Genomic DNA, 144,179 nt, shown 5'->3' on the forward strand with positions numbered 1-144,179 from the left:
GATGTTAGCCTGATGGACGGGCACCGCCCATGTCTGCTTTTCGAACAGGCATTCCTGGAGCAGATGCCTGACGAAGTCCAACTAATGTTCGCTGGAGCCGATTTTAGCGACCCCCAACAACTCGCGGAGAGAGCAGATGAACTGTGGGCACACAGACGGCGGGACATGTTTGCTTTCGTCTGCCCCCTGGTCACACAGCAGGTGCAGCCGAACCGACATCGGGAGGAGGAAGAAGCCCAGTCCAGCGCCAAAGAAGCATCGCTGCAGCCAGTGGTCTACAGTCAACGCCGATGGTGTTACTACCATCAACAATACGGGCCCGTAGCCCGACGATGTCGGAGCCCCTGCTCGTACCAGGGAAATGCCTCGGCTGATCGTCCTTAGGGGTGAATGCGATCGGCCCCAACGAACGCCTCTACGTCCGTGATCGCCATTCCGGCCACCGTTTCCTGGTGGACTCTGGTGCCCATGCCAGCATCCTGCCTCCGTGCTCACGAGATATTTGCGCCGGTAAGGTAGGACCCGTCCTCTCGGCTGTTAACTCGAGCGACATTCGCACTTACGGTATGCATGGTCCCTGTGTCGGACCTGTGCCCTGCCAAGCCGCGCAGCCCGTCCACGCCCCTACAGCAACTCGACGAGGTAGCTGAGATCCAGCAACCTTTCGCAGCCCTGCTCGCCGACTTCCCAGGGTTGCTCACGCCCTGGTTCGATGGGGCCGCGCCCCGTCATGGCGTGGTCCACCACATTCTCACCGAGGGCCCACCGGTACACGCCCGCGTGGACCGTCTCCCGCCCGATAAACTGCGCATCGCACGAGACGAGTTCCAGCTTATGGAGGACATGGTGATTGTCCGGCGGTCGGATAGCCCTTGGGCTTTGTTACACATGGTCCCGCTACACATGGTGCCCACAGCCGATAGGTACCCAGTCCCGAACATCCAGGATTTCTCGGCCCATCTGGAAGGCGCAACCTTCTTCTCGAAGGTTGACCTTATTCGCGGGTATAATCAACTTCCGGTCCATCCTGACGACGTCCCTAAGACGGCCACCATCACCCCTTTCGGCCTTTTCAAATGGCTTAGAATGCCTTTTGGCCTGAAGAACACTGCTCAGGCGTTCCAAAGGTTAATGGATCAAGTCGGCCGGGATTTGCCGTTCATATTCATCTACCTCGATGATATTCTGGTGGCCAGCAGCTCGCAGGCAGAGCACGTCAGGCACCTCTGCCTGCTTTTCGAACGGCTGCGTAAAAAAGGGTTGGTTATCAACCCCGCGAAGTGCCAGTTCGGATTGTGTTCCATTTCATTCTTGGGTCACCGCATCACCTCCCACGGCGCACAGCTGCTGCCCGAGAAGGTTGACGTTATCCGTCGCTTCCCGAGGCCCCTATCGGTCAAGGGTCTACAAGAGTTTATCGGGATGGTGAATTTCTACCACCGATTCGTCCCGTCAGCAGCCGCCATCATGCGGCCGTTGTTCCAATTCCTGGCCGGTAAGCCTAAAGACCTGGTCTGGTCCAAGGAGGCGCAGAAGGCGTTCGAGGGGGCTAAGACTGCATTGGCCAATGCCACTATGCTAGAACACCCTAGGTCGTCAGCCCAAACGGCCCTCACCGTGGACGCTTCCGACGTCGCGGAGGCGCCGTCCTTGAGCAACACGTAGGTAGTCGCTGGGTGCCGCTGGCATTTTTCAGCAGGCAGCTGTGAACCCCCAAAGTTTTTTTTTTTTTAATTATTTATTTTTATTAGAAGTACAGTAAATTACAGCAATACACATCACATATATCTTATTACCTTTGTTGTACCACTTCATTTTTTGAGCTTTAAAAAAGGTAGAAATAAAAGAAGTAAGGAAAGTGAGCAAGCGTCGTGAAGGTGCAGGAAAGTGTTGGGAAAAGAAAGCCCCTTCGAAAAGAAGTTAGAGAAGGAAGTAAAGAAAGGAAATAGACCCTAGAAAAGAAAGAAAAAAAAGGAGAAACAGTCGCTCTATTATAACACAAAACTCTGCAAAAAAGGATATACTAACCGTGTTTTTTTTTTACCCCCCGTTACCAGATCCTGGTACCATTTATTTTTTTAATTACTATTGCACCTTATGCTTGTAATAGTTCCATAAATGCAGGCCACATCTTTTGGAAGTGGTCTGCTTTGCCTGCTAGGAGGAGTCTCATCTCTTCCAGGTGTAGTGTTTCGAACATGTTTGAAATCCACATTTTTATTGTTGGTATTGGAGCATTTTTCCAGAATTTGAGTACAGGTGCACAACCTTTTATCTGAAATTCCGGAAACCGAAAAGCTCCAAAAATCGGACATTTTCGGTCCTGGAAAAAAGGGAGGGTATATTGCCCGGGAGAGTAGGAATCCCTAGACCTAGTACAGTGAGCGTCCGCCAAGGGTCGCCCAGAGAGGTTCCGCGGTCACCTCTCCAGGTGACCCTCGGTGGACGCTCACTGAACTAGGTCTAGGGATTCACGAAAATGCTGGAGAAACTCCGCGGGTGCAGCAGCATCTATGGAGCAAAGGAAATAGGTAACGCTTCGGGCCGAAACCCTTCCTCAGACTGCCCTATCAGTCCCCCCTATCAGTCTGAGGAAGGGTTTCGGCAAAGGGAGGGGAGAGAAGGGAAAAGAGAGAGGAAGGATCTGCCGGACATGCTGTGCATGTGTGTGTTTGTTTGGCGGAGTCTGAGGGGAGAAGGAGAGAAGGGAGAGAAGAAGGAGAAGGGAGGGAGAGGTCCAGCGGCGGGAACGGATGCCTGGGTCCGGGCGTGAGCTGAGTCCGAGGTTTGTAAACGTTGCTGCAACCCCCGGCCCGGCCCTCCGTGTATTGTTCACCGCGTCTTCCTGGAGAGAGGGGGGAGGGCGGGAGCCGGGGCTGTGTGCACGTGAAGCACGGCGACTAGAGGGACGGGAGAGCTGCCCCGGGAGCGTGAGGGCACCTCCCCCTTCTCCATTCCCCCTCACACCCCCCTCCCCATCTACCCCTTTCTTCCCCCTCTACCTCTCTACTCTCTCTCGGCCCGCAGCGATCTGCCGGACATGCTGTGTGTGTTTGTGTGTGTGTTTGTTTGGCGGAGTCTGAGGGGAGAAACGCCGGCACTAAGAGCGAGCGAACGCGTGGACAGAACGGACAAAAGCAACGATCATAGGTCAGAATAGGCGACCAAAGATCTTTGTAGGTGACATTTCGGGTCGAGACCCGTCTTCTGACTGACTCAGGAGAAAGAGAAGCAAGAGCTATGGACGGTGTGTTGTATATGTAAATGCCAGTGTTAAATCATCGCATTGTAGTAGTTTTTCCCGGAGCGGCTGGCTAGTGATGCCGCAGACAATTCTGTCTCGTAGCAATGAGTCATGGATAATGCCAAACTCACAATCTTTGGCTAAAGACTTCACTGCAGTCAGGTAGCTGGAGATACGACCTGCGCACGAAGCAGCTGAGCCATGCACTGGCAACACGCAGCAGACAAGTGCGAACACTCTCCCACAAGGAGGAACCCCTCACCCAGAAGGAGCTAGTCTCCAGAACTCAAGCGAACTATCACAGGCCGCATCACAACGGTCTGTGGTGGGGGAATCGGCTCAAAGGGAGCCAAGCCACACTCGCACACAACAGAAATACGACACAGAACGAGTTGGAAAGACGACTTGCACGAGAAGTGGGCGGTTGTCAAAACCCCCAACTCGACTTGTTATGTAAAATTGTTCGGCAATTTTTTTTATAGTTTTGTAGTATGACGAGCACTGTGTTATTTGTGGTACTTTATCCACATTAAATTCATTAAGGTTCACGTTATTAACTTTGACCAACGTTGAAGGGGGGGATGTAAGGTAATTTAAGGGAAGGGGGAGAATTGTAATTAAAGTAAAGGGGGAGATGTGATGTATATGTAAATGCCAGTGCCCCTTTAATATAAAGGGCTGTGCCTCATGATAGAGAGCAGGTGACCTTGGAGAAGTGTCCGTGGGTGACACTGGTCCGTGTCCGTGGGATCTCATACTTATAAGATGTCGGACGTGTCCTTTGCTTGTGCTAGTCACAACAGGGCCTTACGTGGTCTCAAACGTTACAGACGGTACTAAGGACAAGTGAATGGAAGATATGCCGATATCTCCCGTTTCCCTTTCCCTTGACTATCAGTCTGAAGAAGGGTCTCGACCCGAAATGTCTACCAATGCTGCTCTATGAACGTTGCTTTTGTCCGTCTGTCCACGCTTTCGCTCGTTCTTGGTGCCGGCGCTTCTCCCCTCATGGCAGCTATTGAAAAAGTCGACCCGGAATATCACCTATTTCCTCCTATTATCACGTATTCCTCATCAGAGATGCAGCCTGATCCACTGATTTACTCCAGCCTTTTGTGTCTGTCTTCGGTTTAATCAGCATCTGCAGTATGTGCCGTTTAAAAAGTACAAGGCATGTGCCGTTTAAAAAGGAAGTGATAAAAAACATTTAAAACATTTAACAACACCTAAACTGTTCCCCCGCAATGCTGCGAGAGGCATAACTGAAGTCGGGTCGGGGTTACTGAAATGATGGAGGTTACGCTCCGGTGCAGACTATGCGTCAGTTCATTGCATTTCGCAGGAGTGGACCATCTTGCGCGCTATAAGATCTTTGTTCCAATTGATTTAATTACTCTAGCGTGGGGCCCCCTTAGGCGCAGGGTCCAATTGGGAGAAATAGGTCCTATCGGCTAATGTCCGGCCCTGACCGGGTAACTGCCAGGATCGAGGCGCAAACTCGCGACCTTGCGACCACGAGCCGAGCACTCTACCACTGAGCTACATGTTAAAATCTATGCTAAAAACCTTCCGTTCGGAAAACCGAAAAATCCCGAAATCCGAGAAGTGTCTGGTCCCAAGGCTTTCGGATAAAAGGTTGTGCACCTGTATAAGCTTTTTTCCCATTATTAGCCCGTAATTAATTAAGTTCTTTTGAAACACATTTAGTTTGGGGTTACCTTCCGATATTCCAAAAATGATCCATTCCGCTTTTGGTACAAGTTTTATTTTAATTAATTTTGTGAAGATTTCAAATATTTAGTTTCAGAATTTTTGGATTTTTATACAAAAAACAAAAGAGTGCGCTATGGTAGCTTCTTGAGACTGACATTTATCACAAATGGGTGAGACATTGAGAAAAAGTTTATTTATTTTGGTTTTTGAATAATATAGTCTATGTAATGTTTTGAATTGAATTAGAGTATGTCGTACGTTGATCGAGCATTTATGCACATATAGTAAGTGTTTATCTCAGCTCTCTTTTGAAATTTTTATAGCTAGTTCTTGTTCCCAGTCTCTTCTAATACCATCCGTTGTAGGTATTTCTATATTTAAAATAATGTTGTATAAGTATAATATTAGATTTGTTGATTCAGCCATTGTCTTCATTGCTTCATTACTAAGTCTGGAGGCATGTTATGATAGTCTTTTGTGTATTTTTTCAGATACTCACGGATTTGAAGATATTTAAAATATTGATTATTTTTCAAATTATATTTCAGTTGTAATTGTTGAAATGATAATAATTTTCCCAATTCATACGTCTCCGAGCGTTTTGATTCCCATTCTTTTCCATTGTTTAAATGATTTATCTATAATTGAAGGTTTAGACAACGGATTATTGACTATTGGCATTAAAAGAGATAGATTTCTTAATTTTAGATTCTGTTTTATTTGTTTCCAAGTTCTAATTGTGCTATGTATCATTGGATTTTTATTGTAATTTTTGTTATTCAGATTCATTGGTGAGAGGAGAGTCGCTCCTGTATTACACAGAGAGCAGTCCTCTCTCTCTCCATTACAATCCAGTCCACCTGCTGGGCAGAATTGTCCAGCGGGTGAACCATATTTTTAATATTTACTGCCCAATTATAGTACATAAAGTTAGGGAGCGCTAGACCACCCATCTCTTTTGGTTTACTAAGGTGTGCTCTTTGTATTCTGTGGGATTTATAATCCCATATAAAATTTGTGATGTCTGTCCAATTTTTTGAAAAACTTTTTTGGAAGATATATAGGTATTGATTGAAATAAATATAGGATTTGTGGTAAAAAGATCATTTTTATAGCATTTATTCGACCTATTAAAGACATCGGGAGCGTTTTCCAGAATTTGATTAGATTATTTAGTTTCTTAAGTAAGGGACTATAATTGGCATTAAACATAGCGTGATAGTTTCTAGTAATTTCAATTCCCAAATATTTGAATTTTTCTGTGGCTATTTTAAAGGGGAATTTCAAGAGATGTGTTGAGTCTTTCGGTTTTATCGACATAATTTCACTTTTGTTCCAGTTTATTCTGTATCCTGAGAAAGATCCAAAGTCCTCAATTAGATTTAATATGTTTGGTATACTGATTTGGGGTTTTGTGATATACAGTAGTACATTGTCTGCATATAAAGATATTATGTTATTTGAATATTTTGTATTATAACTGTAAATATCCGGGTGTGTTCTGATTTTTTCAGCTAAAGATTCAATTACCAGAGCAAATAACAGCGGTGATAATGAACATCCTTGTCTATTGCCCCTTGATAATTGGAATTTCGTAGATAGTATATTATTAGTTAATATTCTAGCCGTGGGTTTGTTATATAATAATTTTATCCATGCGATGAAGTTCTCTCCCATTTGAAATTTTTGCAATACTTTAATCATAGAATCCCATTCTACTTGATCAAACGCTTTTTCTGCGTCCAATGAAATGATAGATAACTTGTTCTTGAGGTTTGTGTGAATGCATTATGTTAAGCAGACGTCTCAGGTTATTAAATTAATGTCTCTCAGGTATAAATCCCGTTTGATCCTTGTATATTAATTTACTAACATATTTACTTAGTCTTCTAGCTAGTATTTTCGCTAATATTTTTTGATCCATATTTAACAAAGCAATATCTCTATATGAGCCTGGTTCTTCTATATCTTTATCTTTTTTAAGTATTAATCTGATCGTTGATTCTGCTAGTTTTTCAGGTAAGATTTGTTCTTTAAAAGCGTATGTATACATTTTCTGTAAACGTGGTGTAACTATGTCGTAAAAACATTTATAAAATTCATTACTGAATCCGTCTGGTCCTGGTGTTTTTCCATTCTTAAGTGTATTTATTGTGTCTTCTATTTCCTTAGATGTAATTTGTGCTCCCAGTTCCTCTTGTTCCTTCAGTTCTAGTTTTGGAAGGTTACAATTGTCCAGAAATTCTGAAACTTTATTATTGTCCATTAACGTTTTGGATGTGTATAAATTCTGGTAAAATTGAGCAAATCTCTTATTGATATCATTAGGTAGTGTTAATAATTCCCCTCTATCTGATTTAATCTTTAAAATTGCACGATCTTTTTCCAGTTTTTTCAGTTGGCGTGCCAAAGGTTTATGGGGTTTATCCCCAAATTCGAAATGTTCTTGTTTTGTAATTTGGAATAGTCGTATAACTTTCTCTGACAATAATTTATTTAGCTTAAATTTCAGTATTAAAATTTTATTATGTTTATCCATAGTTGGATCTTTAGCATTATCTATATCTAGTTGTCTGATTTGTTCTTCTAATTGTCTTTGTTCATTCTTATTGTTTTTGTTTTGAAAAGCTTGATACGAGATAATGACTCCTCTAATAAATGCTTTGAAGGATTCCCATAATAAAGTGGGCGATATATCTGGTGTATCGTTTGTCTCAAAAAATAGGTCCATCTGTTTTTTTAGATATATAATCCCTTGTGGGTCTTGTAGAATTTGCGAGTTAAACCTCCAGAACGATTTGTTCGTAGACATTCCTTCTAATTTTAAAACGAAAGTTAGCGGGGAGTGATCTGAAATCGTATTGGTGTGATATTTAGGGTTCATAGTATAAGGGATTAGTTTTGTATCCACTAGGAAATAATATAGATGTGAATATGTTTTGTGTACCATTGAATAAAACGAGTATTCCCTTCCAGTCGGATTCGCGATCCTCCAAACGTCTGCTATATTTGTATTTTTTATATATGTATTTAAGAGTTCACTAGTTTTAGATTTCATATTACCTCTTTGTTTTTTCATCGATTTATCTAAATACGGGTCTAAAACACAGTTGAATCCTCCAATTATAACATTTTGGTAGTTAAATTCTGCGATTGTATTCAGGATTTTATTGAAAAATTGAGGATTATCAAAATTGGGCGCATATATATTTACCAAAGTGATTGGCGTAGCATGGATCTCTCCTGTAACTATAAGATATCTCCCTTCCTTATCTGATATAATGTTTTTTGATTTAAATGGTATTCCTTTGCGAATAATAATTGCGGTGCCTCTGGATTTCGAAGTATGTGAGGAGTGAAATGTTTGGCCTATCCAATTCGCCCTCAATCTCATCTGATCTTGATGTTTAAGATGCGTTTCTTGTAGAAAAGTAATGTCCGTGTTGTATGATTTCAACTGAGCTAGTATCTTGCCCCTTTTAATTGGTTCATTAATACCCCTTATATTCCAGCTACACAGTGTGATTCCTCCCATTTTCTTTTGTTTATCATCTTGCATGTTTGCTGTTTTTAATACCCTTATTTATTACGGTGCATCCATACCTCAGGACTCTGGATATTTGGGGGGTGTTTATATACTGTCTTCCTTGGTAGATCCCTTTTGCGATTGTCCTTGAAAAAAAAACACATAGTTGTGACATATTGTGATTTAAAAAAAATTGAACAAGTAAAATTACAGCGTCTGGAGTATTCGACACTGTAGTGAGTGTCCCACCCAACTGTGGGATTCGACATCTATTCGACTTCCGATGTTGATGTTGTACAATTAGCTCCGCTCCCTTTATTACTCTAAACCTGAGGGCCGCACCATTTCAAAATCAGTTGTATTTCACCCAATTACACTATATATATATATATATATTTCATTCTGACTTATCAGATCGTGTGTTCAGCTACTGTGAAATTTATATATCTAACACTTTTATCTACTAATTATTTATAATTAGGTATACCTTTGATAATAGTAAGCTGTTGGCTGAGGGTCAACCAGAATCAGGGAAAACCAGAATGAGGGAAAAGGGTTAACCAGAATCAGGCTCCTGGAATTATGCCAGGTGCCTGAGTCTCCTCCCTTCCCCACACAAACTACATAGCACTTAAACTTTCAGTATTATCTACGTAAGTTCTAAAATTTGTTATTTATTATTTCTTTATCCATGCTTAACTGTCTCGCTCTATATACAAGATAGTCAGTCTTTTTAACGCATTATTACATTTTGCCCATTATATAGTTCAAGTTAGTTTCCATTTCTATACTAGTATTGTTAATTATTGTTAATTCTCTATATTTTGTAAAGCTATTTTAAGATCTTAAACCGCCATTTGTCCTTGTGATGTTTTCCACATTCGGCTCTCCTGTTCGTCTCTGTGTTGTTTATCAGTCTTTCCTTCATTTTTGACAAAGAATGTCCTTGAGTTGAATTCCAAAGTGTCCGAAGGAGATAAGGTGTCTAGACCAGCGCACGTGGAAATGCACTTCCATTTTAAACTTTTAGAAAATAGTGTTTCTTCCCTTATCTTCGGATGTTCTCTGTGAAGTAATAAAAGGAAATAATTTGTCCATACCGTCCCGCTGCCTTGATTAATCTTCTGTTTCTGCCACAATCTCTTGGACATATTTATAAGATGCGTCCGAATTAGTGAAAGTTTTCTCTTTTCCCTTGAAAGTAATGGGCATCCTGGCCGGATAGAAAACGCCACATCTGACATCTTGAACTCCATGGAGAATCTGTCTTGTCTGTGAGAAGTTTCTTCTCTTTTGCACGATCTCATAGGGATAATCCCGGAGGAGTTTGATAGAGTCGTTTCCAAACGTCATCTTCACTCCGTATTTGATTTTTTTCATCAGCTCTTCAAGTGCTGAAATGTCCCAAAGTTTGACTATGATCTGTCGTGGGTGGGCTGGATCTGCTTGTGATCTTGGCTTAAATCTGGGTATTCGATGTGCCACTTCAATTTCTGGTTCCACAGGTAAATTGAGTACATGTTTGATTAAGTTGGCAGTGAACTCACGGGTGTTGTTCCCCTCTGCTCCCTCTGTTACTCCTAGTATTCGTAAATTTTGGTGTCTTGAGCGAGCTTCGAGATCAAGACATTTATCCGAGACTTTCGCCAGTTGACTCTTGAGGCTGTCTAGTTCTAGTTTCATTCCCTGCATATCTTCAGCCATTTGTTGAACAACTGTTTCCATGTCTTTCATTGCAGTTACATGTGAAGAAACAGTTACATGCACAGCCTCAAACTTCCTCGTAGACTATTCTTCCCCTCTATTAATTCTCCCCGTTAGCTCTTCTTGCACATCCTCAATTCGTTTTTGTACAATGCCAATGCACTCAATAACTTTTTGATTACCAGCATTGATGTTCGACATATTTTCCATCAATTTAACATTAATAGTTTCCATCATTTTTGAGTTTCCAGCCTCAATATCCTTTCTCAGTTCTCTTACCGAGTTCTTTATCTCCTCCATTTCATTTTTCTCCTTAGTAGCCATCTGTCTTGGATCTTGTAGCCATTCCAAAATCCACTTCAGAGGTCTGTTCTTCAGGTTTCTGGGTTTTCAGCAGTTGTTTTGAGATTGTTCTCTGAGCTGGAGACGTTTTTTTCATTTAAAAGCCTTTATCCTCCGTTTAAATCACAGCGCTTACTGATGACATCATCAACGTGACGTCCCGGGGCTCCGATAAGTTTTTAAAATCGGCCCCGACCTCAAGACCCGATTTTAACGCGAAAAATCGCGAATTTTCAGCAGCGGAGCTAAAAGCTGCGACTGCTAGTCCAGCATGGCGCCACCGGAAGAGCCCCCAAAGTATAGCGCTTTCGACTGGGACCTCCTTGCACTCTACCTAGCGATCCACCATTTTCGTTATTTCCTGGAGGGGCGCACTTTCACCGCATTCACAGACCACAAGCTACTCACGTTCGCCTTGACCAAGGTATCTGACCCCTGGTCTGCCAGACAGCAACGGCACCTCGCCTACATTTCCGAATTCACGTCCAATATTCGGCATGTGGCAGTGAAGCTAAATGTTGTGGCTGACGCATTGTCCCATTAAGCACTGCCCGATGTTTCAGCTAAGTCTAGGCGTAGATTATGAGGAGCTGGCCGCTGCCCAACAGGCAGATGCCGGTATGGAGGTTTACCGCAATGCTGAATCAGGTCTCAAACTGGCTAAGGTGCCTTGCGGTGCCGCCGGCGTGCGAGTCCTTTGCGATATCTCCACGGGCAAAGCCCCTCCCATTGTCCAGGTTGCTTGGCGGCGTCGGATTTTCGACACTATCCACAGCTTAGTGCACCCGTCCATTCGTGCCACCTCTGCCTTGATCGCGGCGAAGTTCATCTGGCATGGGTTAAGGAAGCAGGTCGCAGCGTGGGCCCGTTCCTGCGTCCCATGCCAGACTTCCAAGGTACAGAGACATGTGCGCCTGCTGGTACAGGATTTCGCCGTCCCGGCGGCAGGTTCCTGCACATCCATGTCGACCTGGTGGGTCCCTTTCCGTGTTTGCGCGGGGCTACTCACCTACTGACCATCGTGGACAGGTTTACCAGGTGGGCGGAGGCGATACCGTTAACGGATACCTCCGCTGAGGCATGCGTGAGGGCCATTGTCTCAAATTGGATCGCTCGTTTTGGGGTTCCCTCCGATATCACTAGCGACTGTGGGACCCAGTTCACGTCCTCCCTGTGGAGTGGTATGGCGCAGCTGTATGGTGCAAAGCTGCATCAGACCATCGCGTATCACCCAGAGTCCAACAATTTGGTTCAGCGTTTCCACAGGCACCTCAAGTCGGCGTTGAAAGCTCGACTCACCGGCCCAGATTGGGTCGACGAGTTTCCTTGGGTCCTCCTAGGCATCAGAACCACTCCTAAGGAGGACCTCAAAGCCTCCTCGGCCGAGATGGTTTACGGCTCGGTTTTGCGAGTTCCTGGGGATTTCCTGCCTGTCCCCCGGGATCAACAGGTCCCGGCTTCGGCGGTGTTAGCTGGCCTTCGCGAGCGGGCGCGCGCTTTGGTCCCGGTTCCCACTTCCCGGCATAGTTCGTCTGTGGTACATGTGCCTACTATGTTACGGGATTGTGCTTATGGTTTTCTCCGTAGAGATGCTCACCACTCGCCGTTACAGTGGGTGTACGAGGGTCCGTAAAGGGTGCTGAGTACTGGTGCCTCGACGTTTACGTTGGACATGGGTGGCAAGGAGGAGTTCGTCTCCGTGAGCCACCTTAAGCCAACACACGTCGACGAGGATAGCCCAGTGACAGTGGCTATTCCGCGGCGTAGAGGACGTCCACCAGCAGTTTTACCACCCTCTGCACCTGTTACCCCCGATCATGTTTCTCCGGTCCCCTTTGTTACGCCCGTCCCTCGTTCGCGTTCTCCGCATCCCTCCGGTTTTGTTTTGCCAGCCCCTACTGTTACGCTCACCCCACGACCTCGGACTACGCGTTCCGGTTGAACCGTCCGATTACCCGTGCGTTTCCGTACCGCGGATTCTGGGGGGGCCATGTAGCGGCGCCTACTGGCGCACGCAGTTATCGAACCCGCCGTTTGGAAGCCGCGGTCATGTGACTCGGGAGGGGCTGTTTGTTTTCGCGCAGTTTTGCTTTCGCGCGCCAGTTCAACGCTGACCACCGATGTGGCCAGACGTGTCTGGAGAACCTGTGTACTAAAAACCGAACTTTCGAATAAAGATTTGTTTAAAACTTCAGTTGTTGTTCTTGAGACCGCCAAACTATGTTACTTTTCTACCAGTCTTCGTGCATCAAAATGAATATGATGGAAGTAGAAGAGATTGAAGAAATTAAGGAAGGGTAAATAGAAAGCTGAAAGCATAAATAGCAAAAACAAAGTAACGAGTTTTCATTCTGACTTAGCAAACAAATGTAACCCAACGTAATAAGCAACACGTAAGAAATCAAACAAGATCAGCATTTGTTGCCTGTCCCTAGATGCCCTCAAGATGGTGATGGCGAGTCCACTTGAACAATTGTAGTGCGTACGATGAAGATATTTTCTTCCTCCTTCCGTGGTTTGTTATTGCTAAGTCACTCTTTAGTTAAAACATATGTAGTCCTAGGTTCTGGAGATTCGACCAGGTGACGTTTAAGCAAATGGACCAAAGAGGTGGCAGCATTTAGTGTTGTCAAGTGGATGTTTGCAGAGACACAATAAACTGCAGAAGCTAGAATCTTGATCAAAACAATCTTGTGGACTGTCCTGATTCTTGTTATGGCTTGCAAAATATTTAAGTTTAGGCAAGGAAGATTTTTCAGCATCTGCAGTTCCTTCTTAAACATTAATTTTAGGCAAGGATTGGTTTTCGATTAGCTTTTTATTCTGTACCTTGATTCTGTTATCTATATTGCACATCCCAAAATGTCATTCGGCAGATGGCAGGGAACAGTCTTCTTGAACCTAAGGTAGACACAAAATGCTGGCGTCTGAAAAAGGATTTTGACCCAAAACATCACCCATTCCTTCTCTCCAGAGATGCTGCCTATACTGCTGAGTTACTCCAGCATTTTGTGTCTACCTTCGATTTAAACCAGCACCTGGAATTCTTTCCTACACAGTCTTGTTGAACCTCTTGGGACCTCGCGAAAGTGCTCCTGTACGTCACAAGTAAAACGGGGGTACTAATTGTAATTAAATAATAATAGTATCATCGTGTAGCAAATAAATTCTAAGCTGCTTCACGACGTTATCAGACAAAAATAACACAGACAAGTCACTTTCGGGCACGTGGCTAAAAGCTCGGTGGACGAGGAACATCTTAAAACGGGGAGGAGGTAAAAAAGTGAGGTCATCCAGGGAAAGAAGTTTGAGGCATCGACAGCTTGGAGGATCAATTAGATAGATTTAAGGCTGAGCAAGATCCCAGAATGAGACGGTAAAGAAGGTGTCGGGAGGAACTGCAGATGCTCTGGAACTCTCTGCCACAGAAGGTAGTTGAGGCCAGTTCATTGGCTATATTTAAGAGGGAGTTAGATGTGGCCCTTGTGGCTAAAGGGATCAGGGGGTATGGAGAGAAGGCAGGTACGGGATACTGAGTTGGATGATCAGCCATGATCATATTGAATGACGGTGCAGGCTCGAAGGGCCGAATGGCCTACTCCTGCACCTATTTTCTATGTTTCTATGCTGGTTATACAACGAAAATAGACACAACGTTGGAGTAATTCAGTGGGACAGGCAGCAGTTTTGGAGAGAAGGAATGGCACAGAGTCTCTTGTCCAGAGTAGGGGAATTGAGGACCAGAGGACATAGGTCAAGGTGAAGGGGAAAAGATTTAATGGGAATCTGAGGGGTAACTTTTTCACACAAAGGGTGGTGGGTGTATGGAACAAACTGCCAGAGGAGGTAGTTGAGGCCAGGACTATCACTATCCCATCGTTCAAGAAACAGTTAGACAGATACATGGGCAGGACAGGTTTGAGGGATATGGACCAAACGCAGGCAGGTAGGACTAGTTGGGACATGTTGGCCGGTGTGGGCGAGTTGGGCCGAAGGGCCTGTTTCCACACTGGATCACTCTGTGACTATGGGTAACGTTTTGGGTCAAGACCCTTTTTCACACTAGTTGGGACCATGGTGGAATATGAAGTTTTGAGAATTTTTAAATCGAGGTTTACTTTCGAACTAAAACAAGCCACCAAGCTGTGGGGTGAGAGATGGAAAGCTGTAGATAAGTCTGTGAGTGAGTGAGTTTGCAGCTTACAGTGTGTGAGGTGGAGACACTCCGCCACTAGGTGAGCGCTGCCATCCTGAGGTCCGGCAGCAACTAGCAGGGCGCAGGCGCAGAGGCCGGGGCTCTGGCTGGAGGAACGACGTCACGTAGTGTGGCTTGGCCCCGCCCGCAGCTCTGCTGATTGGCGGAGGGCCGCTGTCTGTCAACGCTGTCGCCTCGTCCCGTCCCGCCCCGCCGAACGCGGTTGTGCGGCTGCGCGACAAAAGGAATCCGGGAAGGGCCGGACCGGACTGGGACGAGACGAGTAAAGGCGCAGCAAGTGTGAGGCGCGGAGGCCGGGGAAGCGGTGAGTCAGTTTGTGTTGCTTGTCACCGGCGGTGGTTGAACGGGAGTCATTTTGTTTCTTGAAGTGAGTGGATGGCGGGGGGGCGGAACCGAGCGTAGCGGGCCGCAGTCTCCACTCTACTACCGTGGACCAACGCAGTTACACAGTAACGGAGGAGGGGCGTGACTCCTCGTATTGGCATCAGTACCAGCGCTGGCGGTGCCGGGGTGAGTGAGTTTGCCTCATCTCTAAAGCGAGTGTCGAGAGCTACAAGGAGCACAGGTCCTTCCCCCCCAGGTTATGAACATGCAACCTGTGAGCGGGAGCGGGGGTTTGGTTAACGGATGGGGATGAGTTTGCCATTTGCTGCGGGGGAGGCAGCCAAGAAACTTGGTTCGCGGCAGCAGGTCAGACTTGAGAGTTATCCGGTTACGGAACGGCGCAGAACCCTGTTGTAACCTGGGCACGACCAGCGTTTGTGTTTGTTTACAATTACACCGAATTGCAGTATCTAAGACGAGAAATACATCAACCAACTCTCCAAATAAAAGTTAGTTTAGAAGTCGTATTGTGGCACGTAACTTCAGTTGTAACTTCAGTGATGACTATTGATAATTAAAATTATTTTCAAAAATCTAATTTTGTTAATGCGGTTTTCTATTTTTATGAAGTTCAATGTATAGATTGAAAATTTGATTGGGTGAAGGTTATAATTACTGCATAGTTATTAGCATCCATCAGTGTTTAAAAAATCGATTATCTCTTAAAAGAGACACAAGAGAAACTGAAATTTTAGGATTTCTTTTTATCCAGTTTAAAGACATGTTATAATAAGTTGCAGTATTTGATGTTTGGTATTTGTGATGTTTTTTTAAAATTTCTAATGTTATAGTTGCCCTCCATAGTAATGCATTAATGTAAATACATTAATGTATGTTCTAACCATATGTCTGTGATTCATAGAATTTTTCTAAACTGTAATATTTTTATCATGATTTATTTATCCTATTTTAAGTCAAAAATTAATTTATCGTAAATTGGTGCCCATCAACAGCATGGGGGTAAATGTGGGTAATTTGCAGAAATGTAATTCTTGCTACAGTCGTGTGTGTTAATTGCATAGATTAGAAAGACATTCTGAAAATAATAGTGTCACGCATGGTGCGATAACTTTGATGTAGCACTTCGGGATGAATACACATGTTTTGTTATTTTTCATTACATATACTGTTGTTTATTTTTATGACCTACAATAACCCAAGTGGAGACCTACTGGCCCAAGTGGTTTGTGCTGGCTATGACGAGAATGTTTCCATCGGTCTCATTTCCTCCCACATTTCCCTGAGCCCTTGCAACTTATTCTCCCCTTTTTATACTGTTTTGCTGTAATTTATACAAGGGATAATTTACAGCTAGCAGTATAGCTTTGGACTCTGTTTCTATAATACAATTTGAAAACCTTTGCTTTGTATTATGTTCTTGGAGTAATACCATTTTTCACTGCCTATGTTTTGGAGGGGATTATGTTAGTTATGCAGTTGGTAGAGTTTCAGCCTCACAGAGCCAGATTCTTGGGTTTGATCTTGATCTCGGTTGCTGTCCATGTGAAGTTTTCATATTCTCCTAGTGACCACGTGGGTTTCCCCTGGGGGTTCTGGTTTCCCTTGGGGGCTCTGGCTTCCTCCCATCCCAAAGACATGTGGTTTGCAGGTTTATTAGTCTCTGTAAATTGTCCCCAGTGTGTAGCAAGTGATTGAGAAAACATTGAACCAGTGTGAATGAGTGGTTGTTGGTGTGGTGCGGAAGGGGTGACTTTGATGCTGTATTTCTAAACTATACTACACGAAATTGTTTCTGACAATTGCACAAAAACGTTTGGAAACACTTGGTTTCCTTGTGTGTACACAAAATTGCTGGAGAAACTCAGCGGGTGCAGCAGCATCTATGGAGTGAAGGAAATAGGCGACGTTTCGGGCCGAAACCCTTCTTCCCCAGTCTGAAGAAGGGTTTCGGCCCGAAACGTCGCCTATTTCCTTCGCTCCATAGATGCTGCTGCACCTGCTGTGTTTCTCCAGCAATTTTGTGTACCTTCGATCTTCCAGCATCTGCAGTTCCTTCTTGAACACTGGTTTCCTTGTGTCATGTAATGAGAATTTTTGAATTTGGTTAGTTTTGGTAGAATAACTTTCTGTAGGTTGCAACTAGTATCAATATTCGTATCTTAACTCGTTACTTCAGGGCTATTTCTAGTGACAATATTGGCAATCTTTGTATAAATAGAAATGTCAGAATTTGATGCATTAAATCCTAACCTGGGACTACTGCATGCATTCTCTTGTGTACCTGGACCTCTGCATTCTGCATCAAGGCACTGCCTATGCAGGTACTTTCCCTTACAAGCACAGAAGATGCAATGCCTGTCCTTGTACTTCCTCCCTTGACTCCATCCAGGGACTGCAGCATTCCTTTTTGGTTAACAAAGGTTTGCTTGTACCTGGTCTAACCTCATCAACTACGTATGGTAATTCCGATGTGGGCTCCTGCACATTGAGACCAAACGTAGACTCGGTGACCATTTCGCCCAACACAAGCTGCATCTGCCTAGACCTTTTCAACTCTTCCTATTCCCACACTGACCTTTCTGTCCTGGGCCTTCTCCAGTGCCAGAGTGAGGCCACATGCAAATTGGAGGAGCAATATGTCATATTTCACTTGGAGCCGACAACCCACTGGTATGAACATTATTTTAAATATCTTCTAACTTCTCTAATTTTAAATAACTTCTACTTACTCCCCTCGCCTTGTTTCCCCCCTCCCCACCACCCCCTTCCTCCGCCCCCGTCATTTTACCAGTTCCACTCTGTTTTCGTCGAGATCATGGCTGTGTAGTGTGGTTTCTGCTATAACCTGATACAAGAACGTTGTTGGCTTTTAAAGGATTCCTTAAGGCAACTTATCTGAGTATGACTTGAACTTGGGACTTTTGTCATCTTTTAATACAGTGCAGTCAATGTAATCATTGAACTATCACGAGCTACACCCTTTACATGAAGTGAGTATAATGAGTCATTAATTGAAAAGTTCTCTAACTTTTGAATATTCAAAATTGCATAAACACGTTTAAACTTAACTTTATATCTTACATTCTGCAGGCTCAGGCTATTTAACCCAATCCTTCCTATCTAATCCTCTAAGCACAATATTCCATTATTCTCCATGTTTATCTAGCTTCTTCTTAACGTTCTTCTTTATTACCTATTCCCTGTGGTAGCAAGTTCTACTTATCGGTGCTCACGGGGTAAAATTATTGCTCCTATGTTCCCTATTTGAGTTTGTTTTTCTCTCTCTGTTAATGATCTCTGGTTCTGCTCTTTTCCACAAGCAGAACATTTGTGCATCATCTACATTTTCTGTAGTTTAGTTTGGAGATACAGCGTGGAAACAGGCCCATTCGGCCCACCTGCACATTATCAGTAGGGACAATTTTTTTACATTTACCAAGCCAATTAACCTATATACCTGTACGTCTTTGGAGTTCTACCTTTATTGACAGATACAATCCCCTTGCCCCCACCATCCCCATATACTTTATTACTTGTTACAAGTTGAGAACTATTTACTATTCACCTTTCTCATACTCTTGCCACCTCGAGTATCTTGGCTCTCCATTCAGATTTTGCTTTTGCTTTGCTTTTTTTTTGCATTTTCCTCAATCTCACTAGGTTGCTAATGATATTGACACGATGGAATGTACTATTGTCTGGTGACATTGTTTTGATGGATTTTATTTATCAATGCAAAATTTAATTTAAGAGACTATTGTTGGTTCACTTTATAATTCTTTCCGTGGTTTTGATGGGGCTGGCCTTGCTTTTTTGGTACTGTCCTTTTAGGTTTTTTTCATCTTCTAACATGGTGATAGTAAATGTATACAATCTTGGTACTGCAATGTCTTGTGCATCTGAAAAAATGCTAAATTAAGATTTGATATTGTGATTGCAGCTGTACAGTCATTATTGAAATTGTCTTAGAGTATCTCATCTTAATGCATAAATGTTTCAACATGCTTACCTTTGCACTTGAACCTCATAGGGAGCATGTTACAAAAATAAATGCTGTACAACAGTAAAACATATTCTTCAGGATCTTTCATTTTTGAGTCCTTAATGAAGGAAGCTATCTATTGTTAGAGCAGCTCTAACAATAGATAGCAAAGATAAGTGTTGGAGAAACTCAGAGTCAAACAGCTTTTGTGGGGAGAATGGACAGATGATATCTTGGGTCGGTGTCGTTCTGCCTTGTGGAATAGTGGGAAAAGTTGCAAACGAGAATTGGGGTGAGGCAAAGTCTGCCAATGGAGGGGGTGATCGGCAGATGGTGATACAGTGTGGAAACAGGGCCTTCGGCCCAACTTGCCCACACAGGCCAACATGTCCCAGTTACACTAGTCCCACCTAGTCCGTGTTTGGTCCATACCTGTCCTATCCATGTACTCGTCTAACTGTTTCTTAAATGCTGGGATAGTCCCTGCCTCAACTACCTCTGGTAGCTTGTTCCATACACTCACCATCCTTGGTGTAAAATGGTTATGCCTCAGATTCCTCTTAAATCTTTTCCCCTTCACCTTAAACCTGTGTCCTCTGGTCCTCTATTCGCCTACTATGGGCAAGAGACTCTGTGCATCTACTCGATCTATTCCCCTCATGATTTTATACACAATAAGATCACCCCTCATCCTCCTGCCTTCCAAGGAATCGAGTTCCAGCTTGCTCAACCTCTCCCTATAGCTCAGTCCCTCTAGCCCTGGCAACATCCTTGTAAATCTCTCTACCCTTTCCAGCTTGACAACATCTTTCCTATAACATGGTGCCCAGAACTGAACACAATACTCTAAATGCGATCTCATACAACTGCAACATGACCTCCCAACTTCTATAAATGGTTGGATAAAGTGACAAAGACTAGTAGTGAACGGAAGATCAAAGTATGTCAGATGAGGTGAAGAGTGAAATGTAAATCTGGAGGGAGCAATATGGGTGGAAGGTTATGGGGGCCCAATAGACTGAGAGTCCATTGGAGGGGAACTGGAAATTACTTGAAAGTGAACACTGAATGTTCATACTGCTGGGTTGTAGGCTATCCAAGTGGAGTACGAGGTGCTGTTTTTTCAGTTTGCATGTGTCCTCACTATGGTGGAGGAAGCTAAAAACAAAGGTTGGTATGAAATTGGGAGGGGAATTGAAATGGTTAGCAACTGGGAGCTTCAGATGGCTGTGGCATATAGTTCAAGTGTTCAGCGAAACTGTTGCCTAGTCTATGCTTGATTTCACTGATGAAGAGGAGGCCCCATTGGGAGCATTGATAAACAATCCTCTCCACAGCCAGAGTGAGGCCATATGCAAACTAGACTGACTTTTCAGTCCTTTGCCTTCCCCACTGCCAGAATGAGGCCAGACATGAACTGGAAGAACAACATCTCGAGTTTCATTTGAATAGCCCACAACCCAACGGTGTAAACATTACTTAATGAAGATCCTGTTTTCTTTCTTGGCACAACTTGAAGTAATGCAGGGGATTTCCCTAGTACATTTTTATTTCTCAACAGCCAAACATAAGTGAAACAAATATCTGATATAAGATTGCACAAATTGTTGCCTGCATTTTTGTTTAAACTGAAGTCCCTTTAGCTCTATCTAGTTATAAAAAAAACGAAGAAAAATGCAAAAAGTATTGGAGACAATGTAATAATAACTGACAATATTATCAATTTAAAAATGTAAGACAGTAATGATGTAATAGATTATGTACCTATCTCCAATAATAAAAAAATAAAAATAAATGAAATAAACTGAAGTCACTGCAGTTCACAAATGATGCATATACAAAAATAATCTAATGCCATATTCCTGTTTGCTATTCAATTAGAGTATATTTGATCTGTATTTGATTTCATTTTTGCTCCTATTTCTCTATTTTGGTTGATCGTGAACACAAAAAAACCCCTATTAACTTGGCATCCACATTTGGAATAAGTTCCAACTTTCTATCATTTTTAAGTTTAAATTTAAGTTTATTTAAAAATTTCTATCATTTTTAAATTTAAATCCAGCTTGTTTGGATTTTCTTCCCAGGAAAAAAATCAACTTATTCTGTACTTAACCGAAAGAGTCCCTTCTTCATGTGGCATAAAAATAGATGTAGGCTATATTGCTTCTCAAAACAGTTACCATTCAACGAGAGCATATCTGATTTAATTGTGGCCTCAAATCTCTCTGCCATTTTCCCATAATCCTTGGTTACATTATTTCTTTAAAAAAAAATTTTTTTTTAATCTTGCCTTGTTGCTCTGCCTCCACTGCTGCAGAGACAAATAATTTCAGTTCATGACTCATGAAGAAATTGCTTCTCTTCTGTATTTTACGTTTGTAACTTTTCATTATGAATCTGTCCCTTCCAGATTGACCGTATGAGAGGAGCACCTTTGGTTCTTTCTGAATCAATCTGAAGAAGGGTCTCGACCCCAAACGTCACCCATTCCTTCTCTCCAGAGATGCTGCCTGCCCCGCTGAGTTACTCCAGCATTTTATGTCTATCTTTGAATCTATGCTCTGAACCCTATGCTTCAACAAGATGACCACTCATTCTTCTTAGACAAACCTGCTTAACCGATCCCATAACAACTTGATCACCCCAAGATTTAATTATTTTTCCCCCTGCATTCTCTCTAAAGCAAGTACACCCACTTTTTGGCAACAAAAAGTGAATACTGTTCCAGAGAAACGAAGAACTCCAGATGTTGATCTACAAAAAAAGATGAGGTGCTGGAGTAACTCGGTGGGTCAGGCATCATCTCTGGAGAATATGGATAGCAAGAATGATCCTGACCTGAAATGTCACTGATACAAGTGCTCCAGAGATGCTTCCTGACCTGCTAACTACTTCATGTGTGGATTCACCAGCGCTCTATTTTTTCTACAACAAGCCTTTCTACAAGGCTTTTTCTACCTTAGTAGGCTTGAAGGGCTGAATGGCCTATTCCTGCACCTGTTGTCTAGGCAACTTCCCTTGAAATCAAGGTGAACATTCCACTTGCCTGCCTTTTACTTTCTACCAAATAGATACACTGAACTTTTTCCCATTATTATATTGTTTACAGAGGACTATGTTTACATTTTCTGGTACGCTGCTGCAAGTATGAATTTCATTCTTCTGTCTGGGACATATGACAATAAAACGCTCTTGAATCTTGAATTGCCCATTTCCCCAAATTTTACTCCACCTGCCAGATTTTAGTCCGCAAACACGTTTATCTCTTGTTGACTCTGTTCACCTCCATAATTTACTTTATTACCTATCATTCTTGCTATTTTTGTGGATGATACAATAGACAATATGACAATAGACAATAGGTGCAGGAGTAGGCCATTCAGCCCTTCGAGCCAGCACCGCCATTCAATGTGATCATGGCTGATCATCTCCAATCAGTATCCCGTTCCTGCCTTTTCCCCCATATCTATCTTTAAGAGCCCTATCCAGCTCTCTCTTGAAAGCATCCAGAGAACCTGCCTCCACCGCCCTCTGAGGCAGAGAATTCCACACACTCACAACACTGTGAGAAAAAGTGCTTCCTCGTCTCCGTTCTAAATGGCTTACCCCTTATTCTTAAACTGTGGTCCCTGGTTCTGAACTCCCCCAACATCGGGAACACGTTTCCTGCCTCTAGCGTGTCCAAACCCTTAACAACCTTATGTTTCAATAAGATACCCTCTCATCCTTCTAAACTCAGTCAAACAGCTTTACAAACAGTGTACAAGCCCAGCTGCTTCATTCTCTCAGCATATGACAGTGCAGCCATCCCGGAAATTAACCTTGTAAACCTACGCTGCACTCCCTCAATAGATTCCTCCCCATCCTGGATCAATCCAATCACGGTTGTGTCGTCTGCAAACTTGAGAAGCTTGACAGAGGTGTCTGTGGAGGTGCAGTCGATATAGAGAGAGAGAGTAGAGGAGAGAGTATGCAGCCTTGCGGTGCTCCTATGCTGAGTGTTGGTGATCCACCGACAGAGGGGTTCAGGCACAGTCAACTCGGAAAGTTTGGAGTGTAGTAGCTCTGGCACAATGGTGTTGAATGCAGAGCTAAAATCAACAAACAGGATCCTGACATAGGTCCCCTGGCAGTCTAGGAGCTGTAGGATGAAGTGCAGGCCCAGGTTGACTGCATCATCCACAGATCTATTGGCCCAATATGCAAACTGCATAGGATCCATAGGGGGATGGTGATATTTTTCAGCTTGGCCAGCACAAGCCTTTCGAGTGTCTTCATGACTACAGTGGTCAGTGCGACAGGCCTGTAGTCATTAAGACTAGTAATTCTTGTCTTTTTGGGTACAGGGACAATAGTGGAGACTTTGAAGCAGGCAGGGACAGTACATGTACATTAATAAAGGGAATAAACTAGGATTACCCAACTATCAAACATCAATGGAACATCTGGAATTAATTTAACAAGGGTTGTTGTTATGTTGCTGGAATCTATCAAGGACTGAATGTCCAAACACTTGGCTGTGTAAAAGCACGATAAAGTTTACAAAAATGTAATTCAAGAGCTGATTGGCTTTGTTTACTGGCACGTCAAATTGGAAGAGTACATGAACCCAAATGAATCATCATGTGTTGTAGGATTATGTGTAAAAAGAGCAACATTTTATAGCATTTCAGGCAATCTTGTATAAACAAAAACAATGCAAAAAAGCTTGTAAAAATTGTGAATTATCTTCAAGTAACCCTTGCTTTCCCTCTCTCCGTCCCTCCCAATCCTAGCTCTCCAACTAATTTCACTGCCTCCTGATTAAGTTTATCATTATTGCAAATAACGTGTCCGTGGATAGTGAGGTGGTTATCATTTCTTTAAAATTGAAAAAATGCAAGAAATTTTAAGTGCAAAGGTGGAGAGAGGTGAAAAAGAGAAAGAAAAATGCCTAGAACAGAATGCCAATGGGATTGGCAGACTTATTTGAAATGATTGAAATAACACATTTACATTTGGCTTCTTCACTATTTAAGGCACAAATACCTCGTGTTTTCAGGTTAGTGCACTGTCATAGTTATCCTTGAAGGATAGGAGCAGATATTTCCCTACAGGAAACAAAATACACCGTGACCACCAAGGATCTCAATTTTGTACCCATCTGCCTACAGGCAGGAAGTGTCACAGCTGCTGTCCTGGTGCCATTCACAACAACCTGGAGCTCAATGCTCTTAAGACAGTGGAATTGATTGTAGACTTTAGGAGAGCTCCCCCTCCCCTCATCCCACTCACCACCAACAGCACGACAGTCACATCCGTGGAGTCTTTTAATTCCTGGGAACCATCATCTCCAAGGACCTTAAGTGGGAGGCTACCATTGGCCCCACAGTCAAAAAGGCACAACAGAGGATGTACTTCCAACAGCAGCTGAGGAAGCACAATCTGCCACAGGCAACGATGGTCCAATTCTACACAGCCATCGTAGAGTCTGTTCTTACCTTCTCCATCATGGTCTGGTTTTGCTCAGCCACCAAGCACGACACAAGGCCAGGAAGCGAGCGGGCAAGATCATCTCTGAACCCCTCTCACTCTGGCCACAAACTCTTTGAATCACTTCCCTCTGGAAGGCGACTCCGGACTGTCAAAGCTGCCACAGCCAGACATAAATACAGTTTTTACCCACGAGTAGTTGATCTACTCAACAGCCAAAAATCTGTAACCTACCTTTGATCTGGTATTTTGTTGGTTCACATGCTTTATCAATGGTGTTTTATCATTCATGTTTTATTATTAATGTTTAGTGTTTTCTGAATCATTCGTAACTGTCACTATGTCATGTTGTTATTTGTGGGTGGAGCACCAAGGCAAATTCCTTGTATGTGAACACTTGGCCAATAAACGTACTTACTTAATCTGGAAGGTGCAGTTCTTTGGGAGCACACTGCCTCCAAAATTGCACCCATTTTTTAGCATTATTTTTCCTTTGACTTTCCACTGAAACCTGCTTACTTGCTAATTTTAATACTTACCCCCACTATTTGGCTGGTTTTAATGCTATTTTTTTTTCTAAATATCGTGTTTTTAAGAAATGTTCCATGATAATATTTGAGGTACCAAATTGACAGAACAGTTGAAAATGGAACATTACATTACATGCTTTAAGCTATTCTGTGATAGATTGAGAATAGTTGATAAGAGGCAAACTTCCTGGAAGAAGTTATTCTTTAGGAACAAGTACTGTTCTAAAACTGCAAAAGAAGCAGAGTTTTGGTGCTGTGTTCTAGGAATATTGTTGTGATTTTTTTTTTTATGTAGAAGCAAGGAACTTTGCAACATTGGGAATTGGCTTTTTTAGGGCATTGTCTTTGATATGTGGTTTTCATAAAGTAGAATGTGGTCTTGTATAATTGGACTTTGCTGTAAGGCACTCTACATAATGATGGGGAACATTTTACCCCAAATAAATGTAATGGCTGGGCCACCCTTTTATAGTTTCTTGGTGTATGCTGCTGTTTAATTGCAGATTGGCACTGGTAGAAAATCGACCAAGATAACCAAACTGTTTCATTTGAGAGGAAAAACTTATTTTGTCTATGTAATGCTGAAGAAGTTTATTCTCCAAGACAAATTACATGCCAAACGCTAGCACAATTGGACAAGTTGTAAAACACTGACCTAAAAAATGATTACTGCCTTGGTGTCCTCAACAGTGATATAATCAAGACAAGTTGTGAGTTAGCCAAGGAAATACATTGTATTAAGATGCATAGAGTTTTCAAAACTAGATATTTTTGAGTTTTCAAATGTTATGCATGCGATTTTATTCTTTCAGCTCACAGTACATATGCATACTTTTAATGCATTTTGTTAAGTATTATAGAAGCATGCAGGCTTTTTGGAGTTTTACTAATGTGAAAGTTAATTATTTGTTATTAGCAACATTTATATTTAGGTGACACCCATAGTATTGCCAGTAGTACTTAATGGAGAAAGGGGTTGTAATTAAGATTGACTTGACAATAAACTACTCCAGGATATCAAACCCAAGCAATAATGTGTTATGGCAACAGCCCAATGGTATCCGATCATGTTCTAAATGAAGAGCAGTGTCGGGTTTTGAACACCTTATTCAATATTTTCAGCAATTGCCTTCAGTGGGTACGTGAAATTGCTTGATTCAGAGATTCATAACCTTCAGGGTTGTGTTGAATTGATTATTTTCTCTCCAGAAACTATAGTAAAAGGGAAAGGCGGTGATGTTCTATAAATGGAAATTATCTTTCATCTTCCAGTGAAAATGCTTGAACTCCTAAAATGCATTTTAATTTGTTTTAGTTTATGCTCAAAGATTATTATTTTTCCGTTCAAACCCCTATGATTGTCAGCAGACCTGATGTGCTAGATGTTAAGTATACGGGTGGGTTACATGGGATAATATTTGTTTTATTGCAAAGCACGTAATTGCTGATAAAGCAGGAACATTCTCTATTCTCTGTTCATGGGTCTGTCACACTGGTGAACAACTGTGCAGTTCTGGCAGTGATATATCTTGGCAATTACTGAAGGGAAAGGAAAGACACATACCACCACCTCCTGTTGAATAATATGGTTATAGGCATGTATCTTTAAAAATATTAAGTGAAGAGTGAATTTGTAGTTACAATTATAAATATTCAGGAACTAGGAATATGAGGGTTTTTCTTAATTTTGTCTGAAAATTGGGCATTTTGAACTAATCAACCAAGCTGAAAACTGCTGTTTTCAAGCCGATATCCAATTTGCATACTTTATTAATCTCAAAGGGATGTTCCTTGTATTTTAGATATGAGAACATTTTCAGTTATAATCTTGTTTATTGATATGAGAAAGTGCACTGTAGATTAATGTATTGAATTACCAACTTTTTTGTCCCTTCAGTACGAGTCCAAATAAGTAAAGATTCTGGATTCTAAAATGTGAAAGTCACGTTAGTTGAATCCTTTGGAATGGATCGAAATAAAAGAAATTCAATAGCGGGTTTGCCATCAAGACATGAACGACTGGAAGATTTTGATGGCAGCAGAGAAGGTGGTAGCATTGGTCAATCAACGTTTCCTTCATCCTACAGAGCCTTAAGTAATGCTGTCTCCAGACTTACTAGGCTTGATGACTTCACCTGTGAAAAAATTGGATCTGGATTTTTTTCTGAAGTCTACAAGGTCAGTACACGATTACTCACAAGCTATAAAACAGTGTCAGAAATATAAATTTTGAAGTTGAAGAACTGTTACTGATTTTTAATTTTGCTAATAGCTAGTATCCTTTTAGAGTTGATGGCGATGAATGGGATGTGGGAAGAACACTATTCTGTGCTTCCCACTGCCTGTGCTGCTGTGCAGTGTGTTCTTCAAGGAAATTGAAACCTGGCTGTGCTAATGCCAAAACATGGTTTTCAAATCTGAATTGGAACCGATGTAACTCTAATTTATTATAAATGATTTAAAACTTGTAATACATTAAAGCAAATGCAGCTACCACAAATGCAGTTCACTGTGGAATCCCCTGTAACCTTTTAAACAAATTTGCATTGCAGCTTTCCACTCCTGCTGCATTGTGATATACTGTAACATTGTCAATTTATATTATCATTTGTATTATGTTATGGTTTCTTGGAATGCAACTGTATTGTATTTTTTTTCTCATTTGCGTGTAATTTAAAATCTTTGTTTTACAGTACTCATTGTACTGATAACTACTTTGGTGATAAATAATGCTGTAACCCTGAATGAAAAATCTATTAATGATTTCCACTTCAATTGTGCCTAGATTTTTTTCATTGCTAAGTAAAACTAGGATCATACAGGAATTGTAGATGTGATCTGAGACTAATTTATAATCACTACTGTAATCGTATTCCTATAGCATTGGAATGTGAATCGAACAATCATCCCACCAGCAATGACTAATCATATTAGCTTAATTACTTGGTCATCCACGTGTTTCACAATTTCATGAGTGATCTGCTATGTAAATCAACACGATTGGCACAGATGTTTTCGGAAAATTGCACCGGTGGGAGAGGGTAACACGTGACTGCTAATATTCTATTGTTAGTCGTTATGCAGCAAGCCTTCTCTTTTCAATGTAAACCTATACCATCTCCTACTTCCTCATGATTTTGTATAACTCCAAGGTCACCCCTTGGCCTCCATGCTCCAGGGAAGCTGACTGGAGGTAACGATGATAATAGTAGGTAGGGCAGTGGATGTTATATTCATTAACTTTAGTAAGGGATTTAACAAGGTCCTTTATGGTAAGATGATCCAGAGATTAAAGGACATGGGATTCATGGACACTTTGTGGAATTAATTCAAAATTTACTTGGCAAATAATGATGGAGTGGTATTGTCACAGGGGATTCTGTGGGATTGGATCTACCTGCATTTGGATAGGCAGGATGGATCCAAAAAGCTGGAGTAACTCAGCGGGACAGGCAGTATCTCTGGAGCGAAGAAACGGCTGATGTTTCGGGTTGAGACACCTCTTCAGACTGGTTAGAGATTGGAGGCATGGTTTTGTGCTTAGAAAATCTTCTTTCACAAATCTGATTTTTTTTTTTGGAAGAGGTCACTAAGAAGATTGAGGGCTGGGCAGTGGACACTATATGGACTTTAACAAGGCCTTTGACAAAGTCCCACATGGTAGGCTAGTCAATGTTAAATTATAGGGAATCCAGTGTGGTATCCAATTGGATTCAAAATTTGCTCGGAAGAAGTGAAAGGATAATTGTGGGGGGTTGTAAGGTTCCAAGGCCTCAGACTAGTGGTGTGCCACAGTAGTTGTGCTGGGTCTACAGTTTATCTACATTAATGTTTTGGAAGGCAATGTAGTTAACACTGTTGGTAGATTTGCAGATGACACCAAAATTGGTGGTATAGTGCACCGTAAAGGAGGTTATGTACGTAACAAGATCCATATCTCTTTGGAGGATGAGCAAAGAATTGGCAAATGGTATTTAGCTTTGACAGGTGTGAAGTGTTGCGATTTGGTATGTCAAACCAGGACAGGGTATGATAAATGATAGAGCCCCGGAAAGTGTTGGACAGAGATCTGGGAGTACAGGTGGTAAAGAACTTTCCATCATTGAGAAGGGTACAAAAAGGGATGATGCAGCTGTGCATGTCGTTGGTAGGCCTACACTTGGAGTACTTGATGACATCCCTCCTTTAGCTAGGCAACAAGAATTGCATTGTTGGAAAGCGTGTAGATCCGATATAAGCACGTTAACTGGACTTGCGTGCTTGGGTCTTAGGCTGAAGATGAAGGAAAGAGGGACCTCGGGGGCAACGTTTTCATTTGTAGTAGTTCTTGTCTGGAATGAGCTGCCAGAGGAAGCTATGGAAGTGGATAAAATTAAGGCGTTTGAAAGACAGTTGGGCAGATATATGGATGGAAGGGTTTAGAGGGAAATGGGCCTAATACAGGCAACTGGGACTAGCCCAGAATAACAACTTGGGCAGCATGGGACAAGTTAGGCAGAAGGGCCTGTGACCGCACTGTATTACTCAACAGCACAATAAACAGCAATTGTGGCCCTAGTGTTCCAATGATGTATTTAGTCTTCCAAAGTCGAAAAAATTGAAGTTACTTCTGTCCACGTAACCTTGGAATGTAGAGTTTTTAAATGGCAGCTTCTGTTATTTTAAAATATTGCAGGTGTGCCACAGAATATCGGGGCAAGTAATGGCACTAAAGATGAACAAAATAATCAGTAATAGAGCAAACATGCTGCGGGAAGTGCAATTAATGAATCGTCTTTCTCATCCCAATATTCTCAGGTAAGTGGTGAAGCCATCCAGAAGAAAATTACCTTTTTATGTTAAATTAACACTTGCAAAAGGTGTCCTTTTTGTGTATTTGGTGAATTTCCTTAAACACTAAAGTTACCAGATATTCTTCCTAGAAATGTTCTCTTTTATTTGACTGTCACATTCATATTTGGTTGCAATTAACATTTCTGTGGAAGATTAATTTATGTTTTGTGATAAAACCCATGCATGAGATTTCTCTGTGGACCCGCTTATTTCCACAGCTTTTGAAATCCGTTAAAGAAAATATGTCTAAATTTCTATAAATGGCTTTCCGTGAGACTGATGATCGAGAGCGCCGATTGGACGAGGGAGGCGTCTGTCAGAGGCGGAAGTGAGGGCGGGATTGAGGATAGAGAGCAGTGATTGGAGGAGCGAGGCGCCGGGAGCGCAGGTAGCAATGGGCAACGGGAGAGTGGGCAATGGGCTGGGAAAGGCTGGGGCGCGGCTACAGGGCTGGGGCCCTGTCAGTGTCAATAAGCATTTTAAAGCAAGTAGAGGAAGTGTGTGTGAGCATTGGTGAGCAGAGGGGGAGTCTCTGAGTGTGAGTAAAGGTGAGGGGACGTCCCTGTGAGTGTGAGCAGTGAGGGGCACCCTGTGAGTGTGAGTGGGGAAGACCCTGTGAGAAGGGTCTGTCCCACTGCGGCGACCTAATCTGCGAATTTAGAAGAATTTGCTCTCAACTCAAACTTGCAGCATGGTCGACACGTGGTCCTAGGAGGTCATATGAGGTCACTGGAACTCTCCTTCATGCTCGAGGGAAGTTCTCACATACTTGCGCCCTCAGCTAGGTTGCGGAAATTTTTTCAGCATGTTGAAATTTTTTCCGTGAGTAAAATTTGGTCGGCATAGTTTTTAACTCGTAGTGGAGTGGGGTTGCTATTTAGTTACAGGCAGTCGAGGGCAGCCATAGGCAATCTCCTTCGCTGACCGGGCATTTTGATTGGCTCATTGGAGTTTTCAGGACCAAGGAAAACCAACCAGTAGGTAAAATGCCCGCTAATATTTATTATACTTCTTAAAAGTGTTCTCCACACCTTCTCTCTCTTTCTCCCCCCCCGCGCTCTCTAAAGGACTTATCGTACACTGTGGCAGCCGTCTTTTACCTTCCTCTTCATCGCGGGTATGAATTTCAGACAGCGCTCCCCCACATTCCCTGGCCCCCGCCTTTGCGATGTGTTTGTGTGTGTGTGTGCGTTATCGATTGCTCCAGCTCGAGGTTTTTCAGGCGAGTGCCCTCGAGCTTGAAGGTCGAAGACATTCTTCTTAACTCGCGGATTAGGTCGCCACAGTGGGACAGCCCCTTAATGGTAAACTGGCAAGAAAACTGTCATTTCAAGGTACAATTATCAAAAAAAATCTGCATTGCCCCTTGGTATCCTGGACTCCCATCTCTCTTCCTCTTTTTCAGTTTTTTTCCTGTCACATGCCTGAAAACTCCAAAACGAATATTTGTGTAAAAGTAAAACAAAAATCAAAAATGATGAGATTGAATTGCAAAGAACGTTGAAAAATTCTACTAGTGCTCAAAAGTTTGGACATTTACCGTTGATAATTGATCGTTTATAAGCTTTCCCCCTGTTTAGTTACAGTAAAAACACTGAATCAAACACTTGAAACAACTAAATTTTATTTTACCAATAGCGTGTCATGGATCACACACTACATCTCCCACCGAGGGTACGATCCTCGCGTCTTCCTGTTCAAGCCCTCTAGGCTTTGCTCAGACTCCAGAAGTTTACACGGTCCTGAGCGCTCTTCCAGAAGATCAACGCTAATTGCAGACTTTTATATAGGGGCCGAACCACAGGGGGGTGGTCTCTCAATAACCCAATTACAGATATCGATTAACCCCATACATAACAGGCATTTCCCTAACCCAATGATACAACAGTTCAATACATTGTATAAGAAAGAAAGCTAACAAGAAGGAAGCTAACAAGAATAAACATTGAAACATGTGCCCTGGAAATTAAACAAAGTTCTCCAAGGCTCAACAGTTCAACCAATCATCAATTAACAGGATGACCATCTTGCAACATTATTTATACTTTTTTACAATGCTTTTGCAGCGGCCCAATAGAAATGATGCATTTAAGGTCAGTTTGCAAAATCACTATATATGTTATCAATTTAAGAGAAACCTGGAGAATACCTGGACCCCTTACCATCCTGCATATCAGTCTGATCCTAGACTGGCTGGCTCCAACCAGTGCCTGTAAAGTTCAGCTGACAAGGGTTGAGCAATTCTGACAAGTGCAGGGGTCATCCATTTTATGGTGTCTTTAATTTAGGCAATATTAACACCGTAAATCCAAAAATCCAGATGATGTGTGGAGTGGGGGATTGTGAATTTCCCATTAATTTCTTCTACTCTACTGCCTGAATTTAGTGTAAACCTGTCTGTGTGGGGCAAATATGCAGGAGAAACTCAAAGTTAAAGGACTGGTAAATGTCGTTGTCGTGGCTATCCCTCAAGGTCGAGGATGATGGTCTACGTTCTGTTTTTATGGACTCTCAGGTGGCTTATGAGTCCAATCCTGGCTTTGAAAGTTCTTCAACATTCAGGACGCGTAATTCCAGCTGGCAGGTCGGGCTTTGGTTGTTGCTGCCTCTTTACGTTTTCTCTTCTAATTCTGCGCTTCTCTTGGCTTCAAAGGTCGCTGTTCCTTCTTGGATGATGATTCGCCAGAGTTTCCTATCCTTGGCATTGGTTTCCCACTTGTCGATGTTGATTTCACATTTCTTCATGCTGGCTTTTAAGACGTCTTTGAATCTCTTCTGTTGTCCGTCTCTTTTATGTTTGCCCTCTTTAAGCTGGGAGCAGAAGGTTTGCTTTGGTAGACGCTCGTCGTCCATTCCAACGACATGACCGACCCATCTTAGTTGGTTCTTGATGACGAAGGCTTCGATGCTAGATGTTTTCACTTAATTCAGCATGCTGACGTTGGTTCTTCTCACTTCCCAACTGATATTTAAGCTGCTTCGAAAACATCGTTGATGGAACTTTTCAAGTATTTTCAGATGGCGTCGGTATGTTGTTCAGGTTTCTGATGCATACAGGAGCGTTGGAATCACCACTGCCTTATACACCAACATTTTGGTGTCTGTTCGGATATCACGATTATGAAAGACTCTCGTTCGAAGAAATCCAAAAGCTGTTCCAGCACACTTAAGACGATGTTGGATCTCATCATCAAGGTCAACATTGGAGGAGAGGTGACTTCCAAGGTACGGAAAGTGATCCACATTTTCCAGGGTTGTTTCACCAAGTTGAATTGACGGTTCTTTCCGATTTGTCTCGGTTGGGTGACGATTGGTAGATAACCTGAGTCTTCTTGGAGTTGATGGTAAGTCCAAGTTTCGTGTATGCACTGCTGAAGGCAGTCGGGATCTGTTGCGGATGATTTTCTGAGAGCGCTGCAACACAGTTGTCTGCGTGTTGGAACTCGATGAGGGAGCTCAAAGATGTCTTGGACTTGAGACGGGCAAGATTGAAAAGTCTGCCATCTGTAGACTATTTTGATTCCTGGGGGTAGGTCATCCTGGATGATGTGGATGGTTGTTGCAATGAAGATGGTGAACAGTGTTGGGGCAATCACGCATCCCTGTTTCACTCCTGATCTGACTTGAAACGGCTCACGGTTGCTGTTGTTAGCCATGACTGGAGGAGTCAGGATTCGAATGTACTTTTCAGGACATCCAAAGCTGGCTAGGACGTCCATAAGAGTTCCCTTGATACCGAGTCGAAGGCCTGAGTGAGGTCGATGAATGCCATGTCCAAAGGTTGAAGTTGTTCACAACATTTTTCTTGTAATTGATGCATTGTAAAATCATGTCGGCTGTTCCGCGTGATGGTCTAAGACTGGCTTGTGTCTCTGGAAGGATCTTCTCTGCTAACGGTTTGAGTCGGTTGTTCATGATGCGGGCGAGGACTTTGCCTGCTGTTGCTAATCGGGAAATTTCGCGATAGTTTCCGCGGTCAGATCGATCGCCTTTCCTTTTGTAGATGGTAATGATTGCTGAGTCTCAAAAGTCTCTTGGTACGTCATAATTTATCCAGATCTTGATGAGAGGTTGATATCTTTGGTAATGGAGCAGGTTACCTCCAATTTTGTAGACCTTGGCTGGTATTCCATCGAGTCCAGTTGCTTTGTTGTTTTTCAATGTTTTGATGGCTTCGTTGAATTCTTCAAGTGATGGTAATCTGCTTAGGGAGTCATCACAGGCTGGTTTGGAATGTTGTTGATCACATTCCTGTCAAATGAGGCGGTTTGATTTAGATCTTCAAAGTACTCCCACCTTCTAGAATTGTTGTCAGCATTGCTCTTCAGGATGGTTAACTCATCTTTACTTTTGAGAGGGGCTTGACCGTGAGTGGATGGATCAGAAATGGCTTTGGAGGCGTTGAAAAAGTGTCCAGTGTCGTTGGTGTCCGCTAGTTGTTGGATTTCCTGAGCTTTCACCCTCCACCATTGGTTTTTCAGGTGCTCTTGTGGACAGCAGCATGGCATTCTTGATAGCACTTCATTTTGGTAGCCGACTGTTGGTCATTTTGTAAGGTGATGAAAGCTTTTCTCTTTTCATCGATGAGTTGTTGGCGTTGTTTGTCATTATTGTCGAACCAATCCTAGTGTTTTTCTTTACTTGAAGGAGGCAATGATAGCGTTCTTCAATAGATTCATGTGTTCTTTGACAGGTAGTGGGATTTGTTGAGGCAGTTCTTGAAGTTTTTGTTGAAACTTCTGTACATGGTTGATGTCTTGAAGGACGGCAACATTGAATTTCTTGAAGGTGTTCTGGTTTTGATGTTTCCATTTGGGCTGAATCTTCATTCTCATGGTGGACGAAATGAGACGATGGTCTGTCCAGCACTTGTCGGCACCAGTAACGGCTCTTGGTTTCAGTACATCTTGTTGGCCACGGGATCGTACGATGATGTAGTCTATGAGGTGCCAGTGTTTGGAACGAGGATGCTGCCAGGGGACTTTGTGCCTGTTTTTCTGGCGAAATAAGGTGCTTGTAATCACCAGGTTGTGTTCAGCACATCTGGTGAGGTGAAGTGCTCCATTGGCATTGACCTTGCCGACTCCTTCCTTGCCGATTGTTCCAGTCCAGAGCCTATGATCTTGACTCTGGCATTGAAGTCTCCTAAGAGAATGATCTTGTCGTCATTGGGAACAGAGGAAAGAACATTGTCAAGTCGGGCGTTAAAGTTCTTCACTTCGTCTTCAGTGTCCAAAGTTGGAGCATAGGCGCTGATGGTGGTGTATTGGTTCTTGACAAGCTGGATTCGTAGAGTCATAAGACATTCATTGATTCCCAGTGGTTGCTCTCAGCTTCTGAAGTAGGCTGCCTCGGATGGCAAAACCTACTCCATGGATCCTCGGTTGCTTAGGATCAAGACCTTTCCAGAAAAATGTGTATTGACCTTGTTCTTCCTTTAGTTGCCCTTCTCCAGCTCTGCGGGTCTCACTCAGAGCAACGATGTCAAAACTAAATTTTCGGAGTTCCCGAGCAACAAAGGCAGTTCTTCTCTCTGGCCGGTCTGAGTTTGGGTTCTCCATCAGAGTTTGTGTATTCTAATTTCCTAGTTTCATAGTTTCGCTTCTTGATGGTTTACGACTGCATGATGGTGATCCCTCTGGATGCGGCTTTCCAGACGGGACGAGGCGAAGCAGACTATTTTTATGGGGCCTTTTCTAGCCCCTTCCCAGTTCAGGGTGAGCAGAGTGGATCCTAAATAGGGCTGCTCAGACATGAATAATGCTACCGAACAACTTTCCTGTTCTGTCCAAAGTTCAACGATTGAATCAAGTATTCACTGCTTACGTGCCAGTTCTTGACTAGGAGCTTCCAATCATCACGTGGCCTGCTCCCTTCGCCCTTCCCCGATCGCCGAAAGTCTTGAGAAGCTTTTTGCTGCTCACAAAACGAAGACGCCTGTGTGGGTGTTTGTTTAATGTGTACTTGATGTTGCACTCCAAGAAGCACACGGTCCTTCACAAATCGACTAATTCCAATGGCAAGGGAACCAAGACGATTGGAGCTGGAAGATCTGTTGCCTTTATCCGCCTTCACAGCTGCTGAGTTCAAGATAATTTTGTCTGCCTGGTCCCCTGAGGTCTTGTAGGTTGGATCGTTCTTAGTCTGGACCCTCATCCTTGACCTTACCGCCATGGGTGTCCCTACCAGAAGCTGGTGCCTCCGACGGCATCGCTCTTGGAATCATGGGGACACGCAAGCCTCTTCACCATGACACGGTAAATGATCTGAAGAATAAAATACTAGTTAAGAGAACACGGGTTTTGCAAGTGGTATAATGCATGGTTTTAATTTGCTGTTAAATTGATTTCCAAAGTGGTTGTTATTTTTGGTGCTGTTTATAGATTACATGTCAAATGGTTAGTATCTTCTAAATTGCTTCCAGTCAGTAGAACACAAGTGCTGAGGAACATAGTACGTCAGGTAGAACTGTGCAGTGAATGGACGGACGATATTTTGGTTTGGGATCTTTTAGTCTGAAGAAAGGAACAGAAATTTAATTTATCAATTTCCCCCCACAGATGCTGTCTGACCTGCTGACGTCTCCCAGCACAGTTTTTCACTCTAGATTCGAGCATCTGCAGTTTCTTCAGTCAGTTGATATTGGGTCTCTAGTGTGTATGATTAGCAAGGGAGCATTCTACTCCCTTTGTGCTGTTTGCATTTAAAGTTCAGAAATATTGTCTGGAGAGTACATTTGACACAATGGGAAAAACAAAAACAGATCACTAGACTCTAGTTTTATTTATGGGGTTTTCTCATAGAACAGTATAGCACAGGAATAGCCTCAACTTTAGCGCACAGTTGAGCTGCTGAATTTCTTTGTTTAATTGTATTTATAGACGATGGATGCAGGAGCAGGCCATTTGGCTCTTCGAGCCAGCACCGCCATTCAATGTGATCATGGCTGATCAGAATAGTAGATCTATTGACCATCCTTCTGGAAATTTATTACTTAACTGGGGTATTTTGTGACCTTTTACTGTTAGTTTTTTTAATGAAATCATAATGCATAACATTTTGGTGTTGTTTTATTTGGAATATTGTGTGCAGTTTTATTTACTGTGATGCAGGAAGGATGTGGCTACCAGTGCTACACAACCTACATTGAAGCTTAGCCCTAACGCCTCCGGTTGAATTTTGGAAAATCTGACTATCAGGCTGTGCTCCTACTCCCTGCCTACATGTAGAAACTGAAGCATGAGGACCTGGTATAGAAAACCGTGTCGTGCTCATTTGAGGAATCCGTTGAGTTTCCATGTTCCTGTTTTGAGTCAGTGTACTGGTTGACATTCAAATATGCAGAGGCCATCCTAATTGAGCATACGAAAACTCATCTTCCACAATAATTCTCAACACCAGTGCCCTGCTAGGCTGCATTCTCAGCCTCTTTCTATATTCCCTATACTTTCATGACTATTCTGCTCCGTTGCGGCCATATTCTGCTCCACTGTGTTTAAGAGGGAACTGCAGATGCTGGAGAATCGAAGGTGAAGGGTTTCGGCCCGAAACGTTGCCTATTTCCTTCGCTCCATAGATGCTGCTGCACCCGCTGAGTTTCTCCAGCATTTTTGTGTAACCTTCTGCTCCACTGTGATGGGCTGGATCACAAACAATTATGAGACAGAGTACACAAAGGAGAATAGAAAGCTTAGTAGCATGGACAAACACTCCCTCAATGTCAACAAAATGAAATAGCTCGTTATCGACTTTAGTTTAGTTTAAAAATACAGCACAGAAACAGGCACTTCGGCCCACTGAGTCTGTACCGACCAGTTATCCGTGCACATTAACATCCTGCACACCAGGGACAATTTAAAATTTTTACCAAGCCAAATAGCCTAAAAATCTGTACGTCTTTGGAGTGAGGGAAGAAACTGGAGCACCGGGAGAAAGCCCACGCAGGACACAGGGCCAGCATACAAACTCTGTACGGACAGCACCCGTGGTCAGGATCGAACAAAGGTCTCTGGCGCTGTGAGGCAGTAACTCTAACGCGGTGCCACCGTGCAACCCCTAAGGCAGTAGGCTTCAGGAAGTGGTGTGCACATCAAAATGTATCTGGGTGCTGAAGTGCAAATGGTCAAAAGGTTCATGGTCCCAAGTGTAAATATCAACAACAATTTATCCTGATCAAACGTTGATGCTACAGACAATAAATAATACCACCTCAACTTCCTTGGAAGGCTAAAGAAATCAATCGAGTGACTCTTGCCAATTTTCACAGATGCACCATAGAAAGCATCCTATCTGGATGCATCACAGCTTGGATGGCAACTGCTCTGCCCAAGACCGCAAGAGGTTGCAAAAGGAGTTGCGAAGCAATCGTGCAAACCAGCCATCCTACTCCACCCTATCTATATTTTACATTGCCTTAACAAAGCAGCTAAAATTACAAGGACCACTCGGACCCCAGTCGTTCTCTTTTCCCCTCTCCTGTTGAGCAGAGATACAAAAGCTAGTATGTGGTACTGTCAAATTCAAGAACCGGTCTCTGCTGTTATCGGACACTTGAACGGACCTCTCGTGCTCAGGATGAATTCACTACCACGTTGTGGGCATTTTTTACTTTTTATCTGCACTTTCTCTATAGTTGTAATGCTCCATTTTGCACTCTTTATTTTCTCTTTCATGTAGGGTATGATTGTTTAGATTGCACAAAGGTTTTTCACTATCTTGATACAAGTCACTACAATAAAATGATACAAATTCCATCAAGCCTTTGGACTGAGTGCAGAAGAGGTTCACCAGGATGTTGCCTGGATTAGTAAGTATTTGCTATGAGTGTAGTTATTGGCTAGGTGTCAGAATTTCTCTGGTACGTTGGATGTAAAGGTGTGAAGTGATTGAAGTAGATAAAATTGAGCTAGATAGTGAAATCTTTTTCTCAAGGTGGAATTGTCAAATATTAATGGGCATAGGTTTAAGATGAGAGGGGGAAAGTTTGCACAGAGAGGTAGGTGCCTGGGGAAGTGGTCGAATACGTACAGCAGTAATGTTTGAGGGATTTAGGCGTGCACATGAGCATACATGGAATAGAGGGTTATAGACCAAGTGAAAGCAGATGTGTGGATTAAATTGGCATCATGGTTGGCACAAGCATCAATGGCTGAACAGCATGTTACTGAGAATTGATAAAATAATGTACAATTTCCAACTGCAATGTTCTGTTCTTGGTTTTATTGTATGTTTAGCTGGTTTTTAGCCTCTTTCTTGGCATTGGACCTCTTCCTGGTATACAGCTTGAACCTGGTCCCACTTTTCTCATTCAGGTTAATTTATATTCTAGTATTGTTGTGCATTGCTGTTTTGAATTCTACGAACATTGAAGACTGTACTCGAAAGGCCAGTAAAGTGCAGAATATTATGGTACCCTTCATGCCCTACCTCTCCCCCAGTTCCCACCCTTCTCAACTGGAAAAAAACCCCCAATTAACTGAACAGCCAAACCTGTCTGTATTAAATCGTAATGTCCATTTTCGTTTGGGATAAAATTGTTTCACTTTTAAGTCTATTCAGGGACTTCATGCAGTCATTTCCAATAATCGTTGTTCAAATAATTTGTGAAATAGATCAAAGGTTCCTTTTTTCCCCCAATCAGCTTAGAATTTTTTTTAAATTGGAAACAACCTGAAATGCCTTATGTCATAGTATTTTTTTCCCACCATATTGGTCTTAGTCAATATGCAACATGAGTAGGCAGTTCAGTTTTTCTTCGTGGGGAGTTCCAAATTGAAGTATGTAATGATAAATTGGTCATTTTCTGGTTTATTTTCTCCATTTTCTCCTTTTACTTCAGTACTTAACTGCAAAACAAGTGGGAGATTTTGTCATTGTGTTACTTCCGCAGTGTAGATTAACATCCTTTTGCAAACCTGTGGGCGTGCCTTACTATTGCAGGTTCTTTCAGATATCAAATCTGGCTTCTCTTACCTCTATCAGCTGTGTAAATGGCCATGTGATGCTATCACAAAGAACTAGGTGATCGCGATGTCCAGGCCAGTGTCTTTTAACTTGCGCCTGAAGATATAGCTTGCTTGCCATGTAGTCTGTAGGAGCTTGCTATATGCAAACTTTTTTCATGTTTCACGATAGTAGAACTTTAAAAGGCTTGTACTTGTCTCTTAGTTTCTGCTATTAGTGTAGTGTTCAGTTTAGTTTATCATGTCTACAGAGGTAAAAGCTTTTCTTGCGTGCTATCTAGTCAGCAGAAATTATAATTCATTATAATTGAACCAGTAATGTTTGCATAGTAACGTGTTGAAAGATATGTAGACCTAGAACAATGGGTATACCATGCTTACAACATGTATTGAGGTAATTTTAATAAATTCTTGTCATATTAAACAGTATGAGCAACCATTACTTCTAGAAATTATGCATTCAAATTGCAAAGTAATTGGAAATAGTGTTTCCAACTAGTAATCACTTTTTTGATGTTTTCTATGTTAATGCATGTTTAATTTCAATTTTAAGTATTTATTCACTCTGATCTTGCCATACCTAGATGTGTACTGAATGGCTTTTCCCTGTTATATTGGTGCTATACAGGGCAGTGTTTGATGCATTTCTTTTGCTTTTCAGGTTTATGGGTGTTTGTGTACATGAAGGCCAACTGCATGCATTAACTGAGGTAAGTTACTTCCTCTGTGTGCGATGGCTGTTGGGGAATAGGTGTCTTTGAACTTTGCACCTTGACTTCTCAGGTCAATGCCATAGTACAGCTGAGTACAAAAATGAAAAAAAAATTCCAATTGTGACTGGGACTTTATGTGGTGCTACTTTTACGTGAATCCGTTTTTAAAAATTAAAAAAAACACAATTTGAAAGAGTGGGAAATTTGTGTCGTATTACAATTGTCTTGTACTCGGGGCTTGAACTACTTGCCATTCTCTTGCTGGTCCCCTATGACAGTTGGCTCTATAATAGTTAGTGTCTTGTCAGCTTGTAAGGTTTCTCGACATTCATCAGCTCGCAACATCTGTCGCTGAGGCATTATTTGTTTTGAATACAAATGGTCTTTTATGGTGCTTCAAAGATTCTTTGATGGAAGTATGATGTTTGCGCCTGAAGTTGGAGCTTCTAAGCTGATAAGTTAATTGGTGTCCATGTGTGCAACAGACAAAGTTGTAGCCGTAAAGGAAAACTTGGAATTAAATGAATTGGACAGCACCCCTGTGCACTGGCATGGACCAATGGGCTGAGCAGCTTCCTTGTGCTGTCCTGAGCAAACTTTCAGTTGGGATTTTGGAGATGAGAATTAGGTGTCTGAAATGTTAACTAACATTATAGGAGTTGGCCCAGAGGTCTCCAGTATAGCACAATACAGCTGATAAAAGTGGAAGATATGGAAGTGGTCTTTCTTTGAATTGGAAATTGTCCCAGTTTAGCGGTCACATTTCTCAGTTTTGTTGATTGTCATACTGGAAAAACAATATTTTTAGAGGGGAAAGAAACACTGTATGAGGCTGCTTGATACTGACTTCCTGGACTGTATTCTTTCTTTTCAGTACATCAATAGAGGGAACCTTGAACAGTTGTTGGACAGCAGTGATCATCTTTCCTGGCCTGTCCGGGTCATGATAGCACGCGACCTTGCTTCTGGACTCAGCTATCTGCACTCGAAGGGTGTCTTTCATCGGGATCTGACTTCTAAGGTACAATGTGTTGAGAGGAACAAAATTAATTTCCATTTGTTTCTTTGGACCCTATTTCAGTCATGAGTTGCTTGGGCAAACACTTAATTTGCATTAAATTTATTTCAAAATCACTTATTGACTAATGGAACAGGGGTAAATGTATATTTTCTATTGAATATGTATCTGAGCATGCAAATCTTGTTTGACTGGAAGCATTTGTACAGACCTTTATCGTCAAAAAGTTGTAAAAAATGAAACTGTCCTTCAGTATTGTATAGAGATCTAGCTTTTATAGCATGACCACATTACCACAAGGTAAAGTTTCCCCTGCATGTGTTCTCAAATCGCCTGATTTCTTCTTTAGACTAGTCCTTTCATATCTTTGTGGAAATATTTCTTCTCAACTAGGCTTTATCTGTATTATCTCCTTTTAACAAATATTAACAGTAATTTTACTTTCATCAGGATATCTAAATAATACAACATAAAACCTTATCATTCTTATTGGTCAATTTTTGGTAATAACCATTTTTGCTGTTGGGCTATAACCAACTGCATTCTTGTAAGTAATCTTTAGGCTTCGGTTTATTATTGTCATATGCACAGAGGTACAGTGAATAGCTTTGTTTTGCATGTCATCCAAACAGATCAGATAATACTATACATAAATACAATCAAGATGAACTAAAGGTCAATATCGATAAAAGGAGAAAAAGTACAGATTTGCACAACTTGATGATTTCCAAGTCAAACTCGGAAGTATAATATAGCACGAGAAGATACAGAATGCGGAATAGTTATTGGCATTGTACAGCATCAGTTCCATGGACAAAGTCCAATGTTTGCAATGGGATAGAAGTGAATTGGACAGTACTCTAGATTATTGAAGGATCTTCAGAAGCCTGATAACAATGGGGCAGTCTGCTGAATTTTCTTAGTCTTAGTCTCCTCATGAAGTACAGGCATTGGTGTGCGGCCTTGGCTGTCACATCAATATGGTTGACCACGCCAGATTGTTGGTAATATTAATACCAAGGAACCTGAAGCCCTCAATCATTTTCACTTTGGTAGCATTGATGCTGATTGGGGCATGTACCCTGCCACGGGTTATTGTGCTGGCACCATTTGGTCGATCTCACCTGTACTCTGCCTCATCCCCATCAGTGATACGTCCCACAACAGTGGTGTCATTGACGAACTTGATGATGGAGTTCGCACTATGTCCAGCTACGCAATCATGAGTACAGAGTGAGTACAGCAGGGGGCTGAGCATGCAGCCTTGAGGGGCTCCCGTGCTGATATCAAGGATGACATATTTCCACCAATAAGGACAGACTGTGGTCTGTGAATGAGGAAGTCGAAGATCCAATTGCAGAGGGATGCGCAGAGACCCAAATCTGAGAGCTTGATAACCAGTTTGGAGGGGGTGATGGTATTAAATGCCGAGCTGTAGTTAATGAATAACAGCCTGACATGAGTTTTTGTTGTCCAGAGCGGAGTGGAGAGCCAGCATTTACCGTTGATCTGTTGCACATAAAGTGCAAGTGAAATGAAAAAGAACACGCAAAAACACAATAAAAATGTAACACAAACATCCACCGCAACATTCATCACTGTGGTGGAAGGCACAATTTGGCCAGTCCTCCTCCATTTTCCCCCGTGGTCAGGACCTCAACCCCGTGAGGAATGTGGGGAATCCGCTGTGGTGTATGTTTATATTAACTTTCATTTAATTGTGTGTCTCGTTGATATTTGTTTAGTATGGCTGTACGGTAATCGAGTTTCACTGTGCCTTAATTGGTACATGTGACAATAAACTGACCTTGACTGTGAAACTTTAAACCATATAACCATATAACAATTACAGCACGGAAACAGGCCATCTCGGCCCTACAAGTCCGTGCCGACACAACTATTTTTCCCTTAGTCCCACCTGCCTGCACTCATACCATAACCCTCCATCCCCTTCTCATCCATATGCCTATCCAATTTATTTTTAAATGATACCAACGAACCTGCCTCCACCACTTCCACTGGAAGCTCATTCCACACCGCTACCACTCTCTGAGTAAAGAAGTTCCCCCTCATGGTACCCCTAAACATCTGTCCCTTAATTCTGAAGTCATGTCCTCTTGCTTGAATCTTCCCTATTCTCAAAGGGAAAAGCTTGTCCACATCAACTCTGTCTATCCCTCTCATCATTTTAAAGACCTCTATCAAGTCCCCCCTTAACCTTGTGCGCTCCAGAGAATAAAAACCTAATTTTTTCAACCTATCTCTGTAACTTAGTTGCTGAAACCCTGGCAACATTCTAATACATCTCCTCTGTACTCTCTCTATTTTGTTGACATCCTTCCTATAATTGGGCGACCAAAATTGTACACCATACTCCAGATTTGGTCTCACCAATGCCTTGTACAATTTTAACATTACATCCCAGCTTCTATACTCAATGCTCTGATTTATAAAGAATAGCATACCAAAAGCTTTCTTTACCACCCTATCTATATGAAATTCCACCTTCAAGGAATTATGCACGGTTATTCCCAAATCCCTCTGTTCAACTGTATTCTTCAATTCCCTACCATTTACCATGTACGTCCTATTTTGATTTGTCCTTCCAAGGTGTAGCACCTCACATTTATCAGCATTAAACTCCATCTGCCATCTTTCAGCCCATTTTTCCAAATGGCCTAAATCACTCTGTAGACTTTGGAAATCCTCTTCCTTTAATATTGGTCAAATGCAGATAAATGGTACAGGGGATCTTGTTCAGCATGAACAAGTTGGGCCGAAGGGCTTGTTTCCAGGATATATGATTCTGACTAACAGCCCTGCTGGTGGACTGGATGATCAGGCTCTCTTTGAGTCCACCTGAAGGTGATCAACTTTTCATTCATGTAGTGATCCTATCCTACATGGAGGGGAATGGAAGTTGATCTTTCAATTTCAAAAGAACATCCAGTATGCTCTATTTAAAGTGTAATGTTTTGTGCACAATGGATGTCTATTTAATGCCCCAATTGTTGTCAGTGAAAGTGTGTGGTTTTGTGTAATTATATAGCTATATTTGGCAACTTTTTTTGCATCTTGTGTATTTGAGTTCAGTATCAAGTAAAAGGTAATGTCCAGCTATGTAAATGATCTTTCAAATTGCAAGTTAGCAAATGCCTTTTCACTGTTCTTGGGTTCAAACTGTAAATGTAGCTGTTGCTGTTGGATTCTCTCCAATCAGGTGGTTAGTGCCACGAGCTCTTCAATTCATAGTTAGATGCTCAATCTTCATTTCACTCACTTTTTTGGGGGGGGAAGTTTACACTTTTTGGGGGGCAATTTGGGCCAACAGGCCAGTTTCCACGCTCTGACTATATATGAAACCAGCTTTGACTAAATGCCTACTGGAACATGAATATTTAAATCTCAGTGTTTTGCATGAAATATCAGCACCAAGGCTCAAGTTGCATGCTTCTGTGAGTGGGTAGGGCATTTGGTCCACATTCCAAACATTTTTGCTTGTTGTGTACTAAATCTTTCCTTAACCTTTTACTTTCAATGGGGGAAAAAATATCAGATCACCTCTTTACATCGAACACTTTTTATGAAAGCAATGTTGACTTTTGGAAACAACTTTGAAAATGCAGATCTGCTAAACATTATATAGTAGAATTCACTTTCTTATTCCTTGATAGAAGAGTTGATCAGGAAAGTGCATTTGTTCTTCTGTTGATTATTTAGATTAGCCTTCTGTAAGTTTCCCTTGAAGCTATCCGTAAAGAAGTTGGAACGTTCTCCGTTTCCCCAGCTTGTCTATTGGCTTTTCTGATGCATTAATCCTATTTTAGGTATTGCTGCTTATTTTAGTTTTAAGACTGTTTCAGGTGAAAGAATTAACACACTCACCCAGAACAAGACCTGATGTACTTTGGCATGTGCTAAATTAGATTAGGTGGGCGGCACGACTCACGTCGCAGCAGCCTCTGCAGTCTGTCTGTTTTTTTGTTTTTTTTTGTCCCGTTTGTCCCGTTTTAATGTAGTTTTTATATTTTTGATGGTTGTGTGTGTGTGTGTGTGGGGGGGGGAAACTTTTAAAATCTTTCCCCTGCACGGAGAACCCGACCTTTCCCTGTCGGGTCTCCGTTGTCGTTGGGGCCTAGCAACTGTGGAGCGGCCTCCAGCAGGAACGTCCTGGGGCTCCAGTCACGGAGCTGCGGAGCTACTCACCATCGTGGAGCTGGCCGAGTCCGGAGCGGGTGGAGCGGTGGTGGCGCGCTGCTGCGACCCGACCCCGGGGATTCGGAGGCTCCAACCGCAGGTCTGGTAGACAGTGACACCGGGAGCCCGCGGGTCCCTGCTGGGAGACCGCTTTTCGGGGCTTCCGCAACGGCGACTTCTCCCGCCCGAGTAGCGGGGTCGAAGAGTACCTGGAGCGGGGCCTTGCATCATCGCCTGGCGCGGCTTCAACGGCTGCGGGACTTTGCTAGCGCCCGCCCGGGGCTCCACAACAAGACCCGGAGCGTGGCCTTGCACCACCCGGCGTGGCGTTAATCGCCGCGGGACAATTGTTGTCTCCCGCCGGGGGCTCTGACTTGGGCTCTGACTTTGACTCTGACATCGGGGGGAGAGGGAAGTGCAGGGGAGAGATAATTTTTTTTGCCTTCCATCACAGCGAGGAGGAGATGCGCTGTGATGGATGTCTGTGTAAATTGTGTTGCGTCTTGGGTCTTATTTTCTTGTATGTATGACTGCAGAAACAACATTTCACTTGAGCCTCTATGAGGTTCAAGTGACAAATAAATTGTATTGTATTGTATTGCTACGTATTTGCATTGTTTTAGTCTGGTTTACCTCCAATTACTGGCAGTTTATGGTATGTTCATTTGTTGTGTTGCATTTAATGTTCCAGTAAAGCTGCAACAAGTAATAATTTAATTGTTTCAGTCCTAGTGCATGTGACAATTGAAGTGCCTAAACTTGTTAGTCTTGACTAATCTTCTGGGATTTTTTGACGATGAAACTGGGAAAATGGACAAGGGAGAGCCAGTGGATGCAGTATACCTGGACTTTCAGAAAGCCTTTGACCAGGTCCCACATAGGAGATGAGTGGGCAAAATTAGAGCACATGGTATTGGGGATAGGGTACTGACATGGATAGAAAATTGGTAGGCAGACAGGAAACAAGGGGTAGGGATTAACGGATCCCTTTCAGAATGGCAGGCAGTGACTAGTGGGGTACCGCAAGGCTCGGTGGTGGGAACACAGCTATTTACAATATACATGAATGATTTAGATGAAGGGATTCAAAGTAACATTAGCAAATTTGCAGATGACACAAAGCTGGGTGGTAATGTGAACTGAGGAGGATGCTATGAGGATGCAGGGTGACTTGGACAGGTTGGTTGAGTGGGCAGATGCATGGAAGATGCAGCTTAATGTGGATAAATGTGAGGTTATCCACTTTGGTGGAAAGAACAGGAAGGCAGATTATCTGAATAGTGTCAAGTTAGGAAAAGGGAAAGTACCACGAGATCTGGGTGTCCTTGTTCATCAGTCACTGAAAGTAAGCATGCAGGTACAGCAGGCACTGAAGAAAGCTAATGGCATGTTGGCCTTCATAACAAGAAGAGTTGAGTATAGGAGCAAAGAGGTCCTTCTGCAGTTGTACAGGGCCCTAGTGAGACCACACCTGGAGTATTGTGTGCTGTTTTGGCCTCCAAATTTGAGGAAGGACATTCTTGCTATTGAGAGAGTGCAGTGTAGGTTCACAAGGTTAATTCCCGGGATGGCGGGACTGTCATGTGCTGATAGAATGGAGCGACTGGGCTTGTGTACACTGGAATTTAGAAGGATGAGAGGATATCTTATTGGAACATACACGATTATTAAGGGATTGGACATACTAGCGGTGGGTAACATGTTCCTGATGTTGGGGGAGTCCAGAACCAGGGACCAGTTTAAGAATAAGAGGTAGGTCATTTAGAATTGAGATGAAGAAAAACGTTTTCACCCGGAGAGTTGTGAATCTGTGGTATTCTCTGCCTCAGAAGGCAGTGGCGGCCAATTCTCTGGATGCTTTCAAGAGAGTTGGATAGAACCCAAAGATAGCAGAGTCAAGGGATATGGGGAGAAGGCAGGAACGGGGTACTGATTGTGAATGATCAGCCAAGATCACAGTGCTGGCTCGAAGGGGCGAATGGCCTACTCCTGCACTTATTGTCTTTTGTTATACTTTGGGGAAGCTGGAAGCTGCTTAATCAGAAATAACATAAATTTCCCCAAGAGTGGTGAGGATAGGAGTTTCTGTTTACATGTGCATGTGAAATTTCTCTACGGTTGGTTGGTGTGAATATGGTGGTCAAAGGGACTGTTTCGATGTTGAATTACTGACCGTGATTCTATGATGAACATGACTGGATTTGAAGTTGGTAAAATAACAGCTATCTTTGTGGGCAAATCACCCGCAGTGCTTAAATTGGAGAAAATTATTTATTTGAGTGCCTTCTAAGAACAAGTTGGATTAAGAGAAAAGAGCACGTTTTGTGCCAGATCGAACTTGATCTTGCAGCAATTGTCGTGCCCTTTATGTGTGCACTGTGGACTGAACTAAAGCACTGATAACATCACAGGAAAATAAGTCTTGTAAAGCATAAACAGAGAAGTTTTTTTTTTTTTTAAATTGCATTTACCCAAATTGTGACTGGGAACTAATTTTATTGGTCTACATGTCACAAAAATTTCTTGAATGCCCACTGGGAGAAAAATTGAATTTTGTTTGTTAAATGACAAGTTCATGTGGGTTGTATTGGCAACCATGCATAATTTACATTTCACTTTCAAAACGTCAAGTCTTTGAATGAGCAACTGGCCAAAACCATTTTTGCTGTGCATTAGTCTGGGGAAAAGTAAACAGTAAAGCTATGGATTGAAATGGAGCTGAAAACCAAAGGTATACATGACTAAACTTGTGTTTTTCTTAATTGTCTCCTCTGAAGAATTTTGCTTCAGATGTTGCTTCACTTTGCAGAATTGTTTGTAAACTATAATTCAACCAGCTCATTGCCTCAGTAGAAAAATGGCACGGTGACTGACGGAATCACTTTCTGTGGACATTTCTTAGATGCTTGCTAAAGTAGCCTTCCTGTCTGCAGCAGATAGCATAGCCTTTGATCAAGAGATTTGTTACATGAAAACCAATAAAGTCAGTCCCCAGTCACAACTTGGGTAAATGCAATGAACAAATACACTATTCTCTGTTTATGATTTACAAGTGTTATTTTCCTGTTATATTACAAGTACTTTAGTTTATTATTATCATTTGTGCTGAGATACAGTTGATCATGTCTAACATGGCAGGGGGTTAATATTTCAGATCATCAACCATCAAATGTTACGTTTCTCACCAGCTGCTTTCTGACCTGAGCATTACCAATATTTTGTTTTATTTTAGATTTCTAGGATCTTTTGCTTCCTAAAGGGAATTGGTTAGGCCTGGGGAAAAGTAATATAAAGGTCTACAAGAAAGGAATGGGAGAATCAGCTGCTGTGCAGAGTCAATATAGGTTTGAGCTGAAAATGTACCCGTCTATAATATCCTGTTTAGCTTGGTTGTAAATCAGTGCATCTACATATTTCAAAAGAGATAATGGGAGTAATGAATTGTATGCACCTTAACAGATTTTTTAAAAAGGTTTGCTTTGATCCTTCATAGAACTGTTTAATTAAAATGGAAGACGGTAAATACACTGGAGTGCTGGGTGACTTTGGTCTGGCAGAGAAAATTCCGGACAAGTAAGTTCATTTAATTATTAAAGTTGTAAATATCTTGCTTTTTTTTTGTTTTAATTAAGACAGTTAATCAAAATGTTCAAATATAATAAATGCACACAATTCTGATTAATTGCTATTGTTTATAATCACTTTTTTGTTGAGCAGTTTTTCAATATTCACAATATTGTATTTAAAAGGCCAGCAGTCATGGGAAGAGAAAAATTAAACTCTAGTTGGTTTTTCATCAGGATCACTTTGAGTGTACATAGTGGATTCTATTCTGGAGAACTAAGGACAGATTCTCCATCCACATCCACTTTTGTTCTGATACAAATTGGTTATCTAAAATTATCTAGTTAAAAAATACTGTTCCTTGAATTTCCGTTAGAATTATGTGAGAAACCAAAGACTGGTCCAAATGGAATGGATGAAGAATCCGTGATGGGGAACCGTCAGATTGGGGCCACCTTTCCAAACTGAATAGAAAGAAGCATTCTGCGAAGTGGTTACCCCATCTGCTTCCAGTGTAAATGAGTTGTGTACATGAAAGTAGGGATGTAGATTTAAAGACATGCTTACCATTTGCTGACTCATCTCGATTGTTTTTTAGTGCCAGGATGGTAGGAAGGGGAAAATTTAAAGGACAGATGTTACATCTTCTTCCAAACAAGTAAAATTAAGTTTGAGAAGCTGGGAGAGTGAGATCGGGGTGTAATTTGTCAGCAAAGATCTATGAGGGACCAAGAAGTAAGTTAATACAGTCGCCTGAATGCTTGTCACTGGAATAATATGAATTGAAATTTATGAAATGTTGGAGGAAAGTGTATTGTGGGTGTCCCAGATATATATTTATTATATGGGGATGCAGGAACATTTTTTAAATTTTGCACTTGACCATGGATTTGGTACAGTGAATTGCCAAAATATTAATGAACTTCAAGGATATGTGTACAGTTAAGTGACAGATTAAGTTCAATACTGATGTCTTGCATTGTACTGGAGAGATTGAGAAGGGGCAATGTGAACTAGAAGGACCAGTTCTTAAAGGCGTACAGGAACAGATATGGAGGTATTTGTGTATAGTTGAAAGTGACAGGATATTTGATTTTTTTTAAACACAAAGCACGTGAAATTCTGGTCATGATGAAACACTATTCCAATCATAATGTAGGTTCTCTATTCACTTTGAAATGCCTCTCTTTTGGAAAAGATATAGAGTGAGGATGCAGAAGAGACTTAGTAAAATGATGGTGGGTAAGGGATGGCATTGGTTTGAATAACTGGAGAATCTGGGCCTGTTCCTTGAATAGGAGATTGAGAAGGGATGTGATAGAGGTATTTAAAGTTTTAAAAGGAGTTTAAAGAATAGAGAAACATTTCCATTGGCACGGGAATCTAGAATTGAGATGTAGGTTTAAGGTGATTGGCAAAATAATCAAAATGACTCGGAGGAAATGTGTTTCCACACAACATTTGGATCTGGAAAGGACTACCATGGCTAGTAGAGGAGGCATATTCGTTTTAATGAAAAATATTGAATGGCCATCTGATGGGAACGATTCCGCATGAGAGCTGGGAAGTGAGATGATTCAGCTGGTAGACTGCACAGACTACCTGGGTTCTTTCCATAAAGTAGCTGTTCCGTATTCTACATACGTCATCTTTTCTGTAAGAGCAGTAGATCAATGACCCGTAATCATCCAATTGTTAATAATCTTTCAAATTGGTTATTTTCGACTTGCAGTTCTTTCTTCTTAAGTGCAATTATACTTTTGCTTTAAAATTAAAGTTATCATCTTTGTAACATTTAAAGAAAATAATTATATACTACCTGATCATTTTGTATCTTGGCTATTATTGTATATACCTACTGAGATCCAGCATTGTCACCTGCTGGCACATGAATAGTGATACAAACAAATGCACATTTGAGTAATTCTAGTTTAGAATTTCTGGTGAGTTGCCTGGTATGCTTTGATTGTTAATTTGTGATATTTGGGGGTTGGCAGTGGAACCAAGTTGATGTGGTTGGAAATACATGAGTTACACTAGGGAGGTTAGCAGGAAGATGCAGAGTTGAGAGTTGGATCTCAACCTGAGGAGAGGTAATATTCTGGCTGGGTTTAGAGTTGCAGGGAATTATTGAGGATGTGAATAGATTAGGGCCAATAGAATTATGGAATTAGTTGGTTATATTAAATCAATCTCTTGTGATGATGTTTGTGATGTATAGTGACTTTTGGAAGTTGGGCTTGGTTCATTTGGGAAAGGATGTGCCCAAGGTGTGCTTGTTCAAATGGCTAGAGGTGTTACACTGAGTTCTTTTGTCAATCTAAAGTCAACTTGACTCAAACGCTTGTCGCTGTTGAAATCAATTCTTTATTCAGCTGAGACTAGTCTCTGAACCTTCCAACACAGAGCTGATGCTCTGGGGTGGGTCCAGAGAAGAATAACTTTGATAGAACTCATGGCATTTATATAGATATTAGACATTTCAGATACAGAGGGTATGACAAGCTGGTAACCAATCATTTGAGTCCTTCTGGTGATTTACAACATCAGTCACATGATCCCCTTCCCTGGCCTTATCTGACAACCTTCGTTTGCCTGTGGCTTAGAATTATTTTATTTTGGCACAGCAAAACCCCAATAGGCTCAATTATCAAAGACCACTCCTCAAAATATATAAGATACATATGTAATACAATGATCACACAAGTCATACACACTTTCCATACCAAGAAGAAAGATAATTGTATAAATCGAAACAAAGTCTTATGATTACAGTCCTACTAAGACAATACATTTCATAAATTGTTTCACTACAATTTTACAGTTTACAGTACTATTACCTATGTCTTTAAAACATTATTTATACAAGTTTGCCGAATTACAGTTTCTAAGTTCAAAACCCACACATCTCTAAACCGAGCATACATGGTTTGTAAATCTGTCAATTTAATTAATAAGTGTTTAATGCAAGGATACAACTTTATTTTAATTTGCAGCCCCTTTCCTGCTATCTGGAAGCCGGATTTCCAATCTCACTATAAATATTACAGAACAAAGCGTAAATTCACAACTCGGACCATTACATCAGAATTACATCTGCTTCTTTGACTTTCTATAAACATAGGAAGGTCACATATCCATCAATCTAATTCTCTTCCTCTCTACTGCTCCCCTTCATACACATCCTATCCCTTATCTCAGTCTCATTATATTTTAACTTGGACTCTAATTTAGCTTTGGCTATCTCTCAGCCTTGAATTCTGTCTCGGGCTCGGCATAAACCCCACAGCTCAAGAATGTGCCATAGAGGAAGAGCAGATGACCTCTGGCCTAACAAGAGGCCCCATTCAGTTATACATTCTTCAACACAAAATCATATCAAATACAATTTCCTCCAGCGATGTAATTGCCTCAGAGCAATAAACTAAGCTATGCAGGTTCAGATCAGCGCCTCTTTGCTTTGATTTTAAGGACTCGTGGTGATCTGCCACAGACCAGGTAAGTATTAGCAATGGAGACAACTGATATTCTTCAATTTGTGGTTATATTGCAAGCAGTTTTTTTGTTTTTTTTCCATCCAACTATCATGCATTGAAGTTCAATTTATGAACTGCAACTTTTCAATGCTATGCTAAAGGAATAAGAACATTTCTATTTTCTGGTATATCTGAGCATGATTTTATCCATTTGTTTCTCATTCCAATAGTTTGAATGCAGAAAGGCTGTCAGTGGTTGGATCACCTTTTTGGATGGCTCCAGAAGTGCTGCACAGTCTGCCCTATAATGAAAAGGTAGATATTCTATTCTGATTTGTAGCAGTTTTATCAAGGATATCCTTGAAAAATTAATTTAAATGTTTAATTTTCCATCTTTGCCTTAATTCAGCTTCAACGTTAAAAAATATTGCTGTTGTAAATTGGGTAAGGCAAGTATTTTAAATAAATCCAAACAGGTTACCTGCTCAAAAATGCATTTCATTGCACTCTGCACCAAAAATGCCTTTTCATGCTGTCCTTGTTATTGGCAACTTGGAGGAGAAGGGGGAGAGAGAGTGAAGACAGTGCTGGAGTAATTCAGCAGCTCAGGCAGCATCTCTGGAGAAAATGGATATGAGACTTTTGGGGGTGAGGGTTGTGGTGGAAGCTGGAAGAGGAGAGGTAGGATAAAGCCTGTCAAGTGATAGGTGGATACAAGTGAGAGTTTTGAAATAGGCAACTGGTTGGACGAAGGCCAGTGATGAAAAGACTAAAGCTGTGAGAACATAGAAGTGCGAATAGTAAAGCCAGAGGAAATAATGTAGGTAAAGGGGGAGGAGAGAAATTGTTGCAGGTCTGGGTGGAGCTTATCCAAATCATTGATTTTAGATGACAAATAGTAACAGACCCAGCACCAAACCCTGAGGCACACCACGAGTTTCAGGCCTCCCTTCCTAAAAGCAACTTCCCACCATCTCCCTCTGCTTCATTCCATCAAGCCAATTTTTTTATCCATTCAGCTATCTCCAATGTAAACCACCAACGAGTTTACACTTGGTCTCACCAATGTAGAGGAGGCTATGTCAACAACACGGGATGCCGTAGATAAGCATAGACGAGGCTCATTTGCTAAAGAAGGGAGATATCTTGAATATCCCCAAGAATGGAAAGCCTGATCTTGTGAGCAGATGCACTGGTCCTAGAATGGAAAGCCTCCCAGTGTTCCCATGGACTGGGGAGGTGCACAGCAGTTTGCTAGAACTGTGGAAAAAATAGTTTGCTCAGACAGTTGAAACAAGAGAATGTCTATTTCTCTTGTTGGCTGTTGCAAGGTATCTTTGACATTAAGTCTTCAAATGCAATGATGTATATTGTGAACGAAACAGAATAGGCTAGACAATGTTATATTGAATTAAATGGGAATATACATTTCCTGTTAATGAATTTGAAATCTTTGCAGTAGTGTACAGAGCCTGTGAGTATCCTCGAACCATTGAATGCAAATATACAGGTACAGGCACACAGTGGAATTATGTATGCCCTTATTGTAAGAAGGTTTGGGTGCAAGAGATGTAATATCCAATTAAATACGGCTGTGGTGAAACTGCAGGTTTCTTCTCATTGCCCAAAGTAGGATATATTGGCAAAGACTATGGAAAACGTAGTAATGTGGTGTCAGGACAACCTCTCCCTCAATGTTAGCAAGATGAAAGAACTAGTTATCAACAAGAAAGCATGGTGATATACATCCCCCATCTGCATCAATGGTGCCAAACTGGAAATGGTTGAGAGCTTTAAGCCTCTTGCTGTTAATTTTTCCAATGGTTTGTCATGAACAAACCACATTGAAGCGACAGCCAAGATGGCATACCAATGTCTCTTCCTTCTTAAGAAGTCATAAGCTTTGATCCTGATTCTTATATTGTTTGTCAATAGCATTTTGCAGTTTAATTTGAAAGGGCTGATGGATTTGATAAAAGGTATTTTTATACAAATCTTCCTTGGCTCCAATTTTGATAGTACATAGGAAGGGTCCCCGATTACATGTGCTACGTATGTTACAGTATTCTACTTGGCTGTTTGGACACGTTAATGCTCTTGAGCAAAAGGGTTTCATTTAAGAGCAGCCTGTAACCAGATCCACCTGTTCAGTTGAATAGAACATCTTTACAGCAGTGTTTCCGGCAACACGGCCAAATACTTTTTTCTCCTATCAATATTACCAAAATATTTTTATTATTCTTTGTGAAATGTTGCTGTGTGAATAGGCTGAATAAAGGTAACTACAATAATATTTCTCTGCAGAGTACCTTGGTTCTGAGAACATGAAGGACACTTTGTGTACAAGATTAATATTTATTTTTATATATTTAGTTGTTGGAAAGCCTTTTTCTAATAATGTTCCTTATCTTTGGCAGGCCGATGTATTTTCATATGGAATTATTCTGTGTGAAATTATAGCTCGGATACAAGCTGACCCTGATTATCTCCCTCGAACAGCGGTAAGAAATTTATTATGCTTACGAAAAGATGGGCAAAATCAAAATGTCAAAGTTGTTCTGTTTCTTTAGTGGTTTACCAAGCTAACCACATTTTTATCTCTGATTAATGCATTGTCTATTAAGAGCGAGTTTATTTCAGGGCAATGTTCAAAAATAAATTTCATTTAGCGTAGTCATAGCTTGGACAATATCTTCATTGAAATGCTGTATTTGAATAGTTTTCCAACCTGATTATTGTTGAAACAACTTGGTAGATTTTGACAAATTGTGTAAATATGTTCCAAATTTGCAATCGTTAATTTTTGGGAAGGTGTTGCCCTTGAGGAAAAGCAAATCACCTTGAGCCATTGTGATCTGTGCAAACACTTGAATAATAAGCGAGTTTGGTATTCCAACTGCACATGCCCAGGTCAAATGTCACTCTGGATAAACATTGCTGGTATCCGTGCAGCAGTGTACACATTTCATCAGTTTTTTCCAGCTTTGATTCTTATAAGTACGAAAATACTGCTTTCAAACTATGAATTAGCTATATTTATTGTTCCTTTGTTAAAAGTTAGGATTGCTTTGTCTTTTTTATTGCTTTATGCTTCGGTGAGTGAGCGAGGTTGGGGTCCGGGATCGGGCCCGGGTCTCCAGCACTGCGAGCGCCATTTAGTTGATGCTGGGTCATCCCCGTCCCCTCCCTGGTGTCCCGTCCCTGTCCGAGGACGGCCGGAGGTGTAGGGCCAGGCTTGCAACCGGTGCAGGGGAGAGGCGCTGGCTCCCAGGGGGGCCTTTCCTTGGCGGGCCTGAGGCCGTCGGCTGCGCCTCTCTCCTTGTCCAGGCAGAATTGAGCTGGGATTGGCACTTCTCCGCGCTGGGTGTAGGCAGCCGCTGCTCCGGGCCGTTGGTCCGTGGCTGTCCTTTGGCCCGACGGGGCAGGCAGAGTTGAACTGGGGTTGGCGCTTCTTCTGGACGCTGGCTGTGGGATGTTGCTCCAGGCCGCTGTCCCATCGGTCCGGGGCTGTGGGTTGGCCCGCCGGGCAGGTGTAGTTGAGCTGGGGTTGGTGCTCGCGCTGGGACACGGGACGGGACAGTCCAGTGGCGGTTAGGCAGCGCTTGTGGCACCAAGGATCGGGGTTCGATCCTGGCTGTGGTTGAGGTGCATGTCTGTGCGAGCAGCTGCTGATAATATCTCTCCGCCAGTCCTCTCCCTCTCCCTCCCTCTCCTCTCCTCTCCTCTCCTCTCCTCTCCTCTCCTCTCCTCTCCTCCTCTCTCCTCTCCTCTCCTCTCCCTCTCTCCCTCTCCCTCTCCCTCTCTCTCGCTCCCACTCGCTCCCTCTCCCTCTCTCTCGCTCTCTCTCGCTCTCTCTCCCTCTCCCCCTCTCCCTCTCCCTCTCCCTCCCTCTCCCCTCTCCCTCTCCCTCCCTCTCCCTTTTCCCCTTTCTCTCCCTTACTCCCCATCTCTCCCCTTCTCTCTCTCCCTCCCTCCCTCTCCCTCTCCCTCTCCCTCTCCCTCTCGCACACCCTCTCCTCTCTCTCTCACTTACTATCTCCTATCCCTCTCCCTCTCTCTCTCCCTCTCCCTCTCCCTCTCCCCCTCTCCCTCTCCCTCCTCTCTCACCCTCTCTCCCTCTCTCTTTCTCTCTTCCCCCTCTCCCTCTCCCTCCCTCCCTCTCCCTCTCCCTCTCCCTCTCCCTCTCCCTCTCCCTCTCCCTCCCTCTCCCTCTCCTCCTCCCTCTCCTCTCCCTCTCCCTCTCTCCCTCTCCCTCTCTCTCCCTCTCTCTCCCTCCCTCTCCCTCTCCCTCTCCTCTCTCTCTCTCTCCCCTCTCCCTCCCCTCTCCCCCTCCCCTCTCCCTCTCCCTCTCCCTCTCCCTCTCCCTCTCCCTCTCCCTCTCCCTCTCCCCTCCCTCTCCCTCTCCCTCTCCCTCTCCCTCTCCTCTCCCTCTCCCTCTCCCTCTCCCTCTCCCTCTCCCTCTCCCTCTCCCTCTCCCTCTCCCTCTCCCTCTCCCTCTCCTCTCCCTCTCCCTCTCCCTCTCCCTCTCCCTCGATTAAATATTTTTTTACACATAAATCATGAATAAAGATAAGAATTTTTATACTGCCAGCGCTTTGTTTTCTTTTTCTTTATAGCGAGTGACCTTTGACAAATCCCATGATTCCTTGTGTTTTTCGTAATACGGAACTCACTTATTATTTAAGCAATTTCTTTTGGAGAAAAGGGTCAGTTGACTTTGAACAATGTTTTTAATATTTAAATCGACTTTTCACAATTTAAGTTCTGTTTTTGAAATTATAAAGAATGTGTGCCTAGTTCATATGCGAAGATAGATTGGAAAATCGGTGCAGTCTCCTGGTTTAGAGCCAATTAAGTTTAGAACAAATTAATGACCTGACACATCTAATAAATGTCGCTGTGACAATGACATCCTTCACTCATGATCTATTACAATAGATTTAATTGTATATTATCTGTGCTTCACACTTTATTTTAAATGTGTATCTCCATCGTACAATTAATTGTTTTCCTCTTCCCTTTGGCATTTTCAAATTTAGAAATTTGGATTAGACTACGATGCATTTCAGAACATGGTAGGGGATTGCCCACCCAGCTTCCTTCAACTTGCCTTCAATTGTTGCAATGTGAGTAAAATACAGTAAAAAAAATGAGCAATTCCTAGATAAACTAATGGATGGAGAAGGGAAATGTCAACACTTGCAATAAAAAGTCCTCCGGTTATGTTATTCTTATATCTGATAAGATAGCAGTGGGGTTTTCCTGGAATGTGGCATGAGTATATTGTTCACTCTGAAGTTGCAACCTTGTATAGAAATCTTCCATACTCTGCTTTTTTTTAAGAAGAAAAACAACTTTATGAAATGTTATCACTGACTAACAGCAAAGGGGAAATACACTCCCCATAAGGCCAGTAGATGTTGAAGTTGGCTCAGTTACAGATGAGTGATAAATTCATGTAGGTAGAGTGGATTACGGCAGCGCACCTGAATGCAGCGGCTTTGCTCTCCCCCGTGTGCATGTTGTTGTTTTTGTCTGTTTTGTCCGTTTGTCTGTGGACCTGCGACTCGAAGTACAACCGGCAGGACCTTCTAAGGATTGGGACGCTGTGTAGCGAACTAGAGTTCGCAAGAAGCTCCCACAACGATGATATCCCTGCCAGAAATCACCCGCCCAGCGGAGTCCGAGTAGATCACCTTACCAAAAGGACGGTGCGGGAGACCGCGCAGACGGAGGCGGCAGAAGTGCGGTTGTCGAGCCGGCATTCACGCTAGGCTAAAGGAAGCTCCTTGCAGACCAGCGCTACCCAGCATCTTTTTGACGAACGCCCGATCGCTCAGCAACAAGATGGACGAGCTGGAGCTGATCACTGAAGGAAACACAACTGTACAAACCTGCTCGATCATGGTGGTAACTGAGTCCTGGCTTCACGCAGGGATCCCGGACGAGGCCATCAGTCTGGTAGGTCGCACAGCACACACCGGGCCTATGACAAATGGTGTACAAATGTAAACGTTGTCGAGAGACATTGTTCACCAGACATGGAGTTTATTACATTGAAATGTCGACCCTTTACAGCTGTCGTTATTCTGGCTGTTTATATTCCACCAAGTGTTAACATCAAGCTAGCACTGAACACCCTGCTAGCATCAATCAACAAATTACAGACTGGTATTTTCATCGTGGCTGGAGATTTCAACCAGGCTAATCTAAAAACTGTCCTCCCTAAATTCCATCAGCATGTCACGTGTCTGACGAGAGGTCAAAATACACTGGATCACATGTACAGCAACATTAGGGATGGACCCTCGGCGTGTCTGGCAGGGCATTCAGCAACTCGCAAACTACAAGGGCAAGGGGGGGCCGATCATCTGCATCAGTAACAACTCGCTAGCTGAGGAGCTCAACCATTTTTTCGCCCGTTTTGACCTGAATGAGGCGGAGCCTGCACCTGCAGCCGCACCCAGCACTGACGACCTGGCACTCACTGTGCCACTCACTGAGTACGGAGGACGTCAGAAGAACACTCCGCAGGGTCAACCCCAGGAAGGCTGCTGACCCAGATAGAGTATCCCATCCCAGGGAGAGTATTGCGGGACTGTGCAGACCAGTTAGCGGAGGTTTTCAGCGACATCTTCAACCTCTCTGTCAACGTGCCCTGTCCCTAAATGCTTTAAGAATGTTACCATCGTGCCTGTACCCAAAAAAACAGCCATTACCAGCTTGAATGATTATAGACCTGTTGCTCTCACTTCAACGGTGATGAAGTGTTTTGAACGGCTGGTCCTGGCCCACGTTAAGTCCTCACTCCCATCCACCCTGGATCAGCATCAGTTTGCATATAGAGCTAATAGGTCAACGGAGGATGCCATCAACATAGCTCTACATTCTGCACTGATACATCTGGAGCGTCCTGGCTCATATGTGAGGATGTTATTTGTAGATTTTAGTTCTGCATACAATCATCCCCAGCAGAATGGTGGACAAACTATCTGATCTGGGTGTTAATGCAAACGCATGCGGATGGATTAAGGACTTTTTAACAGATCGCCCACAGACTGTCAGGATGGGGTCCAATTACTCCCCAGTCCTGACGCTCAGCACAGGAGCGCCACAAGGTTATGTGTTGAGTCCCATCTTGTATACAATATACACTTATGACTGTATACCAACACACAGTACAAACAGGATCATCTAGTTTGCGGACGACACGACTGTGGTGGGACTGATAAACAACAGCGACGAGTCTGCCTACAGGGATGAAGTCCAAAAACTGACCGTCTGGTGTACCAAAAACAACCTGGTACTCAACCCATCAAAGACAAAATAGCTGGTCGTTGACTTCAGGAGGAAGAGGAGAGAGGAACATTCACCCAAACTACTTATTTATTTTTTTCTTTATCATCTAATAACAGATAAGTAGTTTGGGTGAATGTGCAGGCTTTAAACAAGAAACATTGAGAAATATATTTTGGCAAATAATAAAATGTCCTAATTTTGTCCAACTAACAGCTGACAATTATCCCATACCTTAGCTTGCATCTGAGTAAAATTTATTTCAAAATGCATTGATAGTTTACCATTATTTAAATGGTAAATGTAGCTTCAGAAGCGTTTTCATTTTGCATGTTAAAACCCACCTAAGAACCATGGGCGATTTTGCAATTTTACTGAGGGATTTTTCACTTTTAAAACTTCTCATATAACAAATGAATAAAGATAAAAAAAGTCAATAATGCCTTACTTTTGATGAAATTCAGCGAGCAAACGCGATAATTCCCGATATTTTGGACCTTTAAATCTCCACGGCAAATGTCCGCTGTTCACTTCCGCTGGATTTGCACCTTCAGCTCCCTCTTTAATTTACCTTAGTTTCTATCTTTTTTTTGGACTGTAAAACTAGGTAGCTGTGCCTCACGGTCACCCCGACTGGCACAGTAAATTGCAGCTCAAAAACTGGCCGTTTTCGATGTTTTTAACAGGTGGGAAAGTGTGTGTTTTCCCATTCACTAACATGTACCGGATGTATAGCATGTACTCCACTTGAGATTTTCGGTCACGTGGGTGCGGATCTATGCTCCAGTGACCTTTCGTGAAATCACCCTATAGGGAAGTCACAAGTGCTGGAAGTATGTTGATTAGAGATAATATGTTACTCTTGTGCTAATAACCTGTCACTTTTTAGTAAGTGACTGTTTCACAGCAAATTTTTAGAAATCTCATCATGTTAAATTCTTTCCTGGTCTGTGAGGACAAAGTTTGACTTCACGTCCATCCCGCTTTACATAATGCAGGGAGTCTTAGTTTAGTATCTCTATTCCTCGCTCCCTTGTGTAAGGATAAAGCCATTGCATATACTTAATTTAACTATCCTACATAGATGAAGAGGAGAATGTGATTTTTGTTAGCTGCCTTGTATATTCTTTAAATTACAATACTTGGGTAACAGAGAACCATAAAAGTGAATATTATGCATTGTGTGTGCTCTGCTCAAAACAGGTCTTCAGTTAGGTGTTGGGGCCCCTCAATCACCAGTATAAAGTTGGAATGATGAACAGACTTTTTTCATTGTATGAAGCACAGCTTCATAACATTGGGTTGCTATTACATTGTATGAAGCAGAGCACCATAAAATAGTAAGATTAAACGAGAACTTACCAGTTTGAAATTTGACCTGTATTTTATGAGGAGTTACGATGAGGGATTACGTGAATAACCCGCCGAGTGCGCTTGCAAGGCATACTTCCAAGCAGCGGTGTGGAATCGCAGATAGACACAGTTATTTGAAGTAAACATAGTAAAGAAAAGGAGACATCAGTTATTAGTTTGATCCATACAATGAGGGTGGGAGCGGAGGGCACGTAATCCCTCATCGTAACTCTTCATAAAATGCAGATCAAACTTCAAACTGGTAAGTTCTCGTTTAATCTTACTATTTTACTTCGGAGTCACGTGAGTGACTACGTGAAGACTTCAAAGCTCTGTGATTTCAAACCGTGTAACAGTTTTATTTCACTCACTGCCGAAGTTCTTGAGGGAGGAAGTGTTATTGTAATCAACCTATGAATCTGTTTCTTGAGAAACAAAAAGGTATTTATTAACAATAACAAAATAAATTGCTCCCCTGGGCTTAAATCAAATATTTGCAGCTTGTAGTATTTTCTCTGCAAATAAATCGGGTTTCGTCAACGGCTTGTTATAAAAAGTTCTGAATGTCGATTCCCTCGACCATCCTGCTGTATTCAGAATATGGTCAACCGGTACGTCCATTCTCTCGGCCATTGATGTAGATGCTGCCCTAGTGGAATGAGATTTAAATGTAATAGTATCTATTCCAGCAGCCTTCAGTACCTGTTTGAGCCATCTTGAGATGGTTTGGCTCGATACCCGGCCATGAGGTTTCTTGTGGCTGACCCATAAGGCTTTTTCACTCCCTCTGATATTGTGGGTTGTGTCTATGTAATGTTGTAGATGGGTCACGACACACAACCGTGGCTCTGGTGGGTAGGCCCGGAATACCACTACTGGATTAGCTGTTCCTGGCCTGCTTTGTTTCACCAGACACTGTATGATGAATGTGATCTGGTCTGGGGTGGTCATGTTGTCCAGCCTCAACTTGTGTAGTGACTGGACCCTCTGAGCGGATACAAGTGCCATCAACATGAGCGTCTTTAGTGTAGCTTGCTCGAGGCCGAGGGATCTGGCTGGTGGCCATTCCCTGAGGTACGTCAGGACCACACTGATATCCCAAATATGGGTATACCTGGGCTTAGGGGGCTTGATATTGTAAATGCCCTTCATCAGTTTTACCACCAGTTGATGGGATCCCATCGCCTGTGGTCCTGGTGCTGGTTTGAGATAAGCAGACAGAGCACTCCGCACTGTGTTGATGGCACTGTAGCTGATCCCTTCATTGTGGTGTAGATAGGCCAGGAACTCCAGTACACGGGTGGCTGTGGCTGTTTCGTACGTTGTCCCTGTTTCCTGGCAGTACTTCTCCCATTTTTTGATGCAGGTTAAGTACTGCCTCTTGGTGGATGTTCGAAGGGATGCCGACATGGTGGTGATGGTTTGTTTGGACAATCCCAGTTCCAGGTAAGGTCTGTTCAAAACCTGCAACCCAGGAGTTTAATTTTCTCATGGCATGGGTGGCTTATGCCTGATACTGGGTGAGTTAATAATCCTGGATCACTGGGAAAAACCATTGGTGATTCAACCACCATGTCATGCAGAACTGGGAACCATGGCTGTGTAGGCCAGTCGGGCACCATCAAAATACCAGAAGCAGAGTCCATCTGTATTTTGCGAAGTACCCGACTGATGAGGCAGAAGGGAGGGAAAACATAGAAAAATAAATTTCTCCAATCCAGCGTGAAGGAATCTACCGCTGCGGCCTCTGGGTCTGGTTCCCAAGCGACATACATAGGTACCTGGTGATTTAGCCTTGATGCAAATAAATCGATATCTGGCGTTCCATATTGCTTAATAACTTTAGCAAATACTTTAGGCTTTAACATCCATTTGATGTTGTCATTGAATTTGTGTGACCTGGTGTCTGCCACTGTGTTTAGCTTACCTGGTAGGTAAGTAGCTGATAGCCAAATATGTCTATCGACACACCATTGCCAAATCATGTTGACCAATTTGTCGCATGATAATGATTTTATGCCGCCCATATGGTTAATATAAGCCACCACCGTAGTATTATCAATTTGTAACCGAACATGCAAGTGTTGCATATTAGATACATATGCTTTTAAACCATAAAAGGCGCCCAACATCTCTAGATAGTTAATGCCCAGTGTAAGTAGTAATGATGACTCTAGGTTAGTCCATCTACCACCTGTGCTGGGTATGGAGTTAGTCGCTCCCCAGCCTTGAGCACTGGCATCTGTTTGAATAACTAAAGTAGGGTTAGTGATGATGATAAGGCTGAAACTATGCCAAACGTTTTCTGCCCACCACTGTAACTCTGATATTGCTTCAGTGGGTAATTTCATGACACGATCATAGTGACCTGTGTGTCGTTTTAGTGCCTGTACCTTTGCTCTTTGTATATTTTGATAGTGCAAAGATCCGAATTATGTAGCCGGAAATGCTGCTACCATTTTCCCAATTACTCTTGCTACTTGTTGAATAGTTGGTCACTCATTGACCATTAAATTGTTACATGATTGGGCCAATTCAGCCATTTTTGCCTTTGGCAAGGTAACAGTCATATGGACTGAGTTAATTGTGAAGCCCAGATTGTCCATGATAGTGGATGGCTTCAACTTAGATTTATCTGGATGTAGGACGAACCCCAGAGTTTCGAGGAGCTGTTTTATAGCTGATACTGCTGCCACAGCCAATTTCTTTGTTTTTCCCACTATCAGAATATTATCCAGATATGCCATGACAATATGTCTTTGTTTTCTTAGTATTGCCATGGCTGGTTTCAATATTTTGGTGAATAGTCTTGGGGCTGATGTTAGATCATTGGACAATGCTTTGTACTGCCATAGCTGCCCCATCCAGATAAATTTTAGGTATCTGCGATGATTCTTGTGTATGGGTACTAGATAGTAAGCGTCTTTAAGATCAATGCTTGCCATGAACTATCCTTTGGAAATCAGTTGTTTGGCAGTAACAAATGTCTCCATTTTGAAATGTATATACTTAACAAACTTATTTAGTGATGTTAAGTCGATGATGATGCGACATCCACCATCTTTTTTGGTTTTAGTGAATATATTCGATACAAATTCCAAAGGTTCATGTTTGGTCTTTTCGATGACCCCCTTTGTGATAAGTCTCACCAGTTCAGCTTGTCCCTCACGTTTCTCTTTGACGGAGGGAGAAAATACCCTTTGGGGCCAATGTTGAACTGGTGGCGATTTTTCTGACATGAATTGTATTTTATATCCACTAATGCTGTTGAGTATATACTTGTCACTCGTGACAGTACCCCATGCTTCTTTGAACAAGTGTAATCTCCCCCCTGTTAGTAAAGAACCCTTACTCTCTATATACTGGCAGGAACCAGACCCACCTACCTCCATGGTTATTGGCGTTTCTTCTGTTTTCTTATGTTCTTGAAGGCTTTGCTTGTCTGACGTGCTGGCAATGTTGGGGGGTGGCGCATTTTCCATGGGGCCCTGATCTAAAAAAGATCTTTGGGGATAAAATGCGGTCCCCGAGCTTTCACCAGTCCCATATTGAGGACGTCGACTGGTGGATGCCGTGGGGTGCTGCCGCTTGGGTATTGTAGGTCTTGGTTTGCTTGTCCTGGGGCCTGCCCTCATGAGGCTGAATGTTTTTGATGCCTCTTCCCTGTTCCTCAGCGTTTTGGCGAGGCCCTTCCCGAATAACAGAGTGTCCGTCTCTGCAGCTGGGGCTTGAGGGCAGGTCTTATGATTTCCCGCCGGAAGTTGTTAATTTCAAACTGAATGGTGCACATTAATGCCAGTACATCCTGTTGGCAGGTATCCATCTCCGTGCTGTCCACAGAACGAGCAAAGGCTGTGATGGCCGACGTCAGGAGCCTTAGGATCCGCTGTAGCTTGAGTTCATGGTTACGAATGTGTGACCCCATGTGCCCCCAGATTTGGCTGTTCACAGTCAGCACTCTGAGGGCCTCACAGTTCTCTGGTGCTGTGTAAAGCTCTAGCACCTCAGCAAGCACCTTCTCCTGCAAGGGCTTATTGGAAAGATGATTTATGCTGGCCGCCAATTTCGGTTCCAGTGGCCTTCCAGCACGTGGGGTTGCTACATAGCGGTCCACCACACCCAGCAGCTCTTCCTGCTCCTGCACCCCTTGCATACTCCCGATCTCGTCCGCCAGCCCCTGTTCCAGACCAGCCCAGCCCTGGTCACCAATGCTAGCCTCCAGTGATGAGGGAGCAGAGGGCAGAGCACAAGAACGCTCTTTCTGCGCATCCCGCTGGACCATCTGCTTCAAGAGCCATTGAATGTGGCTCGGGCAGCTGTCTCTCCTCCATTTAGGTGGAGACATGTCCCCGTCCGACGAATCGGAAACCACCGGCCGGTTGGTTTTGCTGGTGGATTTTTTTCCCAGTCCGCTGTTCAGGCATTAGCGGGACTGGGCTTGGCTCGGTGTCGGGGATGCTGGAGCGCTTTCTAAGCGGTTCTGCCGCCTGTTGCTGCCCCCCTGAGATTGAATGCTCCTCTGGTGGAGTTGAGCGGGGGGCAGTTCTCTTCGAGAGCTTTTTCTTGAGTGCACTCATTTCTGTAAGCAGAAAACACACACACAACTCTTCCCCGTTAGACTCCTCAGTGTACTTACCTAACGGTCCGTTTTTTAAACTGCAGCGGGAGAGCCTAACTCCAGCTGCCGCCGCTTGTTGCACTGCTGGCGTAATGCCGCGCAAGCGCACTCGGCAGGTTCTTCACATAGTCACTAACGTGACCGAAGTAAAATTGGGCAGTTTTTCATTATATGCACTACTCCATAAAGTTGAACTCTTTTTTTCATTGTTTTGATATTTAAGAAATCAGTAAATCTGTTCTCCCCATGACCCCTTTTAGAGTCATGGAGTCATACAGCACAAAATTGAGTTATTTGCCCAACTCATCCATGTCGACCATGATTCTTCATCTAAATTTGTCCCATTTGGCTGTATCTCTCTTAAACCCTTCCTATCCATGTTCCTGTTCAAATTATTTTAATTTTTTTCCTGGTGGTTTGAGCCAAGACTATACGCAATTTAAATTGTCAATGTTGTTATCTAAATAATGCAATTTACTTATTAACATATAAGAATACAGCAGAGAAACAGGCCCATTGGCCCACAATATCAGTGTTGGACATGCCCGTTTAAACGATCTCTTCTGCTCTCAATTCCCTGCATATTCATGTCCCTATCTAAAAAAAACTTTCAATACCACTGTCATATCTATCCCTACCACCAACCTTGGCAGTGCATTTCAGTGCATTAACTATTCTGCATGTATAAACAATTTGACTCGTACATCTATTTTATTATATAAAACTCTCGTGCCATCCGACCGGCTGCCGTCCGGCTGCCTTTCTGCCTTTTGATTAGTTCCATCGTGTGATGTCACAATGCCCAATGCTCGCAGATGTCCAATCGGAATGGCCGATGCTCGCAGATGTCCCCCCCCCCAACTCACTCATTTTGTCGCCTCCTGCTGGCCAGCGCCCATAACGGCTGCTGGCGCCCGCATCTCGCCTCAAAGACGCCATTTAAAACCAGCCACACTGCTCATTCCTGAGCCGCTTGAGTTGGAGGACCACGTCTCCCGTGGGGGCTACGGGTAGGGAATGGCTGCGTTGGGGGAGCAGACCCAACGGGTCTGCCCTTGGTCTAGTCTTCCTTAAATTTCATGTTAATGAAAGCAACTTTCAGTTTCTTTAAATGAACTGCTGTTTTGTAATCCATATCCATAACCTGATAATCCACTAATATCAAAATTCAGCAGAGTGAAAGAGTTTGGACTTTGAAATTTCTTAACGTCATTACAATACTAACTTGGAAATTAGTTAATTGATGCAGCTATCATATGCTATTGGTATCGCTGCACTTGAGATTCCTAATTTTACCATTATATTCTATTTCCACTTTCACTTCAGACTGAAAAGTGCCTGCATTCAGTTTACCCTTATACTCCTCATTGTCTTTCACTTTCATTTAAGTACTTACTGTCTATCATACCTAATCATGTCCTGGTTATTCTTTTGTCACTTCAAATATGTTACGTTTAATTTCAATTATTTCATAATTTAAATAACAAACTGCTATTGTTATTGGTGATCAACATATTTAAATTTCTCTATTGCATTTAATATCCTACCAGTCACCACAACAGGTTGCATGTATATCATGCGTTGAAATGGATTAAAATGTCGCAAGGCATTTGAGCCTGTTGCAAACGAAAGTCTGACATTAATATGTCATTGTCAATGGGCAGGGCATTTGAGTCAAATGACTTGTATTTTTTATACTATCTCCAAGTTTGGACTAGAGATTTTTAACTAGTTTGCAGACAATAGTAAAGCACCCATTTCATATCTGTAGTTCTCTATATATCTATATATAATATTATATATTAAGACGCCTTATTTTCAGTAGTAATTCTTTAAGCATCTTTTGGCTAGATTTTCTGTTTTAAAAAAAAACAAAAAAAAAACGGGTAACTAAAACTATAATTTGATTTTTTTTTAATGCACTTAATTGAAAAGGAAAAATGCTTTAATACTTTTTTTCCAGATGGATCCAAAGCTTCGCCCATCCTTTCCAGAAATAGTAAATATGATAGAACTGATTATATCACAACTACAAGATGAGGAGCAAGATAGATGCATTGGCAGTGAAGAAAGTATGGAGAGCAAGCCAATTAATCTACAAAAAAGTAAGCATGCCTTTTTCATTGGCAAGATTGTCAAATAGAGCTATTTTATTCTTTTATAGCCTACAAACCTTCAGGGGATGATGTAAAGAAAGAACAGAAACACTAACTACCTGTCATCTGAAGTTCTGTTTACTCTTCCTGTCGAGTGATTATAGCAACATTATTTTGCTGATTTTGTGACGCATAAAGTTCTTTATTCTTCAATCAACATCTGTTAGATTGTCTTGTCTTTTCCTAACCTGATGAGCTGTGCATTAGTGGTAGGTAATTATTGGAGAAAGTCTTATGGGTTAAGATTTATGTACATTTGGAAAGCCATTTGCTCATAAGGAATAATCAGCATAGCTTAGTGCAGGGGAATGCATACCTCACTAACTTGAGTATATTGTGAAGGTAACTAAATGATTTATGAAGGAATGTGGTCGATGTCTACGTAAGGCATTAAAAGAAATTCTGCTAAGGACAATAGTCCAGAATTAAGTCGCGTGGGATCTAACTGAGTTGATTAATTGGAACCAAAAGTGGCTTGATGATAGGAGGCAGAAAGCAGTGGAGGAAGAATGCTTTTCTGATTGAAAGTCTATCCAGTGTTGGACAGTGCTGGAACATTTGTTACTTGTAATTTATTCATTTGGATGCGAATATGGGAGCTGAGATTACTTTGTAGATGATGTGAAAATTTGTGGTGTGGATAATAAGGTAATCTGAAGCTACAAGAGGATGTAAATTAAATGGAAAGTTATGCAGTTTATTGGCAGATGAAATTTAATTCACAAGTGCAAGATGATGGATTTTGGAAAGTCAAGTAGGGTAGAACATGCATAGTAAATGATGGGGTGTAAAATAACGGAGACCGGGAGAATCATTGCATAAATGTTAGTCAGTTAGTTTGGAGGGATTTTATGTGGTGGTGGTGGAGTAGGGGTGAAGGGGGAAACTTTAATTCTTAGTCCCCTACCTGGTCGGCGACTCCCAACCTCGCGGAGCTGGGGGCTCCGTCCGGCCGCGGGCAACGCCGGTTGGAGCTCCGACCCTGGCAACTCTACCCCTGGCTGCGCGGCTCCAAATCCAGCGACGCTCCAACATTCGCGGAGCTGGGGCGTCCGGTCGCGGGCGGCGCTGGATTTGGAGCGCCTCGCAGCCAGGGGTAGAGTTGCCGGGGTCAGAGCTACAACCGGCAACGCCCGCATCCCCACCGGCCACAGCGCTGCGGAGCTTACTGCACGGCGACCCAGTAAGGCATTGACCGCTCCCCGCCTCTCCGACCAGGTAGGGGACTAAGAATTAAAGTTTACCCCTTCACCCCCCCGCCTTCACATAAAAGCCCTCCAAACTAACTGACTAACATTTAAGCAATGATTTACAGATGTTTAAGCGTCTCCCGGTCTCCGGGGAGGAGGCAGCCGCTGCAGTAATACAGACCTGGGTTGACCGTGGGTCGTTTCGGGTCAAGTTTGGCGCCAAACGCGAGCTTTGGTGCGCATACGACATCTGGAAAAAATGGCCGGTTTTCGGAGTTTTTCGGTTTCCGGAACACCGGATAAAAGGTTGTGCACCTGTACTCTATCTCCTTTGTGCACTGTTTTGTCATTGTTCAAGATCTGGCTCACCACAGTAGTGTCGTCTGCAAACTTGTAAATGGAGTTGGAGCAGAATTTGCCTGCTCGGTTGTGAGTGTATAGGGGTTTTAGTAAGGAGCTGAGAATACATCCTTGCAGGGCATTCCGATTGAGTAGGAAGGGGTTAATGATGTCCATGAATGTTCCTGCCGTTTGTCCCAAGGACGTGGCCAGGGACTACTTTGGGGCCAGTAGTCTACTCTCCTTTTCAATGATTTAATGATACTTTATTGTCACATGTACCTCGGTACTGTGAAATGCTTTGTTTTGCACACAGCCCAGTAAAATCATACAGCAGACCTCACCTAGGCAGTACACGATAGTCGCCACGTTTCTGACGTCGATAGTTACATGTTCATCGAACAGTTTATTATATAAAATAATATACTTAAAGAATGCAAAAAATCAAGGTGTTGGAGGAAAGCTGTCAACGTATACAGCAACTAATAGATTAGCAACAGAAATGGATGGAGAAATGGCAGATTATTGATCCGAATAAGGGAGCTGTTGCATTTTTGGAGATCAAATGTAAGGGGAAAACATACATATAATGGGATGAACCAAATTTGCGGCGTGATGACGTATTGACACGGGGTGTTTTTACAAGTGTCGCAACGTTTTTGTCATCGCTGGATTTTGAAATGTTCAAAAACTTTTTGCGACCTTGATATGACGCCGAGTTATAGATGTAGTCATCTTATTGAATGACAATACTAATTCACAGCGTGTGGAGAGTCTGTGCCAGGGGTTAAAGATGCGGAGAGGGCAGGATGTTGAGAAGGAGGGGGATCGGAGATCATATCAGACTCACTCACCGCTGCCGCAGCGCTCTGGGCATGGACAGCAGAACTGGCCGCCACTTCCGGGGAGGGAAGCAGCTCAGTGACCCCCGGGACCCGACAGCAGAATTGGCTGCCACTTCAGCGCCTTCTGCCAGCCTGTTCACCTCTGGCAGTACTCTCCGTCTGAACACCTCTCACCTGCCGCTCGCAGGCTTCACTCGTGTCCGTTGCTTCCCACAAATCCTTAAATTCCCACAGCCGAGTAACCTCAATTGGTCCCTTGAGCGCGATGTTGGAATTTAAGGATTTGCGGGAAGCCAGCCGGCGAGCGACAAGAGAGGTGTTCAGACGGAGAACACTGGCAGAGGTGAGCGGAGACCAGCAGAAGGGCTGAAGAAGCAGCCAGTTCTGCTGTCTGGTCCTGGCGGCCGCTCGCAGTCACCCGAGCTGCTTCCTTCCTCAGAAGTGGTGGCCAGTTCTTCAGTCCGTGCCTGGAGTGCTGCGGCAGCCACCCGAGCTAATTCGCTCCCCGGCCACAATGCGGTGGCTCCGTGCCCGAGCGTCGCAGGTGGGTTACTGGCCTCAATCCCCTCCTTCACAACGCTGCTGCCCTCCCCCAAACTTTACCCCGGGCCAGACTCCAGAAACACTGTGAAAGGAGCTTTTTCTCCCCCACCCACCCCGGGAAATACAGTATTTAAAAACATAAAGTACCAAGAAATGTACTTACCACGGTATAGGTACACAAACTCCATTCTTCTCTCTTTGCTTCCTAACACACCTTTCAGATAATGACAATCCATATTTGAAAAACCCGCCAAGAAACTTGCGCTGCGCATGCGCAGTACAGCAAAGGCAGAATTTCAGCTGCCTTCAGCTCCCCTTGAAATTGACAGCTTCAGGCACAGACCTTCCCGTGTTACAAGTGCTGCGGTTGAAAGGCACGGAGAATTATGCCTACCTAAGAGATCGATCTCTTGGATAGGCATAATTCTCCCATGCCTTTACTATTTATATTTAATGATTACCACACCATAATTTTAGTCGGGGTAGGCAGTGCCTAACATGCCTACCCTGACGGCACGTGCCTGGTTATGACATTGAATCTGCTGTTTGGATAAATCAAGTATTCCCTAATGTTTTGTTTGACTGATCTTATTCTTTTCATCTTCATATTCACCATTTTTGTTGTTTGTTAGGGCAGCTGTTCGTTTGTACTGTAACACTCAAGCACGGGAGCCAGCCAAGCAGGATCTGGTTTTAGATCTGAATTCTAACTTGTACCAGGAGAACTGTTTTAAATGTGGTTAATGAGATGTTACCGCTCCAAGATAGGGCACAAGCATGATATGTTATCTGGTGTCACAAAATCAATGTGTGGGTTGTTTAAAATTTAATGATTTAATTAAAAATTTTAATTATGCCCCTCATCCCCACCTTGATTGGAACTCCCACCCCACCTTGATTGGAACCCACCTGATGTGTTTTTTAATATCAACTAGACCAAGTGCTGACCCGTTGGGCCCCATCCACAATGCCATATTCCACCACTCATCCACAGCCCCCAACTGCGCAGCAGCGGCTGACGTTTTTAAAGTTTAAAAATGGCAATAACGTAAAAAATGTTCCTGATCCGTGCTGACCCATTCCCTCCATCGCCCCTCCCTCTCCTTTTCCCTACCCTCAGTCACTCCCTCCATAATCCCTCTCCCCTCCCTACCCCTCCTCATCCTCCATCCCCCACTCCTCACCTCCCCTTCCCACTGACCCACTATCCCTCGCCTCCCCCACTGCCCTCCTCCCTCACTATCCCCCGCTCCCTACCTCCCCCACCCTATCCGTCTATCTCCTCCCTATATTTTATATTATACCAAGTGTTGGGTCCATGTCACACGGGAGGTCTGGTCCCCCAACGCAATATTTGACCACTCACCCATAGCCCCCACGGGTGGCCTGCTCCCCCAATGTAACCCGTTCCCAATACAATATTCCACCACTTACCCGTTCCCCCAATTCAACCTGTTCACCCAACACAATATTCCACCACTAGCCCCCAACTGTGCAGGCTGGCTCATTTCCCCTTATTCATCCTCCCTCATTGTAAACTTTAAAAAAATGTAATCGGACCTGCTATGGCTTGCAGGACTCGGTGTCCTGGAATAGCCACATTGTAGCCTGCAGGGCTACAATCCCATTGTGATGTCATAGCTGCAAGTGCCAGTGCAAAATTGTTCTCAAATTGGGGTTTTGTAATTTTAAAGTGTCAATGACTTGTAAAATATAACATAAATCTGAACAAAACTTGAGACACCACACCACGGGACAATTGTGAGTAAGGTGGTGCAAAAATTGTAGTGCTATCGTTTACCATTTTGGCATAGTTACGGGATCACATGGGCATGCCGACAGGCCCACACGTAGAAACAAACAAGATGAGAGTTTTAGATATATAGAAGTCTGTTTGTGGTTGGGCTTCATTATGGATTGCGAGGAGAGGCCTTAAACTTGCAATTTGTGCTTTAAAAAAAAAAGTTGTGTAGTTTACAGTCAGCTGGATACTCTATCCCATAATATACTTACAGTGGACACACCAAGAGGAGCAGATATGTCCATTCTAACAATGTTACGTTGGTCAGTTAAAGTTTTATTTGATATTTATCAGGGTTGCACATTCTTAAATTAGAACTACTTTAAAAATAAGCTGACAGGACAGTTTTTGGCACAAAGTGCTTGAGTATTTAGCGGGTCAGACCCTTCTTCAGACTCCTGACCTGAAACATCACCTATTGTTTTTCTCCAGAGATGCTGCCTGATGCTCTGAGTTACTCCAACACTTTGTGTCTTTCTTCGGTATATACCAGCATCTGCAGTTCTACACAAGATTTGGTAGTTTTGCTGCTATCTGGTTATTTTATGCAAATCAGATTAGCCCTTGGGGACCTTGTGGTACTAGCAAAGATAGCGTATTTAAATTAAAATAGTCGTTAACCTGTAAATGTTGTTGGTTGTAATGTTTTTATTTTATGTCCATTTATAGGTGCTGAAGAGAAAGGACAGGCAATAAAAAGGTGCAGCCCTCTGGCAATTCCGACTGATAACATACCACCTAAATCACCTCGGCCACGTCGTAATATATGGCTTTCTCGTAGTCAGTCTGACTTCTTTACCCGAAAGGTGAGCCGGAAGATTAATGTCCAAGATCCGTACTACACTCCTACCAAGGGAACTGCACACAAAATTAACCCATTCATTGCAAGGCAGGACTTGAAAGGTGGAAAAATAAAATTTGTGGACACACCAAGTAAATCGGTAATATCACTAACGTTCGATCTGCCTTCACCAGATTCAGTTGACTATTCATTCACTTCAATGTCCCAAGTCAAGCAGAACTTTTTTGGCGATTTTCAAGAAACTCTTCTCTGTGAGCGACGGTATCGATCCCTTCCAGGTTCACCTGATTTGCCAACAAAAGAATGTCACAGTTTTGGGCCCTTTTCATTAAGGTTGGGGAAGTGTGACCCATTGCATGTTGGAACTGATGTAAGGCAGAAAGGGTCAAACAGCTCCAAATATTCTGCATCGGAAATTCCACCATTTAAACGTAAACTTCAAACTCAGCAATCTTTAGCATCGGAACAGCATGATGCTGTGGACTGTTCAGGGATCGAGAATGTACCAGGTGTAAATGACCTATGCACGGTTAGCAGAACACAATTAATAACCTTAAAAACCAATGAAAGCTTGACTCTTCATGTTCCGGAGAGTCTCGATTGTAATCGTACAGCAGGAGGTGATGAGCCAAATTTAAATGGTACCTCGTACAGCAACTGGAATCGCTCAACTTCTGGTGAAGAAATGGAGGAGCAAGAAATGCAGAGAGACATGTCAAAATTAGCAATACCGGAATCCAAATCATCTTTTAGTGTCAGTATTGCACTGGAGCGAGATGAAATGGACCCAGGTAACTGTGCTGTCTATGCAGCTGAAGCATCCGATAGGGAAGGGCATTCATCTGTGGTGCTGGCTCCACGCATGGCTTCAAATCCATGTCACCTCCAGTCAAAATGTGATATTTGAAGGCACATTTATGAATATTGTACAGAGATTTCATAACAGTACTTTTTTGCTTAATTAAAAAAAATCCAGTTTTTATTTTGGTATGAAGGATGTGAAAGTCTAGAATTCCAAAGCAATTTTCAAATGTGGATGCTGGTACTATGGATGTTAGTCTATTCTGAGCAATCACTTGATATTTGGTGGTTGGCCAGTAATATAAATTGTTATAATTTATTCAGGTAAACCTTTTCCTTGTTATTTCAAACATTTTATGGAAATAGCATCATAAACCAGCTGTAGGTATCTTCTACTAAATATGATCTGTGCACAAGCCATATATACCCCAGCACCATTCAGTATTTATGGGCTCGAAAAATGTTTTGTACAGATCAGAGCTGACTTTTTTTCAACCTGAAAGCAAATAAAACATTTTAGTTTTTTCTCTTGTGGACTTAAATAGTCATGCTGGCTTCCTTTTTGAATTTGAATTTGTGCTAAATTGAATTTCTTTTTTCTAAAAATTATACTTTTATTTTAAGTATTTAAAACCATTTAATCATATTTTCATGTTGCATCCAAGCCTGCCTTAGATAAAATAACTGTTGCATTTAAGAATAGCCTGCAAATCCAAAGATACCAGTGTGTGTATATATATAAATATACTAAACCACATTGTGTCAATGCGATCTTCTGTCCACACACGGGATATAGTTTTTGATTACATTTGTTTTATTTTAAATGACAAAGTGGACCACAAATGTTTCTTCTTACGAGAAAAGCACTTCATCACTTTCTTTTCTATAGCTTGAAAGATGCTACTACTGTATATTTTGTATTTCAACCTGGACTACTGTAACTAGAGTTGGATGTATTGCCGCAAGGTGCCATGTACATAATTGTTTATGATGGGTCAATTCACAGAATTAGTGCAAACATTTTTTTAATTTGCAAAAATAACCAAGGTGTGTTTATCTTTTACTGTGCAATCAATTCCATTGTAATGAGATTTTATTTGAATTAGTTTTCTTCCCTTGATCTCTTCCAAAAATGTGAACCCCTCTTGCCTATTGCTTTGTAAATGGCCGCTGTGCCATGGTTCAAAAGTGATTTGTTTCCTGCTTCCCTCATTTTACCCCGTGCATACGACCCTGCCCAGATGCTTGCTACTCTACCCTGTGGAGTATCCTTTTTATTTAATCAATTAGATTTTAATAATGGATGTGAATTACGGAACAATTTTATTGTTACATTTTTGTTTAACCAAGGTCTGGATTTAACGTAGATTTGAAATCTTCATGAAGATAAATTAGACCATACAGTTTGCACCTTTGATGGTAAGGTTACCTGGGATTATTGTAACCCATGGTTCAAATTTATTCCAGATTTTCCGACAGCTATGCATTTTGTGTACAAATCTGACATTTTCTACCCCAATCAGTTTTGATATATTGAACAGATGGGAAATGTATTGCCAAGTGTTCAGACCCATGAAATTAAATTCATTAAGCATTGCTTCTTTTTTTTTTTTTTAATTTGCATTATTTTAGTAGTTTTATTTGTGTACAATTATTTTGTGACTTGACCAGTTTTCTTCTTGAATAACATCCGGTTTGACCATCTGGGTTACGGTGAAGAAACAATCCAGTGCTAATCTGTTTACACTTATGTTTTCTTAAAGATCTTTAGTTTTTAAACTGAAAATTCATTCTTAAAATTCACATGTTATTCAGACTACTTGAAGGGCATGGATTGTTAAATCTTGTACAATTTACTTTCTAACCCTTTTTAAAATTTGTTATGGTCATTTTCTATTTTTCTTCTGCACTGGAGGTTTGCAAGACAAATGCACAATTCAATGCTATGGTGAAAATGGTTCATAATATTCACTTAGTTGTGGTATTGAAGCATGACCAAGTAATCTAATACCAGAATGAAAAGGTAATTATCTGCTTCTGTTCAATTTACCATGTTTCTTACTCAAAGATAATTATAGAATTGCACTATGTTATTCCTTCTGACTTTATAATTGCAGCCTTGTGTGAGGGTGAAATGCTGCATGTTGCAGCATAGATTATCTTTTACTTTAATGAGCTTTACTTCTAGGATACAGCTACATTTGCCATGCACCATCTTTCAATTGGATTAGGGTTACCACAACATCTTAAGCGAGAACCAATGCAACTTTGTACTTTTAACTGTTTGTCTCTTAAAATGCCTTTCTTTTGGCTTTATTATTGGCTAAAATTGTGTTAATTGTTCCCAAATAGAATGTTAAACAGTGTGGAAACAAACTAGTGGATTACTGATTACAGGTGGACATAAATACCATATACTGATTTATAACTACTTCCAAATCTATCATTAAACTAAAAAATGAAAGAATTGTTGCACAACAAAGGCACGGGAACGGTTTATTTGAGAATGTAAAATGTGAGGGATGATGGAGATTTTAAAATTCTAGAAAGTCTCAGCATTTCAGGTTGCATCTTTGGAAAGAGATAATAGATCCTCGTAGGTGCTAAATGTTCTATTGATTTCTCTTATTTGTTTTTCTGCATCTTCAGCTTAATATTTTTTTCCATTTACTGGTGACGGTAGGGTCTCATTGCTTTACCATTTTTCTGTTAGTACTTGAACTCATTGCAAGGCAAACAAACAGCTGTCACTTGAAAGATTATTATAGACTTAAATTCAGAATAATATTTATTTACTTGTATTCCATTGCTACTTCTACCTAAGGGTGCCTTGACGTCATGTATGTTATTAACTCATACTTAAAACATTCTGATTGCTCCTTGCCCTTTTTGACTCCCGATCTATCAAGTTTTGTACAAGCCTCAACCTATTTGAGAACCTGCCTGTGATCTGCTGGGTTACCCATTCTCCTTGATAAAAAATGAAGGTGATTGTTTAACAAAAATGGGACCATCCAAATGTCTTGGTTTTCTGTAATGTCCAGAATATGTGCAAGACTCCATTTATATATTTTGAATTGATTCTTGAAGATTTGTAGAAGTGTCTCAACTTAATGCATACTGTGGTTGAAGTGTACAATGTAAAGCGCAAACATGTATGACATGCTGTAGTTACATACATGCACTTGTGTTTTTCCCAAGGTTTTGCACCACTTAAAATTGCTGGAACTTTGAGACTGGAAAAATGATACATTTTTGATCAAAATGAAACTACACGGGCATTTGAGTAGTGCATTAAATTCCTAATTTGGACCTAAATGTAAAATTTTGCACAACTTTCCATTTCTGAATTGAGAATTTTTGCTATTTTGCATTCCAGAAATGGAACCAGGTATGAAAGGGCAGAAACTAAGTGAGATTGAATTTTAAATCTGACTCTGGTTTTCTTTAATCAATGTATAAATAGCTATTTAGTATTGCTGTACTATTAGGAAAGGTGCCAGTTATCAAACACAAGGAAGGTCTATCACACAGCTATAGTGTGTAACTGAACAAAAACATTTAATTTAAGGAATATTTAGCTGAACACGGTCCAAGATCTGATTATTTTCTCATGTAATATTATAGTTTTAAAATGTTCAATATAATAACCGCAAATTATTTTATTGAGCTGAAAGCCTGGCCTTTAATACCCTGGGTAAAATTGCATGTAACAAATGTAACTCAAATTATCTTCAAATTTCTGGCTGCAAGATAATTTCTCAGTACCTGTATTGCTAAAGAGAAAACTGAATGTCCTAACATCTAATACTGACATTGTATTCTGTAGCTGAAGGAAAATCTGAGTTGTCCCTGAACAAAATTATGTAAAATTGCCGTAGAAAAGGCACTACCTACACAAGTTGCCCTACCTTTTCTCTGTAGATTTCAGATCTTTTCATTTGAAGGATTAATTAACTTCATTTCCAAACTTGGAGGAATATGCTGAAGCTTGCACAATGGCTTTTGACAAGGTGCAGATTAATTTTTTAGGCATCTCCACTTAACTATTTACTACTGAGTTATTTTCATAATTATGCTTGTGCCGTCTGTACATGGATTCTTAAAGTATATACAAATATATACCTGTACTTGGGACCCTCTCTGTGTAACAATAAAAATCCATATAGGATATTTGTAATATACTGTGAAGCCATCCCTTCTCTCTACAATATGAAGGGGGACTTTCACCTGGAATCCACCACATCGCTGTGGGCCATGCATGCAGTTTCAGATGGTGTGCAAGTTCAGAGATGAATTGCACAAATCACTATTGGGGATGGTGTAAAGACACAGGATCTTTGAGAAATGTGATGGCCCAATTGAAAAATGATTATGAGTTTGATCTGTGCTCAGAAAAGACTATTAAATTGTTTTCTTTACAATTTCGCCAGTTTTCAATGTAATGAATACTTAACGGTGATCTATCTTGAAGTTCCTGTGAAATGTGCATTTTCAGTGAGTGGAGAGAACTTTTCTCAGCAGCTTTATCCACTTCAAATTCATCACTGAAGCCCATCTGTCTTTTAAATTAGTAACACATTGATTTGAAAATCGCTTATTGCTATAACAGTGTAAATGAGTACTTTGGATTGTGGCTACTGATTTATGAAATGTAATTTACTTTCACATAGCAGGATTTTTGCTTTTCTTGCATTTCTTTGTGGAGTACTTATTGAGGCCAAATGATTCCCTGGTGTGTGAATTTATCAACTAAATGTACAACATGCATTAGACATTTTTGGAAAGGCATTAATTTGTCATTGTTTGGCAAGATGGGAAGAAAATTTACCAATAAAATGTAAGCATTTCAAAACCTAAGTTTGTCTAGACATAATTGTCAAGGTTTAGAATAGTATTGTTACTTGAACCCCAATTAAAATTATGTATGAGTTTGATTATCAGTTGATCTTCTATTAAATCATTTTCATGTGATTCATTTATTTGCAAATCATTAAGTGCAAAAAATAGATAATTATACTCTGAAGTTTGCAGTTGAAAGTTAATTTGCTTTCTTCGGTTCATTTCTCTTTTACATATAATTTTCAGAATGGGCAAATTAATGTATTGGCACTTGCTGTTCTTCACATTTTCATCATTTGAACGGTTTCTGGCTGAACATTTGTGAAACATTAATCAGGAATTTTAAGGGGAACTCCTCCTTCCACATGGCCATTTAAAGCACATCAAATAAAACTATTCTGTTAAATTTATAATGTCAGTTTCATCTGCATATTTAAGACAAACTAAGTTTTTGCAGAAGAATGGTGAACAGACCCTGGGCACTAATTATTTTTTGAGACAGCATGAAAATGGAAACTCCTGCTTAAACCTCTTACCCCCCCCCCCCCCTCCCCTCCCACACACACACACACATATGGAAATGCTATTTTTCAGCGCGCAAGGCAGCCATTCATGGATACTCAACACTTTTAGTTAAATTTATGGAGACTAATTTTAAAAAATAATTTGGTGCTAGGCTCTGCGGTAATTGGCAACTGATTACTTTTGCTGATCATTGGTATTATTTTGGTATCGGTGAAGTAGGTATTCATTCCACCAAGGTTATTTGGAGTCGAGTTTCCATCTGCTATCATTTTTCTTTGGAAAAAGTGGGAACTAATTGCATGTTTGCATTAAAAATCAACGTGGCAGCAAAAAATGTAACATTCTTGTAAGGGCATTTGGAAAATGTGAAAAATTACTGAATTGTAACAGTACCAAATGTAAACAAATTATCTTTTCTAGAAGCAAATCCTCAAAGCTTGCCGATCTTTGCGAGCAAGCTTTGTTTTTATTGATAGGCAATTGAAGCCTGTTTGAGACTTGGAAATTATTTTTGTAATGATTATGGAGAAATCCTTGAATTTTAATTGTTTGGTACATTTACCACTGCAGATGATCTGGTTGTATAGTGTAATCTACAATTTGTAATTTTCTAGGAATCTCATTGTAAAAAGTCGAACAAATTTGCTTATGCACATTCAGACGTTCACTTGGTCATGCATGTTTTATTGTGAAAAATGGAACCTGCAAACAATGGATTATTAACAAGATGCTTATGTAAATCCAATTTACAAGTATGGGCACTGAAGAGATGTTAAACCTGAATTTCATTTTAAAAATCAATCTGGAATTGAAACTTGATCAATGATTTAAAATTTTACTGTTCTGCTCCTTTGTTGCAACACTGAATAATGACAAATGATTGGAGAAAATTTGCAGTTGCAAAGAGTAACTTGAATGATAAAGTCTTGCAGTGACAGTTTGTTAAACGGAACTGTTCCTTTCCAATTTAATAGGAGAGCCGAAAATTCAGAAATGAACACTAATTACCTAGCAATTGTGAAACTACCATGTTCTGAGAAATGTGTGCTACATTGGGGAAGTCACTGAATAGGATGTGTTTTGTGATAGCATCATGAAAGTGCTGTTTTAATGTCTACTATAGAGCATTAGTTAAATTGAAAATGCCATCTATCTTGTTCAATTGCATCTCAACTATACTTGTATCATGTATTTTCTGCGGATTTAGAAGTATGTAATGCTATCATTACAATAATGATTTGCTCATTCAAGCGTGATATATTTAAATTATAACATGTTCATTTTAACAGGTGATATTAGACACTTAAATGACTAGATCATTTGCACTTGTAATGAAGCCCTTACATTGTGTCACTACATTTTTATGCAAAATTCCTTTTTGCAACAGGAAGAAAATGTTTATGTAGATCTATTTTCTTATTTATGAAGGAGTTTGATATGTCTTAAATTCAGAATATAATAAAAATATATAATTTAAAGAACATTGTGGCAAGTTTATTTGTGACTGAGAAACAATTTGAAGTGCTTTCTGAACCATAATGCTGGAAATATTAACATTCTTCCAAGTTCAGATCTAATGAATGGTCTTGAATTTGAAATGATAAATGTTTCTGCAGGTGGTCCCATGCCAACCAAGCGTTTTCTAATTTTATTTCGGATGTTCTCTGCAGTTTCTTTTATACTTGAATTGACAAATCGTAATATTGTGAAGCTTGAAAGGGTTCAGAGAAGATTTATGTGGATGTTGCCAGGACTAGAGGGCTGAGCTATAGGGAGAGGTTGAGTAGGCTGGCTCTCTATTCCTTGGAGTGCAGGAGGATGAGGGGTGATCTTATATAGAGGTGTATAAAATCATGAGATGAATAAATCGGGTAAATGCACAGAATGTCATGCCCTAAGTGGAGGAATTGAGGACCAGAGGAAATAGGTTCAAAGTGAAGGGGAAAAGATTTAATAAAAGGATTCTGAGGGGTAGCTTTTTCACACAAAGGGTGGTAGGTGTATGGACCAAGCTACCAGAGGAGGTACTTGAGGCAGGGATTATCCCAACATTTAAGAAATGGACAGGTACGTGTATAGGACAAGTTTGGATAGATATGGACCAAATGCAGGCAGGTGGGACTAGTGTAGCTGGAACATGTTGGCCGGCGTGGGCAAGTTGGGCTGAAGTGCCTGTTTCCACACTGATTCACTCTGACTATGTAAACCACATACCAAATTGTCCATAAAACAATGCACATATTACTACGGGGATCAACATTTTATTTAATCTCTTTATCATTACAGGAGTACTTCATTTTGGAAGTACTCTGCAATGTCTTGGGCCTAACTAGCTTCAGCTTTAATCTAAGCCCATGGCTGCCTTCATTTATATTCATAAAAAAACCCCAAAGGCTGATCTATCTATACTATTACTAAAACTCTCATCTTGACCACTTCCGGTCTGCGTTGTAATTATATTTGCACAAAAACCCTACCGTATATCACTAGGATTTATTTGTCACCTTACCACCGTTCCCTGCTCCAAGCGCACCAAGTTTTGTTCCGATCGGTGAAATATGAGAAAAGTTATGGAGGTTTAAAAAATCGTGAGATCAGCAGATCGGTCTTCTCGCCTGTCAGTCACCATGAACGTAACGCCCCTTCCGGCACCCGCTGGAGAATAAAGCCCCGGAGGCGGGGCTGAGAAAATAAGCTGTGCTGATTGAGGCCGCAAGAGTGGAGTCGGTTAAGCCGGTGAAAAAAAGCCGTGTGAAAGCCGCTGTGGAGTCGGGAGGTGCCGTGTGGTGCGTGGCTGCTGAGTGGAGTCTCCACCCCACACCCCTCCTTTATCCCGTTCCTCCCCCCCACACACCATCCAGTCAAGAGGGAAGATAGTACGAGCTGTGGATTGAGGGGTGAAGGAGGACTGGTTGGTGGATGATTGATTGCAGGAAGATGTGGCTTATGGTGGGGTCAATTTGCAGATATAGGAAAAGAATGGTGTGCAGGCAGTAGGGTGAAAGATGAGTAGGTTTTCAGGGAGGTGGGGTGAGAGTAGTACAGGAAAGGAAATGGGAGAGAGCACTCCAATCACTACATGATAAGTTTTCATGAAAAAGCATATTTCCGATTCCTGGAATGGAAGGTCAGGCCTTAAGAGCAGACGAAACATAGAAAATAGGTGCAGAAGGAGGCCATTCGGCCCTTTGAGCCAGCACTGCCATTCATTGTGATCATGGCTGATCATCCCCAATCAATAACCCGTGCCTGCCTTCTCCCCACATCCATTGATTCCACTAGCCCCTAGAGCTCTATCTAACTCTCTCTTAAATCCATCCAGAGATTTGGCTTCCACTGCCCTCCGGCAGGGAATTCCACAAATTCATAACTCTCTGGGTGAAAACGTTTTTTCTCACCTCGGTCTTAAATGGCCTCCCCTTTATTCTAAGACTGTGGCCCCTGGTTCTGGACTTGCCCAACATTGGGAACATTTTTCCTGCATCTAGCTTGTCCAGTCCTTTTATGTTTCTATAAGATACCCCCTCATCCTTCAAAATTCCAGTGAATGCAAGCCTAGCCTTTTCAATCTTTCCTCGTATGACAGTCCCGCCATCCCAGGGATCAATCTCGTGAACATCCGTTGCACTGCCTCAATCACAAGGATGTCCTTCCTCAAATTAGGAGACCAAAACTATACACAATACTCTAGATGTGGTCTTACCAGAGCCCTATACAACTGCAGAAGAACCTCTTCACTCCTACACTGAAATCCTCTTGTTATGAAAGCCAACATTGTATTAGCTTTCTTCACTGCCTGCTGTACCCGCACGCCAACTTTCAGTGACTGGTGTACGAGGACACCCAAGTCTCGCTGCACCTCCCCCTTACCTAACCTAACCCCATTGAGATAATAATCTGCCCCCTTGTTTTTGCCACCAAAGTGGATAACCTCACATTTATCTATATTATACTGCATCTGCCACACATCTGCCCACTGACTCAACCTGTCCAGGTCACCCCGCAACCTCCTGACATCCTCTTCACAGTTCACACTGCCACCCAGCTTTGTGTCATCCGCAAACTTGCTAGTGTTGCTCCAAATTCCCTCTTCCAAATCATTAATATATATGGTAAACAGTTGCGGCCCCAACACCGAACCTTGCGGCACTCCACTCACCACTGCCTGCCATTCTGAAAAGGACCCGTTCACTCCTACACTTTGCTTCCTCTCTGCCAACCAATTTTCTATCCATGTCAACACTCTAATTTTAACCAGTCTCCCGTGCGGGACCTTATCAAAGGCTTCTGAAAGTCTAGACACACTTCATCCATTTTACTTGTCACATCCAGTCAAGCATGATTTCCCTTTCATAAATCCATGTTGACTTGGACTAATCCTTTTACTGCTATCCACATGCCCCATTATCACCTCTTTAATAATTGACTCCAGCATCTTTCCCACCACCGGTCAGGCTAACTGGTCTGTAATACCCTGTTTTCTCTCTCGTTCCTTTCTTGAAAAGTGGGATAACATTAGCTATCCTCCAATCCACATGAATTGATCCTGAATCTATTGAACATTGGAAAATGATCACCAATGCATCCACTATTTCCAGAGCCACCTCCCTGAGGACCCTGGGATGCAGACCATCCCAGGGGATTTATCATCCTTCAGTCCCATTAGTCTACCCTATACTATTTCTTGCCGAATGAACATTTATTTCAGTTCCTCTTCCCCCTTAGATCATGTCTTCCAGTACATCTGGGAGATTGTTTGTGTCTTCCTTAGTGAAGACAGATCCGAAGTACCTGTTCAACCCTTCTGCTGTTTCCTTGTTACCCATAATAATTTCACCCGATTCTGCCTTCAAGGGACCAACATTTGACTTTGCTACTCTTTTCCCCTTAACATATCTAAAGAAGCTTTTACTGTCCTTTATATTCCTGGCTGGCTTCCCCTCGTACTTCACCTTTTCAGCCCGTATTGCCCGTTTTGTTTCCTTCTGTTGTCCGATGAAAGTTTCCCAATCCTCTGGCTTCCGGCTACTCTTTGCTGTGTTATACATCTTTTCTTTTAGTTTTATTCTATCCGTAACTTCTCGTCAGCCACGGTTGCCTCCTACTCCCCTTAGAATCTTTCTTCCTTTTTGGAATGAAATGATCCTGTGTCTTCCGGATTATGCCCAGAAATTCCTGCCATTGCTGTTCCACATTCATTCCTGCTAGGATCCCTTTCCAGTCTACCTTGGCCAACTCCTCTCTCATGCCTTCATAGTCCCCTTTGTTCAACTGCATCACTGACACTTCTGATTTAACCTTCTTCTCAAATTGCAGATTAAAACTAATCGTATTATGATCACTACCTCCAAGCGGTTCCTTTACCTCGAGTTCTCTTTATCAAATCTGGTTCATTAGACAATACTAAATCCAGAATTACCTTTTCTCTGGTCGGCTCCATTACAAGCTGCTCTAAGAACCCATCTCGGAGGCACTCTACAAACTCTCTTTCTTGGGGTCCTGAACCAACCTCATTTTCCCAGTCTGCCTGCATATTGAAATCCCCCATCACTACAATGGCATTACCTTACATGCCAGTTTTAACTCCTGTTGCAACTTACACCCTACATCCGGGCTACTATTTGGGGGTCTCCAGATAACATCAATTAATGTCTTCCTGCCTTTACAATTTACTCAATCCACAGAGACTCTACCTCGTCAGTCCCTATGTCTTCCTTCGCAAGGGACTGAATTCCATCCCTCACCAGCAGAGCTACCCCCCCCCCCCCTCTTCTGCCCACCAGCCTGTCCTTTCCATAGGATGTATAACCCTGAATATTAAGTTCCCAGGCCCGTACTCCTGCAGCCACGTCTCAGTAATCCCCACAATGTCATATCTACCAACCTCTAACTGAGCCTCAAGCTCATCTACTTTACTTCTTATACTTCGCGCATTTATATACAATACTTTTAATTCCTTACGCATCTCGCCTTTCACATCGATCCCTATTACACTTGGTCATACTCTCCTATCCCTTTGTGAGCTTTCTTTCCCGTTAATTCTGGGGTCATTAACTATCCCTTTACTCTCTTTCCCTTTAACTCCGTCCTTGACTATCCCATTTGACACCCCCCACCCCCTTTAGTTTAAAACCACCCGTATAGCAGTGGCAAACCTGACTGCCAGATTGCTGGTCCCCCACCTATTACTGTACAAAGCCCCTTTTGTACAGTTCCCCCTTAAAGCCCTGTCCCACTGTACGAGTTCATTCAAAGAGTCCTCCCGAGTTTGCCCTGATTCGAACTCGAAGAATTACAGTAATGGCCGCTCGCAGGTACTCGGGGCATTCGTCGACATTTTTCAACATGTTGAAAAATATTCACGAGTCTTCCCGAGCTTACCGCGTTTCCCGAGTACCTGCCAATAGCGTTACGAGCTGCTAAGAGACGTCCCCGAGCTCCGACGTAACTGCTACGTTCATTCTACGTACTTACCACGAGTTTGATTTTTTTTTTTAAACTCGGGAGAGCACTTGAATGAACTTGTACAGTGGGACAGGCCATTACTCCAAAACACATCCCAGTGGTCTAAGAATCCAAATCCCTGCCCCCTGCACCAGTTCCTTAGCCACCCATTCAGGTCCAGTCTCCCTGTTCCTGCTCTCGCCAGCACGAGGAACTGGAAGCAAACCGGAGATAACCACCCTAGAGGTCCTGCTTTTCAGCATTTTTCCGAGCTCTCTAAAGTCACGCTGCAGAATATTCATCCCCTTCTTTCCAACCTAGTTTGTGCCGACATGCACTACCACTTCCGGCTGTTAACCTTCGCCCTTGAGGATTTTCTGCGCATCCTGGATTCTGGCACCAGAGAGGCAACACACCATCCACGAATCCCGTCTGTTGCCGCAGAAACCCCTGTCCGTACCTCTCACAATGGAGTCTCCAACTATCAAGGCGCTGCCTGACGTCGGCTTCTTTGGTTTTGGCTCAACAGCATTTTTGCTTCGCAAGCCAGTCCGCTGCCCAGTGTGTTAACGTCTTCTGTCCCAACAGATTCTAAGTGGGTGAACCTGTTCTCAAGAGGTACAACACCCGGGGACCTTTGCATTCCATGTTTCCTTCCATTTCTCACCGTTACCCACCTTCTCTCTTCCAGTACCTTAGGTGCAACAATCTTACTGTAGGTCTTGTCGAGGAACTACTCCGTTTCTTGGACGAACCTTAGGTCATCCACTTGCTGTTCAAGGAGGAACTGCAGATGCTGGAAGATTGAGGTACACAAAAATGCTGGAGAAACTCAGCGGGTGCAGCAGCATCTATGGAGCGAAGGAAATAGGCGACATTTCGGGCCGAAACGTCGCCTATTTCCTTCGCTCCATAGATGCTGCTGCACCCGCTGAGTTTCTCCAGCATTTTCATCCACTTGCTTCTCCAGTTCCCCAACATGGTCCTTCAGGAGCTGTACCTGGATGCACTTCTCACATTTGCAGCAGCCAGAGGCACCAGTGGTGTCCTTGACCTCCCACATCCTGCAAGCATCACACTGATTCAGCTTGCTTGGCATTTCCTTCTTTCGCTTCTCCCCCTCCAGCGTTTGGTGTGGCAGAACAGGGAGGAAAGGGATGTCACCCTTTCAAGTATCAGGATGGGAGGAGATATAGTCTAGCTAGCTGTAGATGTCAGTGGGTTTATAGTGAATATTATTGGTATGGTGTGTTTCCTGAGATGGAGACAGCAATGTCGAAAATAGAGCATTGGAAATGGTCTAAGTGAGTTGTGTTCCATCTGGGTGCAGGGTACAGCAGCAATAGTGTTAGTAAGGACAGTTTGGAACAAAGTGCTGGAGTAAATCAGCAGGTCCGCCGGCAGTTCTGAAGAACATGGGGGTGGGGGGGGGGGGGGGTGGTTAGCAGGTGCCTAGACAAAGGCCAGATGTGAAAAGGCAGGTGTGAGACAAAAGAATTGAAGGAATCTTTGAGGCAGAGGGGAAATTGATACAGATCCAGGTGAGCGGTGGTGAAAGGGCAGTGGGGGGCAGTTACTTAAAATTGGACAATTCAATGTTCATACCAACTGGCTGTAAGCTGCCCAACTGGAATACGAGGTGCTATTCCTCAAGTTTGCAAATGCCTCGCGTCCTGGCAATGGAGTCCCAGGACAAAGGGTCAGTATGGGAAGAGCAGTTAAAATGGTCAGCAACCAGGAGATCGAGTAGGCCACGGCTGATCAGGCACAAGCGTTTGGCAAAATGGCCACTGATTCTACACTTAGTTTCACTGATGCACAGGAGACCACACCAGGTACATTGGATGCATAGAAGAGGTGCATGTGAACCCGTTTCACCTGGAAAGGCTGTTTGGGTCCCTGGATGGAGGCGAGGCAGGAGGTATAGGAACAAGTGTTGCATCTCCTGTGGTTGCAGGGGAAAATACCTCGGGAGGGATGAGTGCCCCAAGGAGTAGTAGTGGGAGTAGTCTGCGGAAGATGGAAAGGGGTGGGGAGGGAGATGATGTTGGAGGTGACAGAAATGTCAGAGGATGATGTGTTGGACACAGAGGCTGGTGGGGTGAAAGGCAAGGACATGGGGAACTCTTTGTTCCGTTGGGAGGGCTGGGATGGGTGAGGAAGTGGGAAAGTCAAGTCTGTTCACTGTGATGGAGACAGAAAGATCAAGATGAGACGGGTGTCAAATATATAGTCCCAAGTAAATTTGAAGTTAATGTAATCCAGTTCTGCACAGGGGCAGGAGACAGCCCCAATGCAGTCATTGCTGTAGCGGATAAAGAGTTGGGGGATGGTGCCAGTATGCATTTGGAACAAGGACTGTTCACATAACCAACAAAAAGGTAGGCATGTCTGGGGATAGACACACAATTGTTGGTGTAACTCAGTGGATCAGACAACAACTCCTGAGAAAATAGATGGGGGTGGGGGGGGGTTGGTAGGTTGGAATCAAGGTATTTGGAGACTGCTTCTTTGGGGCAGGAGCAAGCAGAAACTAAGTCTGGCAAAGCGGGACTGGGAAATCAATAAAGTTAGATACTTGGGAGGGGAGATTACCAGAGGGCATGAGATCAGAAATAGTCTGGGAGCTAATGGCCCGGTGTTCATCTGTGGGATCAAGGGGTAGGTATGAGGTGTCCGAAAGCTGGCAATGGGGTCGGCCTGGTAGAGGTTAGGGAGTTTAATAACAAAGTTGGGATTGTTAATGAGTGAGATGGGGGGGGGGGGGGGGGGGGGGGGGGGGGGGGGCATGTGTTCAGTAGGAGTGAGATTGGAGTGGGCAATGGGAGTAAAATAGTCAAGATGGCTTTTGCGTCAGCAGTCGGAGATACAAAGGTTCACGGAGTGTAGAAGGCTGGCAGGGGAAGTCGATGACGAAGAAGAATGTTGAAGAAGGGGTCATCACTGGGTGGCGAGAACGCCTTACCAGTGAAAAAGGACCAGTGGCAGAGATGACTGAAGAGTTCAACGTCATGACGGGCCTAAATTTTGGAACAAAACCTTTTAATTGCTGCAACAAAGATTAAACAAGTTCCCCTCCCTGTACATACTCGCCGTTGTTCTTTCCCTGAACGATTTCTCTTTTAACCCCTCACTTACTACAAATTAGCAATGTAGCCATGGGACCTCCTAAATTTTGTGAAAGATTCTCAAGTGAAAATTTAAAATTTTTGAATTGATCTCAGAATAATACCTTGTGGAAAAAGAGTCCACTGTTGATATTTAAAATCTTTATCGGAATCCATTTTGAAGGTTGTACAATTACATTGTTTTACAACATAAATTAAAGAAACAAAGTGAAACGATTTTGGCATTCACACAAAGCCTATAGCTATTTAAAAGTACTCTGCCTCCTCGGTATCCTTTTAGACTTAAATTTATCACATGCTTTAAACAAGAGGGGAAACAAACGATTTGCTTAAACTTTATTTCTAAAAATAATTGCCATAAATTTCTTTGTTCAAGCCCTCAGAGTTTGCCCCAAACTAACTCAATCTTCACTTTGTGAGCTTTTGAAGATTTTGAAAATGAACTTTTACAAATCTGCAATGGTATGGATTTCCCACTCAGGTAAAGTTTATTGTGGCAGTCAGGGAGCCAGGGATCCATAGCTGTGCTGTTTTCACTATTTTTCCACTTTAAAATATACGCCATTATAAATCCAGTCATGAAAGCATCAAAGCCTGCACGGTGAGTACCTCCCTCAGATTTTTCCATATTCTTCTTTTCCACCACAGTTTCAGCTCCTGGGCAGGTTTGATCATATGGGTTATTTTCCTTTTTATTGTCACTTAAAACATTCCCCTGTATTTCAGTTCCGTCACAGAGATCATCTTTCGTTTCCTTCTCCCCACACTGCCCATCTGAAGCTTGTTCATCACATAAAAGCTTTGCCTGAGATTCTCCAGTGTCCATTATTTCTGGCTGCTCATCACTGCTGCCACACAGCAACTTGCGTGGAGGACCTTCAGTGGGAGTCACGTTATCTAAGGATCCGGGTGCGGCAGGGTTGTCACTCTTATCCGCTGATGACTGTTTCCGTCTTCTTCTGGCCTTTTTCCTCTTTCTTTTAACGTCTTTCATCCGTTCATCTTCATCAATGATGAGGTCAATATTGTGTGACAGCGTGCAGTTCATTCCATTTTGACACCAGCCATAAGCCTTTTCAAAGACAAGTCATAAGAACATAAACAGGAGTTGACTACTTGACTCCCTCATACCTGTTTCACTGAACTATTTGATCTTGTATCTCAAGCATTTTTATGTAGTTACCAAATGGTTTAGAAGGATATCAGCCAAACACAGCAAATGGAGCTAGCCGAGGCATATCTTTGTCAGTATAGACAAGTTGGGCCGAAGTTGGTCCCTTTACATCAAAAAAACTGATCTGTCAAGTATGCACTCAGCAATTTCATAGCACTCTTTAGCAGAGAATTCCAAAGATAGTGAAGAATTCTCTTAGTTTTGCATGGCCAATGTCTTATTTTGATTGTGACTTCAGGTTCTGCACACCTTGCATTGATCGTCATACTGTATATGAATTAATGAAGCTTCAGCAAAATCATCTAAATCTAAATTCTCCTCACTAATTAATATGGTGAACATGTGTTGAACGCCCTTTATCACATATCTTTCCTTAAAACAATATTCCAGAAGAGGTCTCACCATTGCCCAGTACCTGTTGCACTAAGACATCATGTAGTCAAATCAGCATTCAATACAGACAAATATGCCATTGGCTTATTACTTGTTATCTGCAGAGTAACCTGTGGTGATTTGTGCACTTGGATCCCACTGAGCACCATCACATTGCACCCTCATCATTTCAAATATATTCCACTTTATTTTCCCCATATTATATTCTTTCTGCCATGTCCTCTCCAATTCACCATCTATTTACTTCATGCTCACCACACTTGGTACTCTGATTGAAATCACTGATAGATTATGAACAGCTGTGGCGCCAGCGCCTCATGAGTCATTGCCACCCAATTCAAAAATGATCTGAACATTCCGACTTGGTGTATTCTGCCCGTTGATTAATCTTCAATCTACGGCAGAATTCACCCCATTTCTATATGTTTTAACTTTCCAAGCCTGGTGTGGCATATCATTGGGCTCGCTACCCTCAAGTATTCCCATGACATACTGTGCCCCCCCATAATGTTTGGGACAAAGACCCAACATGTATTTGCCTCTGTACTATGTCCATGAATCGCAGACTTCAAGCAGTCATTGTTGGCAAAGGATGTGCAACAAAATACTAAACATGACTACTTTCATTTACATGACATTGGTGTGTCCCAAACATTATGGTTTCCTGAAATGGGGGGGGGGGGGGGAAGACTATGTTGTATTTTAAACACTGCTGTATTTTTACATGGTGAAACCAAAATGTATAAAAATTGACTTTATTAAAATCTGACAATGTGCACTTTAACCGCATGTATTTTTTTAATATTACAAATCTCAAATTGAGGAGTACAGAGGCAGATAAATGATGGGTCTTCGTCCCAAACATTATGGAGGGCACTGTGACCCCCCCCCCCCCCCCCCCCCTGTACCAGACTGTGATGCAGCCCGTCAGCAGGCCCTCGATTGTGCAATTATAGAATTATAGAAGTATGTGAGGATGCTGGCGTGCATGCCAAACTTCCTCAGTCTTCTCAGGAAAAAGAGCCGCTGGCGGGCTTTCTTAGTTATTGTGTCCGTGTGCAGTGTCCAAGAGAGGTCCTCAGTGACGTGCACACCGAGGAACTTGAAGGAACTAAAATGTCTAGTTATTCCATGATTGCTTCAGGGATTTTATTCCAAAATGTTTAAAGGGAAACATTTACCTGTCCAAGTAAGTTTCACTGGAGGAATTATATGGAAAAGGGCACAATTTATAAGCACAAATTTACCAAAAACAAAAAAAAATGTTGCCAGTTATACTCACAGAAAAACGTTCACATATTCCCACTTTGCTCTGTTCTGTAACTTCCTTGTCGGCCTCTGGGAGGTTGCAGTACCGATAGTCAATATAATCTTCAAATACCTGTTGGTAATTACAGAACTCAATGGAGAGATGGCTGCCAATAGCATCAGTTAATCTGGTATTCTCTCTCCTGCTGCAAATTGAAACAAGTATCAACTTATTTGCATCCATAATTCTTTAGGACTTCAGGCATGAGAAAAGACTAAGTATACTGATGTTTACAATCCACTAGAGGTCAATAAAGAGCTATAAAAACTTCTCTACATCGGCGAGACCAAGCGCAGGCTTGGTGATCGTTTCGCTGAACTCAGTCAGTCTTAACTTACCTGATCTTCAGTTGCTCAGCACTTCAACTCCTCCTCCCATTCCGAATCTGGCCTTTCTGTCCTAGGCCCAGCGCAAATTGGAGGAACATCACCTCATATTTCATTTGGGTAGTTTACACCCCAGCATGATGAACATTGACTTCTCTAACTTCAAATAGCCCTTGCTTTCCCTCTCTATCCCCTCCCCAGTTCTCCCACCGGTCTTACTGTTTCCGACTACATTCTATCTTTGTCATGCCCACTCCCCTGACATCAGTCGGAAGAAGGGTCTTGACCCGAAACATCACCCATTCCTTCTCTCCAGAGATGCTGCCTGTCCCGCTGAGTTACTCCAGCATTTTGTGTCTACCTATAGAAACAACAAAATCGGCTCCAAACGGCAGAACAGTATTGCACCCTTCCCCAGATTATTTTTACTGGAAGTTAATTTTATGCAAATATATCTTTTGCAGAAACTAGCCCACAAAAATACTATGTAGGATATGACAGTCTGGAGTAACAGCATGAATTTCTCTCCTCAGATGCTTTAATCTTTTGCTATTTATTTTGTTTGTAGCTCAGATTACTTGTACAATGGAATGAAATAATTTTCCATTCAGTCTGAAATTTAGTATCGTTAGGACCCTGCATCTGATCAAAACAGTGCCTTCCTCTTTAGTTCTTTGCTCAGTTCCGACTCTTATTCAATTCAAAAGTTCAAGCTCCATTCCAGTGATTTGAAGTGACCATGTCTGACACTGCAATGTAGTACTGGGAAGTGCTTCCTTTAAGACAGACTGCTAAAACGACTTTTCTTTCCTGCTCAAGATCAATGCTAAAGTTCCCTGGCATTAAATAAAACAATGTACTTATCGTCCTGATCAAATTATGTTCTTCAATCACTCGTTTCAAATATTTCACACTTTAAATGTATTGTGGCTGTTGCAATTTGCGACAGAATGCTTTTTTTTTACCTCCAGGTTTTCCACCAATTATAAAAATGAACATTACACCACACACAAAAAAAATGTTTAGAGTGTTCATCATCCCCATTTATATATTTATTTTATTGCATTGCTCTTTTAATTCAGAAAACCAGTTTGTGTTACTTACCATTTTTTGTAGGCATACTCCAAATAGGAAGAAACAAAGCGAGTCTCAAATTCTGAGGCATATTTGGTATCATAAACCCCTGCTGGAAACATCTCAGATAGGTCAGCTATGAAGGTCATAAGTTGGTCTGGTAGTTGGGCATAAAAAGACTGGTACAGGAATGCCACGTCTATTAGTCCATTGTGAAGAATTAAAGGCTTCTTTGACTGAATAATTTCTAGGAACAGACCTCTAATATTCTGGCCACGACATTCGTTGGGCTGCAAGGAAATATATCACAAAAAGATATTTAGTTTAAGTGCACAGCGAGTTAAATTATTTACATTTCAAGACTGTACCCAGTTGTTGGAATGAAGGGATCTTAGTTGTCATGAATCCTCAATAGAAAATATTTGGACAGCATCATGGACAGTTTTATGTTACGAATTGGTCCTTAACTACACAGACTTCAAGACCAGTTGACTATTTTTGGTCTTGTAGACTTGTTCTTTTGAGACCGGAACTGTGGCACTGGGTTCGAGTGAAGCAAAGAAAGTACTTTAAAATTGACCAAGGTTTAGCTGCTTGTGATTGATCATAATGGTATCTGAAGTGGGAAACAGTCTCATGAAGCTTTGTTCACAACAATGGGATTACACATTTGCTTTGTGTTGTAAAATGGAGCTAATCTTTAAAACTGCACACCATACCTAAGGTTATCTGAACTTTATTTGAGCTGAATGTCTGTATTTGGATATGTTCATAGGCCAAGCTATGAGCATAACCATGGTCACTGCATACAAGCCATTGTATACTTCATTGGAAGCAACAGCAAGAAGATCCATCCATATACACATCCCATCTACCAATCTGCCCCTGCCGCATCATATTGCTTTTGACTAATAAAGGTTTATGGTTAAACCCTGGAAAACATGGACCCCTTCCCACATCTAGGGTGCCACTCTCAGTGAAAACAGGCATAGATGTTGAAATAAACCACTGCATTTTGTGTGCCAACAATCTTTAGTTGTTGAGTGAAAAGACATTTGAAAAATCAGTACCACAGACCCGGTATGAAACGCATGGTCTATTAAGCAGCATTGGTCGCTGCCCTCCTATTTGCCTCAGAGACTAGGATCACCCACAGAATGCATCTTAAGGCATTGGGATAAATATTAGCAACACCATCCTAGGTCCTGAGGGACTGCAGAAGAAGCCTAGTGGCTGAGCACAAATGCAGTACAGGTGCACAACCTTTTATCCGAAAGCCTTGGGACCGGACACTTTTCGTAATTCAGAATTTTTCGGCTTTCGGAATGGAAGATTTTTAGCGTAGATTTTAACGGCTGGCGGAGTGGCAGAGTGCTCGGCTCATATCCGCAAGGTCGTGAGTTTGCGCCTCGATCCCGGCAGTTACTCGATCGCGAGTTTGAGTCTTCAATGTAGTTTTTTCTTGCAGAATAGGAGAGAATAGGGAGGGTTAGGCTGGGATCATTCTCTGCGAGATGATCTTAGTGCGGGAGACAAGTGTAGGAGAGGTGTACTGACTGTGTGGGCAGAACTTTGGAAGTGATTGCCCACCATTCTCAAAGGCCGCTGTGTCTCCCTGTCCCTCCAACTCCAGAGGAATCCGCTCCCCGATTGGGCCGCTACGGCGACAAGTGGCAGTTCGCCCACAGCCCGAGCTGCGCCCCCTCATCCGCAACCTGGGTTCCTCTGGAGTTGGAGCGGGGCTGGGCTAGAGTTGTTGCTGGCTGTGAGTCTCTGGGATCTCCATGCTTGCAGTGGGCCTGGGGGTCGGTGTCCTGATGAGGGGGCGCAGCTCGGGCTGTGGGCGAACTGCCACTTGTCGCTGTAGCGGCCCATCGGGGAGCGGCTTCTGGTGGTCCTGACGTCTCTCAGTTCCTGTCCAGGGGGTGGCCGGAGACGTCAGGACCAACAGGAACCCGTTCCCCGATGCGCCCCTACAGCGACAAGTGGCAGTTCGCCCACAGCCCGAGCTGCGCCCCCTCATCCGCAACCCGGGTTCCTCTGGAGTTGGAGCGGGGCTGGGCTAGAGTTGCTGCTGGCTGTGAGTCTCTGGGATCTCCGTGCTTGTAATTGGTATCCCGGTGTCCTGACGTTTCCGGCCACCCCCCTGGAATGGAGCTGAGACTGGGAACTGTACCGCTCTTGCCCCCTCCCTCTGCAACTGCAAACAACCCCACAGTTCCCAGTCTCAGCTCCTGTACAGGGGGTGGCCGGAGACGTCACAGCCCGAGCTGCGCCCCCTCATCCGCAACCCCAAGACCAAGATGCACCTTGCACACCATCAGCTTCTGTCCCTACGGGGAGCGTGTTCCTCTGGAGTTGGAACGGGGCTGGGCTGCTGCTGGCTGTGGGTCTCTGGGATCTCCGTGCTTGCAGTGGGCCTGGGGGTCGGTGTCCCGTTGGTCCTGACGTCTCCGGTGATTGGCACTGGCTCCGACGTGAAGACAGTGCAAAACCCCCGCGCCGGTGCAATGGGGGGGGGGCGACTGGAGAGGGGAGGGAAGGGGTCACACACATGGCCTGGAAGCAGAGGGGTGTAGGTGGGGTGAAACTGAAGGGAGCGACAATTTGCTGCTGCCTGCCCGCTGAGTTAAAAAAATTCCCACGCAAGACTCACGATACACTGTGTATCGTGAGTCTACCGTGGGAACTTTTTAACCCAGCGGGCAGGCAGCAGCAGATTGTCAATTATTAACCCTCCCGCGCAATATACCCTCACCTTCTCTTTTATGAATGGGGATTTAGTTCCCCTTTCTTCGAGGACCGACCGGAGGTTCCGCTGTCACCTCTGCGGGCCGCCCTCGGTGAACGTCTTCAAGGACCTTTCTTCAAGGACCGAAAAAATGTCCGCTATTCGGAGCTTTTCGTTATTTGGATCGTCGGATAAAAGGTTGTGCACCTGTAGTAATAGATCTCACAGAAATCAGTGAAATCAACATTCTTCCCACCATTCACTGCAACAGTGATTAACACTGCATGGTGTTGGAAGGGTAGCATAAATAGAAATTCTGAATTGATTATACATTTGACACAGATCAAAAACAGTTGAACAAAATGTACTGTTACCTTGTCATTCCCTTTATGATATGGAATCCCTTTGGCATATTGTTTATTAAAATCAAAGCCATGCTGGACCAGGAACTGGACTGACTGTGGCTCAATTACATATTCATCCATGCACAGTAGCATGAGGTTGTACACTTGGCTCAAGTAGGTACCTGGCTGAAATATTTATAGAGTTAATCAGCTAATTACTAACACAACATGAATTATAGTAATTATAATCATATTAAAATAATCTAGTGATGCAAATCTGCACTCTGTTTCTTCCCCTTTCCTCTACATATTGAACTTGAGTATAGCGTTGATTGTATTTAGTTATGGTATTATCTAATCAGTTTGGATAGCATGCAAACATTTTCACTGCATCTCAATACACGCGGCCATAATAAACCTAAATCTAAATATTTCATTAAAAAAATATTTGTAAAGTCCTGTTATAACAATAAGAGGAAAACTGCATTGCAAATATCCTAACACCTTATAATACATGTAACAACTGTAGACAACATTAAAGGGATTGAAAGCACAATAGTTAGTAAAGGAGCACCAGCTACTGTACCTCCACTATTTGAAGTCAGAGAACAGCAGGTAACAGCAGCTGTTTGCAGTAAAGTAGGGTAATTGTTGGGCAACTTAATCTTTGTGATCTTTATGCCCCTGTCCAACTTAGGAAACCTGAACGGAACTGTCTGGAGACTTTGCGCCCCACCCAAGGTTTCCGTGAGGTTTTTGTCTCCCTAATGGTCGAAAGTGGTTTCCACTTCTTCTATGTTCTGGGGGGCGATTATTTCAAAAAAATTCAAAACCGGCGGCGACTAAAAATAGGTTGCCGTTTTAAAAATCGGTAATTTTTTAGTCGAAGCCGGTTGCGATGTTAGTTGAAGGTTGCTGGAGGTTGCAGGTAGTGGAAATAATCGCCAGAACATAGAAGAAGCTGAAACCACTTTCGACCATTAGGGAAACCCCGGGAACCGCACGGAAACCTTGGGTGGGGCGCAAAGTCTCTAGAGGTTTCCGTTCAGGCTTCCTAAGTGGGACAGGGGCATTAATCAGCAATCATGAATCGCTCTCCTCTCCAACACGAAGAGTTCTTGCTGCACAAATACAATTTATGAGACGTCCAGGTTCCACTGCCGAGAGACCGAACTCCAAGCATCTGATCCCTTCACTAGAGTTACCCCCAACAACTTGGTCTCCAGTAAACCACCCCATCAATAATGCCCTGTCGGCTCGAAGGACCGAATGGCCTAGTCCTATTGTCTATTGTCCGCGCACTCTTCCCTCAAACATCGTTCTTGATGTTGCTGTACTGAGGGATAGCCAAGTCTATCTTTCTTGGCTAACAACCTAACCTAACCCAAGATGCAGGTAAAATTTTGTGCCTTATTTTTGGGTAAAAAAATAGTGTCTTCATTGCCGGGAAATGCGGTATTTAAAAACATATAGCTCAAAGAAATTTATTTACCCCATTATTTGTAAACAAACTCCATTCTTCTCTCTTTGTTTCTTAAGATACTCTTAAAATAATGGCAATCCATGTTTGAAAAACCCGCCAAGAAACTTGCACTGCGCCTGCGCTGTAGGCTGCTGCGCATGCGCAGTCCACGGTGCAAAGGCAGAATTTCAGCTGCCTTCAGCTCCCCTTGCCGTGAAGGCTTGAAGCAGCGTTGACGGCACGTGAGCTGTACATACTTTTGCGTGTTACAAGTACTGCGGATGAAAGGCACGGGAGAATTGCCTACCTCAGAGATCGATCCCTTAGGTGGGCATAATTCTCCCATGCCATTACTATTTATATTTAATAATTACCATTTTATAATTTTAGTCAGGGTAGGCAGTGCCTATCTTGCCTTCTCTGACTGCCCGTGCCTGGGAGGGAGATAGATCAGCCATGATTGAATGGCAGAGTAGACTTGATGGGTCGAATGGCCTAATTCTGTTCCAATCACTTATGACCTCCCAAACTAAAATGACGCACAATTCAATTGTAATCCCTCTCAAGTTTATATGGACATCTAGGACACTCTTAGGCAAGGTAGTTTCCCTCTGCACTCTCCATATTTCCTTCCTTTATCTTTGTCCTATAAAACTCTTACTAATTGATCAATTATTATCGTGTAAAAATGAAGACCGACAGTTATGATTCAAAATTGTTAAATGCACAAAATTTTTTGTAGGTATTGGGATCATGGAAAACTCCTAATTGATATCAGGAGTTTTAAAACAAAAGGATAACAGAGTGCTTTGAAAATACATTGGAGGAATAGCCTAAATAGATTACAACATCATGACCAAACATGAACGAGAATTCAGGTGACCTCATCTCAGGATGCAGTGAAAAACCCCCACTTATTTCAGAAATTTTCTAAAGCATAAAAAATGCATAAAATTAAAGGGTCTTACTTTATTTGGTAGTTCTTTGAAACTTGCTATCCCGAGAGAAAGAACAGAACGGGTTCTGGCAGCCTGGCATATTGCTTTGTATCGATCTTCAACTGACCTGTATCCAAGTGAATGCAAATTATTCAATCTACCATTAGAAATAGACATTTTATCCTATACTGCAGGACTAATGAAATAACTAAGTTGAGAGAGAGATTTATCCTCTCTTTAACTCTTAATGCAAGTGAAAATTTAAATTTTATTCTGCTGGGGTTGGAGGGCAAGAAACCAACAGTCAACAAGGATGAGTTGGGCCAAAGTGTCCATGCATTCTGACTATGATCATATTAAGAGCATTTATTTTAATTCGGATCCAATGTGATTAACTACCACTAAGAGATTTTTTTTGAGAAAGTAATGGGTGCAAAACCCAACTAGTTCTCTGGATCTGTTCACCTCCATCCTTGAGTAACCTCTTGTATAGTGAACAATCAGGAGTGGCTCAAGAATGTCATTGTTTGTTTCGGTACATATGACAATTAAACAGTCTTGAACGGTCTTTCTGCAGCCAGCAACTTTTGGCAGCACTGTGGCTCAGCTAGAGCCGCTGCCTCATAGCACCATGGTCGATCTTGACCTTGGGTGTTGTATGTGGAGTTTGCACGTTCTCCCAGTGACTACATGGGGTTCGTTCGCGTACCCCTGTTTTCCTCCAACATCCCAAAGACATGCAAGTCTGTAGGTTAATTGTAAATTGCCCCTCGTGTGTTGGAAGAGCAGGATAACATAGAGCAAATGTGAACTGGTGATCAATGGTTGGCATCGACTTGTTGGGTCAATGGGCCCGTTGCCATTCTGTTTTATAAAAACTGGTCATCGCTTTCTTTATAACATTAAAGCATGTTTACACCAATTCATGTTCTCCAGAGATGCTGTCTGCTCCATGGAGTTACTCCAAATCTTTTTTTTTTTTTAAACCAGCATCTGCAGTTCCTTGTGCCTATAAGCCAAGTCTCTACTCACTGTGCCAGCAAAGCTTTTCGTGTCCCAAGTCCACTGAGTTCCTGTGTGGAGGGCAAACAAATATAAATATACTCATATTTAAATATTACTTCAAAGTTGTTTAAAAGCAAAAAATGTCGTACTCACAGTATCAAGGGCTATGAAACTTGCCGTTTTGACTGCAAGCAGCATAGACGGCCAGATCTCTTTAAAATTGTCGATGTGAACATCAACGACAGGTACTTTCATTAAGGACATCTTTAGAAGATCCTCAAAAGCAAATTAAATATTTACGCGAGTTTTCCCTCATGAAGGTAACCTATAATGGTTAAATAAAATAAGGTAAATAACTTTTTACTTAATAAGGTAGCTTTTTACATTGGAATCCGTCACAATGCAACTTAATAAAATACAGCATTTTCTTTCAACAAAATCTAACTTGCCTTTTATATTGTTTATTCCATGCAATGTATAGGGTGATTTCACGATAGGTCACTGGAGTGTAGATCCGCACCCACGTGACCGAAAATCTCAAGTGGAGTACATGCTATACATCCGGTACATGTTAGTGAATGGGAAAACACGCACTTTAACACCCGTTAAAAACATCGAAAACGGACAGTTTTTGAGCTGCAATTTACTGTCAATTCAAGAGGGAACTGAAGGTGCAAATCCAGCGGAAATGCTTATCGGACATTTGTCGTGGAGATTTAAAGATCCAAAATATCGGGAATTATCGCGTTTGCTCGCTGCATTTCATCAATAAAGATAAAAAAGTCAATAATGCCTTACTTTTGATGAAATGCAGCGAGCAAACGCGATAATTCCCGATATTTTGGATCTTTAAATCTCCACGGCAAATGTCCGATAAGCATTTCCGCTGGATTTGCACCTTCAGCTCCCTCTTGAATTTACCTTAGTTTCTATCTTTTTTTTGGACTGTAAATTTAGGTAGCTGTGCCTCACGGTCACCCCGACTGGCACAGTAAATTGCAGCTCAAAAACTGGCCGTTTTCGATGTTTTTAACGGGTGTGAAAGTGCGTGTTTTCCCATTCACTAACATGTACCGGATGTATAGCATGTACTCCACTTCAGATTTTCGGTCACGTGGGTGCGGATCTACGCTCCAGTGACCTTTCGTGAAATCACCCTATAACTAGTCTGTTCAAATATCGCAGAATGCTCTTTTAAATTTGTTCTTTATCACCAAACCGGGGCTCAAATGCCACATTTTCCATAATTCAGATAGTGAAAGAATAATCTCTCCCTTTTCTAAATAACCCCAGGCCTCAGGCCTTTACCAATACAAAGGAGAGCAGAGTACAAGTGTCCGAGGGTATGGGGAGGAGGAAGGAGGATGGGGTTAGGAGAGATAGATCATCCATGATTGAATGGCCCAATTCTGTTCCTATCACTAATGCTCTTGTGACTCGTGCTTTACCAGTCCAAATCTGCGCTCATTAAATATAATGATTGAATTCACAGATTGAATTAACAGATTCTTCGTTTGCAGCAAAACCCAGTTGTCTCAAGTAACTCTAACCTCTCCCATATCATTTGCTATTATTAAGTCAGATGTGGTTTGTTGTGGAAAGGCGGGCGCTGCTGTGCAATTTCGACTTTAAAAACAAAAACCGTTTAGGAGAACAGCCTTAATAATTAAGTGCAGTTCAACTATGCAGGTGTTAACATTAAACCACAAGTGGACGGGATAGTCTCCCTCCCTTCACCCCTTCATGCAGCAGTTGTTGTCCTTTCTCCCTCTCCCAACCTTTTCCTTCCCGCTGCTTCTCCCTCCTCCTCCTCCTCCTCTGTTCGCCGGAACAACCACTGAACGGTCAGGTCAGCACAGAAGTGAAGTGAAGTGAAGTGAAGCCTCCGCCGTCGGCCTTTGGTCGGCCCCGCGCGCATGTCAGCGAGCCTTCCCGCTAGGGTCCTCCTCCGGACGTCGCGTCCTGATGAGAAGCAGCGCTGCCCTAGTTCTGGCCACAGCAGCCCGGCATCACCGCGGCTCCAAACTCGCGGATAAACTTGTCTTTTAACTGTCTTGGAGGAAACATTGACATTCCACCATTTTAATTTACCCATACAAATAGTCGAATGAGATCCACAAGTACTCTTTTACGGTAATCGACTAAACTGCTCGTTTGGGGCCTTTTTATAACGCGGTCGCCTCTGAATAAGGTCTATCCGGCTCGGTGTCTGACTTGTTACACTATTGTATCATTGCACCAACTTCAGCCGTAAGGTTTATTGTGCTGCAGATGAATGAGTCGCATCTATATCAAGATATGCATGTGCAACTGAATACCTGTTTCCCTACTGCCATTATTTTCAATTGTAGCTCACATATCGAATAATTTAACAACTTTTAATATAAACATTTAATAATTTAATGCATCTTGTTTCCTGGGAACTGTGTTGAGTTTATGTTGCAGCTGTTCAGCTCATTTACAAACAGAAAAACAATCCTGATGGTAAGTCACCAAATGCATGTTGTTCATAACCGGAAAAACGGGAAAATGTATTGCTGAGCGAATGGAAAGAATGTCGAGAAAGGGTAAAGACCGCAATTGTCCAGGTGACATAAACTCTCTTGATAACATCCAATAAAGGGTGATGAATGCTCGTTGATCACAACTGATCTATCCAGAGGCAAGTAAATAAAGGAAGGTGAATGTCGAGAGATAACAAAACACTCTGCTGGAACTGATAGAAGCGAAACACACCAGTCAAAGGAAATGTGAAATAAGAAATTACTAGAAATATTCAACACATTTGGTAACATCCGTGGAGAGAGAAAAACGGAGTTAATGTTACATGCGGATTATCTTGCATTAGAACTGGCTAGGTTGATTGTCAGAAAGGATAGCTATCTGCAATTGATGAATTCAGTATTGTCCCAGAATCTGTAACATGCTGAGATCAATGAAGAGTTAAGAGATACTGTTCCTTGAGCCTATTTGGGGCTTTATTGGAAGAGTGTTATGAGGCCAAAAATGTTGAGATCAGAATGGAGATGGAGAATTGAAGTGATTAGCAACAGTAACCTGTGTTGAATCGTGCCATGTAGCCTGTATGAAATTACATCATACTAACTTAATCGGGTTTTTTAAGGGGTGGACGAAGATGATCGGTAGGATAGTGGATGTTGTCCATGTGGATTTAACAAGGCATTTGGAGAGGTTGTTGGATCAGCCTTGGCAAGTAAATGTAGAACACTTTGTAGATGAAAGACACTGCAGTGACTAAGCAATGATTGTGTAAGGGATAAGTATTTTGGGTGCAAACTCCGTACAGACAGCACCCATGGTCAGCATCGAACCTGGGTCACTGGCACTGTAAGGCTGCAACTCTACTGCTGTGCCACTGTGCCATCCTAGTTGTGACTTTGTATTCAAATGTCTGGAGAACCCCATACCCTCATGACATGCATGAGGGTTATCCTCTGAGCCAATCTCAAAACATAAAGTACCCTACGTTCATTATCACATAATTCATTTGGGGGCCGACAATGGAATTACTGGATATGTTTTAGTACTTGCAAAGATATATTTCTGAAATGCATTATAATTTTGATATGCTCTTCCATCCAAGTAACGTTTATTTCAGGAAATGAGGAACAAAATTTTATCCTTCATGCTTTTTGTTTCCTTTATCTATGAGCTACTTATTAATTATATATTTGTATAGGATATTATTATGAACAAGATGAAAGCCTCAGTAAAAAGCAGGAGAACATCACTAAAGAGAAAAGAAAACACGATAATGTCTCCTCAAAAGAAGAAACCATGTTTCAAACAAATCAAAGAAGGTAGATAAAAGATGGTTAGGGCACAGAACAAGGCCATTGGGTGGAGCGGGGCGGAATTCAATGTTTAGATGCAATAATAATTATCACTCCGTATGACCATATATGTCACTCCCAATATCCCCAGACGGTTTTATATTTTTCCTCCATATGTAAAGTAAGCCTTTGTGGACTGTAACTTTGTCAATAGACAATAGACAATAGGAGTCAGCCATTTGGCCCTTTGAGCCAGCACCGCCATTCAATGTGATCATGGCTGATCATCCACAATCAGTACCCCGTTCCTGCCTTCTCTCCATATCCCTTAACTCTGTTATCCCTAAGAGCTCTATCTAACTCTCTCTTGAAAGCATCCAGAGAACCAGCCTCCACCGCCATCTGAGGCAGAGAATTCCACACACTCACAACTCTCTGTATGAAAAAGATTTTCCTCATCTACGTTCTAAATGGCTTACCACTTATTCTTAAACTATGGCCCCTGGTTCTGGACTCCCCCAACATCGGGATCATGTTTCCTGCCTCTAGCGTGTTCAAACCCTTAATAATCTTCTATGTTTCAATAAGATCCCCTAAATTCCAGAGTATACAAGCCCAGCCGCTCCAATCTATCAACATATGACAGTACTGCCATCCTGGGAATTACCCTCCTGAACCTATGCTGCACTCTCACAATAGCAATAATGTTCTTTCTCAAGTTTGGAGACCAAAACTGCACACAATACTCCAGGTGTGGTCTCACTAGGGGCCTTGTACAATTGCAGGAGGACCTCTTTGCTCCTGTACTCCTCTTGTTATGAAGGCCCCCAGATCCTGTTGTATTTCCCCTTTTCCCAACTTGACACCATTTAGACAATAATCTGCCTTCCTGTTTTTGCCACCAAAGTGGATAACCTCATACTTATTACATTAAACTGCATCTGCCATGCATCTGCCCACTGACCCAACCTGTCTCAAGTCACCCTGCATCCTCACAGTTCACACTGCCACCCAGCTTTGTGCCATCTTCAAATTTGCTAATGTTATTTTTAATCCCTTCATCCAAATCATTAATATATGTTGTAAATAGCTGTGGACCCAGCACCGAGCCTTGCGGTACCCCACTAGTCACTGCCTGCCATTGTGAAAGGGACCCGTTAATTCCTACCCTTTGTTTCCTGTCCGCAAACCAATTTTCTATCCATGTAGGCACCCTACCCCTAATACTATGTGCTTTAGTTTTACCCACTAATCTCCTATGTGGGACCTTATCAAATGCTTTCTGAAAGTCCAGGTACACTACATCCACTGGCTCTCCCTTGTCCATTATCCTGGTTACATCCTGAAAAAATTCCAGACGATTAGTCAAGCACGGTTTCCCCTTCGTAAATCCGTGCTGACTCGGACCGATCCTGCTACTGCTATCCAAATGTGCCGCTATTTCATATTTTATTATTGACGCCAGCATCTTCCCCACCACCAATGTCAGGCTAACTCTAATTCCCTGTTTTCTCTCTGCCGCACTTCTTAAAAAGTGGGATTACATTAGGTACCCTCCAATCCCCAGGAACTGATCCTGAATATATAGAACATTGGAAAATGATTGCCAATGCATCCACGATTTATATAGCCACTTCCTGAATTACCCTGGGATGCAGACCGTCAGGCCATGGGGATTTATCAGCCTTCAGTCCACCCAACCATTTCCTGCCTAATGTGAATTTCTACTTGCAATTTTTTCTAATTTAGCTTTGTTGACTTTTGTTTTTGCAGAGCTACCAAAGGAAAATATATATCATACTTTTAAAAATCCTGGTGAAATCTACTCATTTCGGGCAAGCTTACTGTCTTGGTATGACAAAAACAAAAGGGAGTTACCCTGGAGGAGAATGGTATGATCTGAAAGTCTAAATTGCATTGAATTCTGTCCAGCCCATCCTGCTCTGAATTGTTTAAAGATAATAAAGATTTATAATTCTGTATGTGTTTAATTTGATTTATGAACTTTTTTTGCCAGGCTTTGTCGGAATCCAATTTGAACAAAAGAGGTTATGCAGGTATTGTTAATTTTAATTTTAATTTTGTTTAACATTTTTTAAATCCTTCCCATTGCATTTGATCTTTGTTTTCAAATTATTTTTCCCTGATCAAGAAGGCAGACCTGCTCCTGGGCCTATGGGGATGTTTTCTTTGGCAGGGTCAATAGCGTGTGGCTTACCCAACTTTTGCTCACCCTGATCAAGTCATCACCATGAAGCTAATTCCAAGCTCCTCCTATAGTCCTATAAGATAATGTCATTTTGTATCGACAAATTCCTCTGTCAGATGCTGAGGTCATTTGTTTGTTTGTAGCTGCGCACACAGCTGTCTTTATAGTTTTATGTCTTTACCTTTGTGGGTAAAGTTTAGTTTAGTTTTGAGATACAGCATGGTTACATGCCCTTCTGCCCACTGAGTCCATGCCGACCAGCGATTCGACCACTAGGGATAACTTACAATTATACCAAGCCAATTAGCACATAAACATGTTCGGCTTTGGCGTGTGGAAGAAAACTGGAGCTCACGGATAAAACCAAAGCAGGTCACGGGGAGAATGAACAGACTCCGTACAGACAGCATCAGTAGCCAGGATGGAACCTGGGTCCCTGGCACTGCAAGGGAGCAACTTTATCTCAGTGCCATCATGCCGCCCAAAGGTTTCAGACATTGGGTTGAATATTGCTGCTTTAACAAATAATTGAACAATTAAAATAACAATGATTAAGGGGACAAAGGACAATGGGGACCCAGCGTTGGGGAACTGCTGGAGGGGGAGGGGGGGGGGGTGTTGGAGAACAAAAGGGGGAGCTGGCGTGCTTTATAACTTGGTCAGCGCCATAGGTGGCTACATTTTGTGTGCATTGTGTATGCAAGCATAGAATTTCACTGTGCCTAGTCACATGTGACAATAAAATATTCCTATTCCTATTAATTCTTGGTTCTTGATTTCCCATTCCCACCCACCTTTCACCAAAAATATTGAAGCTTTAACCTGTAGGTTGCTCTGCACTCCGTTGCTCTCCTTTCTTACGTCACCCTTTCTTGGCCTCTACTCCATGGCACTTCCAGAACTGTCCTGGCTGCCAGAAAATGTGTTGGAGTTGCTTAATTACTGACATTTTGATATTTCTCACCAGTGAAAAGTAACTGGCCTACTGTCAGCACCTGTTTTAATAACAGCGCTGAGATGACCTGAAAGCATAGATGCCAATAGAGTTTCCCCCTTGTCATCCCAGGGTTCCAATAGATTTATTGCAGATTTTAGTCAATGTTACTGGTGTTTCTGGGAAATAAAAGGCAAGTTGGATGAACCATGTTCTTTCCCTAACAGCAGACTTTTTTTTTCCTTTAGATAAAAATGATTTAATGTTGCTCTTCACTTTCTTCTTCTTCACAGTTTGGGTATCTGAGATTATGTTGCAGCAAACTCAAGTTGCCACGGTGATCGACTACTATAACAAATGGATGCTGGTAAAAAATAATTTCCCAATGGCCCCATTCTGAAAGTCGTTTAATTACTGCAGATAGTACGAGGTTTAATATTCTGTCATTTTTTTACTTCCAGAGATGGTCAAACTTGCAGGACCTGGCCAAAGCCACCCTTGAGGTAAAAGGCATGTTTGTCTACACTTCTTACTAATTTCCATGAAATCTGAAAATCAGTTGTGTTTTTGTTATTTTTTTCATGTAAGTAATTGATGAATATAAGCCATGATTCAACGTATCGGAAACGCTTTGTTAATTTGGTGAGTGTGACTACTGTGGTTTGGCTGTTGTTTGTCTGGCACTTCAGGGCAATGAATGCATTAGAACTTTTCCTGGAGTGATATGCCATAACTATTTCCGGATCATTTTGCCTTATTCCAGAAATTCAATCGGACATTTCTAAGTGTGACTATATGTGCATCACATCAATACTTTGCATGCAGAGAGAGAAGCCAGAGACATCAGTCTCATTACCGGGCAATCCCAGGGAAATGTGGGTTTTATTATTGTAACTCTGGCTGTGTTTAACAAAGATAAACACAAAAAGCTGGAGTAACTCAGCGGGACATGCAGCATCTCTGGAGAAATGGAATAGGTGACGTTTCAACCCATTTCTTCTCTCCAGAGATGCTGCCTGTCCCGCTGAGTTGCTCCAGCTTTTTGTGTCTATCTTCAGTTTAAACCAGCATCTGCAGTTCCTTCCTACACATTTTGTCTAACAAAGATAATTCTTGTTATATTACTGGGTTCATCCTCGCCTCCATCTCCACCAGCTGCAATCAGTTCAGATGCTAATCTCCAGTACGACAATAACTCATGCTGCGTGATTGTCTTCATTCTGCCCCACCCATAGCACTTCCCACATTTGCCCTAAGCGGCAATCTCCATCCGATTGAAATACCTTTGCTTCCCCCACCCGCTCCCCTCCCTCATCCCATGCAGTCCTTGATTTGGGTGTTACTCAAGTTTTCTGTGGTGGTCCCTGACTTAAAAAAAAGGTGCCTTGTGCTTAGCACGGAGTACGCCTTTTATAGTGCATGTCTTTTAATAAGCCTGTGTTCCAAAAGGACTGAAGAAATTGAGTGTTTCACACCATTTTATGAGATCTTTCTGAAATAGTTTGAAGTGCTTCACACAATGAATATCATTGTATTATTACTCCAGTTATATACGCTTCCTTGTTTACTTCTGCTTATGAAACATGAAAGCCATTTCCAGGGGCTCGTATTTCCTATAATATTAAACCTACATAAAGTAAGTTGTGGTAGCTTGCTCAGGCTGGACAATGGACCCATTTGTTGTCTGGATTTAGGTAAGGGATTTTTTTTGTATGCCACCGATTCACTTTGGATCATTAATATCTGTCACATCAGATGCCTTCATGATAAATGTTTATTCATACATGGCTGTTCACAATTTTTTTTCACTTGCATGAATAATGAACAGTGAGCTACAGGTGGCCATTAGCTTACTTTGGTTTAAAGTACACCAACCACCTGTGGCGACTGATTCAATTTGCATGCTTAACAGGCAATTTAATTAGTGCTAGTGTATGGGTATCCTTAGTAGCCAACTGCTGTGTGCATCTGGCCAATCAACCCTATTAAGTTAACTGGGTCTTACTATGTGTGTCTCCATGCAGCTCAGAAACAATTTAAACTGTAGTGTTTAACATAACTTGTTGGAACTTTGTTAGATCATAAGATATAAAAGCAGGATTTGGCCATTCAGATCATCGAGTCTGCTCTGCAGATTCCGCAGATTCGCTACCCTAAGGCTAAATTAATTCCTCTTCATCTCCATTCTAAAGGTACGTTCTTTTAATCTGAGGCTGTGACCTCTGGTCCTAGACTCTCTCACTACTGGAAAAAATCCTCTCCACATCCACTCTATCTTGGGCTATCTGTGTGGCATTGGGGGATGGGGAAGAAGGAAGGGAGAGAAATATGCATTTCATCTGAAAATAGGCAATCAACTAATATCAACTAATTTGCATTTTTTGTTCTCACTGAAATCTCTAACAAAACTTGCACATGTGCCTGGACTTTTGTTCCATGGACGTCAGGGTCACCAGGTTTCTTAACACAGGGTCATTCCAGGGTACTGCCAATGAGTTCTCCCATTCACAGTTAGCTGGCTACTCAAAACTCCCAAGCTCAAGAGGATTTGTCTGTGCTCCAGGCTTCCACAAAGAGGAAGCATTTACAGACAGCGAATGTAGTATTACTCATGACAGCCCCCTCCCCTCCACTCCTCACCCATCCCTCCCAACATCATCTGCCAAAAGGGAACAGATTCAGATTCAGATTCAGAGATTCACGAAGATGCATTTGTTGCAAGAATGCAAGAAAAGTGCAGAAGAGATTCACGAAGATTGTTACTGGGATCTGTGGGCTTAAATTATAGGTGGAGGCTAGGTACACTCTGACGTTTTCTATGGAGTTTAGAAGGATTGAGGCAGCCTTATTGAAGTGTACAAAATAACGAGGGGCATGGATAAAGTGAACACTCGCAATCTTTTACCAGGGTAGAGGATTCTAAAACTAGAGGACATAGGCTTAAGGTGAGAAGGGAGAAATTTTAAATGAACATCTAAAAGAGCAGTGACAGCTTATGCATTCAGAGGGTAATGCTTATCTGGAACGAGCTACCAGAGGAAGTAAATACAGTTTATGACTTTCAAAAGACATTTGGACAGGTATATGGAGAGGAAGGGTTAAGGGGGAAACTTAATAAGCACTGCTCATTTCATACACAATACAGTGTTTAGCACAATAAAATGTAATCAACCAATTTCTAGACTTCAATTTTCACACTAAGAATTGGACCATGACTGGAGAAAATTTATTTTAAAATAATGAAATCTGGGTTTCATTATTTTTTTTTAACTTTGGAGCTTAACCCATCGCTAAATAATTTTCCAGCTTTACAGAAATAATGTGTTCATTTGGTTACAGTTCCACTGCAGTGGCCTGGAGATAGCAACAGTGATATTCAAATTGTTCTCGCAATATATTTACTTAGGCATTTCATGCTGCATTGTAGTAAATTGTCTTCTTAATGTTGTATTGTAGGAAGTTAATCAAATGTGGTCCGGTCTTGGATATTACTCCAGGGGAAAAAGACTGCATGAAGGAGCTCAGAAGGTAGGCTTATACAGTTACTCCAGCATTTTGTGCCTGCCTTACACTATTGCTGTGTTGTGCTTTTGATGAATATATATTTTAAGAAAAGGTATCTTGCATTGGTAAGTGATACAGAGTTCTCATATAGGAAGTGTATTAATATTTATCTGTGCTGTGCGTTTCAGATCACAGTTAGAGAGCTGTAAAAGCATTGTGTTGAGCAAGGCATGCAAATCATCGCTAGGAGAGGAGGGGATTAAAGTCCATCTGGTCCATTCTTTGTACTAATGAGTGGGCCATTTTACAGACGTTATTGTGGAATTGTCTGAATGTTATCCACCCTGTTCTTTGACATTGTAGCAATTCTTAGTACTCAAGAGGAAAAGTGTCTTACTTTGCTGATCTCCTGCAGAGGAATGGAGTCATTAAGTTCCTTCGCTCTCTCATAGATTTCATCAGAGTTCAAAGGTGAAATGCCAAGGAGTGCAGAAGAGCTGCAAAAGCTGCTACCTGGAGTTGGGAGATACACAGCTGCTGCTATTGCCTCAATTGCATTTGAAGAGGTAAGAAAACTGTGACACTTCTGGCTAAATGTGTTTACCTGGCTCCCATGATTATTATATCGTATATCTAACCTTTTTAGTAATACATTTCCCATATTTTGCTCATATAGAATCCTCAAGTGGGACAATATTCTCCCTTGTACACATCCAAAATATTCAATTCAATTATCAAATCATAGAATAAGGAAAGCATTATATTAAGGTATGTTGAGTCTCACCATACAGGAAGACAATGGCCATTACTGTTATGGCTGTAGTTTTTCCCCTAAAGGCCTCAGAACTAAAGTTGTGGGTGAAATAAGGATAGGTGGAGGAATAAAAAGAGAAATGAGAGGGTAACTTTTTAGGTTGAGAAAGAAAATGACATAGGTGGTTGTTTGCAATATCTCAGAGGTATATTTTCTCCAAGATTATTCCAAATTATACATTAAGTCCTAGATAGCTGAGCAAAAGAATATCAAAAGTAACAGAATAAATATAAGCACAAAAGTACATGAGAATAGATAAGAAACTTTATATTTGAAGGTTATATTTTAGAAAATAGAAAATTCAATGATATTCCAAATCATGATGTATTTATTTTCAATAAATTGAAACATAACTCCTTTTTTTAAATGCAAGAATGAAGATTTAGCCTATTCTTTGCCCCTTGTAGGTGATTGGTGTGGTAGATGGGAATGTAACACGAGTTCTATGTCGTGCAAAAGCGATTGGAGCAGACTGTACTAGCCCAACAGTGACTGAAGCCCTTTGGTGAGAATTGCACGTTTCTTGCTAATGTAGCACAATTATTGATCAGAAGCATAGCACAGTCTTAATGACCAAACACACTACATTCAGGATCAATTTGTTTGGGTTGATTTATGCAAAAATTGCACATCATTAATGATTCTAACTGTGTTGGATCACTCTGGAGATCATTTGGGGTGAAATCAAACCCATCAGGAGATTGGCCTGGGCACTTGTATGATGAGCCATCTTAGCACAGCTCATGTTTCCCTCATTCCTTCCATAAAATAGAGCTTTTGAGACATGAGCCATAACATAGAAACATAGAAAATATGTGCAGGAGTAGACCATTCAGCCCTTCGAGCCTGCACCGCCATTCGATATGATCGTGGCTGATCATCCAACTCAGTATCCCATCCCTGCCTTCTCACCATACCCCCTGATCCCTTTAGCCACAAGGGCCACATCTAACTCCCTCTTAAATATAGCCAATGAACTGGCCTCAACTACCTTCTGTGGCAGAGAATTCCACAGAGAATTCCTTAATAACCTTAACCATTGTTGATCACTCACCAAAACCTAGAAGCATATCGCACATTGAGATAATAACCAAAGGGAGATTGATGCCTAGCACAAGGCCTCTGCTAGTCTCCACCTTTCTGAACAGGATAATTGAGTCTATAGATGACGACATTATGGGTCGGGAACCTTTTTGAGTCTGAAGGAGGGATCCAACTCAAAATATCACATATCTTTGTCCTCTAAAGATGCTGTCTGATCTGCAGAATTACTCCAGGACTTTTTTTTTGTAAGCCGGCATTTGCATTCCTTGTATCTATAGTTGAATCAATTTCACTGTTTGCAGCCATTTTGTAAAATTCACTGCTAAACTGCATGCACCCATCTTTTGGTGGGGCGGATCTTCCGGCAGCATGAGCTTCATTGAGGGTAGACCATTGCCTGGAATAGGGCTTGGACACACGGGAGATCTTACCTAGTCTATTCCCTCACCTCCGTTGCAGCCTTTTATGTAACCGTTCTCTGGCTGCCATGAGACGAGTAATACAATGTCTGGCAATTTTTTTGTTCAGCTTGCAACAGGATTGGCACAGCTCTGCGCATAATGCAAGATTCCATAGTACCATAACCCACTGGTTTCATAGAAACATAGAAAATAGGTGCAGGAGTAGGCCATTCAGCCCTTTGAGCCTGCACCGCCATTCAATATGATCATGGCTGATCATATGATCATAGTTTCAAAGTGCTTTTACCCAATTTCATGAGCGCTTGCAGAGAATATGAGTGGCTATTAGTGCTGCACAGCACTTGTTTAGTTCACAATAAATAGAGAAAAACTCAATGTTTAAATTAAAAAGTTAGTCACAGAGTTGTACATCACAGAAATGGACCATTCAACCCAACTCATCTGTGTCTATCGTGATGCCTATCAATACTAATCCCATTTGCTTGCATCCGGCCTGTATCCTTCTTCTCCTTGTCCAAGTACTCCAAGTACCTGTCCAAATGCCTTGGGTGTGAAGACATTTTAAACCTGCTTTTTGCAGTGCACAATGCTCACAAGGTCTTTTCCTAAATATACATTTTTTTTTTTTTTTTTTTAGAAAAAAATTAAATTACCTTGCCCTAAAATGTTGTACTATAGTTCCTGTTCTTGGGCGAAAGTCAAGTTCCCATCCCACACTTGTCTATGATTGCCTAAGCTCTGGTAATGCAGCCGGGAAGCAGTTATAACTGTTATTAGTCCCAATCTCTTTATCCCACCCAGTCCATGCTGATCATTGTTTACCCGTTCACACTAGTACTATGTTATCCCACTTTCACAACCACTTCATACACATTGGGGGCAATATACAGAGGTCAATTAATCTACAAATATGCATTTCTTTGGGATGCGGGAGGAAACTGGAGCTCCTGGAGGAAACCCATGTGGTCACAGGACCAGAGACCCGGGTTCGATCCTGACCTCGAGTGCTGTCTTTGGAGTTCTTCTATAACCACGTGGGTTTCCTTTGGGTGCTCCGGTTTCCTCACACATCCCAAAGAACGTGCGGGTTTGTAGATTAATTGGCCTTGGTAAATTGCCCCTAATGTGTAGAGAGTGGATACGAAAGTAGGATAGCATAGCACGAGATGATTGGCATGGACTACAGGGCCTGTTTCCATGCTGTGCCTCTCATTAAACTAAAACTCAAAACTTAAGGTTTTAAGGTTTTTGGAAAAACAACTAACTTGCAGTAACTAGATTTGAAAAGTTCGCGACTGTGTAAAAGATTGTATCGCAGTAGAGAGGCACAAAATATGCATACTTGTAACCTGATCTTCATGTTGTTACAATTTAGGATGTTGGCCAATACCTTGGTGGACTTGGTCAGACCAGGAGACTTTAATCAGGCTATGATGGAACTGGGAGCTACAGTTTGTACTCCCAAAGCTCCCCTTTGTGCAGAGTGTCCTGTTCAGACCCACTGTAGAGCTTACCAACAGGTAGGTTTGGAGTATGTACATAAGATAGTTAAGAAGCAGCACATTCATGACTATCAGCTGATTGTCTTTGTCATTTGTGGCACTTGTAAGCATCGGTGAGTGACCCAGGACTCTCCAAGGGTTCAGTGAAAGCAAAGATTTCATTCTCCGACAAGTATACCCCGTCTACAAGTCTACCAGAGTGAATTCTACAGCTTTATTCCTCAGGAAAATACTTTCATTGCATTTTTTGTCAATGGTATCCCACAATCTTATTAGAATTTCCACATCTGAGGAACCTCCCTGCATAGTTCACATGTTGGTGATGCCATTTGCTAAATTCACCCTTCAACCATTGTCTCAACCCTCCCCATCCCATGTTGTTGCTTCATCCCAAAAATGAGTGACTGCTCTACCAGATATTTGTTTAAGAAGGAACTGCAGATGCTGGAAAATTGAAGGTAGACAAAAGTGCTGGAGAAACTCAGCGGGTGTGGCAGCATCTATGGAGCGAGGGAAATAGGCAACGTTTCGGGCCAAAACCCTACCAGATATTTCCTTCTGGGTCAACCTGTTCCTAATATCCCCACATTCTGAAATGTTTCCTTCCACTGCAAACCAAATCTTTTCCCCTCGCTCTTATTCCCTGGGAACAACTTCCAAAACTTACCAAATCTCACAGCAACCCCAGTTTCTTATACATGATACACCTTGCATTCACCCAAGACTCACTTCTGTGGATTAAAAATGGCAAATGACACAATTATCCAAGTGGCTCAACTAAGTGTTCATAGTATAGAAACATAGAAACATAGAAATTAGGTGCAGGAGTAGGCCATTCGGCCCTTCGAGCCTGCACCGCCATTCAATATGATCATGGCTGATCAGTATCTCGGTGTAAATGAACTGGTGAGAGTGGGATTCAGAATTATTTTGGTTGAGGGTTATAGATGTTACCTCTGCAAAACAGCACATCAGAGTTACAATTACTCCTGGGCAAAGAAGTTGTCCATTCCCAAGCATTGGTTGACTTTGACCCTTTTTTGGGGTTTGCTGAGTTTAGTGATCCATGTTAAAATGAAATGTTGAAACCCTATGTCGCTTGAAATGTTGGAAGAAATCTTTTGCTTTTTAAATTGTACAACGCGGAAACTAGGGGCTAGAAGATAACCAACAGTTTCCTTCAGGTGATTCCCTGAATTTCTGAAGTGTAGTTATGATTGAGTGTAGTAATGAATTCCTACATTACAATGGTAACCACTTCAAAAGTGCTTTATCAGCTGTAAAATACTGTGGGGGGGGGGGGGGGGGGGGTTCCTAAATCTGTGAAAACTGCTGAGTGATGGGAAGTTTGGGGTGTACTGAGCCTTTTTATCATTTGTGTATGTGTTTTTTCAGGTTATAAAGGAACGGGAAATGGTTTCAAAGAGACTGCTGGGTAATACCGCTTCACAGATCTCCTCCACCCCAGATATTGAAGAGTGTGGTGAGAATTATCATGGATATTATGTGTGATTTACTGAGCACTGGTGATATAATGGAGGGGTGGAGTGGAGGGGATTTCATACATTTTAGAACCTCTGCAAATATTGTAGACATTGGAAATGTTTGATTTGTTTTTAAACATTTGTTTAGTTTGAAATCCTTTTCTCAGCCAAACACTGGGAGGTGTCTGAGAATTACTGAAAGAATTTGCCCTTTGATTTCCATTTCAAATATTTTTATCGCTTACTTGCTTAGAAGTAAATCCTGTGGGGGGGATTTTTGTGTTCAGACTCAGATTGAAAACACACCATTTGGAGAATTGCAAAAGAAAAAAATATCCTCTCTGATCCCACCACATTATTCTGTGGGAACAATAGCATGAGCACACAGTCTTTAAAACTCTGGGAGTTACGATGGCAGGAATCCAGCCCAGAGTGTTCAGATTAAACACTTTCCGAAACAGATTGCTGTTACTTGATCCAAGCCCTGACAATGTAGTGATTTTGATCCCTTGTGCTGTAAGTTTGAGCCAGAGCATGTTACTCGCTAATGCTGCTGCAAAGCAGTCCTTTTGTGCTTGTCAGATAAAGTAAGATTTGTATTTCTGTCTAATGTTGCAGGTGGTGGAGGAAACTGCCCCTTATGTTTGCCTGAGAAGGAGCCTTGGGTTAGTGATCTCGGAGTAATGAATTTTCCAAGGAAACCCACAAAGAAACCACCACGGATAGAGCACACGCTGACTTGTGTGGTGACTCGGAGGAGGGATAATGACGATACAGAAGAATATTTCTTGGTTCAGAGACCCAACTCTGGTATCTACTGCCAGCTGAAAAATATTTGGTGGGATGGCAACTGGGAAAGGAGAGGAGAGAAATTAGTCAATCAACCAGTCAGTTACTCTAAATGCTCTATTTGTTAGTGACCTCATACTGGGGGTACTTGCCTCCAAAATGCAGTTCAGATGGGAGCTACTGGCTGGGAATAAACTCTGAGACACTAACACTTTTCACCTCCCCTGAGCATTCTAACAATGGTATATAAGACAGAAACTACTTATGCTCCCTGTTTCTGGAGTTAATTCCCCTCTGGTTGTGAGAAAATATTAATGGAGTCCGTCAGAGCTGTGAAATAAAAAAGCACAGATTTTGCAAAGTAAATAGTTGAATATAAGTGACTTGTTTGGCTGAGGGGAGAATATATCTCCAGATAAAGCTTTGCAGAACTATGAAAATTAAATGTATTAGAAAACTGCAATATTAATGGTTTCTGTCCTAGTCAATGGGTCGTTTTCAATGAGTAATTGAAATGTTACCAGGGAGGAAGTGGTAGGTGCAGCTCATCCCCCAGTTACGACAGGTTTCTGTTCCTGCGAACAATTCGTACCCGGAAAGGTTTGCAAGCTGGAAATGTGGCCATCCAGAAATGTATTTAATCAGATCAATGCTCAACCAAGAGCAACAACCAGGGTGTTTAGCTCGACCATTTAGATATTGGCATGATCCAAGTTTCCACAAGGAAGACTATGCCTGCGACAGCCAGCAAATCTATTCTGCCAATGTCCCAGTTGCTCGATCATATGTATGGGCTGTCCATAACCTGGAGAGGATCAGTAATTGCAATAGTAACTGCATCCAATCTTTGTTTTTTGACATTATGCAGAAACTGGTTACTCGAGACCATTCGCTCACTGTCTCGTATCTTTCCGCTTTTCAGGACTCTTGGCTGGGATGTGGGAGTTCCCCAGCGTTCTATTGCGGACTGAGGTGAAGGAAAAGAAGCAGAAATGCATAATTTTTGATCGGCTCACAGAATTAATGGGAAATCTAGTTACTGATACACATTTGCAGAATATTGGGGAGGTGAGTTGGACGTGCCTTTGACACTAAGTGGAAGTTCAGAAATCCAGAATTAAATAATAATCATCAAATTACATCAGATTTCAAATTTTGTTGGTTAAAAGACTTAAGTTTTTAAAATACTTTAATTTCATTTTTATATTTGCTATATATTTATAATACCAAAGTAATTTTGAGTCTGAAGAAGGGTCTCGACCCGAAACGTCATCTGTTCCTTCTCTCCAGAGATGCTCCCTGTCCCGCTGAGTTACTCCAGCATTTTGTGTCTACCTTGGATGTAAACCAGCATCTGCAGTTCTTTCCTACACAAAGTATTTTTTCTGTTCTATTAATTTTATTTATTTAGCGAATGCAAAGTCCTTTAGCCAAGCAGTTGCCTCTTGATTTTCTGTATGAAGGGTGACAAGTCTTCCTTTGAGTCTTTGTTGAGGTTCTATTAATCTGAAACAGCCAATGTTCATGTCTTTAAAGAAGGATTTTCCCTTTTGTTATTCATTTTTTATAGGTAGTACATTTGTTTTCTCATATTCATCAAACCTACTTGGTGTACAGTAATTCATTTAGTGACGCATCTGGTGATACTGTGATGCAGGAGGACCGAGAACAGCCTTGCTTCCGCTGGGTTTCTGAGGCGGAATTCTATCAATCAGCTGTGCCCACTTCCATGAAGAAGGTAAAAACTCTGGATAAATGTGGCAGCACTAAATTGCAACAAAAGGGACTGGGTTCCACAGAGGAGAACAGCGTTAGTGCGTACCTTCGATTTTCCAGCATTTGCAGTTCCTTCTTAAACTTCTTAAATTAGTTGCCATGCTAATGGTTTGAGAGTCCGTAATGATTTAGCCACATCTGAGCAGGGCACTGTGTACTCGGTGACATTGGTCTTCACCATGAAGATGTTAACACCATCTTGAGTTGACACCTATCTTTAAGTATAATTGTTCTTTGAAAAAGTTGGCACAGATTCAACAAAGTAAAACTTTCTTTCTGCATTATATAGCAGTTAGTAGAAGGTGATTGTCAAGTCAAGAGTTTATTGTCATTTGTCCCATGTCGAACAATGACGTTCTTACATGAAGTAGCAGAACAGAATACACAAATATAGTACAGCGTGTGTGTGTGTGTGTGTGACACATGCACACATATATATCACACACACACACACGAGAGGAAGTTAAAAATGGTCATCATAGTAATATGGGGCTGAACAGGCCCAGCTACTTGGAGTAAGTAGTTTTTCTTAATTTGTGCTTAGAATTACTTTAAATTGTGTTACAAAAATTGTGACTTTGAACCATAAGCTTTCGATATTTGAGTGTGCAACTGTTATAGAGCTTCACTTGGAATAAATTAAGTTCCTTGTGATACATCTGTACTTCTGTACTCTATCAGCGTGTTGCGGTTGTCCAACTGAGGTCACGGGCTAGAGGCCCATTGTTACCTCTGCTGCCTGGCATAAGACACAATTTTTATTCAGTATTTTGGCATAGAGGGAGCATAGGGCTGAATAGCACGGGAATAAGCCCCTTTGTCCCAATTTATCCCTGCTGATCAAGTTGCCTAACTGAGCAAGTCCCACTTGCCTGTGCCTGGCCCATATCCCTCCCAACGTCTCCAATCCATGCACTTGCCCCAGTGTTTTTAAATGTTGTAATTGTACATGCCTGTCCTGCTTCCATTTGCAACTCGTTGCATAGATGTATGATCCTCTGTGTGGAAAAAAGTCGCCCCTTGGATTTTAATTATTTCCCTTCTCATCGTAAACCTATGTCTTCTAGTGCCAACAGTCTGTCTGTCCTTTTTCTTTTTGTTATTTTTAGTATGTGTTTAAAAGTATGTTTTAGTGTTCCTTTAGTTTTATGTGGGGGGGGTTGGGGGAAACTTTTTTTCAATCTCTTACCTTGACGCAGATGCGTTTTTTTTTCCCGTGTCATATCTCCGTCCCCAATGCGGCCTAACATCGTGGAGTTGGCGGCTTTTCCTGGAGACTGGAAATCGAAGCTCCAACCGCGGGGGCCTGTGGACTTTTAACATTGTGAAGCCCGGGGTCTCTGGTAAGAAGAGGCCGACTCGGGAGCTCCATGCGAGAGAGAGTTTCAACTGCCCCGACGCGGGAGTTTCGATCACCCCGATGAGGGCTTCGATCCTCGGCTCTGGGGGCTTTGATCGCCCCGACTGCGGATGGTTTGACTGCCCCGACTGCTGGGGAACAAGAGGAAGAAGATTGAATATTGCCTTCCATCACAGTGAGGAATGTGGAATCCACTGTGATGGATGTTTATGTTAACTTTTATGGGGTTGTGTGTCTTGTTGGTTTTCACTTAGTATGGCTGTATGGTAACTCAAATATCACTGTACCTTAATTGGTCCATGTGACAATAAACTGACCTTGAAACGTATAAAGTCCCGTGCCATGGAGAAAAGTCTGTGGCACGGTGGCGCAGTGGTAGAGTTGCTGCCTTACAGTATTTACAGCACCAGAGACCTGGGTTCGATCCTGACTATGGGCACTGTCTGTACAGAGTTTGTACGTTCTCCATGTGACCGTGTGAGTTTTTCGCCAAGATCTTCGATTTCCTCCCACACTCCAAAGACGTACAGGTTTGTAGGTTAATTGGCTTGGGTTTGTATACTTGGTATTAGTGTAAATTGTCCCTGGTGTATGTAGGCTTGTGTTAATGTGCGGGGATTGCTGGTCAATGCGGATTTGTTGGGCCGAAGAGCCTGTTTACGCACAAAACTAAACAAAACTATTTACCTTCTCTGATTTTAAATACCTCTGTAGAGTCAACCTTTAGCCTTCAATGCTCCAGCCTCTCTTTAAATCAAATCTTCCAGACCCTATAACTACTTCATAAATCTGTTTTGCACCCTTTCCAGTTTAATGGCATCCTTTCCATGGAAGGGCAACCAGAAATGTGGACAGTACTCCAAATGTGGCTTCACCAATGTCTTGTACAGCTGTAACATGATGTCTCAACTCACACACTCAATACCTTGACCTATGAGCAATGAGTTGTTTGAACTGTAATGGGTTTGGAGTAACAAGTCAGAGCATGGACATCATTATTCACTTAGCACAAATGATTTACCTTTTTGCAATATGGCTTAGAATTCATTGTGTTATTTCTTTTCAAAATACTTTCAGGTATTTCGTTTGTTTAAACACTCAAGTGTGAATGAGAAGCAATTGGCCAAGGTAAAGTAGCAGTTGTAATTTATTTTGGCACTTCCTCATTTCTCTTTTGACAATTTGTGATTCATTATTTAAAGTAGATGCAACGGCTCTGAAAGGTTTTACTCTGACTGAGCTTTTCACGTGACCAACTGAACAGTGCAGTTTAGGAATGCTGGCAGCTCGTTGTCGGGACTGTACTGCATTGGATGGCTTTGGGTAGGTGATGAGAACCATAGAACATTTGGCCTGAATCCAGAGAGAAAGAAAATGATCTTGCCTTCAGCTTTTGTATAAATATTGATTTGACTATAAATTTCTATGTAATTAAATAAGGTGGTACAGCGACACTCTCTCTCACAGCGCCCGAGACCCAGCTTCTATTCTGACCTCGGGTGCTCTCTGTGGAATTTGCACGTTCTTATGGAACATTCTTGTGGATGATTTGGTTTCCTCCCACTTCCCAAAGATGTGCAGGTTTGTAGGTTATTTGATCTTTGTAAATTACCTCTAGTGTGTAGGGAATGGATGCAAAAGTGGGATACCATAGAACTAGGATGAATGGGTAGAAACAAGGAATGCTGGTTTACACAAAGGGACACCAAGTGTTGGAGTAACTCTGTGGGTCAGGCATCACCTCTGAGAACATAGATAGTTGACATTTTGAATTGGGACCCTTCTTAGAGTGAATGGGTTATCGATGGGCGGCATGGTCTCGGTTGGCCGAAGACCTGCTTCCATGTTGAATCTTTCAATGAATCAATCAGATGTTGAATTGATTCTGGGACAATTACACATGCATTATGGCCATATATATTTTCATCGAGCAGCTAATTTAGAATGTCCATGTCAGTTAAAAGTAATGTACAACTTGCTCTTTAATCCCTCTCTAGGGTGAAAAGCTACAGTGTGGCTCTGAAAAACATGAGGGGAAACAAAAAGGAAGAAAACGCAGAGCACCAAAAGAGGTACAGGGACAACAGCTCTCAATTAACAGTTTTTTCCAACCTGCTGCAATCAAGCCTCTGTAGTTAGCCAGAAAGTGTTTCATCTTTCACGTTGGAGAGCCAGGATTCCCTTTAAATGCAGCACAAGGCCAAGTATTTGTTTCACCTCCAAAGAGTTGGTTCCATTGAAGTCCATGATGTGTCCATCTACTTTCACAGCCATTTAACTCTGGCAACTAATTCTTGCCCATCTGAATAATTTTTGCACAAGTATGAAGAACAAATGGCATTGTTTTATATGCATTTTCAAAATCTACCCATTGTATACATTTTTTTTAAACTTATTTGCTATTTGCAAAATCAGTTAACAGTTTGTATACTCAGAGGTCATGTTTCTGACACATTAATAACTTGCTTCGTGCATATTGTATTTACCTCGTCATTATTTTACACAGATCCTGTAGTCTTTTGTACTGATATTTTCCATCTGTCACAACATAAAGATTGTTTGAAGTCGCATTTGTGTCTCCCGCAAGACTCGGTGCTCAAAATCACTAGATGGTTGGAGCAAAAAAAAATGTCCCTTCTACAATCTCCCCTGATCTGAGAAGAACTGTTTGTAAGAATTGCTAAATAAAAACCAGATCCTCTTTTTTCTGTTTATTGGAAGGGAGGATTAATCACAGGGTGAAGTCTTACCATAAATTCCAGACACAACTTGCAATTGGTCATTGACCACATCATGAGAAACTGGCCAGGCCCTTGCCCCTTCTACCCTGTTAGCTATTGGACGATGGGTAACTTAGGAAAAGAGAAGTAGAATTGAAAAATTGTCAATGGACTTTAAGTGGTGGTTCATTCAACTTCTTACTTTGCTTGTATATTTTTGTCAAACAGATGTTGAAATTTTATTGAGGCTGTTTGATACATTTTACTTGCTGTGTATTCCAAAAAAGTCTAGTGTGAATGGGAGATCCTGTTATGTGCTGTGCTATTAGCACAGGTCTCAAGAAACATTTTGAGAATTTTTATGTTAATATTGATCATGAAGGTTTTTGCTCTGTGTATAATAGGCCTATATAACTTTGAGTGTAAATATAGACTGCAACTTGTTATTGGTTGCTTTGTATGCCATCTGCTATTTTGTCATTGTTTTCCCTTAAGAGATGACGGTCATCTGTTTCTAAGAGAAGATAAATAACATTGCTTCAATGTGGGGCATCTTTTTACCTGATGATAAACATTTTGTATATTTTTAATGATCAGAAGTTTTCAAATAAATGCACTGAAATATGTGTTTGAGTTTAATATCTTAAGTCTATTAATTATTGGGCAGGATGCACAGAAACCAATAGGAAGGAAAGTGGTGTTTATAGTTATATAATAATATCTCACAATTTCAAAATTAATGTGCTGTTGAGAAAGGAGGAGCCCAAATTGTTATTTTATTAGTACTGGTTTGATGGTTCTGGTGCTTAATCAAATTCCAAACTACTCTTCAAATAATAAAGAATAGAACCATTAAACTGTAAAGCACAGCATTAGAAACAGTCCCTTCAGCCCATAATGTTTGTTCTGAGAGCATGCTGCCAACAACATAAGGATTAACAGCCGGAATAAGTTCATAAGGCCCTTTGATCCTATGTACCAAGTCCACATTCTTGACCAGTCACCTCTTTCCCTGTTACTATTTCAGTTTCATGTTGGTTAACATTTCTGACATTCCAGAAAAAAACAATCCAAGTTTATCCAATCACTGCTTGTAGCAGAAACACTCTAATCCAGGCAGCGTTCTGGTAAAACCTCCTCTGCACCCTCTCCAAAGCTTCCACATCCCTCCTGTGATGGGGTGACCAGAACTGCTTTCGGCCTCCAAACTCCAAACGTGGCTATGCAAATTAGTTCTGGAAGAAGGGTCTTGACCCGAAATGTCACACATTCCTATCCAGAAATTTTGCCTGTCCTGCAACATTAAATGTCTATCTTCGGTGTAAACCAGCATCTGCAATTTCCTCCTACAAATTAGTTCCCTTGTTTCATGGGTTATATTTGTTGTAATTGTGGCACTTTCCGTACCAGTGCTTCTTCTCTCCAGCAGAGTACAATTTCCTTCATTGTGACTTTTCCTGCGTTTCTCCCTCCATTCTCCTCACATAATACATGTGAGGATACGCCACATAATAGTGTCCTCCTTATCCTTGGATTTTATCCTATCAATCTCCCAGGATGCAGGACAGAACACCATAGGAGATCGTTCCCTGTGGGTATCAAACTTTACAACTCCTCCCCCTTCTGTCATGGTGTAGTCTGCGATGACTTTTTAACTGTTGGCAGATCAATTTCCTTCCTGGGATTAATAAAATTCTATCGTATTGTATACAGCAAATCATTCATTGTACACAAAAATGCTGGAGAAACTCAGCGGGTGCAGCAGTATCTATGGAGCGAAGGAAATGGGCAACGTTTCGGGCCGAAACCCTTCTTCAGACGGGTTCATTGAATCATTCATAGTCACTGATTGTATCACTGAATTCACCTTTTCCTTCCTTCAGTAGTCAAAATTTGAAAATGACCATTTATTTTGTGAATCTAATTTATTCCTCCTATCCCTCATCCTCTACCCTTGATATCTTGTTGTGTAACTGCCTTTTTGCCTCATCTCTTTATGTCCAAGGTCACCCTTTTTCAGGTGAGACAGCGATTTGCTTTATTTATTTTTGTACACAGTGAGCACTTCTCACAATATGGTTTCCTCTACTCAGCAATCACCACGGTGAGATTAGAGTCATAGAGTTCTACAGCAGAGGGCTCACGGTTAGCATGCGAACTATGTACTTATACTAATCCCTTTTACTTGCATTCAGTTCATCGCTTTCTATGCCTTTGTGATTCAAGATTGGGCTACTGCTGTGAGAAATACCAGCTTTTACTGCAAAGGTATAGCCCTGAGCCCATTACTTTAATTATCTGTCCCACTCCCAGTCTGATTTTTCCGTTTCCAATGATCTCTATTGTAAATTCAAGGTTCAGCTCTCTTATCTTCCAAGCAGGCAGATAACAGTCTTGCAGATGTAACAATTTCACATAATGGCACAGCCGTTCCTCCACTCATTTTTCTTTTAGTTTCATACTTGTTTCATTACCATCTGTTTAGTCTTATACCGTCATCCTTTTCTTGTACCTTCATCAATTTCTACTGGCTGTTTACAGGTTTAGTCTTTCTGTGCCTTTCTTTGTTTTTCCCTTTCTCCCTGCTGTTTAAAACTTCTACTCTCAATTTTTCAGTTCTGATAAAAGATTATTGCCATGAATGATTATCTCTCTGTTTCTCTCTCCTCATATGTTGAATGATCTGTTCAAATTCCTGTCATTTTCTATTTTTTCTAATACTTTGTGGATGATCAGCGATGATCAGATTGAATGGCGGTGCTGGCTCGAAGGGCCGAATGGCCTCCTCCTGCACCTATTGTCTATTGTCTGTTGACTGAAGTTGGTCTGATAACATCTGTAAGATGAAGCTGGTGGGACTTCATGCGCAAGTTGTAATCAGTAGGAATACATGGATTAATAGATAGTGTTTACAAATACAGGTATATCTAAATTGGAAGAGATTTGGGTCTGCATAAGTTAAATTACCTTTATTTTAAATCAAATGACTTCTGCACATTTGTTATTTTTCCAGTATGTGAGATGTCCCAAATTGATTTTAAACCAATAAATAAATTACTCTGTGTTCAAGAAGGAACTGCAGATGCTGGACGATCGAAGGTACACAAAATTACTCTCGTATGATAGAAATAAACCAGCAATATCCACGTAAAGATTTCTCAAATAATAAAATGATCTATGGTCATTTGATTGCTTAGTGCAGTTAATCAAGAGAGATAAGACTTGGCCGGAAAAACATTTTTGCTCCAGAAATAATATTTTGTGTTTTTCTTTTATGCTCAGGCATGATGGTTTATCATCTAATCGAATAGGTGACCATGTGGCAGTTCCACCAATACCTCAGGCATTCAGTTCTGCATTAGAGTGACAGCTTCATTAAGACCATAAATAGGAGCAAGTGAGGGAAATCCAGCCCTTCAACTGCTCTGACATTCAAGTTCTTATCTGATTTTCTACCTCGGTGTCATTTTCCCACAGAATACCCATATGTCTTGATTCCTTTAAAATCCAGGTCTAATATTCTGTGTTTTGAATGATGAAAAGTCCCAACTCTTATTTATTTTTTTTTTTTGGTCAAAATAAATTCTAATTTTATTCTGAATAAAATTATTCCTGTTGCTAACCAGACAAGCTGTAAGAATTTTGAATGTTTTGACCGTATATGGTAATTCTGCCATCCTTGGAAGCAGCCAGGTGAATCTTTGTTAAACTGCCTCTATGGCACATACACCCTTTCTGAAGTAACGAGACAAAAACTATACAATGCTCCAGGTGCAGTCTCCCAAAAGCCATATATAATTGCGACAAGAACGTCTTGCTGCTGTGTTTAAATCCTCGTGGTAATAAAGCTGACAACATTTGCCCTCTTTATTATGTGCTATACCTACATGTTGACCTTCAGCAATATTCCTTTTTAACATTAGCACAACCCAACCTCTCATCTTTCAATTTTTCCATTTTGTGCATATATCCCTAAAGCCTCTATATTCTGCTATGTACGTAAAATCCCATCTAGTTTAGTATTTTCAGCAAACTTGGAAATCTGACATTTGTTCCCTTCAGCTAAATCATTGACATAGACCGTGAATAGATGGGGCCCAGGGATTGTTTGACCTCTGCAAATTGTGGCAAGGAGCTTTAATCTATAACTTTATGCCTCAGGTGAGAGCAATACCATTAAAGTCAACAAAAAAAAAAAATCAATTTCTGATTTTATTCCAACCAATTTTCACTGATGTCATATTCTTCAATTCTTTATCTTATATGAATGAAATGTTTTTTGGATTAAACTGAACTATTGGTTTTGACACCACCTTCTTGGATTGCAATTCTCTGCATTTGCACTGGATGGCACTGTTATATAACAATTTTCATGCAATGTTCATGGAGCGTTTCCAAGGCATGAAATAAATGGACATGTGTTGTGACCTGGAAACTAATGAGTGTTCGCCATGTGACTGAATCTTAATCACAGAACGTCTATGAGCACAGAACTGTGTGGTTTGGTTGGATTATAGACCAGGCTCTTGGAAGCATTCTAGAGAATGCTTATTGTGAAATTGTGGCCAACTCTGTTTAGTTTTCTTCCTTTTGATCCCATCAAACGTAACAAACACAAGATATATTTCTGAAGAAATGTTCTTCTTGGAGTTAGAACAAACCCTCATCAGTTTTCCACTGTTTGAAAATTTCCTTTCACCAAACTGGTTGCTGCTCTCTAATGTTAAGATGTATTCACTTAGTAGATATTGTTCATTATCAGTAATATAGAAACCCTTTAACATTTCTCTAATTATTTTGCCACTTAATAAAAATCTATGCCCTCTGGCCACTGTTATGGGAACCAGATCCATTATGTATAGGCTCTCAACATTTTATATTGATCCACCTTTGTTTCATAGAAAAAATACAGTTTTCTAGTTTTGGCAACTTCCTTGTAAGTACTTTCTTCACGCTACCTAATGCCTTTCCTGTAAGGCAGTGATTGAATTATACACAATAGTCTATCTGTGGTCTAACTTGGATTAGACTGACTAGCACTCCCCCCCGCCAAAAAATCTTTGTTTTCTCTTCTGTTCCCAGGTTGCAGGCTACAGATGTTTTCTTCTTATCAACTGAAAACTTTGCATGGAAATGTATGGCATCTGTGGATGGCGTATCAAACAATATGCACAAGTAACAAACGACCCATTGACCATATCCCTTGGTAGTAGCATCGCATCATAGCTAGCAGACTTATTGCCTCACAGCTCCAGTGACTGGTGTAATCCTGACCTGTAGTGCTATCTGAGTGGATTTTGCAAGTATTCCCTGTGCTCCAGTTTCCTTCCACGTCCCAAAGATTTGTGGTTTGATAGAGATTAATTAGCCATTGCAATGTGTCTCCCTTATGTAGATGCGTGGCACTATTTGGGAGAGTTGATGGGAATGTGGGGAAATTCAAATGGGATTAGTTCATATGGTTCCTTCATTAACAATGCAGACTAAGTGAGCCAAAGAGTCTATTTTACTTTGGAGTCACGTGAGTGATTCCGTGAAGAACCCGCTCAGCACGCATGCGCGGCGAGGGTTCACATCAGCCCAAGATTGTTCACCAAGACACTAAAACCAGCTCTGACAATATTCAGAAGACAAAAACATATTGTCATGGGATATCTTGATGATATCTTAAATGGTAGGCAAGACCATGGAATTGACTCTGTTAGCCGTATCAGCTACCAAACAGTTATTCGCAACCCTGGGATTGTCTTACATCCAGATAAATCTAAGTTGAAGCCATCGACTATCATGGACTACTTGGGCTTCACAATTATTTCAGTCTACGTGACTGTAACATTGCCAAGAGACAAAATAGTTGAATTGGCACAATCATGCAACAATTTAATGGTCAACAAACTACCAACTACTCGACAAGTAACAGAGTAATTGGGAAAATGGTAGCAGCATTTCCGGCTACATAATTCGGACCTTTGCACCAAAAATGACATACAGGTCATTATGATCGTGTCATGAAGTTACCCACTGAAGCAATATCAGAACTGCAGTGGTGGGCAAAAACAAACAGATGCCAGTGCTCAAGGCTGGGGAGCAACTAACTCTATATCCAACACAAGTAGTAGATGGACTAACCCAGAGTCATCGTTACCACTTACACTGGGCATTAATTATCTAGAGATGTTTGGTGACTTTTATGGTTTAAAAGCATATGCATAAATATGCATCACTTGCATGTACGGTTACAAATAGATAATACTACGGTGGTGGCCTACATTAACCATATGGGCGGCATAAAATTGGTATCATGCGACAAGATGGTCAACACAATTTAGCAATGGTGTGTCCAAAGACATATTTGGCTATCAGCAACTTACCTGCCAGGTAAGCTAAATACAGTGGCAGACACCAGGTCACGTAAATTTAATGACAACATCGAATGGATGTTAAAACCACAAAAAAAAAGAAAAAAACCCCGCAAAAGTTATCAAGCAATATGGCACGCCAGATATCGATTTATTTGCATCAAGGCTAAATCACCAGGTACCTATGTATGTCGCTTGGGAACCTGACCCTGAGGCAGCAGCGGTAGATGCGTTCACCCTGGATTGGGGAAATTCTTCTTCTATGCATTTCCTCCCTTCTGCCTCATCAGTCGGGGACTATGCACAATACAAATGGACTCTGCTTCAGGTATTTTGATAGTACCTGACTGGCCTACACAGCCATGGTCCCTAATACTCCATGACATGGTTGTTGAAGCTCCGATGGTATTCCCCAGTGACCCAGAGTTATTAACACCCAGTGTAAGCTAAATACAGTGGCAGACACCAGGTCACGTATTTAAAACCAGCTCCAGGACAACAGGCCATAGGGTCGCAACCGCTGGTGGTCAAACTAATGAAGGGTATTTACAACTCTAACCCCTAGACCAAGGTACACCCATATATGGGATGTCAGTGTGGTCCTGACATACCTCAGGGGATGGCCACCAGCCAGATCCCTCAACCTGGAACAATCTATGCTCAAAAACACTCGTGTTGATGGCACTTGTATCTGCCCAGAGGGCCCAGTCATACACCTATTGCGACTGGACAGCATGCTCACAGCTCCAGACCAGATCTCTGTCGTTATCCAGAGACTGATCAAACAGAGCAGACCAGGAACACCTAATCCAGTCGTGGAATTCCGGGCTTACCTGCCAGAACCACAGTTATGTGCCATGACCCACCTACTATCCTACATAGACACAACCAAAATATTCGAGGGAGATGAAAAGCCTTGTGGGTCAGTCATAAAAAACCTTATGGTCGGGTGACGAGCCAAACCATTGCGAGATGGCTCAAGCAGGTGCTAAAAACTGCTGGGATAAACACTAATATGTACAAATTTTATTCCACCAGGGCAGCATCCACGTCGACGGCTAAAAGAATGGACGTGCTTATAGACCACATCCTGGCTACAGCAGGATGGTGGGGGGAAAGACTGTTCAGAAATTCTATAATAAGCCGTTGGCAAAACCTGTTTTATTTGCAGAAAAGATTTTACAGACTGCAAATATTTAATTTAAGCCCAGGGGAGCAATTTAATTTCTTTATTGTTATTGTTAAAAAATACCATTGTGTTTTTCTACAAACAGATTCATTGGTTGATTACGATAACACACTTCCTCCCTCAAGGACTTCGGCAGTGCATGAAAAATTCCTGTTACACAGTTTGAAATCACAGAGCTTTGAAGTCTTCACGGAATCACTCACGTGACTGCGAAGTAAAATAGTAAGATTAAACGAGAACTTACCAGTTTGAAGTTTGATCTGTATTTTATGAGGAGTTACGATGAGGGATTACGTGCCCTCCGCTCCCACCCTCAATAATATGGGTCAAACTGATAAACTGATGTCTCCTTGTCTTTACTATGTGTGGCACGATAGGATGGTTCATATACCAGAGCCCATTGCATTGTGCTAGGTAAGCCTTTTCTGAGCAGCAGTTGACTGCAAAATCCACATGATAAATTGCAACTTTGCACCAAAAATGCCACTATCCAATAGATCTGAACTTTTCTCCTTGCACCTCGACTCTATCTTGTATCGCCTTGTTCATCCCCTTCCCACTCCATCTGGGACACCTCACATGCTCTGCACCAATTCATCAACTTCCCCAATCATATCCTCCTTAGAAACATAGAAAAATAGGTGCAGGAGTTGGCCATTCGGCCCTTCGAGCCAGCACTGCCATTCAACATGATAATGGCTGATCATCCTACTCAGTATCCCATACCTGCCTTCTCTCCATACCCTTTAGCTACAAGGGCCACATCTAACTCCCTCTTAAATATAGCCAATGAACTGGCCTCAACTACCTTCCGTGGCAGAGAATTCCACAGATGGCAGAGAATTCCACTTAGATTTACCATGGACATCAAGTCCCTGCATACTTCCATCCATCATCAGGAAGGTTCTTGGGTTCTCCACTTCACTCTTAGAACGTAGATCCACCCAGTTCCCTTCTACAATCTCTGCCTGGCAAAACATGTTTTCATCTTTAACAATTTCTCAATTGATTCCTCACGTCTCCTATACATTAAAGTAGCAATGGACACTAGCAGGCATGCTCTGCCACCATTCCCCAACTGTTTCTCTGATCTTATTCCCCAATTCCCCTTTCTCTGCTTCATTGACAACTACATTGGATCTGGCTTCTACACCCATCAACATAATCAGTTTTATCAACTTTGAAACTATTTGCATCCTACGCTCAAATGTATTCGATCATTTCCAACACCTTTTTAGATCTCTCTGTCATCAACACGGGAGACAAATGATCCACTGATGTCTACTACAAACTCACTGACTCCCACATTTACCTACACCACATCTCATCCCACCCTCTCTTGTAAGGACGCCACCCCTTTCTCACCATTTCTTTGTCTTCAGAGCTGTTCTCTTGTCGTGGCTTTTCACTTCTGGATATAGAAACATAGAAACATTGAAAATAGGTGCAGGAGGAGGCCATTCGACCCTTCGAGCCAGCACCGCCATTCATTGTGTTCATGGCTGATCGTCCCCTATCAATAACCCGTGCCTGCCTTCTCCCCATATCCCTTGACTCCACTAGCCCCTAGAGCTCTATCTAACTCTCTCTTAAATCCATCCAGTGACTTGGCCTCCACTGCCCTCTGTGGCAGGGAATTCCACAAATTCACAACTCTCTGGGTGAAAAAGTTTTTTCTCACCTCAGTCTTAAATAACCTCCCCTTTATTCTAAGACTGTGGCCCCTGGTTCTGGACTCACCCAACATTGGGAACATTTTTCCTGCATCTAGCTTGTCCAGTCCTTTTATAATTTTATATGTTTCTATAAGATTCCCCCTCATCCTTCTAAACCCCAGTGAATACAAGCCTAGTCTTTTCAATCTTTCCTCATATGACAGTCCCGCCATCCCAGGGATCAATCTCGTGAACCTACGCTGCACTGCCTCAATCACAAGGATGTCCTTCCTCAAATTAGGAGACCATAACTGTACACAATACTCTAGATGTGGTCTCACCAGAGCCCTATGCAACTGCAGAAGAATATCTGAGGTCCTCTTTTTTTTAAAGAAACGTGGCTTCCTCTGCACTGTGGGTGATATCCATATCCCCTCATCCATATCTCCTATATATCCTACATTTATGATCTCACCTCATCTCCCCGCAGTCAGCATAATAGTAGAGTTCCCTTGGGTTCTCGCCCCACCAGCCTCCGCATCAACAATTATTCTTTGACATTTCCACCAGCTACAACAAGATGGCACCACCAATAACAACATCCCCCCTCCCACACTTTTCTACTTTCCACTGGGACCACTCTCTTGATGACTCCATGATTTGCCCATCCCTCTCCCACCCAGGTACTTTCCTTTCCAACGGTACGAGGTGTAACACAAGTTCCAACATCTACTCCCTCTCCTCCATCCAGGAACCTAAACACATAGCAGTCCAGATGAAAGGTCTCGACCTGAAATGTTGACTGCTCACTTCCCTCTACAGATGCTGACTGACCCACTGAGTCCAGCTGCTCTCTTTTTTCCCCCTATGTAATATTCCTGCATAAGTGCACCATGGAGGCTGTGATTCTATATCACGAGTATAAATCCTTTCAAGACTGCTTTTTGACACTCACCACCATCTGTTCTCGTTTTTTATCACAAGAGGCTAAAGTGTCAGTTTTGTCAATGTGTTTCATTTCAGCTTATTTAAATAGCATTTACTTTTTTTTTAAATGCAGCAATTCAACTACCCTCCTGTGAAATGGCACCTTTTTAAAAGAATAATATAAATATGTATGATGATGAATCTATATTTACTACAAATTTGCCTGCCGCTATTTCCCATTTTAAGAGCCTCCTGGTGCACAATGACAGACCACTGCAAGGTCTGGGAATTCTGCGGCATTTTACCTCAGGAAAGAGGGAAGCACACTTGCGAAACATAAGTGAAATCTTTCAACTGTTCAATGTAGCTGGCAGATCCCAAGGGCTGGGATTAAATCAGGCCTGACTGAGAGCTCCAAAGGACTTTGTTGTAACTTTTCATGGTGAAGGTTTTCATGGTAAAGAGAAAACATCTTTTCCAGAATTCAATTCTATTATTTCAAATACGACTTGTAAAACTTTGGTATCTTATCCTTACATATGTAGGTGTAGCATACGGCATGACATGATGGTTGTTTAGAGCACATTGTATTGGGGATAGGGTGTTGACGTGGATAGAACATTGGTTGTCAGACAGAAAGCAAAGAGTAGGAGTGAACGGGTCCTTTTCAGAATGGCAGGCAGTGGCGAGTGGAGTGCCGCAAGGCTCGGTGTTGGGGCCGCAACTGGTTACCATATATAATAATGATTTGGAAGAGGGAATTAGGAGCACTAGCCAGTTTGCGGATGACACAAAGCTGGGTGGCAGTGTGAACTGTGAAGAGGATGTTAGGAGGTTGCAGGGTGACCTGGATAGGTTGAGTGAGATGCGTGGCAGATGCAGTATAATATAGATAAATGTGAGGTTATCTACTTTGGTGGCAAAAACAAGGGGGCAGATTATTATCTCAATGGGGTTAGGTTAGGTGTGGGGGAGGTGCAGCGAGACCTGGGTGTCAATGAGGTTAAGTTAGGTGTGGGGGAGGTGCAGCAGGCAGTGAAGAAAGCTAATGGAATGTTGGTCTTCATAACAAGAGGATTTCAGTATAGAAGTAAAGAGGTTCTTCTGCAGTTGTATAGGGCTCTGGTAAGACCACATCTGGAGTATTGTGTACTGTTTTGGTCTCCTAATTTGAGGAAGGACATCCTTGTGATTAAGGCAGTGCAGCGTAGATTCACGAGATTTATCCCTGGGATGGCGGGACTGTCATATGAGGAAAGATTGAAAAAACTAGGCTTGTATTCACTGGAGTTTAGAAGGATGAGGGGAAGTCTTATAGAAACTTATAAAAGGACTGGACAAGCTAGATGCAGGAAAAATGTTCCCATTTATCCTTACATATGTAGGTGTAGCATACGGCATGACATGATGGTTGTTTTCACCCAGAGAATTGTGAATTTGTGGAATTCCCTGCCACAGAGGCCAGTGGAGGCAAAATCACTGAATGGATTTAGATAGAGAGTTAGATAGAGCACTAGGGGCTAGTGGAATTAAGGGCTATGGGGAGAAGGCAGGCGCGGATTATTGATTTGGAACAATCAACCATGATCACAATGAATGGCGGTGCTGGCTCGAAGGGCCGAATGGCCTTCTCCTGCACCTGTTTTCTATGTTTCTAGTACAGATGCCTTGAGCATTATTGGGTAAACTGTACCAAATATGCTGCAGTATACACTGGACTGAGTCCTGCAGTGGACAGAGGAGGGATGCCTCAGTGGTGAGTAGGGTTGCCAACTGTCCTGTATTAGCCGGGACATCCCATATATTGGGCTAAATTGGTTTGTCCCATACGGGACCACCCTTGTCCCGTATTTATCTGCTTCTCCTCGGGTCGAGGGGACTGTCGGGTTGGAGCACTGCATCCGGCGCCGCCTCACCCGTCCTGATGTATTGCAGCCCATGGAGTGCAGCAGCAGCAGCGCCTCGCCCGTTGGTCGACACCCTGGCCAGGTGTCCGAACTTCAGACCTTCATTTACCGTCAACACCACCACCCCTCCTTCTCATGGCTGATCATCGGTTCATAAGTTGGATGGGGTGCCAGACTTTGCGTGCGACGTCGCGCCTGGGCCAAAACTCCTCAGCTGGCCCGCCGGCTGGGCTTTGTGTGCAGTCCAGCACCCGGGCCAACTCATCATTCATCCAGCCACGGCCGAGTCTGTCAACGAATTGCCGTTGGGAATTTGTCCCTTATTTTGACCTTTTGTCCCTTTTTAGGGAGTGAGAAAGATGGCAACCCTAGTGGTGAGGAATGGTGTATGTGGTGTGCGTGTGGCCATCTGATCACAAAGCTGAGAAGTCCTGTCTCTTAGGAGGATTCAACTTTATTTTGTGCACCTCATTTTTTTTTTTTTTTCAACAGTTGCCGGCCCAAAAGCCAGGCTGATGAACAGGCTTATTATCAGGTCAAGTAGGCCCCGTTTTGGAAGAAGCCATAGATGCCAGAGCTCATGGGGTGCCCATGGGTTTACAGTGAGGGTTGGGGAAAGGGATAGGAGGATCAATCATGTTGGTAGTTGATAATGCTCCTTGTAGCAGGCACCAGGCCTGATAATGATCCTAGGCCTTGGGATCCAGGGTGGGGTCCAATGATGAGGCATTGACCAGCTACAGAGAAGACACCACATGTGAAAGGAGCAAGAACACCTGTTCCTCCACAACCATAAGCAGGCCTCTCATGACAATTACCTTTCCCCAAAGGCTGTCCCGAGGCTTTGGAACCCACGCAGTCCAGATTAAATATTTTAACACGTAAGTTTTCAAATTTGATATTATGTTTAAAACCCCTTAGATCCTACATTGCATGCAAATGGTTTGCATTCCTTTGTGTAAATCAATAATTTAATTTTCCATTGTTAATATTTTTGGTAAATTAAGTCACAGTTAAAGGGACAAATGTCCAACCTTTTGGACCAATAGTTAAATTTGTGTTATAATCAATAGCAAATGATGATTTTTTATTGTGCTGGTATGAATCCAGGAACAGAAAGTCATTTGTACCTGTTAGCATGCACAAAATGACAGTGCCAGTTTATCCAGGTGCTTTCCCCCCCATAAAAACATACTTTCAAGCAGAATCAATCACGTTGTTTTCCTTTCTCTGGCACAGGGAGTAATTTCATTAATCCTGAGCACCAGCTCAATGTAATTTGCACCCAATTGGAATCATGACTGCTGCTTTTCGAAGTGTGAGGAACCTATTGCTCACAACTACTAGCTTTAAAAACTAGCAGTTTGAGATAGAAAGGAAAAAAAATGAAACAAATTGAAAAAAGGATAGTTCGGCTCTTTATCTGTGGAGAAGGAGAGAGAAAAAAATAGCCAATTATTTAAAATTTGAGCTGCGTCCGAGGAGAAATGGCAGACAGGCGTTTTTTGATCAGAAGAAGACTTTTGATGTCCCTAGAAATGGTTTCAGTTCATTAAGAAGTATAATGACTTCACACTCATGGTCAAGACCAGTAAACACACCAATACATTTACAACCTGCTTCAGTCAATTACAAATCAATCAATCAAATCAAATACGTTTATTGTCATTGCACAACTGTACAACGAAATTTCATTGCATCTCCTTCAGTGGTATACATAGAAGACACGGGATAAAATATTAAAAGAACAAGAACACAAACAACCATTGACTCCCATATACCGGCAAGATCAGTAAATGAAATTAATAAAGTAAGTTTAATAAATAGATAATAGAAATATAAAAAATATTGGGCATTATATTGCCCCACAAATAGTGTTGTGTTGTCCGCAGTGTTATCTATTTGAGTTTAGTTATTTTATGGCACGTGGGTAGAAACTGTTAATTAGTCTACGAGTGCGGGCCTTCAGAGACCTGTATCGCCTCCCAGAGGGTAGCAGAGTGAAAAGGTGGTTGGCAGGGTGGGATGAGTCCTGTTTGATGTTTGTGGCCCGGCATAAACATCGGGCCCTGTAAATGTCATCCAGGGAGGGTAGTTGAGCGTTTGTGATGCTCTGTGCTGTTTTAATAACTCTCTGTAGTGTCTTCCTTTCAGCCACAGTGCAGCTAGCAAACCACACCAGGATGCCATAGGAGAGGATACTTTCCACGACGCACCGGTAGAAGGACAGCAGCAGCTGCTGTGAAATGTTTGATCTCCGCAGAGACCTCAGGAAATTGTCGCTTTGGGATGCATTGCTTTTTGGTCATGTGGACATTGGAATGATGCTTATGGATTCTCCCGCTCCCTTCGGTGAGCTTTATATTTGGGTTGCCTCCAATCACTCCTGGTTGGGCTAGAGGGCCAGCACAGGCGGCATTAAATGTTGCATCCATAAAGACAGACAGCACTTTCACTTCCCCAAATGATGTTGGCAGCTCCAAGGTGCAGCTAATAGAATAAAATAAACTTTCCCGCAAGTCAATCCTCAACAATCTTGCAAATAATTGATTCCTTTTAAAATCGTAGTTCAGATTTTCCCCCCTGCTGCTTTAGCTGCCTACATTATGTATGAGTTGTGCAGAGGTAAGGCTTCAGTGGCAGGAAAGGTATCAATTGTACAATTATTAATGTCATTCATCCACAGTTGGTGCACGTCACGCATGTGTGAGCACACAACTGTGTGGTACAGTTTAACATCTTGCGTGAGGTGGTTTCAATTTCAGTCCAACTTGTGGAAATATAAGGATCTGCAGCACATTGTAAAATCTGGCACATGGTTTAATTTGGCTATCATTACCCTCATCCCCTCCCCCCCACTTTATGGTTCCCATACACATTTTGCTTCCATGGATGCTGCCTGAACAGCTGAGGTCTTCCAGAGTTCTGTTTTAAGTTCCTCAGATCTTTTCCTCTGTCAGCCTGCTAATGTCCTCCTGTGATAAACGTTGGAATAGAGTGTTTGTTGGGGAGGGGTCTGGTGTCAAGCAGGCAGACATTGTGTCCGAGCTCAACTAGAGCATCAATGGGACAGTTGATTGGAAGATAAGCATCCCTATGTCAACAGTCATTATTAGGGATTCTGGCATGTTCTGGGATATCTGCCATCTGTTCTATCCCGACTGCAATATTATGAAGGATTATTGGGTGGAGTTGTGGTCAAGGTAACCAGATCCTATAAAAAAGATGGGAAGAATGGCAATCACCAAACTGGTAATTCATTTGAAAAACTCCTCATCATTTTCTCAAGGTAAATACAGAGAAGCCAGGAAAATATAAGAATGGGGTTGGGAGGGAGAGATATATCAGCTATGATTGAATGGCGAAGTAGACTTGATGAGCTAAATGGCCTAATTCTATTCCTACTATTCTTTGTGACCTCATGACATTTAGATGTGATCTGTTAGGATTTTGGTAAAGATTGTCCACACAGTAAGCAGTTATCATCTCAAGTTTATCTGCATTATAAAGTTTCCTATCATTGCTCAGTTTTACCTTCAGTAACAAGATAACTAGTCTCAGGAGGGAATTGTCTCTCCAGGTAGATAGTCCTACATTAACCCACTAACCCCACCAATGTATCATAACCCTTGCTTACCTGCCCAGTGGCCCACCCACACAAAAGGATTTAATTAGACTTAATCAAGGTGCATTGTGTACTGGTGGGAAAGAGTGAAAGGGGTGGCAAGGGGCTGCCCTTTCTGTGATTCACAGAAGGTTTCAACCAAAATATTGACCATTCTTCCCAGGTAGTGGAAACTGCTTTAAATCAATGGGATCACTGGACCTCTGCCAAAGGATCGTCTTCACCAATAAAATGCCTACTAGTCCCAAGTAACATTAGAAACCCTGAATTTGATTCTAGATACATGTATGTACCAGATTTCCTTCCATTTAACAGCATGTTCTGCAAAACCCTATCTGTTATTTCACCCTACTGTGTGACTTTCAGCTCATGGTCATCTGTTGCTCCTGGTTGCGCATTGAGGAACTGAAGGCACACAATTTAGAAGTTTGGGAGAACATTGTTCATAACTGTCCAATGCAGCAGCCTTATCCAGAGGGTCATATGCTCAGCTGTTTTACACAAGTTTGCTTTATTGAAAGCAGTTGGTAATAATTTCCTCGAATCTCTCTTTAGCTGCAGGCATTTTTTCTTTTGCAAAACACCTCATCTCCCTTCTGGGTAACCACATCATTATCCAGAAATGGTGGAGCTATTCCTTCTTCCTCTTCATCATTCTGCTGTACATCTGGAAGAACTAAACCTTTCTGATTTGTATTGTTATGCAGCGTACAGCTGGCCACAATTACTCTTGATACCCTTGGTCCGTTCTGCGATTGGGCTTCACCAAATCTATCAAGACATTTCAAGTAAGGATGGTGGTTTTAACCTAATCATTCAGAGGGAGACTTATTGAATTGGTTGCCTGCATAATTTTCTCTTGCTCTTTATTTTTCATTAACTTCAACAGTGAGTAAAAAATAGGCAGTGTGAATAATAAGTGGCTGATTTGATCCCATTGATTTTGAAATGGGTAATTTAGACTTAAATTGTCTACTTAAACATTCCAATTATCTGTCTGATAATAATATGATGTTTTAAGGATTTATTACATAGTTGGGGCTATGGTCTCCATTTATCCATGTTAGAACATGGAACATAAAATAGTCCTCCCTCGGCAGGAGATGCATGTTGATATACCACCTCACTAAACTCTGTCCAGGGACTCCAACAGTCCTTTCAGGTTAGGCAGAGGTTCGCTTGCACCTCCTCCAACCTCATCTGCAGTATCCATTGTTCCAGGTGTGGACTCCTATACATCGGCGAGACCAAACATAGTCTGGCCGATTGTTTCGCTGAACACCTTCGCTCAATCCTCTTGGGACTACATGATCTCCCGGTTGTCTAACACTTTAACTCCCCCTCCCGTTCCCATACTGATCTTTCTGGCCTAGGCCTCCTCCATTTTCAGAGTGAGGCCAAACACAAATTGGAAGAAGAGCATCTCAGAATTTGCTCGGGCAGCTTACAACCCAGCAGTATGAATATTGATTATTCTAAATTCAAGTAACCCCTTCATTCTCTTTCTCTCCATCCCTCCCCCACCCTAGTCATTGGACTAATTACACTGTCGTCCTGGTGAGTTTCATTGTCTATATAACTCGGATACACCTAGCCCACAGCCAACTCTTTCCTTGACCGTCTTTACTTTTTTGAATATCTTTCATTCGTTTGTTCTCTATCTCTCTATGTCACCATCTATATCTCTTGTTTCCCTTTCCCCTGATTCTGAGTCTGAAGAAGGGTCTCGACCGAAACGTCACCTAATCCTTTTCTCCAATAATGCTGCCTGACCCGCTGAGTTATGCCCCTGTCCCACTTAGGAAACCTGAACGGAAACCTCTGGTGACTTTGCGCCCTACCCAAGGCTTCCATGAGTCGCCAGAGTTTTTGGTCATTCGCCTGGAAAGCCTCCACAAAAGCATGAGCTGCATCTACGACCAAAGATCCTACAGGATCATTGCTACCGACCACACACACACACACACACACACACACACACACACCCCCACACACACACACACACCCACACACACTCCCACACACACACACCCACACACACTCTCTCTCTCTCTCTCCCCCCCCCCTGCTCTCGTCTCTCTCTCTCTCTCTCTCTCTCTCTCTCTTTCTCTGCTGGTAAACGGCTGCCACAGAGCACGGTAAGTCCTTTAGGGAGAGAGAGGGGGGAGAGAAGAGAGAAGGGGAGAGAAGGAGAGAGGAGGAGAGAGGAGAAGAGAGAAGGAGAGAGAAGGGGAGAGAGAAGGGGGAGAGGGGGGGGGGGGAGAGAAGGGGAGGGGGGGGGGAGAAAAGGGGAGAGAAAAGGGGAGCGAGAAGGGGGGGAAGGGGGTGGGAAGAAGAAGTGGAGACAGTTTTAAGAAGTTTAATAAAGTTAGCGGGCATTTTACCTTCCGGCGGATCTTCTAGGTCTTGAAAACCAAAGATCCTATAGGATATTTGCCGGAAACTCCAATGAGCCAATCAAAATGGCTGGTCAGTGAAGGAGATTGCCTGTGAGTAAATAGCGACCCCACTCCACTGGCTTCGACCAAACTGCAACCTATTTTTAGTCGAGGCCGGTTTTGAATTTGTTGAAATAATCACAGGAACATAGAAGAAGCCTCAACTACACGGAAACCACATCCGACCATTAGGGAGATTGACCAAAACCTCCGGGAACCTCACGGAAACATTGGGTGGAGCGCAAGGTCACCAGAGGTTTCCGTTCAGGTTTCCTAAGTGGTACAGGGGCTTAACTCCAGCTTTTTATGTCTATCTTCGGTTTAAACCAGCATCTGCAGTTCCTTCGTACACATAAAATAGTACAGCACAAGAACAGACATTTCAGCCCACTATGTCCATGCCGAACATAATGTCAAGAAAAACTAACCTCCTCTGCCTGTGCATGAGCCTTATCCCTCCATTCCCTTCATATCCATTTACCAATCCCAAAGTTTCTTAAATACCAATATTGTATCTGCCTCCACCAACACCCCTGGAAGCATTTGCCGGCAACCACCACTCTCTGTGTAAATAAATTCCCCCGCATATTTTCTTTAAACATTATCCTTAACTTTAAGATGTGCCGTGGAAAGCATTTTATTGGGATGCATCACAACATTGTTCGGGAACAACTCCAACCAAGACTGAAAGAAATTGCAGAGACTTATGGGCATAGCCCAAATCATCACGCAAACCATTGACTCCATCTTCACCCCACGCTGCCTCAACAAGGCATTCAGCATAATCAAGGATGAATCTCACCCTGGTCTCCCCTCCCTCATCGGGTTGATGTACAGAAGTGTGAAAACACATAGCTCCAGATTCAGGGGCAGTTTCTTCCCAGCTGTTATCAGGCAACTGAACCATCCTATCACCAGCTAGAGTGTGGTCCTGACCTATCATCTACCTAATTTGACTATCTTTAATCGGACTTTACTGGACTTATCTTGCACTAAACAGTATTCCCTTTATCCTATATGTGGACGGCTTGCTTAAAGGCATTCAAGGTGAGAGGGATAGTTTAATTTATCATTAGTTTATTTTTATTATTGTCACATGTGTTGAGATACAGTGAAAAGCTTTTTTGTTGCATGCTATCCAATCAGTGACATTTCCACCCTTGGAAAAAGATTCTGACTATCTACCCTATTTATACCTCCCTTAATTTTATATACTTCTGTCAGGTTTCCCCTCAACCTCCAATGTTCACAATCCAACTTTGTCCAGCCTTTCCTTATAGTTAATACCCTCTAATCTAGACAGTATTTTGGTAAACCATTACTGCATCTTCCACTACACCCAAAGTCTTTACATCCTTCCTGTAATGGGGTGACCAAACTGCACACAATATTTATAATGCAGCCTAACCAAAGTCTGTTAAAACTGCAACGTGACTTCCTGACTCTTTTACTCACTGCATTGACTGATGAAGGCAAACACTCCAACTTTATCACTCTATCAACTGTTTCCACATTCAGGAAGCGATGTACTTGGACTTCAAGATATCACTGTACATCATTGCTGTTAAGTTGTCTTGCCATTAACTGTATACCTACCCCTTATATTTGCAGTCCCAAAGTGAAACCGCTGCACCGTGCTTGGAATAAACTACATTTTACATTTCTCTGCCCAATTCTGTAGCTGGTCTATTTTCTGCTGCATATTGTCCGCAATTCCATTAATTTTGGTATCGGCTGCAAACTTACTACCCAACCCATCAACAGTGACAGGAAAATAAAGGACCCTGAATGTTCTTGATATGGTGGATTTGATGAGGCTTTCTTCTTGTGAGAGAACTTGCAACTAAGGGTCTCCATTTAAAATGGAGTCGTCCACTTAAGACAGAGATGAGACATTTTTTTCACTCGGAGAGTTATGAGTCTTTTAAATTATTTTCGAAAGGCAGCAGGATGTAGGGTTTTGAATAATTCTAAGGTAGAGAAAGATGGAGAGATGAGGAGAACTTTTTTCACACAGAGAGTGGTGAATCTCTGGAACTCTCTGCCACAGAGGGTAGTTGAGGCCAGTTCATTGGCTATATTTAAGAGGGAGTTAGATGTGGCCCTTGTGGCCAAGGGGATCAGAGGGTATGGAGAAAAGGCAGGTACGGGATACTGAGTTGGATGATCAGCCATGATCATATTAAATGGCGGTGCAGGCTCGAAGGGCCGAATGGCCTACTCCTGCACCTAATTTCTATGTTTCTATGTTTCTATGATACCTGATAAACAAGGAGTGAAAAGTACCTCACGTTGACAGGAGTTTAGTTTAGTTTAATTTAATTTAGAGATATAGCATGGAAACAGGCCGTACAGCCCACCGAGTCTGCATTGATCAGCGATTTCTATACATTAACACTTTCCTACACACACTAGGGACAATTTTTACACATACACCAAGCCAATTAACCTACATGCCTGTACGTCTTTGGAATGTGTGATGAAACGGAAGAACTCGGAGAAAACCCACGTGGTCACGGGGAGGCCGTACAAACTCCGTACAGACAGCACTCGTAGTCACGATCGGACCCTGGTCTCTGGCGCTGGTAGGCAACAGCTCTACTGTTGTGCCACCATGGAGTACGGAATTGAAGTTACAACCAGATTAGCCATTATTATTAAATGGCAGACCAAGCTCAAAGGAATAAATGGCCTACTCTTGCTTCTAATTCACAGGAAAACTTGTCAGAGGAAATCTAAAGTGGCAAAGAATTGGAATCCAATCTTCATACTAGAGTCACAAATTAAATATCAGACCAAAATAAAACCTGGTCTGGCACTATATCATGACTGGCAATGGAATATTTTGAATTTTGATTTTTTTCAGGTGCATTGGGAAGAAAGCAAATGGGTTCAGCAATGTTAATCAGGCATAATGCTGAGAGTTTCAAATACATGACATGGGTGATATCAAACTGGGTTCCACTGAAGTGGTAAAGAATGCGTATGGTCTACTTGCCTTCATCCGCAAAAGCTTTGAGTACAGAATTTGGGACAACATGTTACAATGGTTAGGCACATCTGGAATATTGTGTGTAGTGCTGCATGCTGCTCAACAGCAAGGTTGTGATCAAGCAGGGGAAGGTGCAGAAAAGATTCTCAGGAATTTTGCCTGGATTGGAAGGTTTGAGTTATATGGAGAGATTGGATAGGCTAGGACTATTTTCCATTGAGCAGAGAAGGGTGAGGGGTGACCTTATAGAGGTTTATTAAATGACAGGGGACATAGATAGGATAATTAGTCTTTTTCCAAGGATGGGGAAAACTAAAACTAGAGGGCATAGGAGTAAGGAGTGAGGAAAAAGTGAAGGGGATCTGTGGGGATTTTATTTTACACAAAGGGTTGTGAAGACATGGAACACGTTGCCATAGGAAATGCTAGAGGTTGGTACAATCACAATGTTTAAAA

At 42.2% G+C, this 144,179-nt stretch overlaps 3 protein-coding genes across 8 annotated transcripts; 2 read left to right on the plus strand and 1 right to left on the minus strand.

Annotated features, from left to right (window-relative positions):
- The first annotated feature begins 13,948 nt into the window (after window positions 1-13,948).
- tesk2 (testis associated actin remodelling kinase 2) lies at window positions 13,949-79,979 on the plus strand. Of its 2 annotated transcripts, none has more exons than XM_055641671.1 (11): window positions 13,949-15,049; window positions 26,975-27,255; window positions 29,753-29,874; window positions 40,534-40,582; window positions 41,460-41,606; window positions 49,294-49,373; window positions 53,071-53,155; window positions 55,258-55,341; window positions 57,880-57,966; window positions 68,071-68,212; window positions 73,651-79,979. In XM_055641671.1, the coding sequence occupies exons 2-11, from the start codon at window positions 27,043-27,045 to the stop codon at window positions 74,688-74,690; spliced, it is 2,049 nt and encodes a 682-aa protein (XP_055497646.1). In that variant the 5' UTR covers window positions 13,949-15,049; window positions 26,975-27,042; the 3' UTR covers window positions 74,691-79,979. The 2 variants fall into 2 exon arrangements, with proteins under 2 accessions (XP_055497646.1, XP_055497647.1); XM_055641672.1 differs by lacking the exon at window positions 13,949-15,049 and adding an exon at window positions 15,098-15,255.
- A 9,670-nt stretch (window positions 79,980-89,649) lies between these two features.
- Window positions 89,650-102,197, minus strand: toe1 (target of EGR1, exonuclease). The gene is made up of 8 exons (XM_055641678.1): window positions 102,058-102,197; window positions 100,433-100,604; window positions 100,307-100,347; window positions 99,305-99,401; window positions 96,905-97,060; window positions 93,830-94,089; window positions 92,373-92,544; window positions 89,650-90,595 (listed from the first exon to the last, which is right to left on the minus strand). Exons 2-8 carry the CDS (start codon window positions 100,541-100,543, stop codon window positions 89,903-89,905), a joined length of 1,530 nt encoding a protein of 509 aa, XP_055497653.1. The 5' UTR covers window positions 100,544-100,604; window positions 102,058-102,197; the 3' UTR covers window positions 89,650-89,902.
- An 85-nt stretch (window positions 102,198-102,282) lies between these two features.
- mutyh (mutY DNA glycosylase) lies at window positions 102,283-123,266 on the plus strand. 5 transcript variants are annotated; one of them, XM_055641674.1, is made up of 16 exons: window positions 102,283-102,412; window positions 103,980-104,100; window positions 105,847-105,965; window positions 106,091-106,130; window positions 107,510-107,583; window positions 107,678-107,719; window positions 110,673-110,744; window positions 111,173-111,286; window positions 111,942-112,039; window positions 114,376-114,520; window positions 115,898-115,985; window positions 116,605-116,796; window positions 117,698-117,843; window positions 118,346-118,513; window positions 120,989-121,039; window positions 121,909-123,266. In XM_055641674.1, exons 2-16 carry the CDS (start codon window positions 103,989-103,991, stop codon window positions 122,044-122,046), a joined length of 1,599 nt encoding a protein of 532 aa, XP_055497649.1. In that variant the 5' UTR covers window positions 102,283-102,412; window positions 103,980-103,988; the 3' UTR covers window positions 122,047-123,266. The 5 variants fall into 5 exon arrangements, with proteins under 5 accessions (XP_055497649.1, XP_055497650.1, XP_055497651.1 ...); XM_055641675.1 differs by having other exon boundaries at window positions 102,400-102,534; XM_055641673.1 differs by lacking the exon at window positions 102,283-102,412 and adding an exon at window positions 102,436-102,763.
- Window positions 123,267-144,179: the final 20,913 nt, after the last annotated feature.

This window comes from Leucoraja erinacea, chromosome 10 (genome assembly GCF_028641065.1).
Source record: "Leucoraja erinacea ecotype New England chromosome 10, Leri_hhj_1, whole genome shotgun sequence".
Taxonomy (NCBI): Eukaryota; Metazoa; Chordata; class Chondrichthyes; order Rajiformes; family Rajidae; genus Leucoraja; species Leucoraja erinaceus.

Coding starts and splice junctions, on each gene's coding strand:
- toe1 (XM_055641678.1), bottom strand. CDS start 100,543: ATGTCCTTAATGAAAGTACCTGTCGTTGATGTTCACATCGACAATTTT. Junction 97,061..99,304: donor TCAAAGAACTACCAAATAAA/GTAAGACCCTTT, acceptor TAAATATTTCAG/CCAGGTACCTACTTGAGCCA. Junction 92,545..93,829: donor GAGTATGCCTACAAAAAATG/GTAAGTAACACA, acceptor TTCAATTTGCAG/CAGGAGAGAGAATACCAGAT.
- tesk2 (XM_055641671.1), top strand. CDS start 27,043: ATGGATCGAAATAAAAGAAATTCAATAGCGGGTTTGCCATCAAGACAT. Junction 29,875..40,533: donor TCTCATCCCAATATTCTCAG/GTAAGTGGTGAA, acceptor TTTGCTTTTCAG/GTTTATGGGTGTTTGTGTAC. Junction 55,342..57,879: donor ATTATCTCCCTCGAACAGCG/GTAAGAAATTTA, acceptor TTTCAAATTTAG/AAATTTGGATTAGACTACGA.
- mutyh (XM_055641673.1), top strand. CDS start 102,716: ATGTTGCAGCTGTTCAGCTCATTTACAAACAGAAAAACAATCCTGATG. Junction 102,764..103,979: donor ACAGAAAAACAATCCTGATG/GTAAGTCACCAA, acceptor ATATTTGTATAG/GATATTATTATGAACAAGAT. Junction 111,287..111,941: donor CCTCAATTGCATTTGAAGAG/GTAAGAAAACTG, acceptor TGCCCCTTGTAG/GTGATTGGTGTGGTAGATGG.